The sequence below is a fragment of the Panthera uncia genome, chromosome A2 (assembly GCF_023721935.1).
Source record: "Panthera uncia isolate 11264 chromosome A2, Puncia_PCG_1.0, whole genome shotgun sequence".
NCBI classification, from domain to species: Eukaryota; Metazoa; Chordata; class Mammalia; order Carnivora; family Felidae; genus Panthera; species Panthera uncia.
In genome coordinates this window covers 135,208,463-135,311,871 of record NC_064816.1, presented here as the reverse complement: position 1 = coordinate 135,311,871, position 103,409 = coordinate 135,208,463, and the positions used below count along the sequence as shown (strand labels likewise).

The 103,409-nt window shown below is 36.8% G+C and overlaps 1 protein-coding gene across 1 annotated transcript; it reads left to right on the top strand.

Annotated features, from left to right (window-relative positions):
• The first annotated feature begins 18,816 nt into the window (after positions 1 to 18,816).
• On the top strand, positions 18,817 to 84,475 carry SLC13A1 (solute carrier family 13 member 1). Its single transcript, XM_049641757.1, has 13 exons — positions 18,817 to 19,109; positions 21,685 to 21,872; positions 22,477 to 22,534; positions 22,616 to 22,664; positions 52,324 to 52,475; positions 65,784 to 65,903; positions 70,594 to 70,692; positions 71,110 to 71,211; positions 74,535 to 74,641; positions 77,599 to 77,708; positions 80,557 to 80,718; positions 82,146 to 82,283; positions 84,310 to 84,475. Exons 1-13 carry the CDS (start codon positions 19,078 to 19,080, stop codon positions 84,445 to 84,447), a joined length of 1,455 nt encoding a protein of 484 aa, XP_049497714.1. The 5' UTR covers positions 18,817 to 19,077; the 3' UTR covers positions 84,448 to 84,475.
• The last annotated feature ends 18,934 nt before the right edge of the window (positions 84,476 to 103,409 follow it).

Below are 103,409 nucleotides of genomic sequence, written 5' to 3'. Positions count from 1 at the left end.
TGCTGACAGCTCAGATCCTGGAGCCTCCTTCACATTCTGTCTCCCTCGCTCTCTCCGCCCCTGCCCTGCTCATGCTCTGTCTCTGTCTCCCTGTCTCTCTTTCTCTCTCAAAAATAAGTAAACATGAAAAAAATTAAATACAGAGAACAAGCTGAGGGCTGCTGGAGGGGAGGTGGGTGGGGGGATGGGCTAAATGGGTGATGGGCATTAAGGAGGGCACTTGCTGGGATGAGCGCTGGGTGTCATATGTAAGAGATGAATCACTGGGTTCTACTCCTGAAGCCAAGACTACACTGTATCTTTATTAACTTGAATTTAAATTAAAAAATAGAAAAAAAAATTAAAGATATATTGCTAGAAAGATTCTAATACTTTTTTTAATGTCAGAAAACAGGAATCTCCTGTTCATATTGGTAATTAGTCTGCACTTAATAGCTTAATCTCTGTCTGGTATTTGAGAGAATCTTCATGCAACAGAAAAAGTGGCGATGGCCCTAAATGAGCCAGGAAGGCACAGCGGACACACACAGAGTGGGAGACTGTGGTTAAGTGACATTAAACCTCATACTGCGTAACAGAATTTACAACATCTGCATTCTGCACAACTGCCTTTTGTCTGGCTGGATGTAGTTTGTTTGCTGAATTTGCCCATGTAATTTTTGGAAATCGTAGAGAGCAGATAAATTTTTGAACAGAATTTTTTTTCTTTTATTTTGAGGTATTTTTATTTGGAAAAGCTGTCTCAACTCCCCCACCCTCGTTTCGTGTAGCATCTTGAGACTGAATCATGATTTTAAATATCCTTTTTGTAAGATCAGTCTTAGAGTTTGGAATCTTTTTTTTTTCTTACTCTATTTTCCTTCACAATAAACACCGAAGAAGTGGACATGATTGTGTTGCTCTGACTCAGTTCAAGATCTCATACTAAAGTGCTTTCCTATTTCTAGAACAAAATTTTATTTAAATTATTACTTTTTTTAAAATTAAATTAAATTGTAGTTGCAGAGTTCATTTGAATAAGATATCAGTGATTTCTACTAGACTTGAGAGGCATTGGAAGAGAGGGGAAAACAATTCGCCCACAATCTAACTGAGCGGACATTGGTCTCCTTTCACTGTGGCTTTATCATTATTTGCCAGTGGTGGCCGTAGTGGTGGTTGTGATGTGTGGTGGTGGTAATGGTGGGGCAGCTCTATTTTAGGGATGGGGGGGGGCTTGCCAAGAAGGTGGAAAAAGAGATGGAAGAGAAAAACTAAAGCGATCACCAGGAGATAAATATGGGAGAGCTAGACACGATGGGCCAGTCTACAGCTTTCTACTGACAAAATGAAGGAGTTTTTCCTCTACCTCAGAACTGGTTCTGTGAACCAGATATCCAGGATACCCCTTCAGTGGCAGCACAGACAACTTACGCGTTGTCTGTTTTTTTTCCTTCATTAGAAGAACCTAGTCACCAAAAATTCCTTACCCTAATATTAGTGTTTTTTAAATAGATACGAATAACAGAAAACAATGAAATGTTTTTGTCCCTCTTTTGTTACTTCTTAACAAGAATATTCACAGATATTTGATTTTTAAGAATAATTCAACATATTTTAATAATAGGTTCTTTAAAAAAATGCTTAACATTGTGTCTGGATTAACCTTCTGTTGTTAAATGCCTGAAGAGTGTTGATGGGAAAGAACACTTTCCTTCCCATGACTCCAAGCCTGACCAAGGAAGATCACATAATAGAAAACAGGAACTGGAGGGAGATATCAATAGGATGTGACTATAATTTATCAGCCAAAAGAGGGACACTTTTGAGAATGAAAAGGGTTGCTAATCAGAAAAATACCTGTATGTCAGGTGTAAACCAGCACTATCCCAAGAAAACTGAGATTGCCATCTTGCCCACCCAGAGAGAGAATTCTCTATTCCTCCTTTTCTAGACCTTAAGTTTTCCCCAAGATATGAAAAATGGGGCACTTGCCACAAATTCTGGGAAGGCAGCTCTTAGGGACAATGCAGATATGGTGCCTTAGCCAGCTGCAATTAAAATCTCCTGGGACTCAAATGCAAAAGTATAAAATGTGTTTGAGTGTTTGGGGGAAGCTCCATAGACAAGACATAAATTTGAACCTTACATTGAAGGATGGACAACTTTTCAAAATATGTTCTAAATCTAGGGATTAAATTTGAGCAGTTTATTTTTACCTGGGAGCAGTACCTGGAAACCTGTGTCTGGTTTCCAAATTGGAGGCCAGAGTTAAAGAGAAAAGGGAAAAAGGAAGTAACCCACTGCCTCTCAAACTTTAACTTGTATACGAATCACCCGGGTAACCTGAAAATACTGATTCTGATTCAGTGTGTCTGGGGAGGGGCCTGATTTCTGCATTTCTCACAAGCTCTAGGCTCATGCTGATGCTACTGGTCCATGGGCCACACAGAAATTCAAACAAACAGTCCAAATGTTGGTTCTGAAATGGTAAAGAAAGATTTACTTGCAAGGCAGAGTATCTAGGTAGCATTTTTACTACCAGAGATTTTATTCAAATGCCAACAAAGGCCAAGCAGATAAGAGAATAAAGTGAAATGGTGCAGAGGTGCTGTGCAGAACTGAAAAGCACAAGTCTGTCTTGAAGGACAAGCTCTGCTTGAGTCTGGAGAATTGTTGACAGGGAAGAATATTATCCTAATATTACCAAATTCATTAGTTTTTTTTTTTCAAGGAAAGCCAGGAATTCAGATTTTATTTTTAATATGAAATTTGGTTTGTAAATCATGATTCAAATTAAACACTCACATGTGCGCGCATGCGTGCACACACACACACACACACACACCATCGTGAGTCAAATAAATCATATTTTGTTAGGGTCATCAGCTTCCAACTGCTTCATCCAAATCGAACTGGATGAACTTCATCCAGTCAAACTGGATCAAATGGTCCAAGGGTCTAGAGTATGGTTACAGGCAGGTAGAAGCTTCCACTTAAGGGCATCTGGAGGCTTACGGGTATGACTGCCTGGCTGAACATTATGTATTAAAGTTCAGAAAAAGGCTGCATAATGAGGAGCAGGGATAAGAACCCAAGTATCAGGAAGGTGCATAAATAAACTCCTTAGAAACAGAGAGCTGAGGGGCACCTGGGTAGCTCATTTGGTTAAGCTAAGCATCTGACTTTGACTCAGGTCATGATCTTGTGTTTGTGAGTTGGAGCCCCGCTTCGGGCTCTGTGCTGACAGCTCAGAGCCTGGAGCCTGCTTTAGATACTGTATCTCCTTCTGTTTCTCTGCCACTCCGCTGCTTGTGTGCCCTCTCCTCTCTGTCTCTCTGTCTCTGTCTCTCTCTCTCTGTCTCTCTCTCAGAAATAATAAATGAATAAACTTAAAAAAAAATACGTTTAAAGAAATAGCGGATGTCAGAAAGTATTTGGGGTAAGTCTTATTATAATTAGAGTTCAAGTGGCCTCGAATGCAAGATGAGGATTTTGGATTCTTTTCAATAAACAACTGAAAATCACTGACTTGATTTTAAGTCCGGGCTGGGCCAGTTAAAATATGAAAGTTATTAGGGAAGCTAATAATTTGATACTTGAAATTTTGCTTTTTATTGTGTTTTAAAAAGTCGGCCACTGAGCAGAGCATGAAGTTTAGCTGAAGTAGACCCATGTGGAGATGAAACGGGGGTTATGTTAGCTAGCACCATCTTTTCCGTTTATTTTTGTTTTAGCAGTCCGTTATAGATTGGTACTACAAATAGATTTCAGGGTGGCTAGTCCCTTAATCTGGCTTTATACAAGGGAATGACAAAATCAAAGTGGAAGATGATCTGGTCAGGAAGAACAGTCTTGCCTGCAGTGGAGGAAGTGGGGTGGAGGTTGATGGGCAGATCTGAGAGAAAAATGACAGGGGATGGATAGGTGATCTGGCTGTGGCTGAAGAGCAAGACAATAAAAGGCTTCGTTTTTCTTTGAAATCTGGGTTCTTGCAAATATGGTAGAAAACAAAGTCGTAAGGAGAAACTTTGGAGGAACTTCACGTGTTCTCAACAAGAGAAAACACAGGCCTAGTCGTTCCCACGCACTGGCATTTTAAATTAAGCTAGTATTCACAAAGTCTCTTCAGAGCAAATCAGAAGTCTCAGTCAAGGCTCAGGTTTGTCTCGTTGTTTTGTTGTCAAGATTATAGAGGCAGACTTTCTATAAACCTGTCAACATCCAAACACCTTTATTCTTTCTCCTTTAAAAAGATAACACAATGAAGACATAACATAATCTAGTTTCCTATGGATTTCTTAGACCCCCGGCTGAAAGTGCAGGGATGCCAGATGACTAAACACCAGGCTCAGAGGATTCAGCCTGACATGGGTGAATCAGAGGGCAGCAGAGCTAGGAATTTTGTTGCCCTGGGAAAATCATAAGTAAAACACCTCATTAAACTCAGACAGCAGTTTTTGTAAACTTCTCAAATGCAACTCAGGATTTGCAGAGATTAAGCACTGTGGGAGCCAAACAAAGCCATATAATAGATGCTAACTTTTGTTGACCACTTAGTACTCTCCAGGTGATTTCATTTCAAAATTATTTATATAAGCCAAATATAATAATACACTTTAACCTTTTTTTTATTGACATATACTTGATATCCAACATTAGATTCGTTTCAGGTATAGAACACAGTGATTCCACATTTGTATCCACTGTGAAATGATCACCACGGTAAATCTAGTTACCATCTGTCACCATACAAATTTACATTTTTTTTCTTTTTTCTTTCTTATGATAGGAACTTTTAAGATTTACTTTCTTTGCATCTTGCAAATTGGAGATACAATGTCATTGACTGTAGTCACCATGCTGTATGCATTATGTCCTCATGACTTTTTATTTTATAACTGGAATTTTGTACCTTTTGATCCGCTTCAATCCATTTTGTCTGCCTTCCCAACCCCTCCCCTCTAGCAACCACCAATCTGTTCTCTGTATCTATAAGTTTGGCTTGGTTTGATTTTGTGTGATCATTTCTTTATTAGATGCCACATATAAGTGAGATCATGTGGTATTTGTCTTTCTTTGTGTGACTTATTTCACTTAGCACAATACCCTGGAGGGCCTTCTATGTTGCCACAAATGGCAAGATTCCATTCTTTTTTATGGCTCAGGGGTATTCATACATATACCATATTTTTATCCATTCATCCATCAATGGGCACATAGGTACTTTCCATACCTTGGCTATTGTAAATAATGCTGCAGTGAACATAAGAGTACATATCTCTTTTTGAATTAGTGTTTTCATACTCTTCAGGTAAATACCCAGTAATGGAATTACTGGATCATCATATGGTAGTTCTATTTTTAATTTTTTGAAGGACCCCCACACTGTGTTCCAGTGGGGCTGGAAATTGACTGCACCAATTTACATTGCTACTAACAGTGCACAAGTGTTCCTCTTTCCTCCACATCCTTGCCAGCACTTACTATTTCTTTTCCTTTTCCTAATAGCCATTCTGACAGGTGTGAGGTGATCTCAGTATGGTTTTGATTTGCATATCCCTGAAGATTAGTGATGCTGAGCACCTTTCATATGCCTGTTGGCCATCTGTGTGTCTTCTTTAGAAAAACGTCTATTCAGATCCTCTGCCTATTTTTAATTGTTTTTTGTTGTTGTTACTGAGTTTATGAATTCTTTATATATTTTGGGTATTGGCTCCTTACCAGGTGTATAAATTGCAGATATCTTCTCTCATTCATTAGGTTAACTTTTATTCTGTTGATAGTCTCCTTCTCTATGCAGAAGCTTTATAATTTGTTGTAGTCACATTTGTTTATTTTTGCTTTTGTTGCTGTTGCCTTTTGAGTCAGATCAAAAAAAAAAAAAAAAAAATGTCACCAAGACCATTGTCAGGGAGCTTACTGCCTATGTTTTCTTCTGGTAATTTTGTGATTTCTGTTCTTACATTCAAGTCTTTAATCCATTTTGAGTTAATTTTTGTGTGGTCTAGTTTCATTCTTTTGCGCGTGGCTGTCCGGTTTTCCAAATACTATTATTTGAAGACACTGTCCTTTCTCCATTGTATACTCTTGGTTTCTTTGTCATAAATTAATTGGTCATATATATGTGGGTTTATTTATGAACTCTCTATACTGTCCTATTGATCTATGAGTCTGTTTTTATGCCAGTACCATACTGTTTTGATTATTATAGCTTTGTAATATCATTTGAAATCAGGGAGCATGATGCCTCTAGCTTTGTCCTTTTTTCTCAAGATTGCTTGGCTGTTCATATTTTTGTGTTCCATACAAATTTTAGGATTGTTTGTTCAAATTCTGTGAAAAATTTCATTGAAATTTTGACAGGAATTTCATTGAATCTCTTGAGTGCTTTGGGTAATATGGACATTTTAACAGCATTAATTCTTTAAACTCGTGAGCACAGAATATTTTTCCATTTATTTGTGTCTTCAATTTCTTTTGTCAGTGTCATAGTTTTTAACATACAGATCTTTCACCTCCTGGTTAAATTTATTCCCAGATATTTTATTCTTTTTGATATAGTTGTAAATGGGATGGTTTTCTTAATTTATTTTCTTATAGTTCATTGTTACTATATAAAAACACAAAAAATTATAGTTGTTTTGTGTCCTGCAATTTTAATTAATTTATTAGTCTCAGTAGTGTTTTTGGTGGAGTCTTTAAGATTTTCTCTATATAATATTATGTCATGTGCAAATAGTGCCAGTTTTGCTTCTTCCTTCCAATTTGGATTCCTTTTATTTGCTTTTCTTGCCTAATTGTTGTGGCTGGAACTTCCAGTACTATGCTGAGTAGAAGTAGTAAGAGTGGACATCTGTGTCTTGTTCCTGATCTTAGAGGAAAGGCTTTCAGCTTTTTACCATTGAGTATATGATAGCTGTGGGCTTGTCATATATGGCTTTTATTATACTGAGTTTTATTCTATCTATACCCACCTTGTCGAGTTTTTATCATAAAAGGATGTTGAATTTTGTCAGGTGCTTTTTCTGTATCTATTGAGATGATCATATAAATTTTATTCATTATATCAATGTGGTATATCACCTTGATAGATTTGTGGATATTGAACCATCCTTGAATCCCTGGAATAATTCTCACTTGATTATGATGCATGATCCTTTTAATGTACCACTGAATTCAGTTAGCTAATATTTTGTTGAGGATTTGGCATCTATGTTCATTAGGGAGATTGACCAGTAATTTTTTTCTTACGTGTCCTTTTCTGGTTTTGGTATCAAGGTGATATTGGTCTCATAAAATGAGTTTGGGAGCATTCCCTCCTCTCCAGTTTTTGGACAAGCTTAAGAATGAGAAGTGTTAGATCTTTTAATGTTTGGTAGAATTCACTGGTGAAGCTCTTCAGTCCAGGACTTTTCTTTGTTGGGAGTTTTTGATTACTGACTCAATCTCCTTACTAGTAATTGGTCTTTTCAGATTTTCTTTTTCTTCATGATTCTGTCTTAGAAGATTGTATAGTTCTAGGAATTTATCCATTTCTTCTAGTTTGTCCAGTTTATTGGTATATAATTTTTCATAGTAGTCTTTTATGATTATTTGTAATTCTTTGATGTCAGGTATAACTTATCTGATATTCTAACTTTATTTATTTGAGCCCTCTCTCTTTTTTTCTTTAGTAGGTCTAGCTAAAAGTTTTTCAGTTTTGTTTATCTTTTCAAAGAACCAGATCTTAGTTCCATTGATCTTTTCTCTTGTCTTTTTAGTGTCTATTTTATTTATTTCCACTCTGATCTTTATTTTTTTCCTTCTACAAATGTTGGGCTTTATTGTTATTTTCCTGGTTCCTTTAGGTACAAAGTTAGACTATTTGTATTTTTTCTTGTTTCTTTAGGTGGTAGCATGCCAACGACTATCTCTCTGATTGTTGTAGACTCGTAGTGCCCAGAAATGCTGTCCTCCCTGGCCAGCAGAGCCAGGCACTCGAGGGGCATATTCTGTGGTGGGTATACTTTCCTGCTAGCTTTGGCAGGGCTGTGAGTGTAGGACACAGCCTCCCAGCTCTGGCAGGGCGGAGGGGGCCGTAGGGGTGGACACCACAAGGCAAGGGGAGAATGCAAAAATAGCACCAACCAGCACCTCTTTCCCTGGACAGAATCCTAACAGGCTCTGCCCCTCTGGGAGACACTTTAAGATTAGCAAATGATTCTCCTTCGTGTATGGTCTCAGCACTTTTCAAACTGCTGATTTTGTGCTGAGTCCCAGGGTGGGTGAATTTGTACATGAACCCTTGAAGAGTAGAATCTCCATTCCCTACAGCCTCATGGTTCACCTGAACCTAAGCCCCACTGGTTTTCAAAGCCAGAGATTTGGGGGCCTCCTGTCTCTGGTACAGATCCCAAGAGTTGAGGTGTCCAATCTGGGGCACAAACCCCTCACTCCTCAGGGAGTAACTTCATATTTGTGAGATATCTCCTAATTGTGGGTCACCATACCATACACAGGGTTTTTGGTGAGACCACATCTCTGCCTCTCTTACCTGTCCAGATGTGGCTTTTTTATCCTTTGTTGTGAAGGAAACTATTAAGGTAGTTCCTAGGTTTATTTTTCTGAACAAATTATCTCATGTGTGGCTATAGATTTGTTGTGTCTATGGGAGGAGGCAAGTTCAGCTCTGCCATCTTGAGCCCCAAATCTCAACCATTTTTTAACAACATCGTAAAACAGAAACACACAATTTTATACCTAGCAAAGCAACAGATTCTGTTAAGAATCTCATTTCTGTTGAGTCTCTCTGTGTTTCCCCAGGAGCTCAGCTGTCTTTCTAAAAAGCAAAGCAGGAGGCTCTTAAACTCCAGGTCCATGTTACTTAGGAGCTCATTTAGTCCCATCCATCTCATGTAGCTTGGCACTGCCCTTCTTTATCTGAAGCAAAATACAGCAAAAAGTTTTTTCTAGGTTGATTTACGCCCTTTAGTAGGAGAGGAAGGCAGGTGTACATGTGCCACCAACAGGCACCAGGGAACGCATTTAAAAGTCATATATGTCTTGCCCCAGGGGAAAGACAGTAACTTGGCTATTTACACACTCCAGAAGAACCGGGAGGGCATTTTATAGGCAAATAAAAGTGAACACAAGCATTCATACACACCGATATGAGCACAGAAAATTGACTATATGCTGTTATCTGTTTCGAAGGAAGGTGAATGAAAATTAAAAACTGAGGACTTTTTTGTCTTCAGTTTTTCATTTTATTAAATTTTGGCTCTTAGAATCCCTGAGAAATAATTATTTGCTGCCCAACTTAAAGGTTCAGAGACCTCCAGAGTTTCCTCTTACTTTCTCAGTGACACAGCTCCATTCAGCAAATGTGGATGTGATTTGATTAATGATTTCCCAGCCTCATTATTTCACCTTGCATTTTTCTTTTGTTCTTTCCAGGAAGCAGAATGTGCCTACACACTCTTTGTCATTGCCACATTTTGGCTTACAGAAGCTTTGCCTCTGTCAGTAACAGCTTTGCTGCCTGGTTTAATGTTTCCATTGTTTGGGATCATGCCTTCTAAGAAGGTAAGTCCTCTTGCAAATGTATGTGATAATTAGATTCCTTATTTTGTGCTGATGCTCCCATTGAGAAAAGTTGTATTGAAAGGGAGCAATAATCCTATTGATAAAGCTTCCACGTAAGTCCTGCAAGTTTCCAGTTGTTTCTCCTTAGAATTCTGCATGTATGTCTGCATTCAGGTGGACAGAAACAAAACACAGGCTGTAGCCTCTTGAGTCATGTGTGTCAGTAGGAGAAATGCGTGTCCAGCCTTCCTGGGCTGACATCTATGGCTGGTGTCTCCCTCCCAACAAAAGGGCCAACCTTTTCACATCCTGCATAAGCTTTTTCTTTTCAACAGAATTTGGTCTCACACAGTGTTAGAAAAGCAATTTTTGTTTTTAATGAAGAAAAAGCTACCCTGTTTTCTTTTCCAGAAACCTGCCATTTCAAAAGATAAAGCCAAATTAACTTTCATGTGTATTTCTATTTTGTTCTTGCTGAGAGGAGTTTATTCATGCTGAGAGGTGTTTCTTACCTTTATACAATCTGAGGGTACCCGTCTGAAGAAAATGGATTCAGTTTCCCATTAAAAGCATGAAATGCATTGAAATCAGAAAATCTGTCTTCATGCAGTCTCCAGCCACCCAGCACACAACTGCCCAAACCACAGCTGAAAGAATCTCAGGAAAGATGTCAAGTTCAAGATGCCAGCCCCTGCAATTTGTCACCTTTGGACTTCTATCTTCTGCCAGGGTTCAATATTGCTAACTTGAGGTTCATCTGTCTTATAACGTGGGTAGAGATTTTTCTTTTTAAATAACCCATGTTATATAGAGATGGGGTTTTTTGTTGTTATTTTGTTTTGTTTTTTGTCCTATGGGAGAAGCAATTCCTTTCCTTCTCTTCATGTCATTCTTCCTCATTTCATAGTTCAAGATCTTCTTTTCTTCTTTTTGCATTGCAGATCCATTTTACTCCTCTTTTCTTACTGCATTTTCCCTTCCCTCAGAATCTTGACTCTTTTCTTTCTAAGCACCATTGCTTGGGAAGAGAGTGTAGCTTCTCGTCCCCTTCTGCTGCCCACAGAATCTGGGATCTATAATTTAAGAAGTTTCTCAAATGCTCCAACATGCTACATGGCTCCCAGTAAAGGAAAATTTAAAAGAAGGGGCAGGCAAGTTCTTAAACATAGTGTGTTAAGTTATTAACCCCTGTCCTGCTGGCCTAGGTGGTTGTACCTCTAAAGGTAACTAGTTCAACAGTGACGTATTTGTCTTTTACAGTTTAATAAGAATGAAACTGACAAAATTGACTTTTTAAAAGAAGCTGAGATCAAAGCAAAATTAACTGCAACTGGGGCATTTCTGTAGCAAAGAGGCTAAAGGAAGACAGGAGAAGAAGGATGCCTAGGAAAGCCTGGCTTTGTGGGAACTGCCAAAGAAATATCTTTGCCTTTTTACAGAAGGTGGAGGCCTGACTAGAGGCAGCAAAATTCTAGGTACTGTCAGCTGTTGCGTTAGTCAGGCTGCCAATACCTGTCCAAGAGTCCTTTGTCTCCAGAAGTGTCAACCTCAGACTAATTTAACAGTCATAGAACCTTAGCCTTGGAAGCTCGTACTCCTGGATCATTTCATCCTGGGCAGGGATTTCCCCTCTCAATAGCTCTTACAGATGAGATCACTCAGGAAGTGTTTGGGTCTTCCTGTGTGTGGGTTTAGAATACCCTTCAAAGAAAATACATATGTTTTTTAACACTTTGAATACTTGATTCACTCAGCTTTACTGAGCCCAGTGTCAAACTCAGTCACTTTGTCCCTAGACTTTCCTCTGAATGTCTAAGATTACGCACACACACACACACACACACACACACACACACGGACAGCAACAATAGCAACAATAAAAACTTCATCTTTCTTCCACATGACATTACTGTTTTTGATGTGAAAATAAATACCATTTCCTCTTTCAGTCTCCCCCCTCCAGTCTTTATGGTTTCTGCATCTCAACTCCCTTCCTTAACCCCACCACCTCCACCTGTGCCATCACCACCATCTTCACTCCTGTTCCCAGAACTACCTCCAGTTTGTCAGTGGTACTTATGAATTAGATAGTTAGTGAATGTAATGTCTATCACGTGGTAAGCACTCACTATATATTAGTTAATATTATCATTATTTGTACATTGACAAGAGTGAATACCTCACTAGAAACATTCTGACTGTTGCAAAGCTAAGTGAATCTATTTCATTTCAGCCTAAATTTGTTGCAAATTTTATGTGACTTTTTTTACCCTAAGCTTAGTAGGAACTTGAAACAAATCAAAGTCCTTAGGACTTTCAGTGTAGCAAACTGCTCTTCAGTCTTATGATCCTCTTTCCAGAAAGGGCAACTGGAATTTTACTAGGAAATATCTGACCAAAGTTATGGGGAAAGGGCTAGAGATTTATTCAGAAGACCTGAGCTTAAAACCTGATATTCACCACTAATTACTTGTATGGTCCTGATCATGTCCCTTAGCAACTCTTTTTTTCTCATAATCCAGAGGTTGTTATAATAATCAAATCAGATAAAAATGTGAAACAGTGATGGATACTAGGCATCAATTATTCTTATGAGTTTTAATATCCACAGTTAAAGGTGTTAACTATCATACCAGCCCTTCTGAAGGATTTGGAATCTCAACTTTGCCATGGAGACTAATGTGTCTTTAATACCCTTGTCTAAGTTCAGAGCCTTACACATCCTTCTCTTTGGCCACAATAGTTTTAATCTTATGTTATGCGTTTATTAAGTCAATGCTAAATATCTGTATCTTACTGAGCACCTTATTGTATTAAATAATGTCAACAAATTTTGAATTTCTCTCATATCTATTGAATAAAATCTGAAATGCTAAATATTTAGGGTGCTGAATTAGATATTCCAAAACAAATATCATTATTATTATCATCGTCATGGAAAAAGTGTTTATATATAAATTTTATAGATATAAATATGAAGATATTCATATGTATATGCAGATGTTATATATTTAGGTCAGTCGTGCAATAAATATTTATGTGCTAGGACTCTGCCAGGATCTTGGGAATACATTAATGAGTAAATACAGACAAAAGTCCATGTCTTCATAGGAGAAAAGAGACAATAAACAATATACCTTAATGCATAGGTAAATTACAGGGAGTTAGAAGGTAATTGGTGCTATGGAAAAAAGCAACAGGATAATAAAGATCTAGAGAGGGTTGCAGTTTTAAACAGGATCATCAGAGTAGACTCAATGAGGTGTCAATACCTGAACAAAGACTTACAGGAGATGAGGGAGTTAGTCATGTGGATATCTGGGGAACAGCCGTCACCGAAGGCCATACGGCCCCCACAAAGACCTCAAGACAGGAATAGGTCCGAAGGGTGATTAGAGCAAAGTGAGTGAAGGAGAAAATGATAGAAGATGATGTCAGGGAGATAATGTGTAGAGGGACTAGACCATCTAGGGCCAAAGTAGGCCAACATAAGTAACATTTTAATGAAATGAGAATGAGACTCTCTAGAGAATTTTGAGTAGAGGAGTGGCATGATCAATTTGACTTTTATTTAAAAGGATAATTTAGACCTGCTATGCTGAGAAACAAGGCAGAAAGAAGGAAACAGGTAGCACGTTATTGCAATAATGCAGTTGAGAGGCCATGGTTAATTCAGACAAGGGATAGTAATAGGGATATTGAATATATTGTTAATGTATTTTTAAGATAAAACCAACAAAATTTCCTGTATGATTTGATAGAGCATATGATAGAAAGAAAGAATTCAAGGATGCCTCAGAACTTTTTGACCTGGCAGCTGGAAAATTGGAGTTGCCATCAACTGAAATGGGGAAAACCATGGGCAGAGTAGGCTTGTTGCACAAGAGAGGCTGACACCAGGAATACAAAGTTGGACACTAAGTATGAAATAACTGTTTGATATATAAGTGAGGGTGTTAAATAGGCAGTTAAATACAAATGGGCCCAGAGTTCATGAGAGAGAGCTGAGCTGGAGATACAGGTTTGAGAATTATCAGCATATACATGATACTGAAAGCTCTAAAAGTTGATGAGATCGTTTAGAGAATGAGTGAAGATAAAAAACAAACAAAGATAACAAAGAACTGACTAATTGGAGAACTACAACATTAAGGGATTGATAAGAAGAAAAAGAATTTGCAAAGAAGAATGAGGATGGGTTATTGAGGTAGGAGGAAGACCAGGAGAGTGTGGGATCCTGGAAATGTTTTAGGGATGAGGCAGTGATCAAACGTGTCAAATCTAATAGGTCAATTAATGTGAAAACTGGAAATTGACCATTGGATTTAGCAACAAAGCATAAATAAACTTGAACTTTTATGGGTAAGTATACTGACTTGTAGGAAGCTTGTGAACTGGTAAATTTTATAGCTAAGAGAGAACCCACATGCTCTGATAGCAAAAGTGCATGTGTTTTGGTGAAATCCCACTTTGAGACAGAGATATGACTACCTTGATCTTAAAAACAGATTTCAAATTTCATTAGAATTTTATTTGACATGCTTATTTTGCCTCAAAAATAGTTATATTTACCAGTGTCATTTACAGACCAGTAGCATTTTCTCCTATTACCTCCTATACACATGGGCTATAAACAAACACATATACTCGTGACTAATGTGCTGCAAATATACTGTGATGAAACCCAAAGAATGGGTAATACAATGGAAAACAAAAGAATGTGAGAATTCCTCCTTAGGTGTATAATTATTTGCATTTAGACAATTGGGCTGCAGGCCATTTTTTTGTTTACAGAGTCTATTAAGAGACTGGAAAACTATGAGTCTGAGGGCCAAATTCAGCCTGCTACCCAATTTTTAAATTAAAGTTTTACTGGAGGAGCACCTGGGTGGCTCAGTCGGTTGAGCCTTCGACTTCAGCTCAGGTCATGATCTTGTGGTTCGTGAGTTCGGGCCGCACATCTGTGCTGACAGCTCAGAGCCTGGAGCCTGCCTCAGATTCTGTGTCTTCCTCTCTCTCTCTGCCCCTCCCCTGCTCACACTCTGTCAATCTCTCTCTCAAAAAATAAATAAACATTTAAAAAAATGTTTTTTAAGTTTTATTGGAAACACACAAAGCCATGGTTATTCATTTACAGTCTCTGGCTACTTTTGTGCTACAGTCAAGTTGAGTAGTTGCAGTACAAACAATGAGGCTCACAAATTCACATTTATTATCTGACCTTTTACAGATAAAGTCTGCCAACTGCTGACATAATCTAAAGAGAAATACAAGAGTATCTTATGGTCTTGGACTTCCTTCTGTGTTCAATAATTTACTAATAATGGCTCACTTCTATGTATTTCTTTAAATACATGGTGATTTTTAAAATAATTCTGCATTTATTTTTTCATAGAATTCTCAGACTGATGGAATAGTGTAAGTAGGGTTTATTTTCATGAGCAAAACTGCAAAAGACATAAGAGCAGAGAAAAACTCAAATGTCTATTTATCTTCCCATAATCAATTTGAATATCAGGTACTGTAAGAAGAGTTTCCCAATTCCCCTAGAAAAAGGTGGTTATTTACTCTTTGAGCCTCAGCTATAACTTGAAGAAATATTTTCCATGCACCTGTGATACTTTACTGCCGTCTTTGTTACCTTGTTTTTCTCACCTAGTAACCTGTAAGCTTCTTGAGTCTAGGGACTTATTAATTCAGTATCTATTGAGTGCCAATATGTGCCATGAATGTCCTAAATCCATAAATGCAATGATCAATAAGACACATCTCTGCCTTCAAAATATATCTAGTCTAATAAAGGGGATAATAAAGTAAAAAAATTATCACCACGTGCATTAAGATGTGCTCTCACAAAAGGAAGCAGCATCCAACCACATTTAGGGTAGTCAGGAAAGGCATCTTAGAATTGACATCTGATTTCATCCATGAAGGAAAATTATGGGTAACCAAAATAAGAGAATAGAGTCATTCCAGGTTAAATGACAGCCGAGTGTTAAAGCATTTCTGTGATTGGAGAGTTTCACACATAAGGAGAAGTTGGCAGAGAGCACTGAAAGACTAAGCTGGAAAGGTGAAATGGGACTAAATGATGAAGAGTCTTACAAGACGTGTTGAGAAGGTTGGATTTTGGTCTTAAAACACATGGGGTCCACTGAAGGAGTATAGGAGGCACAATGATGTGATTAGATTTATACTTTAGAGAAGTAATTGTGACAATGGTGAGGGGTGGATTAGAAAAAGACAGATCAAACAGTAACCATGTGAGAAGCAGTAAGGAGCTCAATGAAAGGTTTGAGTAGTAATAAGGTTTGAATAGAACAAAGTGGACAATTTAAAGTAGACGGGGGAACTGGAAATAATAGGACTTAGTGACTAAGACGCACTTATTGGAAATGAAAAAGGAATCAGAGCTGACCCTTAGGTTTCTAACTTGGACAACTAAGTAGATGGAAGTTTCATTTGTCACAAAAAGGCATATGCTGAGTTTTTAGATATTTATAGGAAATTCAAATGGAAATGTCCAGCTGGATACACCAGTCTGGAACACAGAAGACTTATCTGTTTGGGCACAAACACCTTAGTGTCATCAGCATTAATTCGACAAATATGTATTGAATGCCTATTATGTGCCAAACATGATTTTAGTCACATAGAGTTAGAAATTGAATCTGTAAAATTCAATAATCAGGGGTACAAAACAAGAAGACTGGAGACAAACCTTATAGAGTACCAACATTTAAAAAAAGGTAGAGGAAGAGTAATTTTGAAAGTAGGCCAAGAAGAAAAATTCAGACAGGCAGAGATAGACCCAGGAAGGGAAAAAAATGGTTTGTCAGGTTGTAAACACTAGTAAATTAATAAATTGAAAGAATACTTATACTGAATGTAAGGACTGAGAGAGTTAAGAGGTTAGAAGTTTGGGAAGAGAGGGTAGACAATTGGGATTTAGGAGCTCAGAGAGTGTAGCTTATACGTGGATTCCCTTCCTCCCTCTCTCACTCATCCAATATTATTTACTGAGCTCTTACTCTGTACCAGAATTGTACTAGGTGCCAAATATGCAATGACTAGCAAAACAGATTCCTGGCCCTCTTAGAATGTATAGTGTAATACAGAAGACATGTAACAAGCAGGCAAACAAACTACATAATGTGATGTGCTATAAAGGAAATAAACAGGGCTCCACAATACAGAAAAATAGTAAAATCTGTTTAGAAAAACTGGATATTTGAGAATTGAAGAGGTGTGAAGAGGGAAAAACATGTCAGACATTTATTCTTGCCTTCCCTGTTCATATAACAGTTTTGGTGCATAGTAAACTCTTGTCCAATGTTAGAGTAATTAATAAATGAAATAAGGAAATTGATATAATCATTTTTGATTATGCAATTACTACAAAACGCAAAGAGGTACATATAAACTTTGAAAACATAATAAACTGACTTTTCACAAAACATAAAGAAGAGATCCACTTGTCCACTTTTAATTCCAAGGCTAATTTTTATTTTGTTTTGAAACCAAGCCAGACTTGGTGGGTTATGCTAAAAGTGCAGATACAACTTAAAATATCAAAATAAGGGCACCTGTTTGGCTCAGTCAGTTGAGTGTCCAACTTCAGCTCAGGTCATGATCTCCTGGTTCGTGGGTTCGAGCCCCACATCGGGCTCTGTGCTGACAGCTCAAAGCCTGGACCCTGCTTTGGATTCTGTGTCTCCCTCTCTCTCTGCCCCTCCCCCACTAATGTTCTGTCTCTCTATCTCTCTCTCTCTCTGTGTGTCAAGAATAAAAAAACATTAAAAAAATTTTAATAGCAAAATCATCATGAAGACTGATTTTTCTGTTCCTTTGTGGTTTCATATTAGAATAGTTATTTTCCAACTCTTCCATTCCTTCTAACAGATATTTTTAAGGGATATTTCTTTTTTCTTTTTAAATGTTTATTTATTTTGAGAGAGAGTGTGCAAGTGGAAGAGGGGCAGAGAGACAGAGAGAGAGAAATCCCAAGCAAGCTCCACGCTGTCTGCGCAGAGCCTGCTGTGGGGATTGATCTCACATATGGTGAGATCATGACCTGAACTGAAATCAAGAGTCAGACACTTAACTGACTGAGCCACTCAGGTGCCTTAGGGATATTTCCTCTTATAATCCTCTCTTTTCTGCACAGCCTTGTGATTCAGTTTAACCAAGCGGGTCCTAAAGTCAGGTCTGTTGAATATCAGTCTCATGAGGTACAGCACCTAAGAATTTAAAAGTAAGTTTTCTGTGGTTAGATAAGTTGAGAAATATGTTGTATATGGAACTCTGGGAGTGGTAATATATATTAAAGGTATACTTAATATAAATATATAATATAATGTTTATATTATTTATAAAATTTAATGTTTAAATATTATAAATATAGTATTTAAAGGTTTTGAGGAGATCTACGGGAAAGAAAATGCTAGTATTTCAAAACTCTCTGGTTTCTAAACTTATTTGACCACAACATCTTTGTGTTGTTGCTGCTATTTGAGAAAAAGATTATGTACCTAACATACCTCAGAGCATTCTTTGGTAAATAGGTGGACCCAAAGTGTCTGTACACTCTACTAATCTCTCAATGGTGTTAGCTAAAAATGGTTTAAGATGTTGGCTCCTATTGAAGAGTATTTATTTTATAGCAAATGATTTTGAAGGTAAAACCATTCAAAGTATTAAGAAGTGACACTGAAATTATGGCATAATGGATAGTATCGATGACACTGGCAAGTTGGAGACTTAACTTGGACTTTCCCAAATCACAGTCATTGTCATTCTACCATAGCAGTATAACTCGATTAACCCCAGCTGAGAGGAGGAAAAATTAAGACATTGAAGGCAGTTTCCTGATGTTACACAGTTATTTAAAAACCCAGTATGGAGCACCTGTGTGGCTCAGTCAGCTGAGCATCCAACTCTTGATATTGGTTCAGGTCATGATCTTGTGGTCGTGATATAGAGCCATGCCTGGAGCTCCTCATCGGGCTCCACGCTAAGTGTGGAGCCTGATTGGGATTCTCTCCCTCCCCCTCTCTCTACCCTTCCCCTACTCGTTCTCCCTCCCCCCTCAAAATAAATAAATAAACATTACAAATAAAAAAATAAAAAAATAAAAGTAAATAAAAACCCAGTATCTTGGGTTCCCTTTTCTTTTCTTTTCTTTTTTTTTTTTTTTTGTATATATTCTTCCTTAACACTACTATTTCTGGGTAAGAATATAGAACTTACTTCAAATTTGTATTCTAATGCATCTACATTTTTCTTAACCAAATAGAAAGATTAAGTAGTTTGAAGGTCACAGCTAAGAGCAGCAAAGTTAAGAGAAAGCAAAATTGCTTTCTCGGGCAATCTCATTTTCCCCCCACCAACATAAATAAATGATCATGGGCTTAACTATAATTTCAGGTGGCATCTGCTTATTTCAAAGATTTTCATCTACTGTTAATTGGAGTCATCTGCTTAGCAACATCAATAGAAAAATGGAATTTGCACAAAAGGATCGCTCTGAGAATGGTGATGACAGTGGGTGTGAACCCAGCATGGTAAGTACCGCATTTACTGTTCCAGGTTTACATTCCAAACAGATCATTTTTATGCAGAGCAAATAACTAAATAAGTAATACGCGTCCAGGCAGTCATTCATATCACAGTATAATTCATGCCTTTTTTTTCCTCTGCAAATATGAAAGGGATGTAAAGTGTACTTGAGTTGGAGGAGGAAACAACAACTTCCCTTCACAGCAGGTCTAATTACAGGGAGATTGGAGTAAGTGCACACAACTCTCTCACCTTTCATGCACATTAAGAGGCAAAGCTGAGAGGAGCCTTGAACCTCAACAGACAAGATTGATAGGCTTCAGAGTAGATTTCAGTCCTATCTCGTTTTTTGGCTAATTACCCATTCAAGACTTGCTCAAGAGCATCCTTGATCATCAGGGAAGATGTTAAGAACCAAAGACAAAGACATTACTGACAAAATACAAATGTGTGCAGAAAAATTCCAAGGTGAACATTTTTCTTTTTAAATGAACTGTTGCAAAGTGAAACAATCAATTAAGAAGTTTCATCTACAGAATGTGAAATCGCTCAGTTGACTGATTTTCCCCCACTGAATGCTTTCCCCCACTGAAATGAATGCTTTTTTCCATTAAATTAATTGGCTATTGTAGTTTTAATTCTAGCTCTTGTTAAGAACATAGATGTGAGCTAAAAAATATATTTTCAGTGTCATAATCACTTGCATATGAGAAATTATATGTTTCTCTCTAAAGGCAATAACATATATACCAGTCCTTATAAAGTTTAGTGTGTAGTAAGCAGAAAGTTCCCAGTAAAATTACCCCCAAAAAGTTCTAAATTAGAAATTATAATAATACTGATTTTAAAATACACATTTAACATTTGCCTAAGCATTAAGCTTTAAAGCCTTAGGTGGTTCTTCCCTTCTCATTTTTCTTTGAAAATAAGAAAATTTTATTGAATTATGTTGCATAATTCATTCTAGAGTGCATCCATATCTGTGTTTACCATTTATGAGTAAAAGAGTGTTGTTGAATACAGAAAATAACTCAGATGAGTCAAATTTTTTAAATGTTTGTTACTTAAAATTTTTATAACATGTATGTATTAAGGTAATTTCACTCCTAAAATGAAATGGTGTTCCACAGCTCTTGGGATGCTACAGATACTGTCTCTTTTCCTTGATCACCTTCTCACTGAACACAGGGAATAGGGGAGTGAACCGCACAGTGAAGCAAGAGTCCTGTCCATTATATCATTAAGTGGCTTTGCAATTTAAGGCATTTTCACCACACTAAAGATTTATCTGATCACCATCTTCTTTTATAGGAATATTTCAGGTCTTGTCAGAGCCTTAAGTTAAAGGTATTTCTAGTTTGCTTTTATTAGGAATCTTGTCTTATTTAAACAGATATCTAAAGAGTTCTATTTTGTTTTACATGTAAAAATTGTTCACCTGATCTGAAGTGGAAACTTACAGTGTGGAATTTTTCTTGTGGATCTACTTTTTTTTTTTTTTAATCTTTATTTATTTTTGAGAGAGAGACAGCATGTGAGCAGGGAAGGAGCAGAGACAGAGAGAAAGAGACACAGAATGCGAAGCAGGCTCCAGGCTCCAAGCTGTCAGCACAGAGCCCGACGTGGGGCTCGAACTCATGAACTGTGAGACCATGACCTGAGCTAAGTGGGACGCTCAACCCACTGGGCCACCCAGGCGCCCCACTTGTGGATCTACTTTTAAGGGAGTCACAGAATTTTATAAATGGCTTTATATGGAAAGATGTGCTTCTGAATGATTTTTTGGGATCTCCTACTCAAAGGAGATCATATTTTTTCCCCCAGGTGTGACTTTGAAAGCTTATAGATACAGTTTCAAATGCTAGAAGTCTTAGGTGTGTTATTTTTAAGGGAGAAGAACTGCTCTAAATATAAGAGAAGAGAAAATAATATATCCAGTTCTTGACCACAGGTAGGAATGTTAAATTCAAGAAAGCATAAATAATAGAATCTATAGAAAATTCTGAAACCTCATTTTAGCTAGTAATTTTAACCATTTCCTTTATCTACCATGTATTGAGCCAAGTAGTCAATAACAAAAAGCAGATTTAAAAATATTAATTTTTATCCTTGCCCTCGTGCTTCCCTGGCACACAGACTAATAAACAGAGATGAGATCAAAAGATAAGAGAAAGAATAAGGGATCCTAAACTCAAAAATTGATTACATTTCCTCTTACTAGTATTTGAAGGTAAGCGTCATCTGCAAAGGGCATTCAAATATTGGTATAATATTATAAGCTGTTATACCATCTACTGACTTGCAGTTCGGTTATACATTTAATCATTTTTTTTCTGTTTCAAGAGAAGATTCTTATGGTTTCCAGGGAGACAAATCTCATAAAAACTCCACTCTTCTATGTGCCACTTTGGTTCCTGTCTGGCTATGGCCATCCTGAGGGGTCGTCATCTGAGAGGAACCTTAACTTAAGTGTGTTTTGAAAAAAATTCCCAAGTCAAAAACAGCAACCTTGACAGTTAAATAAGACAGAGCTAGTTAAGCTGAAGAGCACAGTTCATACTAAAAGCCCTCTCATTTCAGGCTGACATTGGGGTTCATGAGCAGTACCGCCTTTTTATCTATGTGGCTTAGCAACACCTCAACTGCTGCCATGGTGATGCCCATCGTGGAGGCCGTGGCACAGCAAATCATCAGTGCTGAAGCAGAGGTCGAGGCCACTCAGATGACTTATTTCAGTGGATCAACCAACCATGGACTGGAAATTGATGGTATCACATGTTGTTACAGCTGCAGTGGGGTCTAATCATTTGGGCAATAGGCATAAACTCAAGAATTCTGGCTTATATTTTATTGACTGTCCATACATGCATGATGTGAATTTAGCCTTCCCCTTTCTGTATTTATACAAAGGAATGACATTACTCGAAGATTTTACCTTCAGTTAATGGTCAAATCTACATTCTCTGGAAAAAAAAGAGGAAGAATGCCCTTTCTATCCTCCAGCCAGTCTGATGGAAATCTTTCTCTGTCTCTCTCTCTCAGGAGACCCCAAGTCTACTTTCATACTGAATTGACATTCCTGCATAATATTGGGAATCTTTCATTCCTACATTCTATTTGGAAAGAGCATTGCATTTGGCTGTGGTTATTTCTGGCTCTGATAAATTTCCCTGATAGAGTGAAAACTGTTGGGGCAATATTTGTATTTATAAAATACTTTATTAAGATGAATGTTATGTCAGTAGGTGAATTTAGTTCCAGTTTCTAGTAATGCTTCCATCTTTACACACACACACACACACACACACACACACACACCTGCACACACAGAAAACCCTTTAAAGTATTTTTCTTCTATTTAATGTTTTGCAGAAAGTGTTAATGAACACGAAACAAATGAGAGGAAAGAGAAGACGGTACCGGTTCCAGGGTAAAGAATATTGACATTTTGATTAGGATTTTCTAAATTACATTTTAATAAAATTATAAACGGGGTCGATTTATTTTGCAGATACAGTAATGATGCAGGGAAAAATTCAAGCAATATGGAGCTGGAAAAGGTACATTAAATGTGATTCTTTCTAAATAATTATATGTGAAATTATATTAGATGTGCAGTTAGAGATGTATGCATTTTAAAATCTGCTACTTGCTTCCTTGTTTATCAATTACTTTGCTTGCCTAAGTCAACATGGTTTGATAAGCCCTCATGGAGAGACTAAAATCAATATTCTGATCGAAAGTATTTTAGGCTTTGAAAATTAGCATCATTATTTTCTCCTTTTACTAAGTTTGTGGTGATAGGAAGTAGCATACGTAGTTCAAAGAAATATAATTCCAGTCTCAGAATATTGTTTCATCTTCTTATTAAAATCTTACTGGCTTGGTAGCCTGATTTTCATTAGGACTCTCCCCATTTCTTTCAGGTTATAAACTTAGAGCAACTATTCGTGTAATTGCAATCCAGTTATCTTTAGTATTCCCACTAAAAAATTCAATGCAGAATTTATGAATTGCTACTGTCAAACACAGATGGAGGAGTCGTAGTCATTCTAGCTATTCGAGGAAGGAAGGAGACTTTTGTAAGTTATCCCACAGAATTCATTTCCCAGAATAAATCAATATAAAAATTCTATACCGAGTCGTGTTGGGAGCAATAGATCTTGAGTCTACTGAAAAGTAATCCTGCATAGCAATAGTTTTATAGTAACCATGGTATTAGGAATAGGAGAGTGGGGCATATGTTCCTTCCTCAGGCTGCAATGCATTCACATGCAGCTCAGTAGGAAAAAGAAAACTCTCTTGTTATTTACAGAAATCTTTAAGGAAAGAGTGATTTCTGTGTAAAGCGGAGACAAATAACAAAGCTAAGTTTTAAGCCTTTAGCTACAGTGTACAGTAAGGGTTTTAAAGATGAGAACTGAATATACATTTATGAAAACATTATCATTTTTAGTGATAGAAGTAATTCTTGTAAAACATAGAGAATCAATAGCAGGCAAAGTATGTCACAGAAGAATACATTAAAAAATGAGCTTTAAAAATTATGAAAACTGGCAATCCTAAACAGAAAAATATGCTCGCACTCAGTAACTTTCTCGTGGTCATCTTTAGAAACCCAGTTTTCTGGCATGATGCTGAAATTTAGTATCGAGCCCCTTCGAATCGATTTGACATCCAACACAGTCCTAGGCATTATAGGAAGGTCCAACGATGAAAAGACCTGCTCCCCACTGTGTGCAGCTCAGAGTCTAGTGGGGAAGGGGGACGTAAAAAAGACATGTGACATAACTACTACAACAGAAGCATGCACAGAGGGGCTAAGTGTTCAGAAGTGGAGAGCAACCAGCTCAGTCAGGGATGTTGCAGGAGTGGAGTGCAAGGGAACGAGATTTGAGTCAGGAAGGAGACAGCATGTTCAATCAGCAGAATGCAGACTCCATGCATGCCGGGACTATGTCTGCTTTGTTCATTTAATTCCATGACACGCTTCGTTGCCTCATTTTCAGTAGATATTTATCTTCATCAATTAATGAATGAGTGAAAAGAGAAGAGGTATTCTAATTAGAGAATGCAGTGAATTCAAAGACCCAAATATGTGGAGAACCGGGCTTTTTTCAGGAAGCCTCTCCACTGCAGGTTCTAGGGATGAGTTGTGGTAAGTGAAATGTGAAGATAGATCAAGCCATGTTCAAAATAGCTGTTTGTGGGACGCCTGGGTGACTAGTCTGGTGAAGCATCCGACTCTTGATTCCTGCTCAGGTCATGATCTCACAGTTTCATGAGTTCGAGCCACACGTCAGGCTCTGCGCTGAACCTGCAGAGCCTGCTTGGGATTGTCTCTCTCTCTCTCTCTCTCTCTCTCTCTCTCTCTCTCTCTCTGTCTCTCTGCCCCTCCCTGCCCATGCTCTCTCTGCCTCTCTCAAAATAAATAAATAAACTTTTAAAAAAATATTTTAAAAAATAGCTGTTCTTGGGGCGTGTGGGTGGCCCAGTCCCTTAAGCGTCAGACTTCGGCTCAGGTCATGATCTCATTGTTTGTGAGTTGGAGCCCCCGTGTTGGGATCTGTGCTGACAGCTCAGAGCCCAGATCTTGCTTCAGATTCTGTGTCTCCCTCTCTTTCTGAGCCTCCCCTGCTCATGCTCTGTCTCTGTCTCTCTCTCTCTCAAAAGTAAATAAACATTAAAAAAATAATAATTAAAAATTTTTTTAAATGCAGAAGAGTTTAGAGTTTATGTTAGGGGAAATGGGAATCTTTGAAACTGGAGAGCAGCATGGTAAATTCTGCCCATTGAGAAACTTACTATGGCAACAATTTGAAGAGTGGAGAGTGCAAACCTAACTGGACTTTTTTGATTAATCAGACTTTGAGGACAAGAGAGAGAAAAGCATAGAAGATGTCTCTGCTAGAATAAACTAGGTAAATGTAGGCCTTGATGTCACCAACTGAGATGCAGACACAGGAGGAACAAGTGTTCAATGGAGAAAAGTAAAGATAATGTGGGTACATTTAGGGCAATAAAGACTGAGTTCTGAGTTTGGGAGAAGAGAGCAAGCAAGGCCTTTGAACAATGCTTCTGTGGTCTTTGTAGAACTCAACGTATAAAATTCAACTTTATGCAAAAGAAAAATTAAAGGATAACTTTTTACTTTACAAAAGTATTCTTTGTTAGAGATAACACGAAAGTGTTATTTTATATACACACTTAAGATATGTTTTGATTTTTAACAACTACAGATAGATATATTGTATATTTTGTGTTCAATTTGTACTAAATTGCACCTATTCTTTGCCAGGTTTAAACTAGCTACTTTAACATTAATTGATTATGTGGAAGAATCTGTATCTACTTCATCTAGTTATGAAAAGGAAAGAATATTTATATAATGTTTTTTTCTTCTATTTTCTTCTTGAAGCAGGTAGGGCATTCTGTTGAATTAAAATAGCTGTATGGTTTGGCTTTGAATTTGAACTATAAGTCATCAAAGATCCAAATATTGCTCCTTTAAAGAAGGAATGGTTTAAAATAAATTTCAGAGAAGAGGAAAAAATGAAGGGCTTAGGTTTTTTTAAATTTGCACTATTTTGCCATGTTCGTATTTTAAAAAAAATATTTAATTTCTACTGAAAATTACTACAATTTTGTACATTTGAATCACTTGTTCAGTAAAAAATTAAGTATTTTTCTTAAATTTAATTAAAATCTGTTTACTAGTATAATTAAATCAATCCAAGATGATCAATAACCTTACTTTATTTTAGAATTATATATTTACTTCATTTTTTAGAATTATGTTTTTCTTTAAAGGCAATAACACACACCAATCCATATAAAGTTTAGTGTGTAGTAAGCAGAAAGTTCCCAGTAAGTAGAAGAAAATTAAGAATTACCACCAAATAAGTTCTACATTAGTAATTATAATAATATTGATTAAAAATATACATTTAACATTTGCCCAAGTATTATCTTCTTAATGAGGCCTACCCTGATCACCCATTTTCATTATGGCCAATGCATCCCTCCTAATACCCTTGAACCTGCCCTACTTTTCCCAAAGCATGCATTACCTTCATACCAATGAAATTATTTATTTAATTTTTTTCCATATGCTTATTTGTATTTCAAATATCTAGAACAGGTGACTGCCATAGAGTAAGCATGTAGTAAATATTTGCTGAGTGAAGGAATAAATTCAGTAATATTTTTCTCAATAATACTTAGATTAAAAGAACTCATTCTGTATAGAAACTATAACAAGAAAAAAGCAAACTGATAACGGTTGAAAGATAAAACCATGAGTCAGATTAATTTTATTTTTTCCAGCTTAATTGAGATATAATTGACACATAAGTATACTTCACTCAGCCAACACATTGGGTAAATTTAAGGCGCACCTGTTGATTTGATATATATTGCAGAATGATTATCACCATTGCAATAGTTAATATCTCCATCACATTACATAATTACCATTTCTTTTTTGTGGTAAGAACATTTAAGATCTACTCTCTTAGCAACTTCCAATCTATAGCAAGTATTATTAATTTTAACCATCATGCTGGACATTAGGTCCTGAGAAATTATTCATCTTATAACTGTAAGTTTGTACCCTTTGACCAAAATCTCATTTCCCCAACCCCAGCCCCCAGGACCACACTCTACACTCTGTTTCTATGAATTAGACTTTTTTCAATTCCACGTGTAAATGATAACATACAATAATTGTCTTTGTCTGACTTATTTCACTTAGCATAATGTTATTATAATAACAGCCATTCTGTTGGGTATGAGGTCATAACTCACTGTGATTTTGATTTGCATTTCCCTGATGGTAGTGATATTGAGTATCTTCTCATCCACCTGTTGGACCACTTGTATGTCTTCTTTGAAAAAATGTCCATTCAGTTCCTCTCATTTTTAAATTGGATTATCTGGGATTTGTTACTGTTGAGCTAATTTTTATGAGTAGCACAAGAAAGGGGTCCAATTTTATATGCCTGTAGTAATCCAGTTTTCCCAACACCATTTATTGAAGAGGCTATCCTTTCTTCACTAAGTATCTTGGCTCCTTGTCAAATGCTGGCTCCTTGTATATATTAAGGTTTATTTCTGGGCTTTCAATTCTGTTCTGTTGGTGTGTGTGTCTTTTTTTATACCAATTCCAGACTGTTTTGATTACTATAGCTTAGTAATATAGTTTGAAACCAGCAAGTGTGATACCTTCAGTTTTGTTCTTCTTTCTCAGGAAAGAGAAAATTGCTTTGGCTATTCATGGGGATTAATTTCATTTTTTGGTGGAAAGAATATAAAAGTTTGGAACTAAAACTTATCAACCCTAAAATTCTTGTTGATAGAACTGCAAACTTCTGACATAGATGATAATAATGATAATTTTGCCATTGCTGCTGCTACTGCTAGTAATGATTACATGTTAGTTTTGAAGGTGATAGATATTCAGTAGCCCCTCTGATTCCAGGAACTGATTAAAGAATAGACATATACCAATGCTGCATACCTAAAAGGGAGATGTTTTCCATGACTTTCCAAGTTCTCTTCTTATTATAGACCATGACCCAGACATTAGCAGAGCTCCCTACTTGTGCCCAGAATAAAAGTGGTGGGTAAGTGATTAGCCTATAAATCCTGCATGACTCTAAAAGTAGTTACAATATTTTTTTTGAGGCAAAAAGGAACAAAAACAATGGGATATCCTAAAGGGACACTGACAGTACATGGTCAAATTTATTTGTCAGGTTCCAGGGGAGCAACTGAGAAACCAATCATCGTCACTCATATTATTTCTATCAGAAATGAGTTCCAGGTATCCGAAAACCAATTTTTACATACCAAAAGAAGAATCAAGTTGCTAGATTTTTCCCTTCTTCACAAGCACTAGTATTATTCAAAGAGATACCCACATTTTTATACTAGCTCAATTTCCAAACGTCCAGTCATCTTTGAATGAAAGGAATTGGAAAATCGGTTTGCTTTTAATGAAAGGTCCAAGATAATTGTTTTCCTTTCATTTTATATAATTCATCATCCTCTACAGGGAAGAGTTCAAAGGGAAAATTTACAAATTTAATGAACAAATTAAATCTTGTTTTTTAATTAGGTGTTTAGTTTGGGGGTGAAAATCCTTATTATTGAAAACCAAATTCTAAAAGAAAACACTGTTTAATGTTCCCCAAGAATTCAAAGAACCATATTAACTGTAATAAGCATGGTTCGTAATATCATGGTCTAGGGGCATTAGTTCTGCCAAGCAGGTAGATAACAATTCTAGAATATCTGGTGTCTACATCAGATAGAAACAAAAGTGTGTTCTCCTTGATTACTCTTCCATTCAAGCCTAGGTGTAACTGAGTGGCAAAGCCACTCATGAGAGCTCTTCAGTCCTCACCTGACACCTGACAATGTAGGTGTCTTCTTTCACTCATCCAGACAAATCCTGTAGTTTACAGAGAGATGATGATAGAGAAGGAGAGAAACCACCACATACCCTTTAGGAATAACAGCCCCATCAAAATGACAGGAGACAGCAAGTGTCTGCAAGGATGTGGAGAAAAGGGAACCCTTGTGCACTATCGGTGGGAATGTAAATTGGTTCGGTCATTGTAGAAAACAGTATATAAAGGTTCATCAAAAAATTAAAAAGGGAGTTACCATATTATCTAGAAATCCCACTTCTGGATATATATCCAAAGGAAATGAAAACAAGATCTCAGAGAGATATCTGCACTCCTATGTTCATTGCAGCATTATTCACAATAGCCACAATATGGAAACAACCTAACTGTCCACCAATGGATGAATGGATAAAGAAGTGGTATGTATATACAATGGAATATTATTCAGCCACGAGAGAGAAGGAAATCCTGCCATTTGCAACAATATGGATGAAATTTGAGGACATTATGCTAAGTGAAATAAGGCAGACAGAAAAATACAAATACTGCATGGTATCATTTATATGTGGAATCTAAAAAACAAAGTGAAATTCATACAGAGTAGAAAAGTGGTTGTCAAGGGCTGAGTGGTGGGGTGCAAACTTTTGGCTATAAGATGAGTTAGGTCCAAGGATGTAATGTAAACCATGGTGACTATGGTTAACACTATTGTATGATTGAGATTGGTTAGGGTAGTAGTGTTTGAATGTCTCAAAAAACAACAACAACAACACCAACAGAAAAATAGATGTGTGAGGTGGTAGAAATATTGATTGGCTGGGTTGGGGTTACTTCTCATAATGTATGTATGTGTCAGATTACCACAACTATACACTTTAACTATTTTATAATTTTGTCAATTATATCTCAATAAAGTTGAAAAAAATTGTGGGATTTTTTAAAGTTTATTTATTATGTGAGAGAGAGAGTACGAGCTGGTGGGGGTGGGGGTTGGGGCAGAGAGAGGAGAGAGAATCCCAAGGAGGCTGGGTACCGTCAGCACAAAGCCCAGCGTGGGCTTGATCCCACAAAGAGACAGTCAACCAACTGAGCCACCCAGGTGCCCCAGTTGTGGGATAATATATGTGTACATCAAGTGACCTTGATGTATACACTAACAGTGAAAGGATTCCTCCCATCCAGTTGATTGGCATCTAGATATTTATCTAGTTTAGGCACTTCACATGTTTTTTTAAAATTTTTTTTAAAGGTTCATTTATTTATTTTTGAGGTGGGGGCAGCGGCATAGAGAGAGGGAGACAGAGAAACCCAAGCAGGCTGTGCACTGTCAGCACAAAGCCCAGCGCGAGGCTCAAGCTCATGAACTGTGAGATCATGACCTGAGCCAAAGTTGGACAGATAACCAACTGAACCACCCAGGCACCCCTACTTTGTCTTTTTTTTTTCTTAAACATTTATTCATTTTTGTAGACAGAGAGAGATGGAGTGTGAGCGGGAGAGGGGCAGAGGGAGAGGGAGACACAGAATCTGAAGCAGGCTCCAGGCTCTGAGCTGTCAGCACGCAGCCCAATATGAGGCTCAAACTAACGAACTATGAGATCATGACCTGAGCCAAGTCTAACACCCAACCGACTGAGCCACCCAGGCACCCCTAGTTAGTCTTTTTTAATGTGGCAGTTCCTACGCCTCTGGGAATACAAATTGAGCTTTTAAAAGAAATCATAACTATTCTATTTACTAATCCATTTTATGACAACACATTTCATTCAAGAATTCGGATGCCTCACCGTCGGTGTTCTTATATCAGAACAAAAGATTAAATTTCTGGTATGTAATAGAGATCCAATATCCTCCACAAACAGTCTAGACTAGAGTGAAGGTAAATGCCTGCGTACGGACAAGCAGGTAAAACCTAATTCATCTGAAATTATACCAGGTGTATTTTTTTTAAGTTTATGTATTTTGAGAGACAGAGACAGCACAAGTGGGGGGGAGGGGCAGAGAGAGGGAGTGAGAGAGAATCCCAAGCAGTCTCAACACTGCCAGCGCAGAGCCTAATGCGAGGCTCAAACCCACAAAGCCCTGAGATCATGACTGAGCCAAAACCAAGAGGGATGTTTAACTGACTGAGCCACCCAGGTGCTACCAGGTGTATTTTCTGATAAAAGAAGGTAGTAGGTGGCAACAGTTAGTGAGGTAAATTCACTTATCTTAAAAAAAAAAAAAAAAAAAAAAAAAAGATAAAGGAATCACAGAAGCAATCTGTGAACATGACCTCACTCCATATTTCAATTTTCATTGCCGCCAAAGTCCTAGCTCCAGTGATATCTAGACTTAGCTGTGTTTCCATAAAACACTTTGTTGTTAAAGGAATGATTGTTGATAATATCTTTTCTCCCATATGTCTTTCATTTTTGAATCACCAAAATGCAGTTCTTCACATTTGAAGTTATTGAAATATCATCTGGCAAATAACATAAGTTCAGCCATGTTGGAAGCATCTGTACTTTCCTCTAACTGTACAGTAAGCCTCCCACGCTATATAATTTATTCTAATACTGTAGTTTCTTTTTTTAAAATCCTCAGAAATGTTTTCTATGCATCTTCCCATAGTATTTCCTAACAAAAGAGTGCGTTTATTTTATTTTGTCCTCAAATCGTTTTTATGTATTTGATCACGAAATACTTTACACACACATGTATTTATAAAATGTAACAGAAAAAAATTAAAGAAAATGCATAAAATGGTATCTTTCACACCTCAGCTTAATTAATTTTGAGAAATCTCTGTGAGCCCTTCTCTGATTCCATCTCCTTTCCTCACACAATCACATCCTTCCCCTTATTGAGACAGCCACAGTCAAGAATGTTGTGTTAATCATTCTCTTGTTTTCTTTTCAGTATTTCTACTTCTTACTTCTTCATCACGACAAAGACCCAAAATAGCAATAGTTTTAACAAGATAGGAATAAGCTGAAATGGTGGCTCCACAATCATGATGGCCCTGATTCTTTCTGTCCCAGTTGTGCCATCCTCTCAGCACTTGACTGCTACCTCATGGTGTAAGATTAGCTGCCTCATCTCCCTCTATCCATTCTCTACTCTAGCTAGCAGCAAAAAAAGAAAACAGAAGGTGTATGTACTTAGAAATTGCTCTATTACTTTCCTGGCTTTAGGATTGTTTATATTTTCTATTTCTACCTGAGTTAGTTGCACTTTTCTAGGAATTTATGCATTTCATCTCAAATATACTGGCATATAGTTGTTTACAATATCCACTAAGACCTATTTAATTTCTTTCTTTTTTTTTTAATTTCTTTTTAATGTTTGTTGTTTTTGAGAGAGAGAGACAGACAGACAGAGAGCAAGCAGGGGAGGGGCAGAGAGAGAGGGAGACACAGAATCAGAAGCAGGCTCTAGGCTCTGAGCTGTCAGCACAGAGCCCAACGCGGGGCTCGAACTCACAGACAGCGAGATCATGACCTGAGCTGTAGTCGGCCGCCCAACCGACTGAGCCACCCAGGCGCCCCAGACCTATTTAATTTCTAAAGTACTTTTAGTTACAGCTTTTATCATTCCTAATATTTTTACTTATGCTTTTAAACTTGCTAAAATAATCTTTTAAAAGCCTATGTCTATTGTATTTGTCTTACAAGTCTTGTCAAAGCACTGACCTTTGGCTCTTTAATCGTATTTATGTATGTTCTAATTTATTTATTAGTTTCCTCTATTATTTTGTTCTGTCTGCTTAATTTTTGCATTCATTCTGTTCTTTTACTTTTTTTTTTTTTCAACGTTTTTTATTTATTTTTGGGACAGAGAGAGACAGAGCATGAATGGGGGAGGGGCAGAGAGAGAGGGAGACACAGAATCGGAAACAGGCTCCAGGCTCCGAGCCATCAGCCCAGAGCCTGACGCGGGGCTCGAACTCACGGACCGCGAGATCGTGACCTGGCTGAAGTCGGACGCTTAACCGACTGCGCCACCCAGGCGCCCCCGTTCTTTTACTTTTTAAAGTAGATATTTACATTTTGAAATTCGAGCTATTATTTTCTTTCAAAGTAACAATTTAAGGAGATGAATTTTCTTCTATTAATTTATCTATACCACATATTTTTCAGTTCTTTGAGTTTTCTGATTTCTATTATGCTAGATTCTTTCATTCATGAGTTGCTTAGAAGTGTATTTTAAAATTTGAAATAAATGAGGCTTTTGTAACTACTTTTTAAAAATTTCTAACTTAATTTTACTGTAGTCTGACATCAGTTCTTCTAAACTTGTTGAGGCAGATTTGTGAACTAGCACATGGTCAATTGTGATAAATATTTCATTGCACTTAAAAGAATTGTATATTCTCAACTTACTGCGTGCAATATTTTCCAAAAGTCTGTTAGATCAAGTTTGCTAGTTGTTTTTCAAATTTTCTGTGACCTAACCAATTTTTTGTCTATTTAACCCAGCAATTAATGGAACAGTTGTATTAAAATCCCCCTCTAGGATATGGATATGTCTATTTCTTCTGATAGTGTTGTCAATTTTAGTTTATATATATTTTTAGATTATTTAGATTATGTTATTGTGTCCCTACCAGTTTAGAATGTTTGTATACTCCTGGTTAATTAATGCTTTTACCACTTTGCAGTGCCCCTCTCAGTGTATAGTAATGTTTTGCGGTCTTAGAGTTTATTTGTATGCTAATGTAGCAATGCCAGCTTTCTTTTTTTTTTTTAACCTTTATGTTTATTTTTTGTATTTATTTTAATTCCAGTATAATTAACATACAGTGTTATATTAGTGTCAAGTGTACATATAGTGATTCAACAACTCTATATATTACTCGGTGCTCATCATGAGAAGTGTACTCTTAGTCCCCTTCCCCTATTCTACCCAACCCCCACCCACCTACCCTATGATGACTGTTAATTTGTTCTCTATAGTTAAGACTCTGATTTTTGGTTTGTCTCTTTTTTCTTTGCTCGTTTTGTTTAAGTTCCACATATTAGTGAAATTGTATATTTGTCTTCCTCTGACTGACTTATTTCACTTAGCATTATACCCTTTAGATCCATCCACGTTGTTGCAAATGGCAAGATTTCATTCTTTTTTATGGCTGAGTAATATTCTATTTATAGTGCGTATTTTATTTATCCATTCATCTATTGATGGACACTGGTTGCTTCCATAATTTGGCTATTATAAATAATGCTGCAGTAAACATAGGTGTTCATATCTTTTTTCAAATTACTGTTTTTGTATTTTGAGGGTAAATACCCACTAGTGGAATTATTGGATCATTTGGTAATTCTATTTTTTATTTTTTATTTTTTAAATTAAAAAATTTAACGTTCGTTTTTAAGAGACAGAGAGAGGCAGAACATGAGCAGGGGAGGGGCAGAGATTGAGGGAGACACAGATCCAAAGCAGGCTCCAGGCTCTAAGCTGTCAGCACAGAGCCTGATGCGGGGCTTGAACCCATGAACTGTGAGATCATGACCTGAACTGAAGTTGTACGCTTAACTGACTGAGCCACCCAGGAGCCCTTGGTAAATCTATTTTTAACTTTTTGAGGAACCTCTATATTAAGGACATTTTAACAGTATTTGTTCTATCCATGAGCAGAGAATATCTTTCTATTTGTTTCTGTTGTCTTTAATTTCTTTCATCAATGTTTTATAGTTTCAGAGCACAGGTCTTTCACCTCTTTGGCTAAGTTTATTCCTAAGTATTTTGTTATTTTTGGTGCAGTTGTAAATGGAACTGCCTTCTTAATTTCTCCTTCTACTGTTTTATTATTAGTGTGCAGAAATACAATGGATTTCTGTATATTGATTTTGTATCCTGAAACCTGACTTAATTCATTTACCGATTCTATTTACCAAAGATTTTTGGTCAAGTCTTTGGGGTCTTCTATATATAATATCATGTCATTTGCAAACAGTGAAAGCTTTACTTTTGTCTTACCTTTTGGATGCCTTTTATTTCTTTTTGTTGTCAGATTGCTGCAGCTAGGACTTCCAGTACTATGTTGAATAAAAGTGGTTAAGAGTGGACATCCTGGCATTGTTCCTGACCTTAAGGAAAAGTTCTCAGTTTTTCACCATTGAGTATGATGTTAGCTGTGGGTTTTTCATATGTGGCCTTTATTATGTTGAGGTATGTTCCCTCTAAACCTACTTTGTTGAGAGTTTTTGTCATGAATGTTCTACTTTGTTAAATGCTTTTTTTTTTTTTTTTTGCATCTATTGAAATGATCTTGTGGTTCTTATTCTTTCTCTTATTGATGTGATGTATCACATTGATTTATTTGCAAATGTTGAACCACACTTGCATCTCAGGATGAATCCCACATGATCATGGTGAATGATTTTTTTAATGCATTGTTGAATTCAGTTTGCTAGTGTTTCATTGAGGATTTTTGCATCTATGTTCATTGGACATATTAGCCTGTAATTCTCTTTTTTTGCAGTATCTTAATCTGGTTTCGATTTCAGGGTAATGGTGGCCTCATAAAATGAATTTGGAAGCTTTTCTTCCTTTTCTATTTTTTTTTGGATTAGTTTATGAAGGATGAGTATTAACTCTAATTTAGATGTTTGGTAGAATTCACCTGTGAAGCCATCAGGTCCTGAACTTTGTTGGGAGTTTTTTTGATAACTACTTCAATTTCATCAGTGATAATTGGTCTGTTCAAATTTTCTATTTCCTTCTGATTCAATTTTGGGAGGTTACATGTTTCTAGGAATTTATGCATTTCTTCTAGGTTGTCCAATTTGTTGGCATATAATTTTTCATAATATTCTCTTATAATTGTATTTCTGTGATGTCAGTTATTTCTCCTGTTTCATTTCTGAAATTGTTTGTGTCCTCTCCTTTGTTGTTTGTTGTTGATGAAGATGATGATGATGAGTTTGACTAAAGCTATATGAATTTTGTTAATCTTTGCAAAGAAACAGCTCCTGGTTTCATTGATCTGTTCTATTGGTTTTTTAGTTTCTATTTTATTTCTGCTCTAATCTTAGTTATTTCCTTCCTTTCACTGGTTTTGGGTTTTATTTGTTGTTCTATTTCTAGCTCTTTTAGGTATAAGATTAGGTTGTTTATTTGAGAATTTTCTTCCTTCTTGAGGTAGACCTGTATTGCTATAAACTTTATTGTTAGTACACCTTTTGCTACATCCCAAAGGTTTTGGACTGTTGTTTTCATTTTAATTTGTCTCTATGTATTTTTTATTTTTGATTTGATTTCTTGGTTGGCCCATTCATTATTTCGTAGCATGTTATTTAACCTCCATATATTTGTGCTTTTTCCAGATTTGTGTATGTGTAGTTGATTTCCAGTTTCATAGTAAGTGTTATGGTCAAAATAGTGTTATGGTCAAAAAAGATGCATGTTATGACTTTAATCTTTTTGAATTTGTTGATACTTGTTTTGTGGTCTAATATATGATCTATTCTGGAGAATGTTCTCATGTGCACTTGAAAAGAATATGTATTTGCTGTTTTAGGATGGAATGTTCTGAATATATCTGTTAGATCCGTCTGGTCCAATATATCACTCAAAGCCACTGTTTCATTGTTGGTTTTCTGTATGAAAGATCTATCCATTGATGTAAGTGGGGTGTTAAAGTCCCATACTATTATTGTATTACCATCAGTTACTTTATATTTGTTATTAGCTGCTTTATGTATTTGAATGCATATTTATAATTGTTATACTTTCTTGTTTGATTGTTCTCTTTATGATTATATAGTGTCCTTCTTTGACTCTTGTTACAGTCTTTGTTTTAAAGTCCATTTTTCCTAATATAAATATTGCTACTGTGGCTTTCTTTTCACTTCCATTTGCAAGATAAATGCTTTTTTATCCCTTCACCTTCAATCTGCATGTTGCTTTAGGTCTGAAGTGAGTGTCTTGCAGGCAGGATATAGATGGACTTGCTTTTTTATCGCTTCTGTCATGCTTTTTTTTGATTTGGGCATTAGTCCGTTTACATTTGAAGTAGGTATGTACTTATTAATTACTATTAATTAATAATTATTAATTATGTACTTATGTAATTATTAATAGGTATGTACTTATTTCATTTTGTTGTTTGTTTTATGATTGTTTTTGTAGTTCTTTGTTTCTTTTTTCTCTTGCTCTTTTCTCGCATAGTTTGCTGGCTTTCTTTAGTGGTGTACTTGGATTGGGTTCTCTTTATTTTTTGCATATTCATTAACAGGTTTTTATTTGTGGTTCCCATTAGTCTTATATACAAAATTTTATGCATATAGAAATCTATATTAAGTTGATAGTCTCTTACATTTGAGCTCATTCTTTATTCCTCTGCCCCCCCTCACCATGTTTTAGGTATATAGTGTCATACTTTACATCCTTTTATTTTGTGAATTCCTTGACTTATTTTTATAGGTATATATTATTTTACTGATTTTGTGCTTTCTACTTTTCTTGCTTCTGTTTATGGTCTCTCCTTTCCATTCAAAGGGCCCTTTAACATTTCTCACAAGGCTGGTTTAGTGGTGATGAATTCCTTTAACTTGTTTGTCTGGGAAACTCCTTTATCTCTATATTCTGAATGACAGCCTTGTTTGATGAGTATTCTTGGTTGCAGGGTTTTTTCCTTTCAGCCCTTTGAATATATCATGCCACTCCCTTCTGGCCTGCAAAGTTTGTGCTAAAAAATCAGCTGATAGCCTTATGGGGATTCCCTTGTAGGTTACAGTTTTCTTTTCTCTTGCTTCTTTTAAGATACTTTTTAAAAAAATTTTTAATGTTTATTTTTATTTCTTTTTGAGAGAGAGACAGAGTGCAGAGAGAGAGGGAGACACAGAATCTGAAGCAGGCTCCAGGCTCTGAGCTGTCAGCACAGAGCCTGGGGGCTCAAACTCACAAATCATGAGATCATGACCTGAGCTGAAGTCAGATGCTTAACGGTCTGAGCCACCCAGGTGCCCCTTACTGTGTGTCTTGTGGACCACCTTGGGTTGATTTTGTTGGGGACTCACGTGCTTCCTGGATCTGGATTTCTGTTTCTTTCCCCAGATTTGGGAAGTTTTCAGCTATTATTTCTTCAAAGAATTTTTTTTGCCACTTCTTCTCTTCTCTTTCTGGGATCCCTATAATGCAAATGTTATTACACTTGATGGTGTCACTGAGTTCCCCTTACATAAATTCATTTATTATTCTTTTTTTTCTCTCCTGTTCAGCTTGATGGTTTTCCATTAATCTGTGCTCCATATCACTGACCCATTCTTCTGTTTCTCTAGTCTATTATTTATCTCATCAAGTGTATTTGTAATTTCAGTTATTGAGTTATTCATGTCTGATTGGTTCTTTTTTGTGTGGTCTATCTCTTTGTTGAGGGTCTCCCTGAGGTTCTCCACTCTTTTCTCAAGTCCAGTGAGTATCTTTATGATCCTTACTTTAAATTCTCTATCAGACAGATTGCTTGTCTCCATTTCATTTAGTTCTGTTGCTGTGATTTTCTCCTCTTCTTTCATTTGGCACATTTCCATCTGCCTCATCATTTTGTCTAATTCTCTGTGTTTGTTTTTATGTGCTAAGAAATTCATCCCTGTTTTCTGCTCTTGAAAGTAGTGGCCTTATGAAAAAGAGGTCCTCTAGTGCCTTGTAGTGCAATGTCCTTGGTCCACCAGAACCTGGCACTTCAGGAGTGTCTCCGGTGTGTGTTGTGTGCACCCTACTGTTGTGGCTAAAGCATGTTTGTCTTCAGTCCAGTCATCTGCAATGGCTTCTTTGTTGTGAGCAGGTTTTAGTCTTTGCATTGCTACCGAGCCAGTCTAGGGCATTTGCCAGAGATGCAATACCACTGAACTGCAGGGTACTTTCTCTGTGTTGTCCCCTCAAAGACTTTTGTTGATGGGCAGGGCCTGTAATCAGACCCTGATGTCTGCTGTAGCCCACTGCTGGGGCCACAGTTGGACTGGTGTGTGTGGTTTTCTTCCCCCGTCCCTTGGGTAGGAGTCATTTTGGAGTGGTGCTGGCCCCTATTAGTACTGCTTCTACACTGCCAAGTTTGTGGCACCATTTTGGAAGGGCTCTAGTCAAGGGCATATTGGAGGCATAAGGTCCATAGGAGAAGGTGGGGGTGGGGTACATGGTGCCAGCAAAGTCCAGCTGGTCAGATGTGGGAGAGGACCTGCAGCCTCCTAGGAAAACTCCTGCCCAGGCCAGCCAGGTTGGAGAGGACGGATCCACAGAAGCACAAGGGCTGAGGAGAGGGAGCTAGGTAGAAAGTGTTGGTGCTGTGCTGGTTCTACAGGTATCCATGTATCTAGGCTGCAGGGTGAGGGAAGGAAATGGCACCTGCCAGCTCTTTTGTTCTTAAAGTCTCCCCAAGATCCCTGCACCTCAAGCATTTGGTCTGAGATTAGTAAATAAATCTCCTTCCTGTATACCCCAGGTGTTTCATACTGCTGCTTCTATGCTGTATCTCAATATTGTGCTGTCTCTTTGGGGTTGGGGACTCCACCCTCCTGGCTCTCCCAGAGCTGACCCTGCTAATTTTTAAAGTTCCAGGTATTAAGCCCCACTTAATAGAGACTTAAAAGAGACTTAAAAGAGTCTTAAAAGACTCTTGGTTGAGTCTCTTGGTTCTCAAAGCCAAATGTTATGGGGATTCATCTTCCCTGTACAAGTCCCCCATGCCTAGGGTGTTTGCTGTGAGGGTCTGGTCCTCTCCTTTTTTGAGACCCACAATATCCCTTCTTTGCACAGAGTCCTGTGGGTATGTTTGGTTCCAGACCTCATCTTTGCATTTCCTACTCTCTTTGATGTGGCCTCTTGTGTACATTTAGCTGTGGAGAGTCTGTTCTGCCAGTCTTCAGGTCTTTTTCTGGGTTATTTACACTGATGTGAGTGTTATCTAGTTGTGTCTGTGGGAGGAGGTGAGCTTAGAATCCTCCGGCTCTACCATCTTCCCCAGAAGTCTCCTGAAGTGCCAGCTTTCTTTCGGTTAGACTTTACCTAGCATTTCTTTTCTCCTTTCATGTTCAATATTTCTATGTCCTTATGCTTTAGATGTATTTCTTATAAAAAAACATATTGCTGGCTTTTACATTTTTATCCAGGTTGAAGATTTTTGCCTGACAAGTTTTATCCATTTGAATTTTTTGTGACTTTATAAATTTAGAATAATTTTGAATATCAGATTTCTGTTTTTTTCCAAATATTTTTTTATATCTCTTCCCTGCATTCTTTTGCAGTTATTTAATTTTTGTTCTTTATTTAGTTCATCACACACACATACACACACATACACACACACATACACACACACACCTGCATGCATATATACACGCATGCACATACACACACACACACACACACACACACATACACACACTTATACACTATGCTCTGTGTCTGTTATTATTATAGATTTACTGAAAATTTTTATCATGTGTATTGGTCAACTAAGTCTAACAAAACATGACAGACTTGGTGGTTTAAACAACAGAAATTTATTTTCTTATATTTCTGTAGGATAAAAGTCCAAGATCAAGGAGCCACCAGGGTTAGTTCTGGTAAGGCCTCTCTTCCTGGCTTGTAGACAGCTTGCCTGCTCACTGTGTCTTCACACAGCCTTCTCTCTTTGCAGAAGCAGAGAGAAAAAGAGAGATGTCTGGTCTTTCTTCCTCTTCTTATAAGGACAACAATTTTATCACATTAGGGCCCTACCTTTGTGGTCTCATTTAACTCTAATTACCACCTTAAATTCCCTATCTCCAAAACAGTCACATTGGGTGTTAAGGCTTCAATATATGAATGTGAGGTGGACACAGTTCAAACTATAATGTCATGTATGCTTGATTTATAAAAATGTAAAAAGAATCCATTATTCCCTTCCTCTTGAACAGGACAAAGACCTTAGGACATTTCAACTATACCATCTCTTCCTGTTTATGTGTGGCCATTTTCTAATATTTTCTAGTTCTACTCTGTCATTCTCCTATAAACTATATAATTTTATTTTTTAAATCAATGCTTTGTACAATTATGTGCATATTTACTAATATCTTTGTTCACCATTGTTTCTTGCTTCTTGAACATTCTTTCTGGGTTCATACTCTTTCTGCCTGAATAGATCTTTTGAATATACTTCAGAGAGTACCTTTTGAGGGTAAACTCTCAGTTTTGTTTTATATAAAGGTCTTTACAATTCATGGAATATATTTTTGTGATTATAGATTTCTAGATTGACTATTTTTTTTCATTGCATATTGACACGTATTCCTACTGTCTTTTGACTGTTTTGCTGTTAGAAATAAGCTAGCTGTCATTCAAATTGCCATTCCTTTAACAGACAATCCTTTCTCTTTGGTTACTTTAAAGATGTGCATGTCTATGTGCATGTGTGTAAGTTGAATCTTTTCTAATTCTTTTTTTTAATGTTTATTTATTATTGAGAGACAGAGCATGAGCATGGGAGGGGCAGAGCGAGGGGAAGACACAGAATCCAAAGCAGGCTGCAGACTCTGAGCTGTCAACACAGAGCCCAATGAGGGGCTCGAACTCACAAACTGAGAGATCATTACCTGAGCCAAAGTCGGATGCTTAACTGACTGAACCACCCAGGCGCCCCTTTTCCAATAATTCTTGAGAATTCTCAGCCATTATTTTCTCTGAGTCTCCAGTTAAACATATGTTAAACTTTATTATTCTGTCTTCCATGCTTTTTAACACCTTTATTTTCTTTCTGTGTCTTGCTAGACTACATTATGAATAACTTCAGATCTATCTCCCAGTTCATTAATTCTCCCTTCAGCTATGTCTATCTTTTTTGTTTAACTATTTACTGAGTATTTAAATCCAGTTATTTATTTAATTTTATTTATTTTAGGGAGAGAGAGAAAGGGAAAGAGTATGCATGAGCAAGGGAGAAGAGTAGAGGGCGAGAGAGAGAATCTTAAGCAGGTTCCATGCTTAGTGTGGAGCCCAACATGAGGCTTGGTCCCACAACCCTGGGATCATGACCTGAGCTGAAATCAAGAATTAGATATTCAGCGAACTGAGTCATCCAGGTGTTCCTAAATTCAGTTACTTAAATTTTAATTTCTATAAATTCTATTTGTCTCCTTTTAAGATTTGCTGGGTGATTTTTTTATAGTCTCTTTATCTTTGCTCATATTTTCCATTTCTTCTCTAATTTTGTTAATCATAAATTAATTTACTTATATGTCTAATGGCTCTAGTGTCTGAGGTCCTATAGATCGCTCCTTGGCCTGTTTTTGTTTTCTGCTGTTTCCTCACTTTTCTTGCCTTTTGTGTGTGTGTGTGTGTGTGTGTGTGTGTATGTTTTGTGTTTTTAAATATTGAAATGATAGGGGCACCTGGGTTGCTTATTCAGTTGAGCATCCAACTCTTGATTTCAGCTCGGGTCATGGTCCTAGGGTCATGGGACCGAGCCCCGCATCAGGCTCCACGCTGAGCATGGAGCCTGCTTAAGATTCTCTTTCTTTCTCTCTCTGCCCCTCTCCTCCACTTGCATACTCTCTTTCTCTCAAATTAAAAAAAATAATAATAAATAAATAAATAAATAAATATTGAAATACTAGTTTTTCTTGAAACTTCTGTGGGAATTCCTTAAGTCCTGGGTTGCAGCTGCATAGAACTTCTATATTATTGTTTTTCTTTTAACACACAGGTAACACCAATTCAGACTAAAAGTGGTCATGGTTAGGAGTTTTCAGGCTACATTATGTTTTCCCCTTAAGTCAGGATGAGGTTTCCTTGCTGTCTATTTTTACAAAGAATACCCGTTTTATGAGTGTTCTCCTCCATGATTGCCCATGGAGGGTGGGCCTTAGGTGTTATCTGCCGTCCCAGCTCTCTCTGCAAAAGAATAAACTGATATCCTCAGATCAAAAAGCTGCCTAGTCACTCACTTAAGATTCCCATTTTCACTTTATTTAGGGTCAAGGCAAATCCCTTACTTTTGTATAGTTTTGTAATACATCTTAAGGTGCTTTTTAAATATTTAAACCACATTTTATTTAACAGGAGATCTGACTTGTCATATAGCTAAAGAGAAATCCACTGTTATTTATATATTATGTCAGTCATTTTTACTCCTATAGAAAGAAAAAGATTTTTCCCAGTACACATATATTTTCATTTTCAGCTATTCATGAATGCATTACAAAGGAAATTTCTAAATATTTAACATTTAGGATAATAGCATTTTATTAAATAAACCTTGGATTTAAGTATGATTTTTGACATTGCTAGAGAAAAGTAGAATTTTTATAAAGAGTCTTCATGTCTTAAGTGCTTAATTTTAAATATCTTCCTGTTCATCATACTATTACTATATAATCTAATATTCCAATTCACAATATGCAAATACTTCTTTATTAACTACAGTGGATATAAATCACATTTCCAGGAGTCTTATTGATAACTTCAATTTTGTTACCAACTTCTCTGAATTGTTCAAGTTATTACAGATTTGATCCTTACCAAATCTTCATGAAGAGTTCATATTAGGAGTAGAAGGATCTCCTCTCATATTTTCTTTCTGGTCACTTATGTATTATCTTTATTCTGGGCTTTCTTTACATACATAATTTCCTATAGAAATCATTTAAATCCATATGTGTATTATGAGAGGGCTGTTTTAATTAAAACTACAAAGAATAATCTGTTATCCACTTAACCAAGTACATGTAAACTCAATATGCTGAGGGCTAACAAAGGAGACAGGACCCCGCTGTCAATCCCTCTTCACACTATGGAGCTTTTACTCTCCCCCCACCTTTTACCTATATTATCCACCAATGCATAGACCATCAAGGCACCAAGGTCAATCTGTGCAATAATTATTAGTTAAGATTCATTCATTCATTTATTTTTAATGTGAAACAGAAAATATTGCATTTTCCAATAAGATGCCAGATTGAATAAGCCCATTTACCTTCACCGTATCCTAAATCTCCATTACAACAAGAACAAATAGACCTTTTAAGTCATAAGTTGCAATTCTATAAATGTCAAGAGAAGAGATGACAGCAAAATCATTTTGGAAGCTGGAAATAAAAGGATGACTCAGTTATGTCATGAAAGTGGAATCTTAAATCAATGGTGAGGAAAGACAATAAACAATCCAATTTACATAGCAGCAGCCTTCAAAGTTTTTAAAATGTTGAAAATCAAGGGTAAGTAAAAAATGGCTTATGAAACATTAAATTCCCAAATTTCTTCCTCAACTCTACATAAATGCAACTGCTTCTCCTCCACCAGACAGAAGTGGAATATTTAGATCTGGTAAAGCAGAGGGTAAAGAGAGCTGGAACCTGTTCAGGTCACAGGAGGGTTTCACAGTGATAACTGGGGCAGTAGGAGGCATTTTATATGTCAAATGGTGAGAAACTTGCCTTCTACTCAACTGTTCCTGGGAGCCAGACATATACCCTCCAGGTGTCAACGGACAGGAGACCAGGGGTCCATCCCTGGGGAATGTAATCAACACAAAGAAAAGGTAAAAATATATAGAATTGGGTTTTCTCAGGAAAAAAAAAAAGGCCCAGTCAGATGATACTGCAGTGAAACCCACAATCAATGACAAATCCCAAAGCACATGTATAGAGCTTCCAAACAGTTTTCCACTGTCTTAAATATGAGCCAACATATCTGAAGAATATCTTGGGGATGAAAGAGAGAGTTCCAAAGAAACAAAAAGAAAGCAGAAAGCTGCAGGAAACGGAAACTGTGTAAGAAGGTGAAAACACAAGAAAAGAGACTATCATTAATATAGTAACAGAGAGGTAAACAAAGGAATTGCATTCATGGAATATATGAAGGGTGTTCTTTTTTTTCAGCACAGGTATGTTTAATACAATTTATGCTGTCTTGCACCATCCTTTTTTTAGTTTTTATTTTTAAATAAATTTACATTTTCACCTATTTCTAACCCCCCTCACCCCTTGCCTCTTGCAACCACCAATCTGTTCTCTGCATCTATGAGTGTGGTTTTTTTGTGGCTTTGTGCTTTTACTTTTTTAAAAGATTCCACATATAGTAGAGATTGTATAATATTTGTCTTTCACTGTCTGACTTACTTCATTTAGCGTACTTCCTTTGATTTCCATCTGTGTTGTCACAAACGGCAAGATTTCATTCATTTTTTTATGGCTGGATGATACTGCACTGTGTACATATACCACAATTTCTTTATTCATTCATCCATCAATGGACACTTAGGTTGTTTCCATATCATTGCTATTGCAGATAATGTAGCAATGAACATGGGTATGCGTATTTCTTTCCGAGTTAGGTTTTCCATTTTCTTTTCATAAATACCCCAAAGTAGAATTGCTACATCATATTGTAGTTCTTTTTTAGTTTTTTGAGGAACTTCCATACTGTTGTCCATTGTGGCTGCACCAGTTTACATTCCAACCAACAGTGCATAAGGGTTCCCTTTTCTCCACATCCTCACCAACACTTACTATTTCTTGTCTTTTTGATAACAGTCATGCTGAAAGGTATGAGGTGATAACTCATTGTGGTTTTGATTTATATTTCCCTGATCATTAAGGATGTTGAGCATCTTTTCATGTGCCTGTTGACCATTTGTATGTCATCTTTGGGAAAATTTCTATTCAGACCTTCTGCACATTTTTTGATTAAATTGTTTGGGGTTTTTGCTATTGAGCTGTATGAGTTCTTTATATATTTTGTATAGTAGCCCCTTATCAGGAATATGATTTGAAAATATTTTCTCTCATTTAATAGGTTGTCTTTTCATTTTTGTTGATGGTTTCCTTTTCTGTGCAGCAGATTTTTAGTATGAGTCCCACTTATTTATTTTTGCTTTTGTTACTTTTGCTTTTGGTGTCAGATTCAAAAAGCCATTACCAAGACCTATGTCGAAGAGGTTACCATCTAAGTTTTCTTTTAGGAGTTTTATGGTTTCAGACTATGTTCAAGTCTTTAACCCATTTTGAGTTAATTTTTGTGTATATTTTAAGATTGTGGCAAAATTTCATTGTTTTGCATGTGGCTGTCCACTTTTTCTAATACCACTTATTGAAGAAGCCCTCCTTTACCCCATTGGCTCCTTTGTCATAAATTAATTGACTATATCTATGTGGGTTTTATTTGGGGGCTTTCTATTCTGTTCCATTGATCTATGAGTCTGTTTTTATGCCAATTAGCACACTATTTTAATTACTATAGATTTTTAATGTAGTTTGAAATCAGGGAGCATGATGCCTCCAGCTTTGTTCTTTTTTCACAAGATTGCTTTGGCTACTCAGGGTGTTTTGTGGTTCCATACAAATTTCAGGATTGTTTGCTCTGTTTTTGTGAAAAATGTCATCAGAATTTTGATATCAAATTTGCATCAAATCTGTAGATTGCTTTGGGTAGTTTGGATACTACAGATTGCTTTTGAGTAGTATCAATTTTAACAATATTGATTCTTCTAATCTGTAAGCATGGAATATCTTTCCATTTGTGTCTTTTTCAATTTCTTCATTAATGTCTTCTAGTTTTCAATATACAGGTCTTTTTCATCCTTGGTAAAATTTATTTCTAGATATTTTATTATTTTGTGTAATTATAAATGGAATAGTTTTCTGCTTCTCCTGACAGTTCATTTTAGTGTATAGAAATGCAACAGATTTTGCATATGGATTTTGTTTGCTGCAATGTTACTGAATTTTTTTATTAGTTCTAACAGTTTTTTTCATGAAGTGTTTAGAGTTTTCTATATATAATATCATTTCATTACAAATAGTGACAGTTTTACTTCTTTCTTTCCAATTTGGATTCCCTTTCTTTCTTTCTTTCTTTCTTTTCTGTTTTGTTGCTGTTGTTGTTTTATTTTGTTTTTTTGTTTTTGTTCTAGCTAGGACTTCCAATACTCTGTAGAATAGATATGGTGATTGGGCATCCTTGTTTTGTTTCTGATCATAAAAGAAAGACTTTCAGCTTTTCACCATTGAGTATGTTATTAGCAGTGGCCTTGTCATATATGGCCTTTCTTATGTTGAGGTATATTTCCTCTGTACTCACTTTATTGAGAGTTTTTATCATAAATGATGGCTGAATTTTGTTAAACACTTTTACTGCATCTATCAATATGATATTTTTATCCTTCATTTTGTTAATGAGGTGTATCACATTGACAAGCTGCAGATGTTGAATCAGCCTTGTATCGCTAGAATAAATTTCATTTAATAATGGTATATGATCCTTTTAATGTATTCAATGTATTGAATTTGGCTTGCTATGATTTTGTTGAGGATTTTTGCATATATGTTCATCAGGGATAGTGGCATGTAATTATCTTTTTTTGTAGTGTCCTTGAATGGTCTTGGTATCATGGTAATTAATGCTGGCCTCATAAAATGAGTTTGGAAGAGTCCCTCCTCTTCTATTTTTTTGGAAGTTTGAGTAAGATTGGTATTAATTATTCTTTGAATGTTTGGTAGACTTCACCAATGAAGCCATCTAGTCCTGGACTTTTTTTGTTGAGAGATTTTAGATTACTGACTCAATTGCCTTGCTAGTAATCAGTGTGTTGACATTTTCTATTTCATCATGATTCAGTATTGGTACAATGTATGTTTCTAGGAATTTATCCATGAATGGAATTCTTTAAAAGAGGAACAAGAAGACAAAAAATAAAATGTGAACATAAATAAAATATAAAATATATAAAATGTAATTTAAAAATATGAAATTACATCATAAATAGAAAATTTAGTAGAAAAAAATAGAATGAAACAAGAGAAGAGAATAATAGGAAATTTCAGAAAAAGAATAGAGAAGACTGAGTGAAGACTAATCAAAAATTGAAGAAAATTTCCATAGTGGAAGAATATAATTTTTATGGTTAATAGTCCCACTGGATGCCAACATAAGAGATGAAACACACTCACATTGAGAAGGTTATTGATATTTCAGGATATTATGAAAAAAAGGGAAGATCCTAAAAGTTATCAGGAAAAGGGAAAAACTGATTCATTAAAAAGGATGAAAAACATGAATGCCTAGAAACTTCTCTATAGCAACATTGGAAATTCAAACAGTAGGGAAAAAATGCCTTCAACATTCTGCATAACATTTATTTTCAATCTTGAAATCAATATCCAGTCAAATTATGGATAGAAGCAAGAGGATAGACTAAAGTCTAGGTAGATCTTTGCAGATGTAAAGAAGAAAATGACTGGACTTAGAAAAGGTTAGGAAGGCCTCTGAAAGAAGTGCTCTAAGACAGTGAAATTGGTAGAATACTTGGTGTAGGCTAAGTATGTTGTTTGATTGTTCTGAGAGAAGATTCAAACAACCACAGAATGGTTGGGGCCATTTAGTGGTGGTTATTTAGAAAACTTAAAAAACTTAGAAAATTAAGCAAACAAGGAGGGGTAGAAAAAGTACAAAACAGGAAAAGTAATATAGGTCATATTGCTCAGATGTTCATACATCTCTACTCTAAGCAGCATTCTGAACATTGAATTCTTCTCTAAATTATCATGTAGTCATAATGGGAGGATAATGGGGACGTGAAAAGTGTGAGTGTGTTCAGTGGTCAAGTCTATGAATGAAAGCGAAATTCCCATCGTCTAACATAGTAGAAATTTAATTGTAATGCCAACAACTGCGAAATAAATATATTATATCCTATGGATATTTTTAAGATAAGTGCAAATAAATACCCAAAAAGAGCTAGAAGATTTTAAACTGGCTGTCTTCAGCAAGCAGAAAATGATTAGCTAGAACTAAGATTTTGTACAATTAGCCGTCAATAATTATTTAAATGTAAATGGACACCCCTAACGTTTTCTTACCACTCTCACCCCAGTGAATTATTATGCACATGATTGAAGACCACTGGTTTAGCCTATGCTGGTTCATGTATGCATTTTTAGTAAGGAAGATTGGAAGGAAATGTTTAACATGCCCCTGGAATCTCCAGTCATAGCCACCAGGTGGCAATAGTGAGTTATATCTGGACCTGCAAGATTTCTGCTCTGAAATGTCCCTTGAGCACCACCCATGTGATGATGTCATGGGATTGACATTTGGTCATGTCTTAGACAAAATTTGTCTGTCACTTGGAAGAATTTGTAGAAGGTACATTCACAAGGTCTTAGATGTCATATTTGTGTGAAATAACAAACAATTGGGATTGAATAAAAACAGATTACAATTGCTATGATAAAAGCAATATGAAATGTAATTAAGTATAAAGTCTTAGGTGTAGATTTAAAAACACATAAATAAAAAGTGTTCTGGAAGGTCAAATGGTACAAAAGAAATAATTGACTGGAAACTCAGATACGTGGATTCTGGTTTCAGTCCTACAGTGACCAGCTATGTCACATTTAAGATGAATTTTGGTCTTCTGAAAAATGTACCACGTAATCTCTAAATACTTGTCTGCACTAATAGTCTACAATTCTTTTATATATTGGGAAAACTCTTTTATGATTGTAGAAGATACAAAAAGTATCAAGAAGACTGAAGATACCCCCAATTCTATTGTTAATATTTTGACATTTTTCATTTTGGGCTATTCCTAGGCATTATGTGTGTGTGGATATATTTTTATTATAAAAATTACTTTATTCTGAATATTTAAATTCACATAAGTCCCCCATCATGAAACATTATAAAGCAAGCACTTTCCCATTCACAGTATGTCCATGGCAATGTCCTTTGGTCTTCTTAGTACAGGAAGTCTTCTCTGGCCATGTTATCCCTGACTGTCTCCAGCTTCACCCCTCTAGATGTTTTGCATCTCTTCTTTCCTTTGCATAGGAATCATTTTTCCCTCCCAAACTCTTAGGAGAAAGTACACCAAGCACACACATGCACACACACACACACACACACACACACACAGACACACACACCAAATTCCTCATCTACTTATGGAAGAATGTAGTGCTTATTTTATTGTCCTCATATCTGCGAACACATGCTCTTGACTTTCTAGTCCAAATGACTTATTACAAATCTCTTTTGGGCCCTTTGGTCAACCCTTGGTCTCAGGTTGAAACCACTGTCTTCAGCAAAAGACTAACCTGCTGAGGACTCTCCTTTCCATTGTTTTTGTAGTTTCTATACCAGTAATTGGCTCAATTAGTGGCTTGTCTCAGGCTTTCTTAAGGGATGTATCCATAAGAGACTCTTAAATATGGAGAACAATTGAGGATTGCTGGAGGGGACGTGGGTGGGAGGATGGGTTAAGGGGTGATGGGCATTAGGAGGGCACTTTTCACGATGAGCACTAGGTGTCATATGGAAGAGATGAATCACTGGGTTCTACTTCTGAAGCCAAGACTGTACTGTATGTTAACTACCTTGAATTTAAATTTAAAAGAATTTTTTTAAGAATAGCTCTAGTTTTTTGCCCACTGACCTCCACTACTGTCTCTCTGGACCTCAGTTACCCCTTACTATAACATCATCTCCTCAATAAATTCGACCCAGTAATCACATGACCTAAGCCAAAAACAGCAACAAAAAAAAACAAACAAAAAACAAAAACAAACAATAGAGCTGACTGCATGGGGTTCACATTTACTGGATGATAACAGAATTGTTGCACCCCATCCCACCTCCCAACACCTGCACTTAACCCTTAACATGTATTCTGATATATTAGTGTTACAATTTATTGCAGAATTTAAATTTAACTTGAATTTTTAATGTTTCTAAATTGTCCATGATATTTGCATAAATATCACCTTATGTGCAGTAGCATTAATGTATGTTTTAAAGGTCTATACAGAGGGAAAAGTATGGGAAGTCCATAAAGGATAAAACATGGTGAAATATTAGTATTTTCCTATTTTTATTTTTAAAATTTTATATCAGCCAATGCATTTTAGTCATTGTGCTTTATATACATATATAAACACCTATATATGCATATATTTGCAGTTCAGCTTTTATATGAAATCCAGTTTTTTCTTTGTAGTTTTGAAAGTGTTTTTTGTAATTTTGAAAGTTTTAATGTGTCAGAATTATTATACACATTACATCTTTAAGTTTCCATTCTTGTTATCAGTTTAATTGTATCCAAATTATATATCACTTTCTGGTTTCTCTTTGGTCTTTTCTGTAGCAAAATAGATCATTTTTAAGCCCTAAATTTCATTTGTACCACTATAATAATTTGCAAAGATATTTTGCTATTTTATTTACATACCATTTATTTTTCACATTTTCGATGGCAGCTTTTATTGTGGAAAATACACATCATTTCCATGTAGGAAATGTAGGAAATATGAGACAAAAGGAGACACTTAACAAATTATTTTAGGTGAAGAGTAGATACCCAGAGGGCTAACTTTTAAGTTAATTAGAAGGTAAGAGGCAAATTACAATCAATGCACCAGACCCTACAATGCTAAGTCATTCCCACATCCATGATGGTTTTCAGTGAATAGAAAATATTTCCTTTCTGTGATTTCTCCCAAAGATCTTTCAGTGCGTATACCACAGATAGCATACCTATCTGTATGGAATAGGGAGATTCCTCTATTTGTATATTTTAAAAATACATCTATATTTTTTTAAGGCTGAAATGTGTGGGACAGGTCTCAAATAGGCAAGACTTGATAGATAAATACCCATAAGGAGGCTATTACAGTAGCCCAAATCAGATTTGATTTATACCAAAGTGATAGTAGTGGAGATGAACACGAAAGAGTCCAGACATATTTAAGTAGATAAAATGGACATGATTTGGGAGGGTGACAAAGAGAATGTTTTCAAGGAGGACAAGCAATATAGTGTAGTGGCTGAGGTTATGAATTGTAAAACAAGACTACACGGCTTTAAAATCCAAGTGTGCCATTTTCAGACTATGTGACCTTGGGCAAGCCACTTAACTTTACTCTGTCTCATGTCTTCATGTGTAAAATGGGATAACAGTGCTAACCTCTTTGTGTTGTAAGAATAAAGTGGATTAAGTTGTTTATTTAATTTTAACTTAGAACGGTGTTTATTGGACACTAAGCACACTATAAGTATTTGTAATTATAATGATGATGATACTACCAGATTAATTAGGTGATCCTGAAGAAGAACTACATTTGAGGAAGGAAATGGTGAGTTTGGTTGTGAACATTTTGGGATTGAGGTTTTATTTAAGACATTCAAATTATGTTAAACAGTTAATTGGGTATGTAGGTCTAAAAGGAGAAGTCTGGGCTGAAGAACAGAATTGATGGTCTGGTGTATCTATATTCATTAAACCAGTGAAAATATATGAGATTTCCTAAGGATAAACATTGCAGTGAAAAGAGACAGGTGCCCATGACATAGTTTTCAAGAAATTCCAGTTTTAAGGAAAGATGAGGGAAAATGAACTGACAAGGGAGACAGAGAAACAAGCAAAGATGTAGGAGAAAACCCAGAAGAGTGAGATACCATAGAAGCCCTAAGAAGAGTTTTCAAGCGGGAAGAAGTGATTAACTCTTTCAGGTCCTGTTGAGAGGTCTACAAAACTGAGACTGAAAAGTATCTGTTGAGTTTAGTAATGTGGAGGCTATTGATAATCACAGCAAGCACACTTGGGGTGGACTGAAGAGATGAAGCCAGATTGGCGTGAGTAAGAATGCAGTCAGTGGATGTAGACGGCTCTTTTGAGTAGTTCGGCTGTGAAAATGAAAGTGAGGTAGGGCAGTGGTTTGATTGAGAAGAAGGTCAAGAAGGCCGCCTTTTTTTCTTTTGTAAAGATGACTTGAAAATGATTAAATGTTGGTGGCGCAGAAGACAAATAGAAGAGGACCACATGATGTGTAAACTATTTTCTGTTGAACAGAATTCAGGCACAGGAGCCAAGTATCGAACAAAGAAGGACCACATGATGTGTAAACTTATGTGCTTGTGTGTTGCTTACTCTTCCACCATCGGTGGACTGACAACGATCACTGGTACTTCCACCAACTTGATCTTCGCTGAGCATTTCAATATGTAAGTAAAAGTTTTGAACTGTCGATTTGATAAAGAGACAGCACACAACTTATGAAGGTGAGTCTTAACTGATTCAGAGAATTCAGGAACAGTGATTGCTATCCTGAGTTAACTCTCCTTCGTTTTTGTTTTTTTGTTTTTTTTTTTAATGTTTATTTATTTGTTTGACAAAGAGAGAGCACACACACAGCAGGGGAGGACCAGAGAGAGAAAGGATAAAAGAGAATCCCAAGTGGACTCTGTGCTGTTAGCACTGAGCCCAATGTGGAGCTTGACCCCATGAACTGTGAGATCATTCCCTGAGCCAAAATCAAGAGTCAGACACTTAACTGACTGAGCCACCCAGGTGCCCCTACTCTCCTTTGTTTTTTATCAGGACATCAGGACATCTGCCCTTCTACTAAGAGTTAAATACGTAGGGCATAGTGAATCAGTAGGTGCCCACAGATTCCCCAAGCAAGCTCAGAAGAGATAACTCCTGGCTAACCATTCTAGCCAAATGGGGAAAACATTTATCATTACAAATAATGCTGCAAATGATAGTTAACAAAAGCGAATAGGGATTATTTGCAGAGGAAAATTTTTGTAGGGCTTGGGAACTAGCATTTGAACTTGAAAGATGAGTGGTGAGCAAAGGTGCTAATTACAGAAGTCTTACCTAGAATTCAAAAATAGTTGAAGGATTGGGCAGTTGCAAGAAATGGCAGTAATAAAGTATTCTAAGGACAGATACATGACTCTAAATATAAGTCTGCAACTGTGATGTTAATCCATTGCAGAACATGGGGAATATGTGAGTAGAGTCAGATAACTTGGATGCAAAATTCCACAATTTTCAGGGGTGCCGAGGTGGCTCAGTCAGTTACGTGTCAGACTCTTAATTTCGGCTTAGGTCATGATCTCATGTGAGATCAAGCTCCACGTTGGGCTCTGCGCTGACAGCATGGGATGTGCTTGGTATTCTCTCTCTCTGCCTCTACCCATGCTAGTGCATGCTCTCTTGTCTCTCTTTCTCAAAATAAATAAATAAACTTTTTTTTTAATTCCACAATCTGGGGCACTTGGGTGGCTCAATCAGTTAAGCGTCCAACTTCAGCTCAGGTCATGATCTAGCGGCTTGTGAGTTCGAGCCCTGCATCGGGCTCTGTGCTGACAGCTCAGAGTATGGAGCCTGCTTCAGATTCTCTGTCTCCCTCTCTCTCTGCTCCTCCGCCACTCACACTCTGTCTCTCTCTCTCTCTCTCTCTCAAAAATAAATAAACAATAAAAAAAAATTTTAATTCCACAATTTTCAGTCACTTACTTTATGAATTTGAAGAATAAAAAGTGCATTACTCTCCCCAAGACTTAATTTTACCTATCGAAAATAGTCACAGTTCAGATGATTATTGTGAGAATTAAATGAATTAAACTATGTAAAAATACTTGACAATATTTGTAAGAGCTATTGTAAGAACTATTGAAAAATAGTTTGAAAGTCCATGCTTTTATGTGAGGCCTCAAACTGATTCTACACCCAAGGTATATTTTCAAGTACTAATAGGACAGATAATTGTCAGAGTTCCAGCAAGTTGGGCAGCATTAAGGATGCTCTGGAAAAGGATTTAGCTCTTTTTCACAGAAAAATTCAGGTTCAGAATCAGGAAAATTACATACTTCAAAGCAGATTCACAGATTTTATAAACTTTCTGAAATTATTTGCAAAATGTTGTACATGCATAGCTTTTCCAAGAAATCCAAGATTCAAGAAAATGTCACACTCCATTCTAAAAAGAACAAGAACTTGTGTGCAAAGAACAGTGGCAGGGCGGTTTAGGACAAGCTACCACAGACCTCCGTGTGTATTTATTGTTTCTCTGATTACACATGCGTCATGTATACTCCCAACAGCCAACGTAGAAACAAACTTCTAAAAGGCATTTGGTTTATAAGTGGGAGACTTCTGAAATTCGCCATCTCAGAAAGGACTTACCCATTGTATCCCCTAATTTAAGACAGGAAATGTACTTGATCTCTTTCTGAAAATTAGACTACTGTCCATTCTCATTAATTCCCCAAGAAGGTTCCACATTATAGTCTTCTCTGTAAATCTCTTTTTCTAAAAATTTAGACCAGAATTTTATTATTTTATTCTTGGTGTTAGAGAACTGCTAGCCTCTACCATTCCCATGAAATTGATGGTGTTAAAGTAAAGTAAAGTAATCTATGCTGAATTTGCCATTGGTCTGTAGTCTTGCACAATGTATCAACCACATTTTCTTTTACTTAACTGTTCCCTTGTCATTTGCAATGACAGATTGAGAGCATTGTAGCACTTTGAGCAAAATGTTTCAGTAACTATTTTCCCTAATTATCTAATCTTCTAATTCTCCTAGTCATGGGAATTTGGCCAAAGATTCTTTAAATTTAGAAAATGCTTAACATGTACTTTGAAATTTGGCGACGTTTTGTCTTCAAAAGTTTACTTTAACATTAGGAATTATACACAAAAAGAAAGAAACTCAGAGTACCCCTTCTTGATAGAAAATACTAGAATAGAGGGGAAAAACAACCTTATGTGAAAAAATATAATTGATATTATTAAACAAACTAGATATTTAACTTTTTCTTAAATATTGGCCCTAAAAGACAACAGCATCTCAAAGCAACAATGGAATGAAATGCATTCACTTTCTTTAGGAAAAGTTCCAGAAACTTAAAACTACAGGGAAAAAAAAAGAATTTATATTCTTTGCCCAGATCTTTGGAAACAGACAGAACTTGCCCTTTATTTTCAAATCCACTACAATAATGCCACCTTTTCCTCTTGACACCGCTTGCCATCTTTTTTAAAGCAATACCAACAGTGATTTTGTGCAATTTAATTTTGGATCTGGCCCAGCTCCAAAGGTGCATGAATCCTAAGAATCAATGATTTCCTACCATTTACTTCTAGAGAAAGGTGCCATCTTACAAACAATGGGAAGAGGGAATGGATAACACATTTCAAAGCCTTTATCTATCTCTCCATCTATCACTTACAGATACAAAATATATTTATATGTATTTTATATATTCATATAAATATATTTATATTTATATATACATATATATACATATATAGTGTCTTTTATTCTCCTCTTTGCACAAAGAATGGAAGAACAATGAATTCTGAGAAAGCTAAATTTCATTCAGTGCAAATAAAACAAACCTTTATTCCTTCACTCTTCAGTCAACAAACATTAGTTGAGGACTGACAATGTGCAAGGCACTGTTTTGAATTCTTCTGGAGAATGCAAAAAATAAAACTTGTCAGGAAACTTCGAAATTCCATCTGGTTTTCTAGACAAAACATGCATATGTGAAAACCTTTAAAATTTTTAAAACATAATAACATTTGGTTTTGACATATAGGAGAGAAGTTAGGTGACATGTATTGAATTCGTGTCAGAAATTTTACATACGTTTTAGTGCACACATACTCTATATATCCTTGCTGTGAAGGTGGCATATACTGGGGAGTAAAGCATAGGCTCTAGACTTAAAATGTCTGTGTTGAAATCCCAGTTCTTCCATTTACAAACGAGGTGATCTTGGACAGACTACTCTCTTTAAGCTTGTTACCTTCCCAGAGAAATGGGGATGATAATAAGGTCTCTCTCTTAGAGAGTTGTTTAGAGTTTTACAATAAATAAATAAATAACACTTTAATAAGTGCCTAGCACAGAGCATATGCTCTGTAAATGTTTGTTATTATTACTAGAGTCAAGAAAGTGGATGTTTGTATAGCAGACTGAGGTCCAAACCAAGATCATTCAAACCCCCGTCTGTCTCCCTAAACAATTACCTCCCTAGAAACATAATTGAACGTTCACTCTAACAGAGGAGTGTAGCTGTGTGCATGGCCAGGATCACTAGAGAAAACTTGTCTATACAGCATTACCCAATCTTAAAAGAGGTAAATAGCATGTTTATGAAGAAAATGAATGCAAATAATTCATAAAACCAAAACACAAAAAGTTTGTAATCATGTTTTTAGGGAGGCAGTGAAATAATCTGTGTATTTTTTGGCACTGTTTAGAGCAGCAATGTGCAGATTGATTGGCATTTTAAGAGTCTGAGGATAGAAGACCAATTAGGAGTCTATTACCAAAGTGTTAACAGACGATAAGGGCAAAACTAAGCTAGTTGTGAAGTGATAGGATTTAGACTCAGGACACTGTATGTACAGACAGGAAGAGTGAGTAATTAGGTGTGAGGATTTAAGGGCAAGGAGGGGTTAGGGCAACTCTGGGAATTTTTGCCAATATGGATAGATAGGTAGTGATGCCATGAATTTCTCGGTTCATTGGAGAAATTAATAAATTTGATTTTAGATGTATTAACATGGCCTGCTAAGACCCTATCCACAAGATTTTCAGTAGTCATTTGCAAATGCATCGTTGAAGTTAGTTTAAAATCTGAGGGCTGGCGCATCTGGGTGGTTCAGTCGGTTGAGTGTCCGATTTTGGCTCAGGTCAGGATCCCCTGGTTCATGGGTTCGAGCCTCGCTTGGGGCCTGCTTCAGATTCTGTGTCTCCCTGTCTCTCTTCCTCTCCCCTGCTTGCACTCTGTCTCTCTCTCTTACTCAAAAATAAATAAACATTAAAAAAAATTTTAATTTGAGGGATATATATACATATATATATGTGTGTATATATATATATATATATATACACACACACACACACACACACACACACACACATACATACACACACACACAGAAATTAAAATCTTGGATGTAGAAATGGTTACAAAGGGAGAAAAAAGTTAAAAGAATCAAGACATGGATAGACTGTTGGGTAGTGTTGACAAAAAAGATGAGAAAAGTTTATCAGAGTAGGTGGAGAACCAGGAGCATGTGGTGTTTTGAAAGCCAAATAAGACCATTTTCAAAGTGGAGGATGACTCAGGAACAAGCAGTGTGGTAGAAGGGTCAAGGAGGAGGATGGCTAAGAAAAGGCTTGGTTCTTATCAGTGTCCCCCAAGAAGACACATGGGAGGGAGGACCAAATTTAGACTGCAGAGAGTTAAGATGTGAGTAAATAGTGGGGAGGGGAAAGCAGCTAACTTAAATGGTTCTTTCAAGTTTGACAAAGCAAAGAAAAAAAGAACAAGCATGGTGTGACCAGAGGCAGAGAGATCTCTTGGAACAAGGGAGATGTCAGTTTTGTTTTACACTCAGGAGAAGGAAACTGTAAAAGAGATGTGTGACATTTTGAAAAAGAGAGAGGAGAAGATTGATGGGCCAAGAGTCAGGTAGAAGCAGAATGGAATTAGAAACAAGAGTCGAAATGTTAGTCTTGGAAAAGAAGTACACATCCTCTTGAGTAATAATGAGGGCTAAGAAGAGAAAAAGTGAAGACAGAGGAATTTCAGAGCATGTGTACAGTTCTCTCCTTTCACAGATGAGGAAACTGAGGCTCAGAGACTTTAAGCAATTGATGATCACTAGTCAATGGAGGAACAGCCAGATGAAGACAGATGGCCCAAGGCCCAGTGCTCTTTCTACTCTGCAGTCTCACTGCTTCACAGACCATATTATGTGAGGGTGCCAAGATGGCAAAATTCTAAAAACACAAGTTTGCTGCCAGTAGCAAGAAAAACTACATCAGTCTTCACATTCATGGGTGGCGTTTCTTTTTTTTTTTTTAATGTAAGTGTGCAAACATAGCAAGTGTCATTTGAAATAGTTGCAAAGCTAAGTGTGTGGCTAGTTAGACTGAACCATTCCCTTGTGGTCATGAGCTGATGTATAGCTTGGGAGGTGATTTTCAGAATAATAGTAACCAGATGAAGCTAATTCCCTAACTCAACTATAAAGTGTGCCGTTTTTTGGCATTCTTAATCTGAATCTAGCACCAGTGGTACCTAAATTCTGGCTCCTCTGTGATTAATTCACCATTATCCTTAACTAATCCTTGGAATAGAGCATTCTGGAAATATTCTTTGGTCTTCCTACTTCCTGTTACTACCTTACAGGTTTGTGAGATTTTTATTAGCTCCTCTGTTAGGTAAATCCTGGTTGATCAGCATTCTCTGCCTGGCCCTCATTCCATTCTGCTCCACTGACAGTACTTCCGGTCATCACCCAATCTCCTTCTTCCCTGACAATTATTGTTAATATCTACCACCTTGTAATTAACCCATTTCCTCCTACTCCGGTTCTTGAAAGGCCTGCCAACTGTGTCAATTTCTTTCTCTACTTGTGTGGATGCTCTTTCATCTGAAACTCTGTTCAGTTACTCCTATACCACCATTCCCATCTCCTCTGGTCATAAACTGTATTCACATCTCTATAAACGTGTCTCATCTACGTTTATGCATAACCATCACCCCTGATGATTTTCAGACTTATAGAGTCTGAATGAATCATTGTCTTATTCTTTTAGCACACAAGGGGCGCAGGTAGATGATCGATAATCATCAGCTGAGATGAACTCTACCAAGACATAAATGAAGTGCTTATTGTTCTTGGGAATCATCTCAATAACCAAATAATTTTTTGATATTAAAATTATGCTACTGAGGGAATATTATTAGAGGCAATTGCTGCTGTCATAGCAAACTAGTTTTGATGCATCAATATTATTTAACAAATAGAACAGCTATTAGTTAAACCCAAAACGCAAATCTACCAGATAAAAATGGAAGTAAAATTTCATAACTTGTTGATTATCAAAGAATATTATTCAGCTTGTGGGTGTCAGCTGTGTAATATGTGGGTGTACAAAGAGCATGGAAGGAACTTTTATTGTGAACAATTAGCACAGTCGTTGTTACTAATTACATATTAAATTTTAACTACTGTGGGTTCACAAACTAAGAAATTGTAAAATAAATGTGTTTATAGGTGCCCTAAATTCAAATGTGTTTATTGGTACCCACCTTCCTAACCTTTCTTGTTGGCTAATTATAGAGGGAGAAGGTAAACCAGTTACCTAACAATAGCTAACTTCAAAAGTTACCATGATTTTTTCCTGGAGAATTGAGCAATTATATTTCTCAGAAATAAGTTCTCTGGCAAGTACCATAGAAGAAATTTGGGTATTGCAGAGTTTGCACTCAGACCTTGGCTCGGATTTCAGTCTTGCCATATATTAGCTTAACTTCTGTGAACATCATCAGTTTCTTCCTCTGTATAATGGGGGTGATACTAGAACTTATTACTGTGAGGATTAAGTGGGATAATGCATGCTTGGCTCTTAGCAAGAGGGCCTGGCACATAGGAAATTGCCAATAATGCTAGCAGTTGATGCTGTTTATTTTACTTTTGCTATTCCTATTAGAAATATAAGCTTGGTTCATGAATAACAAGTAGTTAATATTTGAAAAGAAATGTCTGCAAATATACCAATACAGAACTGAAAAGTGGCTTTGACTCAAATAATCAAAGTAGTCATTAATCAAAAGGACTATAATCTGCATGGACACAGCGTATAGTGCTCTAAAGGCCCAAATTTGTTTCAAGGCTGTAAATTTCCACAAGTACATCCATTCTTTTGAGACAATTTCTGTGTATTTCATTAGAATTAATGCTATTCATCATTTTGTAGTTGGGCATGAGAACTGCAACAACAACACTATCTTCCTGAGTTTCAACAATGATGGGCACACAGGCTTCAGGTCAAAGCACATCTCTGTTATGGTGAAATCATTTCTATGGTGTTCTAAAATATCCTTAGACATAAAGTTTGTGCCCTGGCTTATGGATATCTTGCAGTATATATGGAACTTTCTATTTTCACCTGGGAACTGGAGTTGAGGACACTATGCCTTAATGAAAAGACATTGTATTTTAAACCCCCCTTCTGGGTTGAAAATTCTGCTTGACTGTGCAATCTGTGACCTTGAACAATCCATTTAACCTTATGAGACGTAGTGTCTTCCTGTGTAAAATGGATATATAATGCTTTCCTCACAGGATTTGTGTTAGAATGAAATGTGCTTAGCTCATCTGCTCATTCCTAAACCTCTGCCTGACCTCTAGATGCCCCAGGGTGCGTTCCCTCTTCCTCTTATCTCCATTTACTCCTGAAATTATCACGCCCATTTCTGTGGTTTACAATATCACCTGTATGTTGGCAACGACCTCTTTTCTATCTCTAACTGCCCGCTGCTCTCATTTTCAGACTCATCTATCTAACTGCCCATCCAACATGACCACTTGGAAAACTAAGGGACGTCTTCAATTAACATGCCCACAGCAGCATTTTTGACCCTCCATTCCCTTACCCATCTGCCAACCTGTTCTCTCCTCAGACTTCATTTCAATAAATGGCACCTTTTCCTCATTCCTCCACATTTTGTCCCAAATATGTTTAAAATCAATTGTCTTCTCATCTTCACTGCTACCAATCTGACTTCAGCTAAAATCTACTCTATTTCCCATTATACCCTACTCCTCTGCCAAACTTCTTTTGTCTTCTAATAAATTTCCCTGTGTATTTGGTTTATATTGCTACTTTACACATTACCATTAACTTAACCGGCCTAAAACTGCATGAATTTGTGACCTCATAATTTCGGTGGGTCAGGAGTCTAGGCACAGGTTAGCTGAGAACCTTGCTTAGGATCTCACCAGGCTAAAAATCAAGGTGACAGCTGGACCTCTAATCTCCACAGAAGGTTAGAGCCCTATTCCAAGATCATTCAGGTTACTGGCCTGAACTGAGTTCCCTGTGGTTGAATTACTGACGTGCCCATTTTATTGCTAACTTTTGGCGTGGGGTCACTCTCAACTTCTAGAAGCTACCTCTAGGTCCTTGACACATGGCCCCTTTCTCTGGCAATAGGAAAGCTTGCTTCTTTAGGCCAGCAGGAAAGGTTCTCTTTTAAGGGTTCACCTGATTAAGTCAGATCTACCCAAGATAATCTCCCTTTTGATTAACTCAAAAATTAATGGGGACCTTGATTACCACTGCAAAATCCCTTCACTTTTTCCATATAAGAACCTAATCACAGGAATGAAATCCCACCTTATATGCAAGTTCTTCCCACACAGAAGAGAGAAGATTATACAAAACATGTATACCAGGCACAGAAATCTTGTGGGTCATTTTGGAGTTCTGCCTACTACAACTTGGCTTCCACTCTTGTTGCCTTCAATCTTGAGGATCCATCTAACCAACATGCTTTACGTAAATAACAAATTTACATAGACTTAAAGTTAGATCATGTCACTAACTTATTTATTATGTTCCAATTACTCCTGATTACGTTTGTGCTAAAATTCAAATTCCTTCTGAGGGCCTACAAGGTGTTACATGATCTGATTGCTGTTGGCTACTTCTTGGGCTTTATTTCATGCCACTAACTTTAGCTCACTACCCACAGCCACACTAGCCTTCTGATCCTCAAACATTCTGCACTCATTCCTACCTCAGGGCCTTTGTACTTGCTATTTCCTCTGTCTGGGGGTGGGGGGCAGGTAACTATTTCCCAGCTATTTACAGGACTGGCTCCTTCTTGCCATTTAGATCTCATTTCAGATATCACCCTCTTTAACCACACTATGTAAAACTTTTTCCTCTCCCTAGTAATTTTCTATTACATTATTTTGTTATATTTTCTGATTGTTTTCATGCTTACCTATTTACTGTCTGTGCTCCTTATTTCAATGTAAGCTTTATGGGGGCACCTGGGTGGCTCAGTCTGTTAAGCCTCCAACTCGATTTCTTCTCAGGTCAGGATCTCACAATTGGTGAGATCTAGCCCCGAGTCAGACAGTGCTGACAGTGCAAAGCCTGCTTAGGATTTCCCCTCTCTCCCTCTCTCACTGCTCCTCCCTCTCTCTCTCTCTCTCTCTCTCTCTCTCTCTTTCTCAAAATGAATACATAAACTTAAAAAATGTTTAAAAAATATAAACTTTATGAAAGGCTATCTTACATCCATCTGATTCACCACGATATCCCCAATATTTAGAAGAGTGCCTGGTACATGGTAGATACTCAAAGTGTTGGGTAAAAGTAAAGGTAAAAGTAATTCATTCTATCAGAATGAATTGTACTTAACATAGTTCATGATATTTATTTTAGGCAGATACTTGCAGTCACTTCACTTTACAGGGCATGAGGAAGTGGGAAAAGAAAAAGTGAAAAACTAATCCTTCACGGTATGCCATTCATTCCATTATCACTTAAAGTATTCACTGGAAATATAAGTATAAAGGTTATGATCATGGAGTCCACTGTCCTGTGTGGTGTTCACTTCCTTAATACTAAAGAAAAAAAACAAAAAGAAAACAGAATTTAGCTTTTTTAGGCTTTCATTTACTAAATGAACTACCTCCCTCCAGGCAAAAATTCTAAAAAGGCCCTCGTCAATTAAACAAATTTTATTTAAAAAAAATTTTTTATACATTTATTTACTTTTCTTTTAATATATGAAATTTATTGTCAAATTGGTTTCCATCCAACACCTAGTGCTCATCCCAACAGGTGCCCTCCTCAATACCCATCATCCACCCACCCCTCCCTCCCACCCCCCATCAACCCTCAGTTTGTTCTCAGTTTTTGAAAGTCTCTTATGCTTTGGCTCTCTCCCACTCTAACCTCTTTTTTTTTTCCTTCCCCTCCCCTGTGGGTTCCTGTTAAGTTTCTCAGGATCCACATAAGAGTGAACACATATGGTATCTGTCTTTCTCTGTATGGCTTATTTCACTTGGCATCACACTCTCCAGTTCCATCCACGTTGCTACAAAGGGCCATATTTCATTCTTTCTCATTGCCACGTAGTACTCCATTGTGTATATAAACCACAATTTCTTTATCCATTCATCAGTTGATGGACATTTAGGCTCTTTCCATAATTTGGCTATTGTTGAAAGTGCTGCTATAAACATTGGAGTACAAGTGCCCTATGCATCGGTACTCCTGTTTCCCTTGGGTAAATTCCTAGCAGTGCTACTGCTGGGTCATAGGGTAGACCTATTTTTAATTTTTTGAGGAACCTCCACACTGTTTTCCAGAGGAGCTGCACCAGTTTGCATTCCCACCAACAGTGCAAGAGGGTTCCCGTTTCTCCACATCCTCTCCAGCATCTATAGTCTCCTGATTTGTTCATTTTGGCCACTCTGACTGGCATGAGGTGATATCTGAGTGTGGTTTTGATTTGTAGTTCCCTGATGAGGAACGATGTTGAGCATCTTTTCATGTGCCTGTTGGCCATCCGGATGTCTTCTTTAGAGAAGTGTCTATTCATGTTTTCTGCCCATTTCTTCCTTGGATTATTTGTTTTTCGGGTGTGGAGTTTGGTGACCTCTTTATAGATTTTGGATACTAGCTCTTTGTCCGATATGTCATTTGCAAATATCTTTTCCCATTCCGTTGGTTGCCTTTTAGTTTTGTTGATTGTTTCCTTTGCTGTGCAGAAGCTTTTTATCTTCATGAGGTCCCAATAGTTCATTTTTGCTTTTGATAGAGAGAGACAGAGCACAAGTGGGGGAGGGGCAGAGAGAGAGGGAGACACAATCCAAAGCAGGCTCCAGGCTCTGAGCGTGAGCACAGAGCCCGACGTGGGCTCAAACTCACAAACCGTGAGATCATGACCTGAGCCGAAGTCGGATGCTTAACCGACTGAGCCACCCAGGCGCCCCCAGTTAAATTTTAGAGGACTGAGTAAGGAGAACAATATAGCCTGATTTCAAAGTATGAGCTACAGACGGTGAGAGATGAAATGGGGTTTGGGGTGCTGGTTTGAACCTAATTCTAGCAGCATTTCTAAATGCCTTTAGGCTGAACAGAATAGCATAAGCCATCAACCTGTAATCCAAGTCTAATAAACTGATCAGAAATAAGAATAGGCCTTTTCCTCCTTATTGAATTTTCCAACTGAAGACAGCAAACATTTTTAGCAATTCTTAGTAGAAGCTCATGGACATGATACAGCATTTTTCCATTCATCAATTCTCTGTATTCTGTAGCATTTCTTACTTACCCTTGGTCATTTCTAATTGCATAAATGTGTAAGCTAAGCTTTGGATCTCTTCATGGTAGATAATGATCATCCCAACTTGCTCCTGATAAATCTAGGGTCTAGAGCAATTTTTTTATAACCTCAAAGTAATGGTAGAAAACACTGGAAATCTAGAGTTTTAAAAACCCATTCTTTTTTTTTTTTTTAAGTCTTTGCATTACTTAGCAACCATCTTAAAATAGAGGAGACACTTTATAAAGTAGAAAAATATGGCTTATGTTGATGGCTATAGTGTGAAACATTTCATTTATTTACATGACCTTTTTTAAATGGAAAAATACAAAGCGTGATTTAAATAGAACAAGAATATAAAAGTCTATCATTTCTATAAAGTTCTCTATATTTTATCATTTCAAAAATAATAAAAATAGGTTAACAGTGTCTTTATTGCTTCTGTGTGTTTTCTGTACTTTCCAAAGTTCCAAAGTCACTGTGTCAAGAAAAAAAGCAAAGAAACTATTTCTCAAATTTCCTGTTTTTCCCTCCTCTGTCATAGAATAGATAACTATGTGAGAATTAACTTGGAATTTATACTACATTTTTGAAGAATAAATGTGAGGTTACCAAAGAAACTGTGCTTGTCTCTGACTCCTCCCCTCCCCCAACTTTTTTTATTATTGTTTTGTGGTTATGTGGATTGAAAAGCTGAAAATAACTAGGAGAAATAAAGGAAGAGCTCGTGTTTTCCACAGAACTTTTAGTCATTTTTATCTGGTCCAGATTTATTCTGTTTGGCTGAGCCCTAAAGCACTGTCTAATTCTAAGAAGGGCCTGGCAAGATGGTTGTAGTTTCTTCAGGGCAGACAGAAGAGAGGGGAAGTGGCTATAGAAGACAGTATGGATGGATCAGAGTCCCTTCCTAAGTGCCTGGGATGCCAGCTACCAATTTAGGTTCCATGAAGTCAATTTTCATCTGTTCCCAAGTCTGTTTGTGTTTCCTCGCTCACATACCGATGATTCGAGTGCTAAGAACCAGGCACATATACCCATGCATACCCATTTCTTGTGCATTTAGTGAGTGTGGACACTGTGCCAGCTTTCCCAAGCACTTCCTTACACGTTGAACAAAGGGAACAAAAATCATAACATACCCACCCTTGCTTGTGAGGGAAGCAGCAATAATCACAGAGTTACAGATTCGGGACAAGAGGTAAGAGGTAAAACCAACTGCTGTATATAATGATGAGAAGGTTCCACGCCTTCCCTCTTGACTGGGAGCATGGCAAAGACGTGAGGTGTTGCTTCCCGGAGGACCATCAGAAAGGATTCCACTTTACACTCCCGTGAACACTTTTCTGTCTTTTCACACAGGCGTTACCCTGAATGTCGTTGCATTAACTTTGGATCCTGGTTTATGCTTTCCTTCCCGGCAGCTATTATTATTCTATTCTTGTCCTGGATCTGGCTTCAGTGGCTTTTCCTAGGATTCAAGTAAGTAAATATTCCATGTTGATCGGATAACTAAAGGTGTCTCGGTTCCCAGTTCTCAGGTGCTCACCCAGTGCCCTTTCACCCATTTCGTGCACACAGAGTCTCTGAATTTCTCTTCCTTACAAAGCTGATGCACATGAGCACATATTTTAAGGATAAGCTAAAACATTATCTAAACAGTGTTGGCTGTGGAGGAGAGTTTGTAAAAAGCAAATCTATCTTGGTCTCCTTTGAATCCTAAGCTAATAATTTATTAATCAGCTGGAAGGGCATAAGGAACTTGTGGTAAGGACCCAGTCCAGCTTGTTAAAGTGGAATTTCAAGAAGTTTTGTCCCTCCTTTTGGTTTAATGTGGGGATTTCCTCTGGTTACCTAGTCACTTTAAACTATAGCATGCAATATTCCTGCTTCATCTTGGCACCAAAATTAGTACATCCTTGAAAAAATCACATAAAGACGTGAGAGTGTGCCCTGTGGAAAGAATGTTAGATTATGAATCAGGAGACCAGGGATAAAGACTGTGGCTTCTCACAGTCCACATGAGTGATCTTTCTCAGTCTCCATGTTTTCAACTGTAAAATGATGGAATTTCATTGGATTATCAGTAAGATCACTTCCAACACTGCAATTGTAACACATATGGGTCCAAGGTGAACACCTAGAAGTCAAGGTGAGAAACACTGATCAAGAAAGAGCCACTAAAATGTCAAATACATGTATTCAAGGAAAATTTGCCAATAATGCCTTGGCTGGACTGAAGCTGGTAGTTCATAAGTACCAATGAGTTACAATACTTAAATGACAGCCAGCATTTAAAATTATGAAGGACTCCACAGCAAAATCTAACTATATATAAATATATATATATATATAAATATATATATAAATATATTTATATATATTTATATATATATTTATATATATATTTATATATAACAGTACTCCACAAAGAAAGGGGAAATGGCTATAAATCAAACCCTGAGAATTTTTTTCCTGAAAAAACAAAACAATTGAAATTCATTTTTATCAGCTATTTAAATCTCAAGGACCTATGAACAAAACAACGTGTTATCTACTAAGCAGGTGAGACTGAAGTCATCTATCTGTGCTTCCTTTGAAAAGCAAAGCACTGTGTCCATGTGGTGGTCCGTGCCCATGCCCAAATTTTCCAAGCCTAGTCACCTAAGGACTCATATTCTTCCCTCTCCATTTCCTCTTCCTGATTTTTCTCCAGAACTGCCACAGTTTTGTTAGTAGTGGGAAGATGATACTGATGATTTAAAAAACAAAAAAACAAAAAAAAACAAAAAAAACCAACTGTTTGTCCAGATTGTGGGAACAGCGTGTGGCAGTTCTCCTGCTGAAGCAAATGTGTGGAATGTCACTGACTTCAGCAGGTGGGCATCAGTGGGGAGAAGCCAGCTGCATACTAAATGCCCCTTCCTGGAAATCCAAGCCTCTGGGGGTCTATTCAGTTGCACAGGTAGCAATTCAAGATGCAAAGGACAGGAATCCCAACTAAGGGAGAAAGCACCCCGTCACAGACCCATAGTTGTTTCTTCTTTGTTGGTACATATCATGACTTTATAAAAAAATGTATGCAACCATTGTCATTATTATGGAATGGCCTACCCTGTATAAAGGAGAAATTAAGAAAATAAAGGGCAGATGTATTGAAAGGTGTTCTCAGTGAGGACAAAAATCCTGTGAAGTGCATACATTAGGCAAAAGTCCATAAATCATGACCGGTGATATATCTAAGGAGTCCCGTTGCTGTCCGCTATCGGTTAGACATTACACAACTTCACACTCCGGCCAATTTTTCAGTGTCCATTTCAGTCAGTCGGGGTCTTCACTTCCAAAGGTTTTAGATCAACAAACGGAAATTATCAGCCACTCCCCTGGCAGGCCACCCTACATTCTGGTTAGCGTGTTGGCTGTTAACACAGTTAACTCACCCATTATAAATGATCCCAGCATACTTGGGAAGAGAGGCTCATCTATCAGTGCCAATGAACTTATTTAAATGAAGAGGTTGATGCATTGTCATATGCTTCATCAGTTCCTTTGTGAAGGCATTAACCTTCTTTGTAGCAAAGCCAATATGGCGTTGGACTTAACTATTTATAGTCCCCAACCAAAGAGACCAAATACATATACAGTCTACTGGCTGGAAAACATTTTTTAGGGAGACTTGCCTCTTTTTTTAATTCTACTTTTCTGTTCTACAGATGGATCTCAAGGTGGTTCAGGATCAATTTCTTATAATAGTAGTATTTATATTGTGACAAGGGGTAAAATTTCAAGACCAGCACTAGTCAGTAATTTAGTTGAGATTATGAACATTAAATATTATCTCATTGATCTTAAGCATAACAACATCCATCTCATTATGTTCAGGGGTTGGAATGTGTGCAGGAGAATGATTATGAAAGTGTAGGATGGATGATTTAAGAATTGAGGAAACTCGGGGTGCCTGGGTGGCTCAGTCAGTTAAGCGTCCGACTTTGGCTCAGGTCATGATCTCAGGGTCTGTGGGTTTGAGCCCTGCATCTAGCTCTGTGCTTACAGCTCAGAGCCTGGAGCCTGTTTCAGATTCTGTGTCTCCCTCTGTCTCTACCCCTCCCCCACTTGTTCTCTCTCTCTCTCTCTCTCTCTCTCTCTCTCTCTCAAAAACAAATAAGCATTAAACAAAATTTTTTAATTAAAAAAAAAAAAAAAGAATTGAGGAAACTCGGCTCCTTCAAAGGGAATAATAGTCCAAACAAGTCTGAGTGGCAGAGCTACAGAAATAAATAAATAAATAAATAAATAAATAAATAAATAAAATGTCTTTGTGTGATAGCTGTCTTCACACCGCCTCAGTCTTCCAGCTTCCTCCCTCATATACATCCATGTTCAGCCCAGCAATTTTACAGAAGAATATGCTCCTGTGCTCGTTCTTCTCCTAAAATTGATTTCACTGACGTCTGATTGACCTACAAAAAACCATAGATATTTGATATATACAACGTGTTTGGAGATAAGTGTACACCCATGAACCATCATCAATGTGAAGGCCAAAAACTTTTCCATCACCTCCAAGTTTCCTTTTGTCCCTGTGCTTTTTCTTTTTTTCTCCCTTTTGTGGTAAAAGCACTTAACATAAGATCTGCCCTCTCAGTGAATTTTTAAGTATACAATACAGTATTGTGAATCATAGGCCTTATTTTGTGCAGTAAATCTCTAGAACTTATTTATTTTTCATAAGGGAAACTTTGTACCCTTTGACTAACACCTCCCCATTGCCCTCTCCTTCCATTCCCTGGCAAACACCATTTTACTCTCTGCTTTTATGTGTTTGACTATTTTGGATTCTGCATTTCTGTAAGATCATACAGTATTTGTTTTTCTGCATCTGGCTTATTTCACTTAGCAGAATGTCCCCGAGTCCATCTGTCTTACTACAAATGGCAGGATTTCCTTCTTTGAGGCTGAATAATATTCCATTGTATGTATAAGCCACTGTTTCTTTTTTTTAATACCACTTTTACTTTACCTACTTGTTTGTCAGTGGACATCTGGGTTGTTTCCATGTCTTGACCATTGTGAATAATGGTTCAGTGAACATGTGAGTGCAGGTATCTGGTCAAGGTCCAGATTTCAATTCCTTTGGATTTACACTCAGAAATGCCTTCCCTACTGCACATAATGTAATCTAACTCACCTACTCATAGACCTTCCAAAAGGTAGTCCATAAGAATCTAGCCATTTGCTCATTTGTTTATTCCTCTGGAGGGATTTTTTTTTTTTTTTAATCTAGGCCCTAGAGCAGCACTTCACCAAAAAAAAAAAAAAGTTTTGAAGACCCTGGACTTCGAGAAAGAAAAATTAGCCACAGGGGAAGGTATCACTAAAGTCAACAGCTGAAAGAAATAGGCACCGGCAGTTACTATTGGCAATAGTTGAAAAACTATCTAGTAGATTCTATTAGGACATAAGAGGTCAAGAATCTTATAGGAAAAAAAAAAAAAAAATGGAACCAAGTTGTTTTCGTTCTCAGAATAGATCTAGTTCAGACTCCGCTCATGATCACGGTACGTGACTTCGCTGCCCTAGTGTATGACCCGAGTTTAGTATATTTTGTGAAAACTGATGGATCTGACAACCAGCTGTCTCAATTTGACCAAGGTACTGTTGAGTTGATGAGTCGAGTGTTTGTTTTACATGCCAGTTATATGTACAGTGTTGAGAGTCGCTGTACCAAAAGGAACATCTATGACACTGCCCCTGCCTTCAAACAATTGGTTATCTCACTAGGGAGATAAAACCTACACATGTGCAACAATTAACAGTCAAGATAGACAAGACATAGATTAAAATCTGTAACAATCAGGTATATAATAAAGCGTTAAATTAGAGATGAGCGTCTCATGGCAAAATTCCAAGGGTACAGAGGTAGAAACAGAGGTAGAAAAGGAAGAGATCAGGGGAAGATGTGTGAAAATGGGGAACAAAAATTAAGTCTCGCAAATTGAGAAAACCAGGCAAAAGAGGAAAAAGGGGAGAGGACATTCAAAGAAGGTGATGGAGGTATAGGCACCAAGACAGATTTCTGTTATTGGCCGGGAGATCCGTATTTTATAAAGCTTTCACACAAATCTCTTCTATGAAGGGAGAATTCTTTGCTTAACAAGTTTATTCTTTTCAGTTTTAAGGAGATGTTCAAATGTGGCAAGACCAAAACAGTCAAGCAAAAAGCCTGTGCTGAGGTGATTAAACAAGAATACCAAAAACTTGGGCCAATAAGGTAAGATGCACCTGCACGCAGACGCACAAGCAAACACACGCATGCTCACACAGGTGCATACTGTTTATACTGCAAGTATTCGTGCAAAGGGAAACAGGCACATAATAGTCTATAATGTGTTTAGGACACCTAATAAGGGCCTTGAATATGCTAGCCCTTGTAAATAGATCTCAACATGACAAAATACATACTTTTAGCTCACTGAAATTTACCAGGTAGAATCAAAGGAAGCCGAAGACTCCATAGAGGAGTGGAGTCCTTTTCTAACTGTGCTGATTCTCTCAGATTGTTGACACATAATCATCTGGTTTTTACAGCGTTTAGCGTTCTGCTAAGATTACTCTGGCAATAGCTCAGGGAGTTTCTACGAATGTCCTGACTGAGAAAATAAATGAAATGATGGGAATTTTTGCACAGGTATCAGGAAATTGTGACCTTGGTCCTCTTCATTGTGATGGCTCTGCTATGGTTTAGCCGAGATCCTGGGTTTGTTCCCGGTTGGTCTGCACTTTTTTCCAAGTAAGCATTACATATTATGTTTGTCAAACCTTCCTGGTTTTTGTTTTTTGTTTTTTGTTTTTTCTGGTTTTCTCCTAAGTGGTTCCTATAACTCTATAAGATTATATGAGACTTTTTTCCCCCTTCCTTTCCACTGAAAAGATTTAATTCTAATCTTTTCAGGAAAAAAAATAAGAAATGAAATTTAAGGTAAGACTGCAGATAAGATAATCATATATTCTGTAACTAAAAGTCAGGCTCCTTTAGGCAAAGCTATTCCCAGCCTTACAAAATTAGAAATATAATCTGTAGGAAAGCCATGATCTGTGGTGGTTTGGAGTGCAGACTGTGGAGCCTCACTGCTTGAGGTGTATTCTGGATCTTCCACTTTGGGCAAGCCACTTATATCTCAGTTCCTTCATCTGTGAAATAAGGCTAATAACAGCACTTAGAATAGCGCTGCCCTACTCTAGACTGACAGTGCAGAGCCTGCTTGGGATTCTCTCCCTCTTTCTCTGCCCTCCCCTGCTCTCTCTCTCTCTCTCTCTCTCTTTCTCTCTCTCAAAATAAATAACATAAACTTTAAAAAAAAAAGAGTAGTGCTGCCCTTACTCCCTACAGAAATGCAATATTTATTATGAAGTGAGATAAATGCCACTCCATCCTTGTGAATAACCTGAGATGGATCGCTTCTCAGCCTTTTGGCTAAGATCAAGTGTAATAACCTGAGATGGATTCATATTCTGTGATTTTTGCCAACTTATTTTTTTTTTTACTCAGGTCAGTATCTTGTCCTTTTTTTTCTAATTATGTTCCTTTTTTATACTAGTTCACTATACATCCATCCCTGCCCCTATTTTTTAGATAAAGAATTCCTGAATAAGTAGTAAGACTGATTTTACAAACTAATGTTAGCAGCTGGGTCGAGTTAATTTCATCTCGCAGTGTCTTATAGACCAGCAGTCCTGCTGAGTCATATGAAGTCACGGGGAGGATGATAGCGTAATTTTCTAAATTAAGGGCCATCCTATGTGTCAATATAAATACTTTGGTTTTGAAATGTATGTTCCCAATCTGTCTTTCACTGAAGTACTCTGCTTCCTAAATTGAGCAGATCTCCGATGATGACTTCCTGTCTCACATCCCGCAGCAAGAATCCATGTCTCTGGGGACAGAAAGCAAAATTGTTTTAGTTAAAGGTGTTCTGCTGACATGGAATAAAGAGGTCCTTCTCTTCTTGAATAGAGACTTCTGGCAATATAGGCATTCGCAACATTTTTTAAAGGTGCGAGGTCTGTGTGCAAATTCCTAGTGAACATACAAGTGAAGCAGTGTGACGCGGTAGCGTGTTTCAAAGGATCGGCTTCAGCTTGATAAACCTTTTGTTTAGGACTAAAGCTTTTCACGTTGAGAAGTCTAAACAAAAGCAGCATCCTGTTATTCATAGCAAGCTATCATTTAACAGTTTGATTATTACTTTTTAGTTTTGTAATAGGTTGTAAACCAACATAAAAAGTGAGTTTCCTTTTCAAAATTCCACTCCTATTAACCTAAGTAGGGAGAGTCTTCTCTAAACACTAGTGTGTAAACACTAAATGAAATCAGATAGTAGCTAATAAAAACCAGGAAGAAATCCCAGTATGAATTCAACGTAGTAAGTTTCTCATTTCTGTTCTTTATAGGAAGAAAGTGTAATTCAGAAGATATTTTGTTTGCAGCAGGAAAAGAGAGTATATTTACTATGGTCAGGTGTTCGTGTTATGTAGAATTCTGAGAGAAAACAATAGGAAAAGGAACAAAGGTTTGAGAGGAGAAGGAATTTGAAGATATAGGTCTAATTGACTTTGATTCATAAATCGCCAAAGCAAATAAAATTTGTGTAAGCTTAATATTTTGTAATACTGAGACAACCTTAGTTCATAATCAAGTAACAATAAAATGAAAATAAACAAGTACTGAAATAATAAGGGTTTTAAAAGTCTTTGGGAACACAATTACCTCAATATTTATGGCTTGATTTTATGTAAAGTATATTCTGTAGAATATATTTGTAATATAGAGATTTTAAGCATTTAGAATTTCCAAAGCTAGGATGATATATCAAGATTTATAGCTACCACCTAATGTTTTCATTCCATCTGTTTGAACCTGGACTGAATTCAATGTGTCTTTTCATATAAAACAAAATCAGATTACATGATGCCTGACCTAATTTGGTAAAATTACAATAAAAAATTATAACTCAAGTAAAAGAAATAAGGAGCAGTAAAATAATAAATATTGGTGAATTTTGTTGAATAAATTACACCAAATAGCTTTGTACTCAGCAAAGAAATAAATAAAATCTATATTTAAGGAAAACAGACTCCTTCCTAAAGTTGCCAGATTGAATAAAAATAATGTGTTTCCTTGATTATTTATACTGTTCAAGTAAATCACAGGAGTAGAGAGCTTCTATAGTATGTACACATTGCCGAGTCACAAGGCAGCGAAATAATCTTTAGGGTGTACATATTTCTTCTCAGGTTACAAAGATTCACTAGTTAATACTGCTGAATCTTAAAACTGAATTTTAATTATGTATGTCTGTTTCATTCATGTCTGGTTTCCAGGTGCTTATTAACAGTTGAGGCTTCTGGGAACCTGTCTTACTTGCTGGAATGACCTAGTGATTCTAAGACCCCATCTGTTCCTGAATCACTCTTAATTTGTACAGTGATCATTTATGAGCATCTCATAAACCATTCTAATAATTAATATTCTTGATTGAGTTTCACAGGGTGCAAAGCATTAAATGGGTTGATTTCATTTGTATGATATGGCTAGGGCCTATAATCACAGTAGCAGATGTTATATCTTAGAAAAACAGATCAATTTCTTTTCATAATTTACAGAAGAATTTTAGAGGACTCTAGAAACACCCTTTCGTTGCCACAAGTCAATACTGTGATGTTATACAACAGTTATACAGGGCTTTGCCTAGTCTAGCAATTGTTTTGGCTTCAGTTCTCTGCCAGTATATTAAATGAAAAAATTCAAAGAAAAAAATCACTTACCAAATCCTTGAGCCTTGCCTAAAAAGTGTGGGCCATTATGTTAGCATGTGTATTCATGGTTTTGAAAGTAGGAGACATATATGGAAACAATGAGAACATGGTCTGAGATTTTCGGCTTCACTAAGTTATATCATTTAGTTGGAAATCCATAGATTTTAGACCTGATTATCCAGAATAAATAATCTATACCTCCACTACTACTTGTATGCTTATTAGCATAGTCGATTGTTGTTTAGTTCATTCAAGTTCTTCCTGCTATTTTTAATGTACACATCTGTCCTTTTTCAGGTATCCTGGTTTTGCTACAGATTCAACTGTTGCCTTACTTATAGGACTTCTATTCTTTCTTATCCCAGCTAAGAGATTGACTAAAACTACACCTACAGGAGAAATTGGTTGAGTATTATTTATAATTCTGAATGAATTTGACAGAAGAGCAAAAATTACAAAATTCCATTGGTTTCAGTTAGCACTTAGAACAGAAGGAATGGACATGCTTCCACAGCACGCCCTGTTTGCACACCGCAACCCTTATTCAGCCAGCACGTGTTCTCCCCCTGCAAGGAGAACCATCTTACTTGGCAGAAGTGAGAAGTAGATTTCCTTATGCAACATGGTTAGAACTCCACTATGAGTGATACTGTTTGGTTCACAATAGGCCCACTTCCCCTGCCATAATCAGAATTAATCTTACTATTGGCAAACATAGGAACAAGAACTTGAAAGTCATACTTCATGATGAGCCCTTGGTAATAAATGCTGAGGATCTAAAAAGGTGAGGAGTTTCAAGGGAAATAGTATTTACATCATCATAGGAATCCTGGAGAGAATGCAAATCAAGCCCACATTTAGCCAGAACCCTAGTGTCACAAATGAAAGACGTAGTATTCAGTGGGAGCATTCATTGTCTTTGTAATACATGGACAAAGAAGTATCCTTGTTTATGTGAGCATACCCCCCTTCCCCTGACACACACATATTTTTTAAACACAGGATTCTGCCGCCCCCCCCCCATTTATGCTTTATACTAATATAGCAGGTGTTTTTGGTAGTCAGATTCCTATGTTGTTATTGTAGGACAAATGGTTTAAAATTGTTTGGAAATAGTCTAGTAGAGGGTGGGGGGTTTTATTGTTGGTTTTTCTTTTATTTGTCCCTTCTTTTTTTTTTTGCATGGGTGGAACCTGGATTCATGGAGTTGAGTTGGCCCACCTGACTCCCTGTGTCCAAATTGATAAGCGACTAATGAGTCAGATTTCTAGGAGATGATATATATAAATAGCATAATGTAGAAATAAATGCCTTTTGTTCTTTACTTGAGTCTAGAACATCTCAAAGTGTGTTATAAGGAGATATTGTAATACAGAGTAATAATTTCTGTGAGACCCTGAGGACACTGACCGTTGAAGTCAAATCCCTATGGCCTGTTAGTGGCCAGTGTTGAGGTACCAATGCTTGGCTTAACTTCCCTGGTTCCCACATTTGAATCCTCCTCTCAGAAAAAGCCTTGCTTCTGTTGGGGAGAAAGAATTTTATCTTCCCTTCAAGATCCTTCCAGCTGGACTAAGACTCAAGTTGATAGGAGCAGATTAATGGTAGAAAATCAAATTTAATGGTGTACATACAGGGAATCCACACAGACATGGAAGTTCCAAAGACAGTGAGGCAACATGACCCTTATATGAGCTAAGAAGAGGGATAGGGGTCTGAGGATACAGAGGAGAAAGACCAATAGCAGGAAGGTGAAAGGAGATGTTTGGAAAACAAAGGTTACCCAATTATGCAGATAAGTTTCTTAGGTAAAGAGAAATCTTTGTTAATCTCTCTCTTCCTGGTACAAACATAGTTGAGTGGGGAGGCAAAGAACTTTTTCTGAATCTGCTGGGGTTTTTTTGTTTGTATTTTTAATGTTTTGGGGGGTTTTGTTTTGTTTTATTTTTAAGAGAGAGAGCACTAGCAGAGGGGCAGAGAGAGGGGGGGACAAAGTATCCAAAGCAGGCTCTGCAGTTATATCAGCGAGCTCCATGTGGAGCTCAAACTCACGAACCATGAGATCATGACCTGAGCCAAAGCTGGACACTCAACCGCCTGAGCCATCCAGGTGCCCAAGTCTGCTGGGTTTTGATTGCTTTTAACTCAAAATAACATTCATGACAAGGTCGCCCATCTTGGGGCAGCCTGCCGTTGGCCCCTATACCAATGTCTACCATTCTCTGTCTTCTCATTCTTCAACTCCTGTTCTCCCTGATAAACTCATTCACACTAGGTTTAAAAATGGCAAGACATTATGTGTTAAATTTTACATGAGAGGTATATTTCAGAAATGTTTGTGTTTTAACAGAAAATATATCCCTTTTTTTTGAGAGACAGAGAGAGAGCACACACACACAGGTGGGGAGGGGCAGAGGAAGAGAGAGAATCTTAAGGAGGCTCCATGCCTAGTACAAAGCCTAGTGCAGGGCTTGATCTCAAGATCATGAGATCCTAACCTGAGCTGAAATCAAGAGTCAGACGCTTAACTGACTGAGCCACCAAGGCAGGCCTTAATAGGGTATATATATCCTAATTCAAGCAAGGAAGAGCAAAATCTCCATCAATAGTGAAGGTAAGTTTGGTTTAGGTTTAACAGGAGATAGGAAGGAGTCTTAGTAGTAACCCTAAAATCTCACCATGTAGAAGGCCACTTGTTACACACAAATGTTAAATGGGAATAATATATTCATGGATGACCTTTTTTCTCAACAAATCAAATGAGCCATTATGACCTAAATATCAAAAGAAGTCTTTATGATAATTGCTTTATAAGAATTTTAAGAGTCTTATGAATGATACTTAAATTATTTAATCTGAACTTTGATTTTAATCTGAAATCATGATGAATCTATTATGACCCTCCTCATGATTTGAAAAAATAAAAAAGGTTCAAGAAAATAGTGAATAAAATTATAATGCTACAGTGATGATATTAGAACCAATGTCGTATTAGACACTTTGAATAGCAAAGAATAGTATAGTCAATGCATTGTGTTACTCATAGTAGGCAGAATGTTAGTGGAATGAATGAATGAATGAATGGCACTATAAATGATAATGTTATAATCTATCTAAATCTGTAATATGATCCAAAGGATTTTTCCAAGTCATGTTTATGTTTGTTTGTTTGTTTTGGAATACAGTGTTCCACCTCAGCCAGGTAGAAATCACTCAAAGTTCAGATCAAGTTACTTACCTAAAAACAATAGAGGAATATTAAAAACTTCTTATGAGATGGCGGTTTCAGGTAATGAAAACAAATACATGTCATATTGTCATCTTTTAAGCAATGTATAACTGTGGGAATTGTGTTTTGCAGTTGCTTTTGATTATTCTCCGCTGATTACTTGGAAAGAATTCCAGTCATTCATGCCCTGGGATATAGCCATCCTTGTTGGCGGAGGGTTTGCCTTGGCAGATGGCTGTGAGGTAATACTCTGTGCCTAAGATACTTAACAATTAACTAGACTTTTCCAAAGAAGAACAAGAGACATTTAAGCTTTGACATATTCAACTTCACCCTATCATTTTAATGATACAGAATTCAATAGTCATGCAGTGAGTATACCACACAAATAAAGTGAGTTCAATAATTTTTACAGGCTGTGAGCATAAAACATCATTTTTTACGATGTCCCAACATGTCAAAAGGAATAAAGCAAAGAAGATTAGAATTCTTAAACCATGAAATGGTACTAGAAGACTAGCTAAGTAAGAAAGAAATGCAAAAATCATATGTACAATGACTCCTAGCAAAACATTTTGTTTTATACCTTTACCTTATTTCATGATGAATTTGAGTACCTCACAGACTTCTCTTCAGTGTATCATAGTCCAGGTGGGCCTGGGTGGCTCAGTCAGTTAAACGTCCTACTCTTGATTTTGGCTCAGGTCACGATCTCACAGTTCATGGGATCAATGGGATCAAGCCCGGCTTTGGGCTCTGCCCTGAAGGGCTCTGCGCTTGCTCTCTCTCTCTCTCTCTCTCTCTGCCTCTCCCCTGCATGTGCTGGCTCTCTCTCAAAAATAAACATTTTTTTAAAATTTACAATATATCATAGTCCTAAGGCTGTCAAAGAAGAATAAGAAGTAACAGTACTTCATTACATCATTTATTTATTACATATTAAGTACATTAAAAGTACTTAGTACATGTTGGGGCACCTGGGTGGGTCTGTTGGTTAAGCATCTGCCTTCGGCTCAGGTTAGGATCCCACAGTTCAGGGGTTCAAGCCCTGCATGGAGTTCTGTGCTGACAGCTCAGAGCCTGGAGCCTGCTTCACATTCTGTGTCTCCCTCTCTCTGCCCTCCCCCTGGTCATGCTCTGTCTTTCTCTGTCTCTATCTCAAAAATAAATAAACATTAAAAAAAAAAGTATTTAGTGAATGTTTATTGAATGAAGTCCAGAGAGAATTTTACATAACCATTGCTAATACTACATTATGTCTAATTTTAGGGAGAAATAAAACCACCATTAGGAATAATTCTTTGGCCTGTCATCTGCTATCTAGTTTATATAAAGTAGAAGTCTGGGGAGGCCTTTGTCACTTGAAAGTCATTGTAGGGCTGCTGGAAAAAAGCATCTTCTTAAAAAGTCCATGAGAAAGTTTTTACTCTTTGACTAATTAAAAACCCTCATTTCTGGGTCTTATAGTCATCTGTGAAACACTTAAAGCTCACAGCTGCTCCATTTCCTTATTCAGCCATCAGAGTAGAAAGGATGATGAGAGAGATGTGTTGTGTCCAGCCTTTTCGTTTCTGGAAAGTTAAATTTTTATTTTTCTCAAGGTGAATAACTATCTGCTATCTTCTAGATAGCCTCTAGGGAGACTGTCTTTTGCTTCTTACTTTATTGTCAATTTTTCTGTATGGCATTTGGACACAAAACTTTCAACTTAATGGGTGAAAAATCTCAGAAATTGTCTCAATTCTGAGGGCCACTTATAATGCCTTTTTACATCTAGATTTGGCTTGCCTCATAGACCACTCAAATTTAAATGATAGAAATATAAGGCAAATTCACTTTTTTCCCCTACTATTTCAGAAATAATGAGATCTGCTTTCTCAGAATCAGTAACTTCCGTTATTTTTATTGCTAATTTGAACTGTGAGGGAATCAGAATCAGTAATTCTGACACTGATGTTAACTTTGTTCATGTCTCCTTCCCAGAATATCTGTCCGGATTGGACTCTAGATACTCAAAGTGATTTTAAAAGCATTGGCCAGACCCTAGAATTGCAAAATCCAAGAAAATTAAAAGGTGTGGACTTCCTCTGATACACTAGCCCCTCCCACTGGAAGAATTAGGGAAACCTTCTATGGTTTGGAAAATCCTGGTACATAGAATTAAGTTTCTGTGGGATATCCAGAATGACCCTATCCCTGAGTGGGTATATTGAAGCCATGAATTTCAAAAATATGGCTGTGGAAAAATATGCCCCTAGAAACTGACTTTACAAAGATTTGGAGACAGTTCATTTTTTAAAATTTTGTTCCAAACTGTAATTAGTTTGGCAAATGTCCAGAACTCAATAACCCTCCTGGGTGGGAGCAGTGAGAGAGCAGCTAGCTACTAAAGCATTCACCTCTTTGTAATTCGCTCTCTCTTAAAAGCCTGTTAACTTTGTTTTAATATAATCACAGTACACTAAGTGTCTCAGGTATGAACAATATTCATATAATCCTAATGGAAAAATTTTAATATTGATTTAATAAAAAATGTTGATATATGAGTAAAGGAAATGGAGGGCCAGGAAATACATGTATGGTAGATGGTGTAAGAAAGCTGAATCCTTATGTAACGTATTAGAAAGTCAGTAAACAAAATCTAAATTAGCAAATTAGGAAAACACATAGTTTAAAAAATAGCTATAACTAGCTAATATGGGTTGAAAATTGTCTCTGGGGAACACAACGTAGGAATAGAGAGAGGCAGACCAGAGGGCTTCCATTTTCTTAAAGTCCTGTAGTACCACGTGATTTGTCCATATAAATTAGGTAAAATTAAATTTTAATTTAAAAAATGTGGGAAGACAATTCAAACTTCCTAAAGCATGTTGGTAGTGTTAAAATAAGAATAATTGAGAACTTCTCCATGTCAGAGCCTCCTAGATCTACCAAACTATGGGAAAATATGAAAGATTAAAGTTATATTTTAGAAACTGTGTTCTTAGGGCAAAGGTTACATTTTATATATTTAAATTGTGTGATTAAAATGAATTGTTTACAAATAACATTACAAATTATTATTATTTTCTTTTTTTTTTTTTTTTTTAGGAATCAGGACTATCTAAGTGGATAGGAAATAAATTATCTCCTCTAGGTTCATTACCAGCATGGCTAATAATTCTGATATCTTCTTTGCTTGTCACATCTTTAACAGAGGTAGCCAGCAATCCAGCTACCATTACTCTTCTTCTCCCGATATTATCTTCATTGGTGGGTATCTCATTGATCTGCTTTTATACTCATCAAAAGTGTAGTGTTCTACCTTGCTTGTTCTCATATTGTGGTATGGAATCATTTTTGGTGCGAATGATCTTCCTATAAGTAACTTATAGAGTGGTCTTTATTTGGGTTGATACTTTTTTGGGAGACCTCAATGCAGAACTCCGTTCTACATTCAAGCAGCAAGATCTTAAGAGAAGTACTTACCTTCTTTCTGCCCAGATTTTTCATTTGCAGATAAGTACAAGGGTCAGCCTGGATCCTTTCCAGCTGTGAGACTTTGGGATTCAGTGTTTCCTGGCAACTTCAGTATTTAGATGTCTAACACTGACACTTCTCCCTCCAGATTATTCCTCAGTTTCTGAGAAGTGGTTCATATAGGTGATTTTCAAGTGAATAAGAAGCTAGGCTTATGCTTCCGGCTTTAAGCTTAAATATCTTAGACATGGTTGGTTCTCTCTATAGCCCAGGGAATAATTTTAAAAGATAGGTAAAAACCAGATTTGCAAGGAGAGAGAGGAACCGACAATCTACCTTTTTTCTCCCCACCTAGCTAGCAATTACAAGAAATAGCGTTAAGTAAAATGTTTTCCTTATTGGGACGGCTAAGTTTGGTGAGAGGTAGCACTTTAAATCAAGAAGGATTGCCCTTCTGAAATTGTTCTCCTCCAGCTCAAGGTGCATATGATAGCATTCTTAAGCTGCTGCTTCAAATTAGAGAAGAAATGTAGACAGTTTATACTGGAAAAATACCATTTTGGTTTTTCTGTTTTTTATTTCTCAACAGGGAACAGATGAAATGGCACAGTTAGAAAAGTTAGATGATGAATTAAGAATAGGAGTGACTCTTCTTCTGTGAAGATCCCTAAGCAAATTTTAAATTATATATGGCGCAGAGGCAGAAAAGTTAATGGAATAATGAGAAGCTTTGGAGCCAGAGAGACATAAGCCCCTACATAAGCTCTACTGCTTGCCACCTTTGTGTCTGGACTTTAACCTTTCTGGGCCTTAGTTTCTTCATCTGTTATTTGGGGCTATAGTAGCCATCTCATAGGTCATTGGGAATATTAAGTTATTTTATATAAATACACACACACACACACACAGAGCACCTAGCACACTGGATAAATGATAAATTGCTTCTGTTTTTATTTAGTTCCTGGAATAAATGATACTTTATTTTCTAAATGAACTGAGCTTTAATACTTAACTGAGCATCAATAACCATATAGACAACAACAAGAGGAAGAGACATTTCTGAAAAATATTCTTCAAGCTAGAGTTGCATTTATGTGTACAATTTTATGTCTTTAAGTTTTAACCTGCTTCTGCGAAAGTTTATTATAATAATTTTGCTCATTTTGATGCTTGGTGCCTACCTCAAAATTTTACTTAGACTCCTTTGTCTTTCCCAACAGGCTGACGCCATTCAAGTGAACCCTCTTTATATTTTGATACCTTCTACTCTGTGTACTTCATTTGCATTCCTCCTACCAGTAGCAAATCCACCCAATGCTATTGTTTTTTCATACGGCCATCTAAAAGTAATTGACATGGTGAGTGAGCTGTAAGAAAACAATCAGGTCCAATGTCTTGCGTTATCGCTCCTTTTACACACTAATCAACTTCCAGGGAAAGCATGGCTTGAGTTCTGTTTCTGAAGGTGAGTACATGATTGGTCATAGAATTGTTTTCAAGAGTGATACCAGAAGCAAACATGCCATTAGAATTTGCAGTCACAAATACGGATACTGAATGCATCAGTAACACCCTGGAAGAGGGAAAAGAGCATAGACTGTGTTCCACACAAGGGCTTAAACTTACATGTCAAAATCAGAATCCAACTTGACCTAGGCAAAAGGAAGAAATAGAATTAATGAAATTCAGCAGTCACGCCCTGTGGTTTTCTATCACAAACATCTTTGCAACCAACCAACATGCACTTTGAATAACATACTGGGCTCAGTGCCTGCTGATGAAAAGTCGTCTTTCTTGTTGTGATTCTAATAGTGGCATCTGACATGAAAGTGCAAGCAAGTCATAACGGAACATTTAGTGTGGTGTCTACGTGTGGTGTTTCTTCCGATCCGATGGGGGCCCCAAAATGTGGGGCAACGATCAGGTGGAAGCCACCTGAGGCAGAACAGAGGAGATAGAAGTTGACTGAATACACCACAAGAACAACGGGCAGGACGGCAGAAGAAAGGCTGTCTGCAAGGAGGCAGTGGGTGGGGGGCGTTTTTAAAGGAGGAAGTTGAAGAGGTTTGGCAATATATGGAATTTTCCCTTTTTTGGTAACTGAGCCTGGGTGTAAGTAGCCCATTGGTCATTTAGGGCCTTTGGATATTTGGGGGTGGGTCCCCTGATGGGCCTGTCTGTATTCAGCCAGGTGGTCACTGTGACCCTTTCTACATTCCCTTGCTCGTGGCTGTTTGCCGTGGTAGGCAAGGACTAGCTTGAGAATACTCTAGTCTCCCCCAAATCTTGATCACCAACTTCCAAACCAAACCAAACAGGAATGTAATGAAAGTAACTTCCATTAGTTTACTCTGCAGGTGCACTCCCCAGGTTAAGTCCCAGCTCCCTCCTGCCACACACATTGCTGTCCCTACATTCCTGCAATGTAAACATTTTGGAAATGCCTCTATGCAGAAGTCACATAATATTCTTTTGGAAAAGAAAATGTGTATGACACCATATAACCAGTGTCCTGTGCACATGAATTTAAACAATAAAAACAGGATTCTGGAATAAGTGAGTGGCTGGCATAGAAAGAAAAGGAGGCTTCCTATAATAATCATCACTAGATATCCCCTTTTGCTTTGGGGCTCCATGCTTTAAAACCGAGAATGCAGAGGTAAGCAATCTTTCCCTGTAAAAAGTCAGACAGTAAATATTTGACACTCTGTGGGCCGTATGCTGTCTGTCACAACTACTCAATTCTGCCATTGTATCACGACTGCAGCCAACAACAATATGTGAACAAATAGTCATAGTTCTAGTACCATAAAACTGTATTTACCAAAACAGGTCATGGGCAGTATTTTGCCAGTCTCTGTTTTAATGGATAGAAAACAACTTTGAAATTTTTAGTAGCTACCAGGATGATGACATAAGAGCCAGAAAAATGGGCACTCTAAGAAAGGTGGATAGAAGTGGCATTTTATTAAATCTCAATAGGAGAATACTAAAGGCTAAACTAATAATGGTATTGAGTGAACATGAAGGATCCAGTTATCATATCGTGACCTGAACCTGACCCACTGAAAGACAAGACCTCAAAACTCAAATTCTGATTTAACATGAAATGGCAATTTTTTAAAGGGATTTTTTCTTGAGTTAGATGATTCCAGTATATTCCTAAGAGGAACCTCTCAGCATCTCCAACTAAATGTCATTTAGCTGGGGACGGATTCTCCTTTGACATGAATGGAAGAATTCATTGTTTTATGAAATGACAACAATTTACACACATCATTTAAGGCGCATGTAAATCTGGCATATACTTTCTGCTACAGTGTTCTAACTCTCCTATAGGTTTTCTTTTGGGGAGACTGACATTTATGCTCTTTCCTATTCAAGGTTAAAGCTGGACTTGGTGTTAATATCGTGGGTGTCGCCGTGGTGATGCTTGGCATGTCCACCTGGATTGTGACTCTGTTTGACCTCTCTACTTACCCTTCTTGGGCTCCTCCAATTAGTAATGCGACCATGCCATGACAAGCATGAACATTATAACTATCCTGTGGTGAGTTTTGAGAACCATTGAGAATTCACTGCAGATTTGGCTTTGGAAAATTGATGACACATTTAAATTAGTCCTGATGTAGCTTTTGTGGTTCCAGTAAACGCTCAAAACCTGCTGGCATAACCCAGAGTTCACACCAAAGAGCGTCTCCGTGCCTTTATCAAGAAGCTCACAGCTGAGATTTTGCTCATAGACCCTGTGCATCCTGCTTCAACGTAAGAGTAATTTATAACATGACCTTCAAAGAGATTAGGTGATTTATTTCATTTTATAGTTTTGGTTTGGTGTAACATTTCAAACATCAATTTAGTATTTCAGAAACTTCCCATAAAGCTAGAAATGGGAAATAAAACATACCAGTTAATTAGGTACTTGGATAAATCATTTCTGTAGTGTTGCTGAAGGGAATTTGTTGAAAAACCAAAGCAGTGGTCATCTGCTGGTACAGAAGAAAGGTTTAATTTAAATGAAATCTGCACTCTGTCATTTTAAAAAATACCAGATTATTTTTGACGTATACATATGATATGAAAATTGAAATTGAACTGGTAGTTTCAAAATCATAGTTGAATCCACTAAACAACAGAAATCTCATAGACAAGGATTAATGTCTACTTGACCTTATGGTTGGATTAATATAATTCATACCTTTATATCTCAGTGCACTAAGAAATGCATTTTGTAGAGCTGTGAATAATGCTTGCTATGATTTGCACTGTTAGCACAGTGTAGGTATAAAAGAAAGCTAAACACTATAAAACTATTAACACATTTATGTATATGTATAACAGTTTTGTTTATATGTTTATCTTATAAATACATAAATACAAAATATAAATATAAATCAGAAATACATAATGTCATATGTAAAAAGAGAAGATTCAGAAATCTAAATGAATTATCACTATGTATAGAGATAGAAAAAAGTAACATAACTCCATTATTTTCAACATTGAGGCAAAATATCAGATGAAAAATAAGAATAAAAAAGTATAACTGTTGACATGTTTACGAAATAAAAATTATTAAATTAACTATTGAACAATAATTTTATTATTACTAAATAGTTAATAATTTAATAATTATTAAATTAATAGTTATTAAGTTATTCATGGGCAAAAAAAAAGAAGGGGTGTCTGAGTGGCTCAGTTGGTTAAGCATCTGACTCTTGATTTCAGCTCAGGGCAGGATCTCAGTTTGTGGGTTTGAGAGCCCGTGTCAGGCGCTATGCTGGTGGTGAAGCCTGCTTGGGATTCTCTCTCTCTCTCTCTCTCTCTTTCTCTCTCTCTCTCTCTCTCTCTCTCTCTCTCTCTGCCGTCACTCATGCTTGCTCTCTCTCTCTCTCTCTCTCAAAAATAAACTTTAAAGCAGAAAAGGAAAGGAAAGAAAAGAAAAAAGGAAAGAGAAGAAAAAAGAAATCTGAACATCCAAACAAAAGTAGAAAGAGAATAGTCTCCTAGCACTCAGGATGTGAAAAAGAATAAGGTCTATTGACATTTCCTAAATTCGACCACAGGGGAAAAAATGACAATGAAAAACAAAATAATGTGCACAGTTAGGAAAAGATGGAGAAGTTAAAACATAACAATTCTCATGCTAAAAATAAAGTGGAAGACAGGTTAAGAAAATACTTTTGGTATTTTTAATCTTGATAGAAGTCATCAGCCCTCATTTGGCTTTTATGCAAATGATGGTACTTATAAGGTTGTTCTTGAAAATTAAATATAGCAAAAAGTAGTTTTTAAAAAGGAAGACATCCCTTAAAAATTATATATTATAGATTGTCTATGTTCATTGCCTATTAGTCAATGCAAAATTTATCATTTTTTTAAAAATTTGTCCATTTAAGCCTTACAATATATTGCTGCTTTATGTATGTCTTCTAAGTTCCCCCTATTCACTTATTTTTTTCCCTATCATATGTTATACTTTTACTTATGATCAATAGAATCTATTACTTTTTGGCTTTTTTTCTAGTCATTCAATTTATCACTGCTGAATTATATTATGTGATGAATACATTTTAATTGTGAAAAAATGAAATGACTTTTCAAATTAGAATGAAGAAGTTTTCCCTTCAAAAAAATAATACAAACAGTTCAGCTTGAATCATTTTAATGAATTGCTTCCACAGCTGCCAGCTGAGTACAAGAAAAATAATACTCAGTCAAAATTTGTTTAAGTGAGCCATACTGTTCTCTTGCTCCACCTTTATGTTTAGTTGACATATCAAAAATGACTTAACTCATCCATTTCACATTTGTCCCATTTACATCAAAGTTCTCAAGCTATTTTAGTTTGAAAGTTGTATACTGTCTTTGGAAGTTTCCAAAAGGCAATGTAAACAGATGATCAAACAAATCTCTGTCCTCCCACTCCATGGTAGAGAGTGTTTTTGTTATTATCCTGATCCTTTCTTAAAGGTTAACTAGAAATCTTTGTCACTTTAAGTCCCAGTATCTTCCTCAGGATTGGATCTTGTCTAGATAATAGTAGCAATTTCACTAAGTGCCTATTTACTGTCTGTTCATGCAAGTGTTTGGAGGCCCCACTGGCATATGTGTGTGTCTTTCACTTACTTCAGCTGCCTCTGTGCATGTCAGCATCTCTAGAATTCAGACTTCCTTCCCTTCAAATGTCTGCACTCTTTCCACCTCATTTGGTCAACACGGCTTTGTTCTCTCCTTTCAGCCTGGGAGGTAGGGAAGTATGCTTTTAACCAATGAGAGTCATCAACCCTGTTATCAAAAATTGATAATATAATATCCTGGTACCTTGGAAGTTTCTTGAAATGTATACTACATAGTATAATACATAAAAGATTTATTATTTGATACATTATTATATCTCTGCCATGGCTAAATATTTGATAAAGATTGGGGTGCCTGGGTGATTCAGTCATTTAGGCGTCCCAACTTCGATTCAGGTCACGATCTCACAGTTGATGGGTTCAAGCCCTGCATCGGGCTGTGTGCTGACAGCTCAGAGCCTGAAGTCTGCTTCAGATTCTCTGTCTTCCTCTCTCTCTCTGCCCCTCCCCTGCTTGTGCTGTCTCACTCTCTCTCAAAAATAGATAAATATTAAAGAAAAGTTTTTTAAGCAAAAGAAGAAATGAAGCACTTTATTTTTTTAATGTTTATTTATTTTGAGAGAGAGAGAGACACACAGAGCATGAGTTGGGGAGGGGCAGAGAAAGAGGGAGACACAGAATCTGAAGCAGGTTACAGGCTCTAAACTGTCAGCACAGAACCTGATGTGGGACTCAAACCCAAGAATAGTAGGATCATGACCTGAGCCAAAGTCTGATGCTCAACCGACTGACCCATCCAGGTGCCCCAGAAGCACTTCAATCAAAGTAAAAATTATGGGGCACCTGGGTGACTCAGTTGGTTAAGCCTCCAACTCTTGATTTCAGTTCAGGTCATAATGTCACTGTCGTGGGATCGAGCCCCATGTTGGGCTCCGTGTTGGGCATGGACCGTGGGATCAAGCCCCATGTTGGGCTCCGTGTTGGGCATGGACCCTGCTTAAGATTCTCTCTCTCCCTCTTCCTCTGCTCTTCCCCTGCTCACATGCATGCTCTCTCTCTCTCTCTCTCTCTCTCTCTCCCTCTCTCTCAAAAAAAAAAGGGGGGGGATGGTAAAAAGTTATTAGGTAAGTTTTCAGGATGCAGATATCAAAAACACAGGTCCCCAGACTGTGTTTGTAAAAGCAAGACCAGACTAGACCAAGAGTAAACAGTAAAACAGTGTAGAACTAAAGCATAAATCAATGGGTTTTTCCAAATATGGGGATCATCATTTGCCTAAGAAGAAAAAGACTCAGGGTTTAAAAAAGAAATAAAGGAGGTTTTCTTACTTATAGTATAGTGGTATAGATACTGGGAGTGTTTTTAGGGGGAGTAGATTTTAAGCCAAATAATAAAAAATATCGTATAACATATATTCCTATGCCAGCAAGAAAATAATGGAAGTCCTCAAGAGAAAGATGATTGAGCACCAGCAAGCACCCAGAGACTTAACCAAGGACTGACAGTGGCAACTGTTAATCCCTAGACATCTCAAAATTTTCTTTTAATGGGTAGATACACAGGAAGCAAGGGATGGGTGACAAAGCCAGGACCCAAGCAAGTGTAGGTTGAATGGAAAACTACATTGAGTGAGGATCTCAAAGGGCTGTATTCTCAGAGCAAATGTGAACTGGGGGAAAAAAGCCCATCCTATAGAGGAAAACATCAAAGGAACCTTCATGTTTTGGCCTGTGTACTAGGTAGAATAGTAAAATCCCCCTTGAGAATTCGTAACTGTGCAGGTTAGGGGCCTAAACTCTCAATACCAGTGTGTATGGGAAAAAAACCTTAATCTGAAACTTTATCTTAAAACAATCCCGGGTTGGTAGTATGCCCAAGTATCTGGCAAAAGGAAGGAGCACCTTCTTCAACCTGGGGCTCAGAGAATTACTAAGGTGAAATCTCTGTGAGAGATTATAATCAAAACTTGTAAATTCTGCAAAGACATAAAAATACTGTGCAAGAGCCACATATGTGGCTGAATAATCCAAAGGACAAAGACAATAGATACTCTACTTATCAAATACAGAATATAAAATGAGGAAGTATAATGCTTGACAATATAAAAGAGAGTATGAGAAATATAATAATTGTGGTAGGCAGAATTCTAAAAATGTCTCCCTAAGTTTTCTGTCTTCTGGTTATTCAATCGAACACTAATCTAGGTATTGCAATGAAGGGGGTTTGCAGATATAATTAAGTTTATTCATCAGCTAGCCTTAAAATATGGAGATTATCCTGGATTATCCAGATGGGCCTAATGTGGTCATATGAGCTTTTAAAACCAAAAGAGGAATACAGAAGAGTCAAGGGGGTGAGATGAGACAATGGGAAGTCAGAGAGATTGGAAGCATTATAAGGCCTGAACTCATTATCAGTGGTTTTTGAAGATGAAAGGGGTTATAAGCCGGGAATGCAGAAGACTCTAGAAGCCGAGAATGACCCCTGGTTGAAACCCAACAAGAAAACAGAGGCCTCAGTCCTACAGGTTCATGGAACTGAATTCTGCCAATCCTAAGCCTAGAAGTTGATTCTCCTCAAGAAACTCCAATAAGGAACACAGCCTGGAAGATGCCTTGATCTTAATCCTGAGACTTGTTTTGGACAAGTCTGTTAATCTACAGAATTTTAGGATAATAATGACTATTGTTTTAAGCCAGTAAATTTGTGGTAGTTTTTATGACAACAATAGAAATCAAATAAAATAAGGAATGAGAGACTGTAAAAAGTGACCAGATAGATCTGAAAAAGTATCAAATAGAAATTTTAGACATGAAAACTATAAGTTAAGTTAAAAACTTAATGAATGGGTTAAATAGCACATTTTACAAACCAGTAAAGTGTGTGAACTTGACAACACATTCCAAAAAAAATTAATTAGAATGCAACACAGAGATAGACAAAAGGAGCCCTGAAATGGAAGTAAAGAAAAATACAAGCTAGAATGCCAAATTGTAACATATGTTTAATTAGAATTCCAAGAGTAGATTTAAAAAATGAAGGAGACACAATCACTGAATACAACGAGTGACAGTTTTCCAATACTAATAAAATAAACGAATCCAGATTTTCAAGAAGCATAATGAATCCAAAGCAGGACTTAGGGGGGAGAAACAGTAAATGTACACTCACCTACATGATTGTGAATAGTTGAACAACCAAGAGAAAGACAAGATCTTAATAGAAGACTAAGGCTTAGACTAAGGCTACTTTCTCAAAAGCAATTAGAAACAGTGAAGTATCTTCAAGTGCTAAAACAAAGAATTGGATATCTAGAAAATCTATGTTTTAAGAATAAAAGAAGGGACACCTGGGTGGCTCAGCCAGTTGAGCACCCAACTCTTGATTTCGGCTCAGGTCATGATTCCAGGGTTGTGGGATCTGCATTGGGCTCTGCGCTGAGTGGAGCTTACTTAAGATTCTCTCTCTCTCTCTCTCTCTCTCTCTCTCTCTCTCTCTCTCTCTGTCTCCCTCAGCCCCTCTCCCCCACTCATGCTCTCTCTGTCTCCAAAATATAAATTAAAATAAAATTTCAAAAAAGAAAACTAAAGAATTTTCAAACTAACAAAAACTAAGACAGTTTACCACTAACCAAAGCTCCAAAATTGCTTCTATTGGCCATATCAAAAGAAAAAGAATTCAAGGAAGAAGATAATGTTACACAATAAGAAATGGTGAATAATCAAACTGATAAATATATGGGTTTGAAAAACCAAGTAGAATTAAAATACTAGAAGAGCAAAATGTACCGTTCTAAGGAGACAAAATAGTCTAATTTTGCTCTCAACTCCCATTTTCTTGGCAGTAGGACACTTAATCTAACTAAATCAAAGCCGAATCCACCATTTCAGTGTTTTAACGGATTTCAGAGTTTAATTTAGTCAAACTTGGTTTTTGTGTTTTAGATCCTCTCTCTTATTTCCTTCAGCTTACAGTTTTATCTAAGTTTTGTGGACCGTACATGTGAAACTCTCACTGAGTGACTGTAATGTATCTAGTCTTTGTGATTAGACTGGCTTCCACCAAGATGCACAGTCCTCGGAAGGGTACAGTTCTCACTGGTTTTATCATTCACTTCTGGTTGAAAGATGTACTCACGCGACTCACATCATCCCTGAAGTCAACATCTCCTCATTGTAACCACAAGCTCTATTGATCCACCGCTTGAAGGGCTTTCAGGACTTTGGATGCTCTCTGCATCTCTCTGGGGTCCTGGCAGTCTGAGGAGGAAAGTGTGTCTAAGCCCCACCTGTACCACACTCCTTCCCATTAGTCTGCTTTCCTGCTGGACTGCATGTTAAGTGCAAGGGAGAGAGAGCCTGAAGCTCACATCTTATACCCAGAAGAGTCAGTATATTCATTCATTCATTCATTCATTCATTAAATAAGTCATTAAAAATAATGGATGCAACCTTATAGCCACAGAACAGAGCACATCAGCCTAGCTCAAACGGAGACCAAAACCATTGTTTGTCTTAAGGAGTGTTTGTGAGCATAGGATCTGGAGGCTGATTGCCAGCACTGAATCCCTGCTCTCCACTCACGATTCCGTCTTCAGATGTGTTAGGTAACCTCTGTATGCTGCAATTTCCTCATCTGAAAATGGGAAGGCAGAAGGATATTTTCATGGAGTTACAAGGATTAAATGAGTTAATTACACAGAGAACACTTACAACAGTAACTGGCCATAGTAAAAGCTCAGTATGAGATAGTATTCTTCTCAATGTTGCATCATTTTTATTCCTCATCATAGCACACAGAAGTAATTGCACTCATAAAATCACTAGACTTGGTCAGACTCCTTCTTCAGGAGGCTCTTAGCCAAGATCTCATTGAAACCTTAGGATTTAAGTTAGAAAGGTTAATCCTAGTTCGTAACACCTAAGCAGAGATTTCCAGAGAATCTTCTAATGTTTACCCAATTAGTTGAGAGAGAACACTGGAGGTGAAACAGTGAAGAAAGTATGTATTTTTTTTAATGGACCTCAATTTATATAGAATTCAGTGCACAAAGACTCTATAAGGAAATTTAGACACCATGGACAGTACTGTAAGCCAAGTTGAATAACTTACTGAAATAATGTGGCATTATGTTCATATCGAATGAGCCTCTCACTCCATTCAATGATTCTCATCATTAGTTTTCACTTCAGGGATTTTCAAATAGTTCAAAACTCCCCATGTTGCCAATGCTCCCTGGAGCATTGTCTGCAGGGTTGTTGATGAATCCTGACAGCTGTAGTTCTGTGCACCTGCTGAGCTGAGCCTACCCTCTGACCTCCCCGCAGCAGCACGTCTACGGCTGGGCCACTGAGTCAGATGCTATGCCTTTGTGGTTATTGTTCTGTAAAAAGTACGCCCTGAAGATTACCAAAATATCAGAAATGTCACGCAGCCTCCTCCTTCATTCCAAGAAGATTTGTGTGCTCTTGAATCCATGTGAAATAGCCAGCATTTCCATTATTTTTCCTTATTCATTCTAATTGCTTCATTCTGCCCTTTTTTGTTTGTTTTTTGTTTTTTGTTTCTTGACGCGTTTTTTTTTTTTAAGCAAACGTGGTTTAGATTCCTCAGAAAAGTCAGATACTATGTTTGTTAGAATCTCAGAATAGCGATCTCTTAACAGTGCTTCTACACAAAGAAATTACAAATAGATCACTTTGCACATCTACTCCAGATTCAATTATGGCCTATGGATAAATTTGCAAATAGAGCTTGAAAATTACATACCTTATATTTCATACAATGGCTTTCAAATTCCATGTCATCCTGATAGAAAGTAGGGGAAGTTTTGGTGGCACAGTTTAGGAAAGAAAGAAGAGATGTTCTGAAAACAGGAAATTTGATTTATTTTAACATGACTGCCGTGAAATCGGCTTCTAGTTTGAAGAAAGACTTCAATTCCTCAAACAATTTTGTATGTGTTAGATGTTGGACTTCCAGACTAGCTTCCAGAGTCCTTCCTTTCCTAGCACTTCTTGACGGAGTTGAGGGACTTTTACCACCTTAGACAATTAAAATAAGCTGTGTACCAGAAACAAACATTTTTGAGACTAGAACAAGAACCCAATGAACTCTAGTCATAATGGATAAATGAACTGAGGAAGAATTGAATTTTAAAAATTTTGAGTCTCCCGACCCATGAACACACTGCATTTCTCTATTTAGGTATTCTTTAATTTCTCTGAGCAATGTTATATAGTTTTCAATGTACAGTTTGTTCATCTTTAAACACATTTAACCCTAAGTGTTGCTATTGTAAGTGGTCTTATATTTTAGCTTCAATTTCTGGTTGATAGTTGCCATGATTTAGAAATGCCATACATTTTTATAAATTGATTTTGTACCTGCACCGTTGCTAAGCTTACTTAGTATTTCTCATTGGGTTTTGGAGTGGGTTTGGGGGGTTTTTCTTATTGTTGTTATTTTGGTAAATTTCATAAAATTGTCTACATGATATCTTCTGTGAATAAAATCAGCAGTATTTCACCCTTTCCAATCTGATTACTTTTATTTCCCATTTTATCTTAAAATATCTTTGTTTTTTCTTCTCCTAGTAGCATTTTTTTTTTACCATTAATTATGAATGTTTGCTGTTGAATTTTCAGAGCCTTTTTAATCAGATTGAGGGAACTCTTCTCCTGCTAGTTTGCTGAAAGGTGTTTTTTTTTTTTTTTTTTTTTTAATTAGGAATGGATGTTGGAATTTGTCAAATGCTTTTGCTGCACCTTTGGAGCTTATATTCTAGTTTTATTTTGCAGTCTTTTAATATGCTAAATTACACTGAATTAGACAAACTTTGAACATGATATTGTGTATTTTGTATATTGTTAGATTTTGTTTACCAAAATTTTGTTAAGAATTTTTGTACCAGTGTTCAGGATAGACATTGGTCTGTAGCTTCCTTACTTTGTTGTTTTTGTTGTTGTATTAGGACAATGCTTGCCTAAGAGAATGAGTTAGGAAGCATTTTCTTCTCTTCAATTGTCTGGAAGAGTTGTAGAATTTAAATTATTTTAAATTTATTGAGATTCTTTATGAAAGAATATTGTTTATCTTGAGAAATATTCTGCCTTGAAAAGGGTATGTATTCTGCTGTTGTTGAGCAGAGACTTGTAAAGTGTCAATTGGGCCAATTTGGTGATACTTTTTTCAATTATTCTGTATTCTTACCGATTTTTTTTCCTACTTGTTATGCCAATATATATTGAGAGAGGATTTTTGAAATCTTTGCCTATAATTGTAGAGTTGTCAATTACTTGCATTTTGACCCGCTTTTGCTCTTATGTTTTTCAAAACTCTACTTTTTGGTTGGTGTGTAAACATAAGGTTGCTATGTACTTTATGCCTTTATCACTGTATAATGCTCTTTTTACCAATGTTGATATTCTTCACTCTGAAATATATGGGTATTAATGTAAGTATACTTTTTAAATTAGTTTTAGCATAGGTTATCTTTTTCCAGTCCTTTATTTGTAACTGGCTTGTGTCTTTATATTTAAGGTGAGTTTCTTATAGGAAATATGATTGAATCTTGTTTTCTTATGTATTAATCAAATATGACTGACTCTGCTATTTAATTTAAGTATTTAGGTCTTTTGTATTTAATGTTATATTTTGTATAATTGCATTTAAATCCACCATTTTGCTATTTTTTCCTATTTTATTTGTTCTGTGCTTTGTTTCCCTCTTGTACTGCCCTCCTTTGGATTATTGACTATTTTATGACTTAATTTTATTTCATTTCTTGACTTATTTATTGTAATATTTGTAGTTTCTTGAAGATTCATAGTATACATCTTTAACTATCACAATTTACATAATATATTACTGCTTTATGTGTAATATTCTTTTTTTTTTAATTTTATTTTTACTTTTTAAAATTTACATCCAAATTAGTTAGCATATAGTGCAACAATGATTTCAGGAGTAGATTCCTTAGTGCCCCTTACCCATTTAGCCCATCCCCCCTCCCATAACCCCTCCAGCAACCCTCAGTTTGTTCTCCATATTTATGAGTCTCTTCTGTTTAGTCCCCTTCTCTGTTTTTATATTATTTTTTGTTTCCCTTCCCTTATGTTCATCTGTTCTGTCTCTTAAAGTCCTCATATGAGTGAATTCATATGATTTGTGTCTTTCTCTGACTGACTAATTTCACTTAGCATAATACCCTCCAGTTCCATCCACGTAGTTGCAAATGGCAAGACTTCATTCTTTTTGATTGCTGAGTAATACTCCATTGTATCTATATACCACTTCTTCTTTATCCATTCATCCATTGATGGACATTTGGGCTCTTTCCATACTTTGGCTATTGTTGATAGTGCTGCTATAAACATGGGGATGCATGTGTCCCTTCAAAACAGCACACCTGTATCCCATGGGTAAATGCCTAGTAGTGTCATTGCTGGGTCATAGGGTAGTTCTATTTTTAGATTTTTGAGGAACCTCCATACTGTTTTCCAGAGTGGCTGCACCAGCTTGCATTGCCACCAATAGTGCAAAAGAGATCCTCTCTCTCCACATCCTCGCCGACATCAGTTGTTGCCTGAGTTGTTCATGTTAGCCATTCTGACAGGTGTAAGGTGGTATCTCATTGTGGTTTTGATTTGTATTTCCCTGATAATGAGTGATGTTGAGCATTTCTTTATGTGTCGGTTGGCCATCTGGATGTCTTCCTTGGAGAAGTGTCTATTCATGTCTTTCGCCCATTTCTTCACTGGATTATTTGTTTTTTGGGTGTTGAGTTTGATAAGTTCTTTATAGACTTTGGATACTAACCCTTTATCTGATATGTCATTTGAAAATATCTTCTCCCAATCTGTCAGTTGCCTTTTAGTTTTGCTGATTGTTTCTTCGCTGTGCAGAAGCTTTTTATTTTGATGAGGTCCCAGTAATTCATTTTTGCTTTTATTTCCCTTGCCTCCGGAGACGTGTTGAGTAAGAAGTTGCTGCGGGCAACATCAAAGAGGTTTTTGCCTGCTTTCTCCCCGAGGATTTTGATGGCTTCCTGTCTTACATTGAGGTCTTTCATCCATTTTGAGTTTATTTTTGTGTATGGTGTAAGAAAGTGGTCCAGGTTCATTCTTCTGTATGTCGCTGTCCAGTTTTGCCAGCACCACTTGCTGAAGAGACTGTCTTTATTCCATTGGATATTCTTTCCTGCTTTGTCAAAGATTAGTTGGCCATACATTTGTGGGTCCATTTCTAGGTTCTCTATTCTGTTCCATTGATCTGAGTGTCTGTTCTTGTGCCAGTACCATACTGTCTTGATGATTACAGTTTTGGAGTATAGCTTGAAGTCTGGGATTGTGATGCATCCTCCTTTGGTTTTCTTTTTCAAGATTGCTTTGGCTATTTGGGTCTCTTCTGGTTCCATACAAATTTTAGGATTATTTGTTCTAGCTCTGTGAAGAATGCTGATGTTACTTTGATAGGGATTGCATTGAATATGTAGATTGCTTAGGGTAGTATTGACATTTTAACAATATTTGTTCTTCCTATCCAGGAGCATGGAATCTTTTTCCATTTTTTTGTGTCTTCTTCAGTTTCTTTCATAAGCTTTCTATAGTTTTCAGTGTATAGATTTTTCACCTCTTTGGTTAGATTTATTCCTAGGTATTTTATGGTTTTTGGTGCAACAGTAATGGGATCGATTCCTTAATTTCTCCCTCTGTTGCTTCATTGTTGGTGTATAGGAATGCAACCGATTTCTATGCATTGATTTTATATCCTGCAACTTTGCTGAATTCATGAATCAATTCTAGCAGTTTTTTGCTGGAATGTTTTGGGTTTTCCATATAGAGTATCATGTCATCTGCGAAGAGTGAATGTTTGACCTCCTCCTGGCCGATTTGGATGCCTTTTATTTCTTTGTGTTGTCTGATTGCAGAGGCTAAGACTTCCAATACTATGTTGAATAACAGTGGTGAGAGTGGACATCCCTGTCTTGTTCCTGACCTTAGGGGGAAAGCTCTCAGTTTTTCCCCATTGAGAATGATATTAGCATTAGGTCTTTCATATATGGCTTTTAGGATCTCAAGATATGCTCCTTCTATCCCTACTTTCTTGAGGGTTTGTATCAAGCAAGAATGCTGTATTTTGTCCAGTGCTTTTTCTGCATCTGTTGAGAGGATCATATGGTTCTTGTCCTTTCTTTTATTGATGTGATGAATCACGTTAATTGTTTTGCAGATATTGAAACAGCCCTGCATCCCAGATATAAATCCCACTTGGTCATGGTGAATAATTTTTTTTTAATGAATTGTTGGATCTGATTGGCTAATATCTTGTTGAGGATTTTTGCATCCATGTTCATCAGGGAATTTGGTCTATAATTCTCCTTTTTAGTGGGATCTCTGTCTGGTTTTGGAATCAAGGTAATGCTGACTTCATAGAAAGAGTTTGGAAGTTTTCTTACATTTCTATTTTTTGGAACAATTTCAAGAGAATAGGTGCTAACTCTTCCTTAAATGTTTGGTAGAATTCCCCTGGAAAGCCATCTGTCCCTGGACTCTTGTTTTTTGGGAGATTTTTGATTACTTATTCGATTTCCTTACTGGTTATGGGTCTGTTCAAATTTTCTATTTCTTCCTGTTTCAGTTTTGGTAGTGTATATGTTTCTAGGAGTTTGTCCATTTCTTCCAGATTACCCATTTTATTGGCATATAATTGCTCATAATATTCTCTTATTATTGTTTTCATTTGTTTTCATTTCATTCTGAACACAACAGAATCTCTCCTCTTTCATTCTTGATTTTATTTATTTGGGTCCTTTTTTCTTCTTGGTCAGACTGGCTAGTGGTTTACCAATTTTGTTAATTCTTTCAAAGAACCAGCTTCTGGTTTCATTGACCTGTTCTACTGTTTTTTGGGTTTTGATAGCATTCATTTCTGCTCCAATCTTTATTATTTCCTGTCTTCTGCTGGTTTTGGGTTTTATTTGTTGTTCTTTTTCCAGCTCCTTAAGGCAGAAGGTTAGGTTGTGTATCTGAGATCTTTCTTCCTTCTTTAAGAAGGCCTGGATGGCTATATAGTGCCCTTTTATGACTGCTTTGCTGCATCCCAGAGGTTTTCAGTTGTGGTGTTATCACTTTCATTGACTTCCATATACTTCTTAATTTCCTCTTTAACTGCTCAGTTAGCCCATTCATTCTTTAGTAGGATGTTATTCAGTCACCAGGTATTTGTTACTTTTCCAAATTTTTTCTTGTGGTTGATTTTGAGTTTCATAGCATTGTGGTCTGAAAATATGCACGGTATGATCTCAATCTTTCTGTACTTACTTAGGGCTGATTTGTGGTCTGTTCTGGAGAATGTTCCATGTGCACTGGAGAAGAATGTATATTCTGCCCCTCGATGAGTTTGTTTACATTTGTGATTAATTGATTTATATATTTGGGTGTTTCCACATTTGGCGCATAAATGTTTACAATTGTTAGGTCTTCTTGGTCTATAGACTCCTTGATTATGATATAATGCCCTTCTTCATCTCTTGATACAGTCTTTGTTTTAAAGTCTAGATTGTCTGATATAAGTATGGCTACTCTGGCTTCCTTTTGTTGACCATTAGCATGATAGATGGTTCTCCATCCCCTTATTTTCAATCTGAAGGTGTCTTTAGGTCTAAAGTGGGTCTCTTGTAAACAGCATATAGATGGATCTTGTTTTCTTATCCATTCTGTTACCCTATGTCTTTTGATTGGAGCATTGAGTCCATTGATGTTTAGAGTGAGTACTGAAAGTACTGAAAGATGATGCTTGTTGAGTTGGAGTTTCTGGTGGTGTTCTCTGGTCCTTTCTAATCTTTTGTTGCTTTTGGTTTGTATTTATATATATATATATATATATTTTTTTTTAAACCAAAAGCTTTTCATCTTTTCTCCCCTCCGAAAGTCCCCCTTAACATTTCTTGCAGGGCTGGTTTAGTGGTCACAAAGTCCTTTATTTTTTGTTTGTCTGGGAAACTTTTTATCTCTCCTTGTATTTTGAATGACAGCCTTGCTGGATAAAGAATTCTTGGCTACATGTTTTTCCAATTCAGCACACTGAATATGTCCTGCCACTCTTTTCTGACCTGCCAAGTTTCTGTGGATAGGCCTGCTGCAAGCCTGATCTGTCTTCCCTTGTAGGTTAGCAACTTTTTTTCCCTTACTGCTTTCATGATTCTTTCCTTGCCTGAGTAGTTTGTGAATTTGACTGTCATATGCCTTGTTGATGGTTGGTTTTTGTTGAATCTAATGAGGGTCCTCTGTGCTTCCTGGATTTTGATGTCTCTGTCTTTCCCCAGGGTAGGAAAGTTTTCCACTATGATTTGTTCACATACCCCTTCTACCCCTATTTCTCTCTCTTCCTCTTCTGGGACCCCTATGATTCTGATGTTGTTCCTTTTTAATGAGTCACTGATTTCTCTAATTCTTAAATCATGCTCTTTTGCCTTAATCTCCCTCTTTTTTCCTGCTTCATTATTTTCTATAAGTTTGTCCTCTATATCGCTGATTCTCTGTTCTGCCTCATCCATCCTTGCTGCCACTGCATCCATCCATGATTGCAGTTCAGTTATAGCATTTTTAATCTCATTCTGGCTATTCTTTACTTCTTTTATGTCTGCAGAAAGGGATTCTAATCTATTTTCGACTCCAGCTAGTATTATTATCGTGATTCTAAATTCTGGTTCAGACATCTTGCTTGTATCTGTGTTGGATAAATCCCTGGCTGTCGTTTTTTGTGCTCTTTCTTTTGGAGTGAATTCCTTCGTTTTGTCATTTTGAAGGGAGAAAAGGAATTAATGAGGTAGAAAAATTGAAATAAAAAAATTAAAATTAAAAAAATTAAAATTAAAAATTAAAAACACACACAAAAATCGAATAGATAATGCTAGATCCTAGGTGAGTTTTGGTCTGTGTGTTGAAAGTGGTTTGACAGATTAGATAAAGAAAAAAACAAAAGGGGGGGAAGGAAAAAAAAGGAAATCGTTTGAGAATTTGAAAAAATGAATACACTGAAGTAGACTAAAATGAGATGATGGGGGTAAAATAGAATTTGAAAAAATATACACAAAGGTAAAGAATGTGGTAGAAAAAAGTTAAAGAAGAGTATTTTTAATAAAAATTAAAAATAAATATGAATTTTTTCATTTTCTATATTTAAGAAAAAAGAAAATAAAGGAAAAAGAAAAAAGATAAAAAAAGAAAAAAAGAAATCGTTTGAAAATTTGTAAAAGTGAATACACTGTAGTAGACTAAAATAAAATAATGGAAGTAAAATAGAATTTGAAAAAATTTACATAAAAGCAAAAACATATGGTAATAAAAATTAAATAAAAATATTTTTAACAAAAATTGAAAGTAAAAATGAATTTTTCTCTCTCTGCATTCAAGAAAAAGAAAATAAATGAAAAAGAGAAAAAAAGAAAAATAAAGAAAAAAAGGAAATTGAAAATTTGAAAAGGTGAGTACACTGAAGTAGACTAAAATAAAATGATGGAAGTAAAGTAGAATTTGAAAAAAATTACACAAAAGTAAAGAATATAGTAATAAAAATTAAAGATATATTTAATAAAAATTGAAAATAAAAATGAAGTTTTTCTCTTTCTGTATTCAAAAAAAAAGAAAAGAATTGTAAAAGAGAAAAAGGAAAAAGAAAAAAAAAAAGAAAGAAAAAAAATTGAATAGATGAACCTGTGAACAGACTGAAGTAGGACTGAAATTGCTTTGTTTTCCCCTAGAAGTCAGTCTATGTAGGTCTTTATAGTCCATAAGCTGGTGGTGAGGCTTGTGTTCTTGAAGAGCGAAGTTGGCCCAGTTGGGCGGGGCTCAGTGTAACAGCTCTGCTCTCCACTAGATGGCACTGCTAGCCTACTGGGGTGGATTGTTGCCATGCGCGTAGGTGCATACGTGCATGTGCAGGAGCAGTGAAAATGGCGCCATCCAGCTACCCAGTCTGTTCTCCCAGATCAACAATTGCACACCCATCCTCTGTCTTTAGCTCTCGTCCACTTTCTGCTTTTTCTCTCTCCATGACTGGGCCCCAGGCAGTACCTCTTACCCAAGTTTTGTCTCAGATGTGGCTGTTTTCCCTGGCCCCTTACTTCCAAAGAACTGCGGCTTTGACCCATTCCAACCCTCTGCGGTTGGGTCTTACCGAGCAATGGCTGAATGAGCAATGGCCAAATGTCGGCTGCACCCAGGAACACCCGCTGGACCCTGTTGTTGCTGGTGCCCCGAGACTGCGGCCAAATGCTAGACCGCCCCAGAAAAAGTTTGCGAGACAATATAGCAGCAGCATTTCAGGGATTATGGAAAATCCCACCACACATGTGGCACCAGGCTTCACCCTTAATGACCTTCCCCAGCACCAGCGAATATGGCTGCCTTCCGGGCTCTGCCGGGACTGGGTGGCTTCAACAATCTCTACCAACTGTCCTTCCAGCAGTGGAATCGCTTTTCCCCATGTGGCCCAAGAACCTCCTGGACCCCACTCTGTTCCTGGGGATTCGCCCTTTCCACGTATTGAGCACCGCCAGGTATCGAGCTGCAGAGTTGCAGCCTCTGTGCTCCCCTTGTTTACAGTCTTAATGGAATTTAAACCCTCTCCTTTCTCCTTTCTCCCTTTTTAGTTTAGACCCTGAAGCTGTTTCCAGTTTTTCCCCTTTCTCTCCAGCTGCTTTTGGGGTGATTTTCCCATATTCTACCCCCACCCAGTCTCCATCCTCTCTCTGCCCACAGAAGCGGTTCTCTACCTTTCGCAGCTTCTCGCTCCCCATGTTCAGCTCTCCGCACCGCATACCTGCTGAATTCTGTGGTTCAGGTTGTGCAGATTGTTGTGTTAATCCTCCAATCAGTTTTCTAGGTGTGTAGGATGGTTAAGTGTTGGTCTGGCTGTATTTCATGGACACAAGACACACAAAAAGCTTCCATGCTGTTCTGCCATCTTGGCTCCTCCCTTTATGTGTAATATTCTTAACAGAATTTATACCTATAGCCTCCCCTTACCACTTTGTGTTATTGTTGTCATACATTTTATTTCTATATAGATCATAAACTAAAAAATGAATTGCTATTTTTTATCTAAACAGTCAACTTTTGAAAATAACAAAAAATATTTGATTTTTTTCCACATTTTTCATTTCTTTTATATAAGCTTGCTATTTTGATTTCTACCTGGTATAATTTTTTTCTTTAAGCTTTTTTAAATCTGGAAAAAAATCTAATTTACCTTTATTTTGGAAAGATATTTTCACTGGGAATAGAATTTTAAGTTGATAGTATTTTTCTCTCAGAAAATTAATGATGTTCCATAGTCTTCTGGTTTATATTCTTTTTGATAAGAATTCCTAACTTTTAATTCCTGACTTTGTTCTTCCATATGTAATGTGTATGTTTTTTCTTCTGGCTACTTTTAAGATTTTTCTTTATTACTGATTTTATACAATTTTATTATAAGGTACCTTGGTATAATTTTCTTTATTTCTATGTGTTCAGGTTTCATTAGCCTTCAAAGTATTTATAATCAGATGTTTGTTTTTATCAAATTTTGGTGTAATTTTCTTTGTTTCTATGTGTTCAGGTTTCATCAGGCTTCAGTGTATTTATAAAAGTTTTTTTTTAATCAAATCTGGAAAACCTTCATCCATTTTTCCTTAAAATATTCTCTCTATGCCTCCTTTTATTTCAGGGACTACAATTACACACATATTTGGTCACTTGATATTGTCCCAAAGTGCACTGAATCTCTGTTTTTGTTTTCTGTTTTTTCCATCATTTTTTATGTGTGTTTATCATTTTGAATAGTCTCTATTGCTACATCTTTAGTTTTACCAGTTCTTTCTTCTTCATTGTCTAATCTGTTAACTCCATCAAGTACATTTTCCGTCGCAAACATTGTAATTTTCAACTTTAGAAATTTGATTTGGGTCTTTTCTATTTTTCCTGTAATTATTGAGCATACTCATATTTTTCTCTACCTTCTTGAACATATGTAATATAGTTTTAATAACTTTGATGTTCTTTTTTTTTCTTTTTTAATTTTTTTTTAACATTTATTTATTTTTGAGACAGAGAGAGACAGAGCATGAACGGGGGAGGTCAGAGAGAGGGAGACACAGAATCTGAAACAGGCTCCGGGCTCTGAGCTGTCAGCACAGAGCCCGACGCGGGGCTTGAACTCATGGACCGCGAGATCATGACCTGAGCCGAAGTCGGCCGCTTAACCAATTGAGCCACCCAGGCGCCCCAATAACTTTGATGTTCTTATCTACTAATTCTATCACCTATGTCATTTCTGTTTCTATTCCTGTTGCTTGACTTTTCTCTCTTTTAAGAGTCCTATTTTCCTTCTTTTGCTGTCTGGTATTTTTTTTTTTTT

What these genes read in the sequence shown, in the direction of transcription:
- SLC13A1 (XM_049641757.1), top strand. Translation starts at nt 19,078, where the DNA reads ATGGTGATGACAGTGGGTGTGAACCCAGCATG. An exon ending in CCATGGACTGGAAATTGATG is followed by an intron (nt 21,873 to 22,476) that starts GTATCACATGTT and finishes AATGTTTTGCAG; the next exon opens with AAAGTGTTAATGAACACGAA. An exon ending in ATCTAAAAGTAATTGACATG is followed by an intron (nt 82,284 to 84,309) that starts GTGAGTGAGCTG and finishes TTCCTATTCAAG; the next exon opens with GTTAAAGCTGGACTTGGTGT.